The 144,179-nt window shown below is 43.5% G+C and overlaps 2 protein-coding genes and 1 pseudogene across 6 annotated transcripts; 2 read left to right on the top strand and 1 right to left on the bottom strand.

The window, feature by feature from the left end:
* Positions 1 to 5,424: 5,424 nt before the first annotated feature.
* On the top strand, positions 5,425 to 59,067 carry BLOC1S6 (biogenesis of lysosomal organelles complex 1 subunit 6). 5 transcript variants are annotated; one of them, XM_060174593.1, is made up of 6 exons: positions 5,425 to 5,626; positions 11,066 to 11,207; positions 14,713 to 14,800; positions 17,852 to 17,938; positions 18,383 to 18,504; positions 58,933 to 59,067. In XM_060174593.1, exons 1-5 carry the CDS (start codon positions 5,545 to 5,547, stop codon positions 18,500 to 18,502), a joined length of 519 nt encoding a protein of 172 aa, XP_060030576.1. In that variant the 5' UTR covers positions 5,425 to 5,544; the 3' UTR covers positions 18,503 to 18,504; positions 58,933 to 59,067. The 5 variants fall into 5 exon arrangements, with proteins under 5 accessions (XP_060030576.1, XP_060030575.1, XP_060030574.1 ...); XM_060174592.1 differs by lacking the exon at positions 58,933 to 59,067 and adding an exon at positions 28,917 to 29,049; XM_060174591.1 differs by lacking the exon at positions 58,933 to 59,067 and adding an exon at positions 20,382 to 21,407.
* LOC103108409 (V-type proton ATPase subunit G 1-like) lies at positions 8,102 to 9,758 on the bottom strand (annotated as a pseudogene).
* SQOR (sulfide quinone oxidoreductase) lies at positions 58,950 to 99,736 on the top strand. Its single transcript, XM_007517308.3, has 9 exons — positions 58,950 to 59,165; positions 62,248 to 62,418; positions 75,239 to 75,292; positions 79,178 to 79,372; positions 81,368 to 81,577; positions 89,252 to 89,435; positions 97,120 to 97,187; positions 97,468 to 97,646; positions 99,411 to 99,736. Exons 1-9 carry the CDS (start codon positions 58,950 to 58,952, stop codon positions 99,466 to 99,468), a joined length of 1,335 nt encoding a protein of 444 aa, XP_007517370.2. The 3' UTR covers positions 99,469 to 99,736.
* The last annotated feature ends 44,443 nt before the right edge of the window (positions 99,737 to 144,179 follow it).

Consider the following 144,179-nt stretch of genomic DNA (forward strand, 5'->3'; position numbering starts at 1 on the left):
GAGGTGGCTCTGGTTGTATTGATTAGGTTGGGATTGGTAGATGTGGTATCAATTAGTATGAATTGAGAGAAGCATTCTGGAAAGTGAGCCCCACCCTGGAGGTTCCAGGACTGGGAGAAATATGGGTTTTGTAGAGAATGGGGAAGGTTCCTGCTGTCTTAGAATTTAAGAAGGTAATAGATAATTATTGTTATAACTAAATTATTTGGTAATTGGGTTAACTTTGAAAATGCCATTGTTAGAATTTGCTGTATCATATGAGACCTCACTGTAACTTATGTCCTTTAATGCTATTTACATATAGCTGTATCTTATAAAGTGATGTCACCACTTGCTTCTGTCCTCCCTGGTCTAAGCTTATAGGTGATTTAATATTTCAAATAACAAGTAATTATTAGAGATGTATTAACAATTTGAACTCACTGTTAAAATTCAATCTGATTACCAATTTGAAGTCTTAAGTGCTTAGATTGACGGACTATATACTCAGAGTTATGGTCTATGCATCAAAAAGTTTGAGACATTCAATCCATATACCCCCTCTCATATTAATTAAATATGATTTTTGAGACTATAAGTTAATAGGAGTGTATGTTAACACTATTTCCATCACCAAAGGTCTGTGTCCCTTCCCCTTCCCCTGAATGTTGTCTTCCAATACAAGAAAGGATTTTCCTGATGTAATTCAATAAGGACCTTGAGATCAGGGAATATCCTGGGCTATAGAGCTGATTTAAGACTGGCTAAGTGGTTAGTAACAAGAGGAAACTTTGTAGTTGGAAAAAAAATTAACAGTAACTACTGAACAAAAGAGGAGGTAAAATCAGAAATGCGTTTAAAGTAAAGTCTATTATTATTCTTAGAAATGTAAGACACAAATGAGACAAGTAGAGTCAGGTGAGCAGACAAAGTAAGTTTTAATCAGGCAGACTAAGAGGGGCCACTCCTCAGTCTGGAGCAATTGGGGGGTGGGGGTGGCGGTGAGCCATGTGGGGGAAAGAGCTCCAGCAGGGGGAGCTTGAGAGCCCAGCTAAGGTAGGTGGGGGAGCTGGAGGGACCAACCCGGGACAGGCTCCTGGGCCTTATACAGGGTCTTGGTTCGGGGCTATTTTCAGTGGTGTGGGAAAACTGCTGGTCTTTATGATATATCCCAGGATATTTCTGGTTTCCTGGGAAGACAGCCTCAAGGAAGTCTCTCAGATATGTCTGAAACAGGCGGGAGCGAGGTAAGTGTTCCCTGTGAAGGTGGGAGATCTGCTGCACGTCCCCCTCAGTCTGTTTGAGCAAAGTAAGTTCAATCCGTGTGTGTGTGTGTGTGTGTGTGTGTGTGTGTTCAGGCCTCAGCAATGTTTCCTTCAATTATTATTATTACCACCAACGTTATCTCTGGGACAACTCCACTGCTACTGATGATTGTTATTATTTATTTATTTTTTCCCGATACAGAAAGTGGTAGAAAGGAGAAAGAGAAAGAAAGAGAACAAGAGAGAGAGAGAGAACAAGAGAGAGAGAGAGAGAGAGAGATCTGCAGCACTTGCTTCACTGCTTGTGAAGCTTCCCACCTGAGGACCAGGTGCATGAACGCAGTTCCTCACACATAGTAAAGTGTGCACTCTACCAGGTGCACCTCTGCCTAACCCCTAAAGTAAAGTGTTATTTAGGTAGAATCTTGAAGATAATCAGGACGTTGAAAAGATTAAACTATTGCGGCTGAATTAGGAGCAAGAGCATGGCTGATGGGAAAGTGTAGTGTTTTAGAACTATACTCGGGTGGATATATTTTCCTGTTGCTCTGGTAAGAATGGGTGCAGTCATCAACTTAAAGCAATATGAATTTATTATCGTGTAGCTCTGTACGCCAGAAGTCCAACAGAGGTTTCCTTGAACTAAAATTAAGGTGTCAGCAACTTAAGGTGTCCAGACCTGAGAGGTGAATCACTTTACAAAAAATTATTTATTTATTAATAAAAAAGATAGGAGAAGAGAAAGAAAGAACCAGATATCACTCTGGTACATGTGCTACCAGGGATTGAACTCAGGACCTCATTCTTGAGAGTCTAATGCTTAATCCACTGCACCACCTCCTAGACCATGAGGGGTGAATCACTTGATTTTTATTTTCCCTAAATTCTAGAGGTCACCAGAATCCTGGCCAATGGCTTCATTCCTCCATTTCAAAGCCAGTACTGCTGCACCTCTGAAATCAGCCTTCACAGTGAAGTTGAATGTGGCCTTCTTCTCAGTGCCACAGAAACTCCATCACTATCACACCAGTTTCTGAAGGATGAGAAAGGCTCATTTTTGCTGACTGAACACACACTGGAGGCAGAAGCACTTGCTCAAGCCTGCCTCTTCCATTCCTTTGTTTCAGGGAATATTTATACAGGTGGGGGTGGAAAATGAGGAGGTAGATTAAGGGGTATGCAGGATGGACTTTTGGGTCCATCAGGTCTATCTGGTTTCTGGATCATAGGATCTAGATCATGACAGATTTTCCTGTGCATCTCCTCCTAAAACAAAGTTTGTAATTCTTCCCATTATCCTGAAGGATCAAGGCAAGCAGAACAGGATATGAGTCTCCAATTGTTCTCTTATTCTCCAAATTGTTTTTTCTTAAATTAAACAAAAAAATCATAGCCTGGGAAGATAGCATAATGGTTATGCAAAAAGACTTTTAGGGGGCGTCGGGCGGTAGCCACAGCTGGTTAAGCGCACGTGGCATGAAGCACAAGGACCAGAATAAGGATCCCAGTTTGAGGCCCCGGCTCCCCACCTGCAGGGGAGTTGCTTCACAGGTGGTGAAGCAGGTCTGCAGGTGTCTCTATCTTTCTCCCCCCTGTCTTCCCCTCCTCTCTCCATATCTCTCTGTCCTATCTAACAATGATGATATCAATAACAACAATAATAACTACAACACCAATAAAAAACAAGAGCAAAAGGGAATATATATATATATATATATATAAGACTTTCAATCCTGGGGCACAAAAGGCCCCAGGTCAAACACCAGCACCACCATAAGCAATGCTCTGGTAAAATAAAATAAAAATTAATAAATTAAAAAAAATAAAAATATATATTTTTTCCATGAGAAAGTTTTACAAGGTGGGAGTGGGGGTGGGCAGTGGGCGAGTAATGAGAGAATGAAAAGCACCACTCTGGTACATGCAGCTCCTGGATTGAACCAGGAGCCCCAGGCATGCAAATCCAATATTCATTTAACAATTAGATATATTTTCCAGCCTTTCCAAATTCAGTTTTAATTGTTCTTTGCAAAGAAAACAAACAGAAACAATTCCTGTGAGCAGAATATAATGGGTCTAATTTACTTTATTAATTTCAGATCACTTTGTGCCTCTGGATCATGTTAAGTAATCCTGTCCTTTCTTCTTCTTCTTTTTTTTTTTTTTTTTGTCTCCAGGGTTATTGTCGGGGCTCGGTGCCTGTACCACGAATCCACTGCTCCTGGAGACCATTTTTCCCCCTTTTGTTGCCCTTGTTGTTTTATCATTGTTGTGGTTATTATTATTATTGTTATTGTTGCTGTCATTGGATAGGACAGAAAGAAATCAAGAGGAGGGGAAGAGAAAGATAGACACCCGCAGACCTGCTTCACCGCCTGTGAAGTGACTCCCCTGAAGGTGGGAAGCCAGGGGCTCGAACAGGGATCCCTATGCTGATCCTTGTGCTTTGCTACATGTGTGCTTAATATATATATATATATATATATATATATATATATATATATATATATGTTTGTTTTTTTTTTTTAACCAGAGCACTGCTCAGCTCTGGCTTATGGTGGTGCAGGGGATTGAACCTGGGACTTCAGAGACTCAGGAATTAGAGCTTCTTTGCATAACCATTATGCTATCTACTCCCACCCTGAAGTCATTGTTTCAATAGTCATATCTCCCTCTTGTCTCAACTTTTCTGCCTCCCTTCCCTAGCTTTGAAGTTCCTTATGATTATAGTGGCTTGAGAACCTATAATGTCATTTAAGGTCAGGTGACTAGCAACCTTAACTTTAATTACCCTTTGCAGTGAAATGTAAAAAAAAAAATTCACAGACTCTAGGGATTTAGTGTGTGTTTAATTTTTTTTTGGGGGGGTGTTATTAATCTACCTATCACAGGTAGTAAGGAAGGAATATTTAGAGAATAGGAGGCCTAAAGAAGAAAGGGATATGAATACATAGGAGAAATTGGGGAATAGGTGCAAGTTTTCAAGTTTGCAGTTTTTTTGTTTGTTTGTTTTTTACCAGAGCACAGATCAGCTTTGGCTTATGGTGGTGGACTTTGAACTTGGAACTTTGGAGTCTCAGGCAGTAGAGTCTCTGCATAACCATTATGCTATCTACCTCTGGCCTAAGTTTTCAGTCTTGACATATTTATTTATTTATTTAGCCTCGAAGGTTATTGCTGGGGCCACGAATCCACTTCTCCCAGGAGTCATTCCCCCCCATTTTGTTGCCCTTGTTTTTATTGATATTGTTGTTATAGCTGTTGTTGTTGGGTAGGACAGAGAGCAATCAAGAAGAGGAGGGGAAAACAGAGGGGGAGAGAGAGATAAACACCTGCTGACCTGCTTCACTGCCTGTGAAGCGACCGCCCTGCAGGTGAGGAGCTGAGGTTCGACCTGGGATCTTTATGCGGGTCTTTGCGCTTCGCACCATGTACGCTTAACCTGCTGCGCTACCGCCCGGTCACCATATTCTTATTTTTTTTTAAGCCAGCTTGCAACTTACCATCATTTTAACTGATCTGACCCTGTCTCACCACATTTCTCACTGTTCTCTATTGAAATTCACGATATCATCCCTCCCGACCTCAGTAAAGTCCGTTGCCCGTAATTTGTTCAATCTACTATGCAGCTGCCGCCAAACAGGCGTTTAGTCATTCATGTGCAGTCAACCTAGGAGGGGGCCGGCGTGCATAACCTTTATGCTGTCTCCCCAGCCCTCAAATCGTCCAAAAGGCAGGGCAAGCACGCAAGGCAGTTGCTTAAGGTGCTTCCTTAACACCCAGGACACTGCAGAGCTGTGACCTGGGGGCCTCCTTGAGTAAAGCCAGCCAGCTCGCCCACCGTTTACACAAAGCTCATCCTGGCTTCCGGACCGCTGCCTCCCGCCTCCCTCCCTCCAGCTGTCCCCTAGGGTCACCGCCACCTTCTTCACCTCCACCTCTCTTGCCCCTAGGCGGGTATTTGGTCTGCTAGGTCAGCACAGCGTCCATCTACACCGTGTCCACGCCCATCAGCTCCGGGGAGGGCGGGAGGTGGAGCAGAGGCAGCAAGGGGGCGGGGCGGGGCCTGGGGCGGGGCCTGGGGCGGGGCCTGGGGCGGGGCCTGGGGCGGGGCCTGGGGCGGGTCCGGGGCGGGGCTAATCCTAAATCACGCGCTTCAACCTTGGTCGCTTTCCTTGGCGTCACTTCCGGGTGCGACCGTAGCTTCTGTCTTGCCGGTCTGGATGTGTCCGGTATCTTCTTCCAGCTCCTGCCTGACGGTCTACGTTGCGACACCTTCCCTGTTCCCAGCGGGAGGGACATGAGTGTCCCTAGACCGTCGCCCCCTGATGGGGTCTCGGCGGGACCCCCCGAAAGCGTGGGAGCCGGGGAGTTGACGCCGGGTACGTGACCCGAGGGGGTGGGACTTTGGGGCCGCTTCCACCACCCCCGCCCAGATTGACCGAAGGGAAAGCTTTGGGGTGCGTGGGGAGGCGGGTAGTGACAGAGTCTCTTTGTGAATTTCTGTGCCGCCCCCAGCACAGCGAAGGCTGTTCTGTGACCTGTTTTGGTTTGTCAGAGGGACGATCGGTTTGCACTTGAGAGAATCGACGATGACCGATCGCTCCGGAAACGCGCCGCCTGGCTTGTTGATGGCGCTGCACCTGCTCCTCGAACAACCCGAGTTCCCGAGTAAAGCTCGAACTCTCTCTCGTCTTAAAAATAGTTTTCTTTTTTAAAAAATATCTTTATTTATTGCATAGAGACAGCAAGAAATCGAGAGGGAGATAGAGAGGGAGAGAGACCCTCTCTATCTCCGTCTATCTGCGTCCCTGTTTCACCACTCGAAAAGCTTTCACCACTCGAAAAGAAATCGAGAGGGGAGAGGGAGATAGAGAGGGAGAGAGACCCTCTCTATCTCTATCTGCGGCCCTGTTTCACCACTCGAAAAGCTTTCCCCCAGCAGGTGGGGACCAGGGGCTTGAACCTTGGTTCTTGTGAGTTTGCGACATGTGCGCTCAACCAGGTGTACAACCACCAGGCCTCTATATCTACCTACCTACCTGCCTATCTAATCTACCTATCTATCTTTCCCTCTCTGTCCCCACACCCCCTCCCTTTTACTTGGAGATTTAATATTTATTCACAAAATTGTAAGGTAACGGGGGTGTAATTCCACACGATTCCCACCACCAGAGTTCTGTGCCCCTCCATTGGAAACTAGTAGTTCTCCCAAGGCCACTGATAGGAGCAGATCCTATAACTCTCTCCTTCCTTCCTTCCTTCCTTCCTTCCTTCCTTCCTTCCTTCCTTCCTTCCTTCCTTCCTTCCTATATATCTATCTGTCATCTGTCTATCTCTCTCTGTGTGTATATATATTTGTTCTCCATCTTTTTCAGTGCTTCTGCCTTCTTCCTAAGTCACCCCTACAACTATTACTACTTCCAAGTGTCTCTCCCCCCCTTTTCGCTCAGATAAGTGAAACAGTGCCTGGCTTCCTCTGGTGTTTTCCAGATTCACTTCCCTTTCACTGATGGTATAAAAACAGAGATTCCAAGACCAACACTTCGGGTCCTGGTGGAATGGCGGTTCAGAGCCCCTGGGTTCTATCATTTACCCCTCTGGGAGTATTGACCAAAGATCTTTATGGGGTGCAGAAGGTGGAAGGTCTGGCTTCTGTAATTGCTTCTTCGCTGGTTCTGGGCATTGGCAGATGGATCCATACCCCAGGCTTGCTTTCTGTCTTTCTCTTAAAGGTCTCATTGTCTAAGGTCTTCCTTGAATGTAAGGAATTGGCATCCTAGGCGTCCAACACAAAACTGTTGATGTGCCATCTTTGGGAGGACGGAGAAGATCACTAGTCAAAGCTGTTTCTGTGTTCTTTGGTTCAGTTGAGGAAACGTAGATAAGAAGGAATGCAGCGCCTTTCCTTTACCTTCTTCAGAAATACAGGGTTTACCCCTCAGATAGGGCTCTCAGCCCTTTCTTCATCAGGCTTTTGCTTGGCGAGTCCCCTTTCCTCACACCCTCATATATTACTTCTTTTAAAAAAATATTTTATTTATTTATTGAATAGAGACAGAAATAGAGAGGGGGAAGATAGAGAGTGAGACAGAGAGACACCTGCAGCCCTGCTTCACTGCTTGAGAACAACCCCCCACACACACACACACAGGTGGGGACCAGGGGTTTGAACTCCTCCATAAAGTACTTCTGTAGATATGACTTTCCTGCTCCTCTTCTTCTTGCTAGCTCCTTTGACATGGCTGTTTTGTATTAACCTCACGCAGAGGTTGTTGAATTTGAACAAAAGCGGATGTCTGGTCCTGTTAATGGAGCCAGGTCACTCTCACTTAAAAATTTAGAATTACTGTTCCCTCTCTCACCTTCTCCCTCTGTGTAGTCCAAGAGACTCTACTGCTCAACCTGCATTTCCTCTGTCTATAACCTGTTTCATAGCATCTGCTGTAAGGCTAGTTCACCTCCAGCTCTGCACTGTTTCAGCCTAGCCCTCCTCTTGCTGCCATATCACAGACCCAAGACTAAATTTCAGAGACGCTGTTTCCCTTCTTGGAGACAAAGAACCAGACCAACTGATTTGATAAAAGTCCTCCTAGATTTCTCACATGGGCCTTGTAGCTCACTGCTGCATATGTAACATGCTCCAGACACTCCAGATTACCTTTTTTTTTTTTCTTCCATGACAGAGCACCTTTACTTTTAAATGATTATCAATACACCAAGTAATAACATGTAACAAATTCTTGAATTCTATCATCTCATAATTTTGACTAAAAGAAACTAAAAGCAGCCCAAAGAATTATGCTGGTATTCATTATTCTACTCCTTAGCTGAAAAGGATAATTTTAAGGCTGACTGCTATTTAACACAGGCTACAAATAACTGTTTACTACTTTTTTCATAGATAAAGCCCCTGACCTTCAAGAAAGTTTTAGGGAACAATTATTTAATCCCTTTCTTTCTTTAAAAACAATAGATCTTTTTTCTACATCTAAAAAAAAAAAGTCAATATTGATATAGATGCTGCTTGAGCTAAAAGGCATAAGAAAGTAGTATATACCCTTTGAAGTTTCTAAGAAATACAAGATAAAAAGATGAAATCTTTGGATAAATTCTAAGTTTGTACAGGGAAGCTAGATTTGTTATTCAAAAAGTAAAGAGATCTACTAGATAATATACAGAAATAATGTAATGCCTTTTCATAAGACTAAATTCAAGCTTAGCTGAAACTTCTTATTCAACAAAGGCATCTAAAACACCAATCTATGAACAAGTCTTTTTCCTTTATCCATTAATGCGATAGTTTTCATGGATCTCTGGCCGGATGTCACAAACAAAGGCCAAGAGGTCATCCAGCACTTCATCCCTGTTCTGCCGGAAGTAGGTCTGGAGGATGGTCATCTTCTCCTGAGTCTCCTTCTCCACTTCAGTGCTGCAACCGCCATGAGATCCCAGAGCCGCAGCTTCCCTGGCCTTGAGTTCCTTCTCTCTCTGCAGGCGGTACTGTTCAGCTTCATCTTGAGCTTCTTCTTTGGCCTGCTTCAGTCTCCAGTTCTTTAGCTTGCGAGCTTCCGAAACCTTTCAGCGGCCCCCTTCTCGGCCTGCAACAGCTGCTGGATACGCTGTGACTGTCTGCCATGGGGCGGCGACTCCGAGGCTGACACCTGCTGCCTAAAACGGCTGAATCGCTCCCCCTAGATCAGCTGACCTCACTGCCAGGGATCTGCCCAGATTACCTTCTCTTTCCAGAACCATCCCATATTTATTTACACACCTGTCCACATGCTATTTACTTTACCCAAATTATATCCACTCCTGTCTTAGAATTCTTCTCCAATTTGGAGTGGAAGCCCTCACAGATTGCTTCTGAGCAGTGCAAAACAGTGCCTTCTAGTATAAGAAGGCGGTTTACAGTGTCTGTTAAAGATGCATAACCCCTTTGTTCTATCAGTCTGCCTCTAAGAATGTTTGTAAATACATGGGTAAATTAGACTCTTGTAATAAGTAACCAGTACCACAGCTCAGAACTTGAGTGGATAATCATGAGGTTCTTGAGTTCTATACCTAGTATCGCATGTGCCAGAGTGATCCTCTGGTTCTCTCTATATACTAATAAGAGAAATAAATAAATGACTAGTGCACTGGGCTGTTGTTAAAATTTTGGAGGCTCTTGCCGGGCCGGCTAGCTTCACGGTGGTGAACAGAGACGCGGAGACAACGGCTGGGCAGGGCAGCTGTATTTCTTTATTCAGGAACAACGACACTGGGCGGATTGTGGAGGAGTGTCTGTGAGTTGCAAAAATATAGATATATTGTAAAATAGGTTTATTAGTTGCTATTCACTTCCCATCAGAGAAAACATTAGGGGCCATATTCATAATTGCTTCACTTTTCCCAATTTTGTTTCATCTGTGGAGTGCTTCAGTGCAGTCTTACCTTTTTGAGTGTTTCATTGTAAATCTGAGAATCCCAGAGTGTGGTAATGTGTTTCTCAGGATCAAGATAAAAGGGCATGATTTTTATTTTGATCCCAAATGCTTAATAATCTATAAATATTATTCTGGATCTCTAAATGTTCATTTTGAATTTTAAATGTGGTAGCATGCTGTCTTCCTCATCTTGTCAGAATTTAAACTTATTGTAAAAACCATGTAAATGGGCTATAGAACTTGGGAATGGATATAAGCAATGCTTTGAGATAAGCATATTCTAGATAGTTATCTAATATCAGACTATGAAGCAAGACCAGAAATTAAAATGATGCTTTTGAAGTAGTTTTAGTAGTGTGGCCATCTTTTTTTCTCATCCTAAAATTTTATAAATAACTAATCAAGCCCTATTTAAAAACTATTTTGTACTTTTTTTTTTGATAGTAGAGGTGTAGTGATCAGTGGGTATGTATTATAGATACTTCTGAATGCTTGGCACAATGTTTACAGGATTATCCTAAAGAAGTAGAAGTTATAGCTCCTAGTATCACATCCAGATTTAAATAGCACATCATTGCACACTATTTTCTATGGTAAATTAAGTTTTTGAATCTTAGGAAAAATTCTTAGGAAAAAAATCTCTTTAGGTCTCTAACAAATGTCAATCACATAACAAATCTCATTTTTACTTGATGAACAAAATCAGGTAAATATAAATTTATATTAGATAATATGTAAAATCAATTTTGATTCACATTTTTACTTTCATAGTATTAAAAAGTACTATGATATATATATATATATATATATATATATAATTTGTTCATGCTTTTGAAATCAGGATTTCTTGTTTTAGTAATCCACTGGGGAAAAAAAATTAAGTCCTCTGTCCTAAAGAACACTTAAGCATGCAGAATCTAGACTGAGCCTTATACTAGGAACTTAAAACATTTTTTGAGTGCTGTTTTATTTATTTATTTATTCCCTTTTGTTGCCCTTGTTGTTTTATTGTTGTAGTTATTATTGTTATTGATGTCGTTGTTGCTGGATAGGATAAAGAGAAATCGAGAGAGGAGGGTAAGACAGAGAGGCAGAGAGAAAGATTGTGAAATGACTCTTCTGCAGGTGGGGAGCCAGGGGCTTGAACCGGGATCCCGCCCTTAAGCTGGTCCTTTAGCTTTGCACCACGTGTGCTTAACCTGCTGTGCTACCACCGGAATCCCTGAGTGCTGTTTTCTAAGAAGGAGCTCAGAAGGTAAAAGTAAAAAAAGAAAAAAGAAAAGAAAAAAAGAGAAAAAAGATGTCTATGTGTTCTCTGAACCCCACTGCCAGATTCCTGCTTTGTTACCCTGTGCGAATTCAGGAGCGTCTTTCTAAATGTGCTTTTTGCAGGTTCAAGTGACACATCTCCAGATGAAGGGCTGATAGAGGACTTGCCTGTAGAAGACAAAGCTGTGGAACAGCTGGCAGAAGGATTGCTTTCTCACTACCTGCCAGATCTGCAGAGATCAAAACAAGCCCTCCAGGAACTCACGTGAGCTAACATGACCATAAGTGCACTTCTTTCCCCTTGAACACAGTCGTGACTTACTGTAGAATTGTGTACTATGTTTCACCATAACATTTTGTCATATCTGGTCAAACCAACCATTTCTGCATCTGTAGTGATAGCTACTGGGCATGGGAGACGAGTACATGGGAATCTAAATGTCCTGTTTTAGAAAGTTCTTTTATCCTTTAGATTTTCCACATATGTGATCATATCATCTGTGAGCTAAAATAGTCTTGTCTTTCCCAGATGGTGTGCTTTTTATTTTGGTTTTAGTGCATTGGCTAACTTCCACTGTGACTTGGCCAGGAGCCGTGAGAGTGGGTGTCTGTCCTTTCTCCTGACCTGAGGGAGGGGAAGCATCTGGTTTCTCACTGCAAGGGTGATCAGCTAGCTGTAGTTTTTTGGTTTTTTTTTTTCTAGCCTTTCTTTAGCAAGTTAAGGAATCTCTCTTCAGTTTGTTGGATATATATATATATTTATATTTATTTATTCCTTTTTGTTGCCCTTGTTTTTTGTTGTTGTAGTTATCGTTGTTGTTGACCGTCGTTGTTGGATAGGACAGAGAGAAATGGAGAGAGGAGGGGGAGACAGAGAGAGGGAGAGAAAGAGAGACACCTGCAGACCTGCTTCACCGCTTGTGAAGCCACTCCCCTGCAGGTGGGGAGCCCAGGGCTCGAACCGGAATCCTTACGCCAGTCCTTGCACTTTGCACCACGTGCGCTTAACCCGCTGTGCTACTGCCCGACTCCCTGTTGAGCATATTTTAATTATGAATAGGTATTGAACTTTGTAAAATGTAGCATGTATATAGAGTTAAGATTTTTATTAATATTTATTTATTTTGGATAGAGACAAATTGAGAGGGAAGGGAGATATTGAAGGGAGGGAGGGAGGGAGGTAAACACCTGTGGCACTGTTTTACCATGGTGAAACTTCTCCCATGCAGGTGGGGACTGGGGGATTGAACCAGGGTCCTTGCTTATTGTGATGTTTGTGCTCAATCCGGTGCACCACCACCCAGCCCCAAAAGCTTTCATTAGTTGTGTTAGAGAGTTCCATGTGAGAAGAGGGAGAGAGACAAAGCAGAATTCCACTCTAGTATCTAGTGCTAGAGGTCAAACTGGAGCCTCATACAAATCCAGTAGTCTACCAGCTGAGCCATTTCCACAATACTTTATTTTATTTTTCAAAAGCCAGTTGATGTGGTTTACATTGATTTCCAAATACTGTATCAGCTAAACATACTTGGAGTAAGTTTCACTTGAGTATGGCGTGTAATTCCTTTTTCTACATTGTCAGTATTTTATATCTGTGGCCCTATAGTTTCCCTTTCTTGTAAATCCTTAATGATTTTGGTTTTATGACCCCCATAGGTTGTGTCAGAAAATGATTCCTCTGTTTCTGCTTTTTGGAAAAGATGGGGAAGATTGGTAGACTTTCTTCCTAGAATGTTGAATGTTTAACAGTGAAATCATCTAGTCCTGGTACTTTCATTTCATTTCTTTTTCTTTTTTTTTTTTTTTTTTGCCTCCAGGGTTATCACTGGGGCTCGGTGCTAGCTCCTAGAGGCCATTTCTTCCTTTATTTATTTTTTTTTTACTTTTTTTTTTTTAATTGGATAGGGCAGAGAGAAATTGAGAAAGGAGGGGAAGATAGAGAGGGGGAGAGAAAGACAGACACCTGCTTTACTACTTGTGAGGCGATCCCTCTGTAGGTGGGGAGCTGAGGACTTGAACCGGGATCTTTGCACAGGTCCTTGCTCTTCATACTATGTGCGCTTAAGCTGGTGTGCTACTGCCCAGTCCCCAATACTTTGATTTCTTGAGGGCTATTACTTAATGATTCAAATTCAGGCCTACTTAAGTTGTTTCTCTTTGTGTGAGTTTTGGTAGTTTGTGTCTTTCAAGCAGTTAGTTATTATATTAATGCTATATAAGTTGTCAAATTTGTGGTCATAGACTTGCTGAAAGTATTCTTTTATTCTCATTTTATGATGTCTGTGAGATCAGTAGTTATGAACTCCTCTTCCATAACTGATATTAGTTATTTATATTTTCTTTCTTTTTGCTTTATTCGATTGGCTTGCGTTTCATTAATTTTATTGAGATTTTGTTTTTGTAGATTTTCTCTGTTGTAATATCCTGTTTTTGCTGCCCTTCTTCTTTTGGATCCTTGACTTGTGGGTTCTCCCTTTATCCACACACTCCCTCTCTTTTAATATGTATTTTTAAGTTTTTTTAAAAACTATTTATTTATTTATTGGATAGAGACTGACAGAAATTGAGAGGAAAGAGGGAGCGAGACAGAAAGACACCTGCAGCTCTGCGTCACCACTTGTAAAGCTTTTCCCCTGCAGGTGGGGACCGGGGACTTGAACCTGGGTCTTTGCACATTGTAATATAGCACTCAACCAGGTGCTCCACCACCCAGTGTTCCCCCCCCCCCCGTCTCAATTTCTGTGGTTTCTAGTTGGGACTAAAGGGACAAACTTATAACCTGTAGGGTGTGTCACACTCAGTGCTGGATGGTGCAGGTGTTAATACAGACCTTCGGTTTCTTCATAGCCACTTCTTCATTGTTCTTTACTTAGCATAGCTTTAGAAGTAAGTCACATCATTTTTCTTTGCCTGTGCTGTTTGTCAGAATATTCAACTATAGGGATGGAGAGAGTTCACTGGGTAGGGCACCTGCATTGCTGTGAATGTAGCCCTGGCTTGAGCCCTACATCCCTTGGGAGGTGTTGTGGTGCCAGAGGAAGCTTTGGCACTGTGGTGTCTCTACTTCTGTCTGTGAGTGAAACACTGGTTTAGAATTGTGAGATCATACATGTATAAGGCCTGGTAGCATGCACACACAAATTGTATGATCTCACAGTATCACTTGTCCCTATGATCATAGCATTGGCTGATCTGCAGAGAAACTTCACAGAAGTTGGCATTTCTTCTTCAAATAGATTTTGAATTAGACTTTTAATAAGGAACCTTAGAAGCTCTGCTTTCTCACTTTACAAATGAAGAAATTCGGGACTAGGAAAATAAAATTCCAAGATCACACAATTATATTGGCAGGGGAATCTTCGAGTTTTTAAAATCTTGCTTCTTATTTATCCTTGTTGACTTATTATCCATTGGTACTGCTTCTTTTTCAACTGTAATATGAAAAAGGTCACTGCTCTTCAGTTATTTTATGGGAAATTTTATACTAATAATATGTTTTAGTTTTTTTGTACAGAATTTAAATGATTTGCTATTTCAGTAATTAGAATCTGAAATTGAGGCAAGACTAACATAAGATATGAGTTGTCATAGAATGTGACTTTGGAATATTATTTTGAAAAATAATGTGTTAAACCAGATATGTCTTAGAGAGTCAGTATACTTCCAACTCAATATCAAAGTTACAACGTGAACCAGGTTGAGTGTGGTTTATTTTAATGAACTGACACAATATAAGTAAAGTTTAATTTGCTTGTTTGCTTTTGTTTCAGACAGAACCAAGTTGTATTACTAGACACACTGGAACAGGAGATTTCAAAATTTAAAGAATGCCATTCTATGTTGGACATTAATGCTTTGGTAAGTGTGATTTAATTGATGTAGCATAACAATGACTTGCTTTTAGAAATCATAGCTAGGTTTATCTTTCTAGTTGTATACCTTTGTGTATGTCTTGAATCTTCCTTTTAATTGCTGTTTAGAATTTGTCTTTTAACAGAAAACCTTGATTTATTTTACTACTACTACTTTTTTTTTTTTTTGCGGGGGGGACAAATAAGTTTTTATTTTTTACAAATACACCGAAGAATCTTGCAATACTGCCAGCACTGGATGCCATCCTGGGCCATAAGTCTGCACACTCCTTTGCAACTGGTCCTGTGATGGCAGAACCTTTCATTTCCCCTTTATTGTTTACAATGACCCCCACATTGTCTTCAAAATATAGAAATACACCATCTTTTCTCTGGTATAACTTTTGTTGTCGAACTACCATGGCTGGATGTACCTTCTTTCTGAGCTCTGGTTTGCCTTTTTTGACTGTGGCCATCACCATGTCACCCACACCAGCAGCAGGAAGCCTGTTCAATCGTCCCTTGATACCCTTCACGGAGATGATACATAAATTTTTGGCTCCTGTGTTGTCAGCACAGTTGATCACGGCCCCGACCGGAAGCCCCAAGGAGATCCAACATCTTGAATGCCAGAAAGAGATAGAAAAAGTTTTTTTTTTTTTTTTAACTAGAGCACTACTCAGCTCTGGCTTGTGGAGTGGGGATTGAATCTGGGACTTAGGAGCTTTAAGCATGAGAATCTCCATAATAACCATAATGTTATCTATCCCTGCCCTCTTTTACATCTTCCTTGAAAATAGTTAAAATTATTTTGGGTGTATTGCACCAAAGTAAAAGACTTTGGATGGGGGGAGGTTTCAGGTCCTGGAAGACACAGGAGGACCTAGTGGGATTTGAATTGTTATGTGGAAAATTGAGGAATGTTACACATGTACAAACTATTGTATTTTAGTTTACTGTTGAATGTAAACCATTAATTCCTCAATAAAGAAATTTAAAAAAATAAGTAAATAAATAAATTTTTATGGTTTACAGTAAACTGTAAGTACAGTTATTCATACCTGTGTAAAATTTCTCAGTTTTCTGCAAAATCCTCTTAACATCCTTCCCATATCTTCCTCCACCACTTTACTCCAGGACCTGAAGCCTTCTCCCCAGAGTGCTTTATGGTGGTGCAATACACCAAACCCACTCCAAGTTCTGTTCTGTGTTTCCCCTTCTTTCCTTATTTCTCAACTTCTGTCTGTGAGTGAGATCATCCCATTTTCATCCGTCCCTTTCTAGCTTATTAAAAGAGTTCTTATTAGTAGTATTTACTATACTGGAACTCTTATTAAAATCTTGAATTGTGGGAGTCAGGTGATAGTGCAGCGGGTTAAGCACACATGGTGCAAAGCGCAAGGACCGGCGTAAGGATCCCGGTTTGAGCCCCTGGCTCCCCACCTGCAGGGGAGTCGCTTCACAGACGGTGAAGCAGGTCTACAGGTGTCTATCTTTCCCACCTCTGTCTTCCCCTCCTCTCTCCATTTCTCTCTGTCCTATCCAACAACAACAATAATAACTACAACAACAATTAAAAAACAACAAGGGCAACAAAAGGGAAAATAAATAATTAAAAAAATCTTGAATTGTTAATCTTTCAAATACTGAACTCATGATAGAAAACTTGAACTTATTTATAAAAGTTTGGAATAAATCTGTTCACAATTACTTATAGAAGATAACTAAAAATAAGGAACTTCTGGGCTGCTGTTGGGTTGTTGGAAAAATCATGATGCGTTTTTTCTTTTTTGCATAGAAAACTAGAGAAGTTTGTCATGACTTTCCTGACAACCCAGTATTTTTTTCCATTAAGACAAGTGCAACTCTAGTGATCAGTTACGATGTTTTGAAGTTAGCATTTGATTTAATTGCACATCATACTCATGTCATGATAAATTGCTGCTAAAACATATCCTCTACATCTTTCAATATGAGTCACAGTAGTTGAATTTAATCAGAAACTCTGTGACTTTTGGATGAGAGGAATTGATAGTCTATAAGATACTCAGAATTTAAAAAGGAAGAAAAGGAACTTGTGGTACCTTTCTCCTGGACATTATAAAATAACTTGGTTTGCATCCTCAAAAAAAAAAAAAAAAAAAAAGCAGATTAACTTTTCCTTTTGATACCAAGGCTTGCACTCTATTACTAAACCATAACCCCAGTCCCAGTCTCTCTCTTATAGAGACAAAGGGAGTATCTCTCACTTTTCTTAAATTGATAGCCAATGCAAAATGATTTCATGCCCGAAGCACCAGACGTCACTGGATTAATCCCCAGTATCACCAAAGCCACAGTTTTAACAGTGCTCTTGTTTAAAAAGAGAGATAGAGGGCAAGAGATAGAGAGAGAGAGAGAGAGAGAGAGAGAGAGAGAGAGAGGGGAAGCCAGGAAAGGAGGGGTAGAGGGAGATGTAGGAAGGGAGGAAAGAAGGAAAAAAGGAAGGACATAATTAGTAGAATGTTACTGGAGGGCCTGGGCCACGCTGCACCCGGTTGAGTGCACACGTTACCATGTGCAAGGATGTGGGTTTGAGCCCTTTTTCCCATCTGCAAGTGGGACACTTCACAAACAGTGAAGCAGGCCTACAGGTGTCTACCTTTCTCTTTTTCTCTCTATCTCCTACTCCCCGCTCTCAATTTATCTCTATTTTATTAATAAAAGTAATAAAATAAAGAATGTGAGCAGTCTTACTGAGATTTTAGGGTAGTTACTGTATGTTTTTAAAGTAAAATGTTATTTGTGCGTGATATAAAAAGGTCTGCTTTTTGTTTAGTAACTTACTATTCACCTCAACCAAATCAGGTGTTTTCAAAATCCTATATATAGTTTAAATAGAATTTTAATTTTGAAACTAAAATGTAGAGGTAATTAAGGTTACAAAATTGTCTTTTAAATTTTAGTGTAATTTCATTACAATACCAATCTAGGAAGAATGAACAGTGATTTAGGTGTTGGTGGATAGATGTTGCTATTTTGGTTTACTTTAACTTGACTAGTAATTTACTTTTCCAAGTTCACGGAAGCTAAGCACTATCACACCAAGTTGGTGAATATAAGAAAAGAGATGCTGATGCTTCATGAAAAGACATCAAAGTTAAAAGTGAGTTGAAAATTCTTTTCATTCACTCTATGAAAGTATCAGTTTAATTGTCTGTCTTTCTCCAGTACTCACTTTCTGATTTATGTATCGCTATATAAATAACTTACACCTTCATTCAAGGCACATTACTTTCTTTTAAAACATTCTTGAGAGCTGGGCTTTTCTAACAATTGGAGTTCTAGTAGTGGGCTCATAGTCTCAGTGTGACACTGTAGTTCTCACTTAAGAGTTTGGAGAAACAACTTTTTTTTTTTTTAATCACGGAGATGGGTGAATCATTAATTACCCAGAGTGAATTTAAAGCTGAATATCAGTATTAACTGTTTTGGTGTATGCAGATCGAAGCACTGATACTTTTAAATTATACCAGAACCTGTAATTCTTGTTTTCGGATTTTCTTTTCTTTTTTCTTTCTTTCTTTCTTTTTTTTTTTTTTTTACATAGAAACGAGCACTTAAGCTTCAGCAGAAGAGACAAAAAGAAGAGTTGGAAAGGGAACAGCAACGAGAAAAAGAAATTGAAAGAGAAAAGCAGTTAACTGCCAGACCAGCTAAAAGAACTTAAAGGTTCAGTGTGTTTGTGTGTGTTTTCTCTCCCTCTCCCATATTTGGATTTAAGAGGAACTGTGTGTAGACAGAAGTTAAGGTAGTGCCTTATACCACTGTGTTGTTATGATTTTAAAATCCTTTTTTTCAGGGTGCTGGTGTCTTCATATCTTCATTTCAGTCTTTAAAGAATCCTTTACTTTTTTCTTTTCTTTTTCTTTGGTGAGCAGAGGACTTCTCTTTGTCTGTTGGTGGTCCTGGAACCTCTCTCCACAGGCAAGTCTCATGCACTAAGGCAAAGCAGCTTTTTTTCTTAAATAGCAGACACAATGCCACTTGCATATTTACAGACAATTTTTGGAACTTATAAATATTAATTTAAAACTACATTTATTTTTGGCCTTCAATCACTTATAAACTCAAAAAATGGGTCAACTAATAGTATAGATTCAAGTGGTTGGAAATTATTATGAAACTTTGACTTCACAGTAAGTGGCTTTAAAAGTTTCAGTTTTCTGTCATATGAAATGACTTGCTTTTATGACAGTAAATTGCTGAATTTTGCCAATTGCTTTTGGTTACATGTCTAAAAATACCAACTGTTTAATCAAATACACCCCTGGAAAAGGGGTGTTATAAGTCTCTGTGACAAACATGATAGAAAAGTATGTACGCAAATTAGCATCCTAGACGTAGGGTAGATGAGCAAGATGCCAGATAGTTGCCAGTAGTCGTATACTCTGTCTCCTTCCTAGCATGTGGTTTCTGGGCTCAAGGTAGAGGGGCTGGCAGAGCTGTCCCCTAAATATGGTTAAGTATATGCGATAATTACTAACAGACATGATATACTGAGATGCAGTTGTTAAATTGCTAAGACAATGAGTTCAACTTTCCAAATGGAAGATTGTCACTAGTCACCATCTGTCCTCTGACTTACTGTGTGGCCTTATATGTGGTGACTTTTTTTTTTTCTGTGTCTGTAAACAATTCTTGAAGTAGAATTGATAAATACCAAGTACTGATTTTGTAGATTAACAGGAATGGTAGAAAATTAGTAAATAGCTTCTTTATAAAAGAGGCAGCTTAGTACTTTTTGTGTTTTTTTTCTAGATGTTCGCCTTCAATATTGTGCGCAGAAATTTATGTGAGAGAGATAAGAAGTCTTGCTGTTTAAAACCGAGAATATATTATTCATTGTTCTTTTTCTTTCTATTATTTAATACCCATCTGGTCTCCAATCTCTATTGTATGGAGATGGTACAGAACCTATAAAAGTATATGATTAGAATGTGTACCTTTTATAGTTCACGAAACATTTTTGGTAAGTTGGAATCGCTACCTCTGATCACATATCAGGCTCATTAGTGAGCTCTAGGAAGTTACTACATTTGAGTTGAAAATTAAAACTGAACCATCTAAAGGTTTACATAATTTGAAAGTTTCTTTTGCTCTGTTGAATGAGTCATAATTATCAAAAATTGACTAGTAAGAACATAAATATATTTTTTGGGGGGGAGAAATGGCTTAGCAGTCAAACACCTGCTTTGCATGCCTCAGGCACTGCACTGGATCTCCAAGAACCACACAGGACAAGAAAGCCAAAAAAAATTTTAAAAAGTAGTAGACTTCTCTGGAGAGTAAAATCAGTGCTTTGCAGTCTCTCACTTTCTCTGTCTCTCACACTCATGAACTTTTTAAAATTGAAAAAAAAATTCATAAAAAGGATAAATTTTCCCCTCAAATGCTTGCTAAGTTTGTTGGGACAGGAATCACTGTGACTTGCAGGACAGTGTTTCCTAATTTATTGAATGTATTCATTTATACTCTGGCAAAGACAGTGTGTTGTCTCAGATTGGCTTGTTGAGCAGCTGTGGTGATTTTTTTTTTTTTTTTTTTAGAATGCGGATTCACAGACAACACTTGCAATCTATTGGAACAAATTGGTTTGTCTATTCTGCCTTTTAGAAATGCTTTTTAAAGTTCCCAAAAGTGATTCTGTTACCCCTTAAGGGTTGAGAAAACCACTAGCCTATAGGTGGATTAGTGTTTAGGTCAGAGATTTCCACACTAGACTGCCTAACATATCACCTGCAACTTGTATAGGTATATTCTGGAAGACTCTTGCCTGTTAGTTCTAGCTAGAGGCATGCAATCATAAAGAATTTCTTGGATAATGCTGAAGAAAGGAACCACTGCTACACACTGTTGGATGATTTATCTTTGTAAGGAGTGAAGTTGTTTAAAACTATATAGTAACTCTTAGGATGAATTTTCTGAAATTCTGAACTACATTGACTTTTGATACAAAGTCAGATTTATGTCTAGGAGAGCAGATAGGAAATAGATAATAGAATTTTGGTTAATTAATTAAACTTTGATAACCTGTTTAATGAATGGCAAAGCACACATGTACTTTTAGAATTGGATTGCATGTTTTAATCCTATCTATATGTCAAGAATGTATATTAACATCCTCTATTTTAAATCAACTATAAGTCAACTATCTGTACTGTTACCTTAGTAACTAAAAATCTAAAACTAGCTGTATTTTAGTAGCATATAAACAGATCCTGCTGACTAAACTTATGATGAGTCTTACATTTTTATATAAAATAATGACAGTAGGAGGATTCTGCAATTTTTTTTGGTTGATAAAAATTACCGTCTGTTTGAAACTATCACAGTGTAGTGAACTAAAATGATAGGAGTTAGTTTTGTATTTACTCTGCAATAGGTGTCATGTAAATATGCAGACATTGAATGTAAGTAATATGAATTGTATTTGCAGTGAGGTTTTTGTGTGTTTGTATGTGGATACAGTTTGTAAATATGCCGATTGTATACCCTTATACATTTGTTGGATTTTGAGCTTGTAAACTGAGGACTACTTTTTACATATGTAATAAAACAAAGTTTCTGAATTATTTGATGTTACTTGTCAAGCACTTGGTGTATGGAGGTCTGTATAGTCCATTCTTGAGTTCATTATTTAAAAACCCGCTCCTTTGCCTCTGCTATCACCTTCCTCTAAATGTTCCCTGCAGATCACCTCATACAGTGGTTGGTCCATTCAAGCAAGTCCACTCACGCTTTCAGAGTGGCGCTAAGTGTTGTGAAAAGATGCTAGCTGTGAACATACCAGATCACAGAAAAGTAGGTGCCATAGCTTTTGTTTAGATATATGATCTGGTGACTGACTGCTCAGTTCTCTTAAAAACAGCACCAAGGTGTCTCAGAGCAGATGCAAGACTGAAGGGTGTTTGCAAAGGCCAGGCAATGCTGCCATCTTGTGGTGCTTTTTTTTACTCTCCTGGTTGTACAGGATCTATCAATAGTAATGTATTGTCAGCTGGCTTGATATATCTCCATCTCAACATTATCAGCTGTAGTTTTCTTGGTAAGTCAGGAGTTTCTCTATGATTTGAACTTTCATTTAAACAGTGTGATATCTGGCAGTGATCTCCATGAAGCAGTTAGGTTTTCAAGCTGTGTTTTTCTAACTTGCTGAGTTTTCTAAAATGATGATTTTTCACTTACCTTCTCCAGTCACAGTTAATCTATCATAAGCCGTGCTGAGAATAGTTTTCTAAGAAAAAATTTCAGGGGCTGGGCAGTGGCACACCCTGTTAGCCGTGTATATTACCGTGTGCATGGACCCGAGTTCGAGCCTCACCCGCACCTGCGAGGGGCACAATTCACAAGTGGCGAAGGAGATCTGCAGGTATCTATCTTTCTTCATCTCCTCTCAATTTCTCTCTGTCCTAGCCAATAAATTAGAAAGGAAAAATGAGGGAGTCAGGCGGTAGCGCTGCGGGTTAAGTGCACGTGGTGCAAAGTGTAAGGACCAGGATAAGGATCCCGGTTCGAGCCCCCGGCTCCCCACCTACAGGGGATTCCCTTCACAGGCAGTAAAGCAGGTCTGCAGGTGTCTATCTTTCTCTCCTCCTCTCTGTCTTCCCCTCCTCTCTCCATTTCTATCTGACCTATCCAACAACGACAACATCAACAACAACAATAATAATTACAACAATAAAAAACAACAAAGGCAACAAAAGGGAAAATAAATAAATATAAAAAAAAGAAAAGAAAAGAAAAAAGGTCACCAGGAGTAGTAGATTTGTAATGCTGGCTCTGAGCCCTGGTTGGTTTCCCCACTAGGGGAAGATAGAGACAGGCTGGGGCCATTTATTGACCTGTCAACACCCATGTCCAGTGGAGAAGCAATTACAGAAGCCAGAACTCCCACCTTCTGCACCCCATAGAGATCCTTGATTGATACTCCCAGAGGGATAAATAGGGAACTGGGCCAGGTGGTGGTGCACCTGGTTAGGTGCACACATTACAGTGCATAAGGACCCAGGTTCAAGCCCCTGGTCCCCACCAGCAGGGGGAAAGCTTCATGAGTGATGAAGCAGGGCTGCAGGTGTCTTTCTGTCTCCCTCTCTATCTCCCCTTCCCTCTCAATTTCTCTCTTATCACTATTCACTAATAAATAAATAAAATATTTAGAAAAAAAATAGGGAACCTTCCAGTGGAGGGGATGAGATCTGGCACTCTGGTGGAAATGGTATCGAATTGTACTCCTCTTAGCCTACAATCTTGTTAATAATTATTAAATCACTAATAAAAACAAAGTTGAAAAATAATGAAAACACAAAGCAGAACTTGGACTTGGTGGGGGTGTGGGAGAACATTCTAGACCAAAGGCTTGCTTTGGCCACAGATCCTAGGCATTCTGGATTTAAATTCATCCCACCTTCGACAATAAACCTCAGATGACTGGATCTGGGCTGGGCTCAAGGCAGCCCATCCACCCATGGGCTTATCAGTGAAATGTTGGCCTAGTAGAAAAAGCTTTATTTAGTTGAAGACTTTAGAGAATCTCGTTGGCTTAGTCAATCCCTGTCTTGGGTGATGAGAATCTTTTCTCAGAAGCAGCCCTTTAGTAATTGAAGGAGCAGTGAGAAGACTGCAGAGCAGTGAGTGTTAGTAGGAAGGAGTAGGGGTCCAGGCGCTTGTGTTTCTGAAAAGGTCAAGGTTGCCTTGGGTGCTGAGCAATTTTCCTGTACTAGACTCTGTAAGAGAACTGGGTACTGGGCTTTTCTTGAGTTCTGCTGAAATTTTATTACTTAGCTAAGATCCCCGTTTTCCATAAATAATTTATGTTACCTGCCTGTCCCATATATGCGATAACCCTAACAAAACTTTTTTTTTAAATTTCTTTATTGGGGGGTTAATGTTTTACATGCAACAGTAAATACAATAGTTTGTACATGCATAACATTTCTCAGTTTTCCACATAACACTACAACCCCCACTGGGTCTTCTGTCATCCTTTTTGGACCTATACTCTTCCCCCTCCCACCCACTCCAAAGTCTTTTACTTTGCTGCAATACACCAACTTCCATTCAGAATCTATTTGTGTTTTCTCTTCTAACAAAACTTTAATTGCATCTATAATGAGCATCTGATGTTACTGTTTTTAGTTTACTCTAGCATGTTGTCTTTTCAAAATGTTTTGATACGAATTACCTAATTCAGTAACAAGATGCTCCTTAAGAATCTGTATTCCATGCTTACTAGTCCAGAAATTCAAGTACCACCTATCTTCACTGTTTGCTAGGTTTCCCTTTTTTTTTTTTTTTTTTTGGTTTAGTCCATTTTCTTTTCTTTCCTTTTTTTTCCTGAAGTATTTTCATCTCTGGCCAGATTTCTAATTCCAGTTCTACACTGCAGCTCTTTGGAGCATCTATGTGTTCTATTTCAAGTGCCTGACACATTGATCTGTAACAGCAACACTGGGAGCTTTTCACCATGACACCATAGCCTAGTGCAGGTCTAGAGGCCACAGCTGATGGATATGGAGTCTGAGTACCTGCCCATACCACACACCTGGACCAGGGCATTTTCATTACGGTGGCTTCAAGAACTTTCACCACCACCACCATGGGCAACTCTTTGGTGTTGCTTTGCTGCGTCTGCATTTCTGGGTCTTGGCCCACCGGTCTTTGGGGAGGGGAGCAGTGAGCAGTTTGGGTAGACATATAGACAAGAGACTTCCAGACTGAACTTTATGAGATCCTTTAAGTCCTATAACTCCCAAGGAATACTGCCTTAGAGGCTGTTATTCTCTCTTACTGAGAGTATGAAATCCATCTGCTTGGTTTACTGAGAGTATGCTGGTAGGTGCATTCATAGCAGAGGAGATGTTTCTAACATTTAACTACCTCACAGCCTAGGCCTCAGGCAAATTCTGAGACGTGAATTTTACTCTCTCAACGGGGAAGAGAGTTTCTGAGTGAGGTCAGCTGCTCTTTTCCCATCTAGACTGACAGAGGAATGGTGAGGCACACTGAGTTAGTTGCCCTGGCCCTCTGCAGTCTGCCCTGTAGCCCTCTCATTCTGGCTCACACTCTCCTCCCCAAGAGAGGGGTCATCTTGAGTAGGACCTTGTGCCACTTTCCTGTAATTAAAGATGCAGACTGGCATGCAGAGCAGGCTCTGTTTGACCTATAGTAATCTTTGTTCTGGGATTCTACTGTGATTGTGCCAACATGCCTCACACATGTTTAACTACCTGGGGCTTAGCCCCCAGCTTTCCCAGCTGCTGGGCTTAGATCTTCTGGGTTGCTCCGAGGCACACTTCCTACAGGTTGCTCCTGGAGACAGGGCACTGTTGAGGGTTGACTTCGCCTCGGGGGCCCCTCAGTGACTTTGCTGAAACTTTTTCTGGAAACTTAGGATGTTCCCTCCACCCAACCTTCCTTCTTTTCTCTCTGGCAGATAGTGCAGGAAGGAACGAAGGGCCCAGGAGAAGTGGACATTCTCAAAGGGCTATGTCAGCTTAAGGCCCACAGGCTCACTAGAGAGAGGCTGTCTCCTATTGGAGACACACCACACTGTCAGAATGTGGCACCAACATCACTGAGAAGTTCTTCAGGTCAGGGATGGTGCACGAGGGGTGAGTACAAACAGCTTGTTAGCATGAGGAAGGGGCGGCATAGGTGTGACAGAAGGCAGTGGTGGTGTTAAGCTGCCTGAAGCAAAGAGACCTCAGGAAACTCACTCACCAAAAGGCCTGGAAGGAGGGCAATCAGGACATTCTGGAGATGTCTAATGGAGTGTGGCGTTAGTCTTGCATCTAGCAGGCAGGCCGCTGACAGAGGGTGAGGCTTATCAATGTCTTTGGTGGGTCATGAAGCTCTCTGGGTGAAGAGCCAGTGCCCACACGCTCTGCTGTGGCTGCACAGCTAAACTGCCTTATCACAGAAGCAGCCCTGAGAGGTCAGGAAACAAATGAGTAGCTGTACGTCAAGAAAACTTAGTGTATAGACACAGGTGGTTGCTTAGATTTGGCTCATGGGCCACAGTTTGCTTAGTGCTTATCTATTAAAAAAAAAAAAAAGAGGAGTTGAAGGCCGCCACTATAATTGAAAGTCAAGATGCCTTGCTTAATTTTCAGGCTTGAGTCCATTTTTAGATGTCGAACCCACTGACTGACGGGGGTCCAGGGAAGGGGAGGCTATAGCGCCATGCCAGTGCACACCACTGTGGCCCAGTCCCTCTCCCTTTTTTTTTCTGGGAGAGTCACAGGCTGTCCACCTTTGATACAACTTTATTGAAAGAAGTAACCATGGCACAAGGTCCCAAAGGAACAGGCTGGGCGTGATGGACCCAGCTGTTGGAGGGAAGGAAGGTTAAAGCATCTTGAAGGAGTCGACACTGGCAAAGAACCCACGGACAGCACCGAAGGCGTTCTGGGAAGAAGGAGCTCGGGCTTCCTCCATTTTTACTTCAACTCCTGGGACTGTGCCTTCTAGTCTCAGGCTCAGTTTTCTCTTTCATGGGACATTGCACATCACTATATCTGCCTCTAGTCTGTTCCTCCCACCTCCCCATACATCTCCAGTCCTTCTCTTTTTTGAGAAACTATATCTACTAGTCATGCAGGAGGCCCAGTATTCACACTTTTCCATTTGTCTGATGGCAGGGACCTTGAACTAACTTTGCAGTGCCTGGTTTAACACCTGTTGGAACACTGAATAACAATAACCACAGTGATTACCATTTATTATTCACCATTTAGTGAATCCCAGGCCAGGTTTAGAATCATTTGCTTCTTTTGTATGAACATTTAATTTTCATAAGGCTCCCATGAGGTAGATTATACATACACGAACACACACACGACCTCCATTTTACCAATGTGATCAATGGAAGAACATCAGTACCTTGGCTTTGAGAGTGGTAGTGTACGAATACTAATATAGGGTTGGGTGGTGGTCCACCTGGTAGAGTGCACACTGCCATGTGCAAGGACTGGGGTTTAACCCCCAGCTCCCACCTGCAGGGGCAAAGCTTCCTGCACGGTGAAACAGTGCTGCAGGTGTCTCTCTTGCTCTCCCCTTTCCCTCTCCATGCCTGTCTATCAGTAAATTAATTAACAAAAAAACAAAGTTCTTTCAAGAGCCCTGGTGGAACCTCCATGGGTGGTTTTAGTAGAGCTTTCTTGATAGTCTTGATGGGTAGGGAAGGTTTGATCCCGGCTAGAGGTGACCAGGTGCCAGCCTCCCCTTCCTTCCTGAAGAAGGAAACACTTCATTTGTACAGTGGCCCCTCAGCACTCAGCCTGGTCTCTTTTCTTTCCAGCCTGACAAAAAAACCAAATACAAACATAACTTGCTTTTCACAGTCTCATCCATTAAGACATCCATTACCCAGGAGACACTGTTTATTCTTTTAGCATATCTTTAATGTAAGATCACCTTTTTTTTTTAATGCATTTTGGGTATTGAAACCAGGGCCTACCTCTGAGCCACCTCTCTGACCCCAGGGAGATGGACTTTTCCCCCCCCCTTTTTGATTAATAGTAGGTTTTAAGATTGTTAGAATATAGCATATAGTTCCACACCTACCACCAGAGTTCTGTATCTCCACCCTCCTGCTTCAGGGAGGTGGAAATTCAAGTGAAAATACTGCCCCCAACTGAGTTTGGGACAAAATTTCTGAGAAAATTCTGACTCCACGTGATCCACAATTTGTTTTCAAGCTATTTAAAAAAGTCTTTATTTGGGTAGTCGGGTGGTAGCGCAGCAGGTTTAGTGCATGTGGCGCAAAGTACAAGGACCGGCTTAAGGATCCCAGTTTGAGCCCCGGCTCCCCACCTGCAGGGGAGTCACTTTACAAGCGGTGAAGCAGGTCTGCAGGTGTCTATCTTTCTCTCCCCCTCTCTGTCTTCCCCTCCTCTCTCCTATCTAACAACAATGACATCAATAACAATAATAACTACAACAATAATGAAAAACAACAAAGGCAACAAAAGGGAAAATAAATAAATCTTTATTTATTTTAGATAGAGACAGAAGCTTAGAGGGAAGGTGGAGATAGGGAAAGATACCTGCAGTCCTGCTTTACCACTTGTGAAGCTTACCCACTGCAGGTGGGACCAGGGCTTGACCCTGGGTTCTTGCATACTGGAATGTGTACACTCAATCATGTGTGCCACCGTCCAGTCCCAATCCACTATTTTTCCTAAGTCCCACCAGAAGACCTATCCAGATGCAGAGTCTGAGCCTACCAGAGCCACATTCTTGCTCTGCACACATGTACATGAGCTTAGCAGGCCCTTCGTGCTCTAGGAGAGAGGTTTCCACTCTCATACACCACCTTGCTCAGACATGTGGAGGATAAGCTCTCAGATCATGCACTATGAAGCCTATAGTACATACCTTCCTTGATTTTTTTTTTTTTTCTTTTTTGGACTGCCTAGTAGTCAGTCCCTTAAGTTTTTCATCAGAGTGTGATCAGTTAACAGGTGCAGGACTTTCCTGACACAGCAGGCAGGGACCCAGGAATATCCATCAAATAATGACAAAAGCCCATTAAGTGACTGGTTAAGGTCTCAGCCTTCCCCCTGGCCGTCTAATGTTAATTAGAGTCAGTGCTATGCTTCAAAGGAGGAGTCTTGGGTGTGATAGTTAGAATAAGCACCTATGGGAGACCCTGGGGCCTGCTTAGGACATGCTTCTTCACTAATTTCTCCTTCCTCCCCACTTCATCTGCATCCCCCCCCCCCCAGCCCCTGTCCCCACTTCATCTTTTCTCCTTCTTTTTCACTTCCACTCTTCTTCCTTACTGTTCTTCCTTCACAGAGAACAATCAAGAGGGGAGAAGGAGATAGAGAGGGAGAGAAAATGAGAGATACCTGCTGCACTACTTCGTCTCTCATGACAATGTCCCTCCTGCAGGTGGGGACTGAGGTTTCACACCTGGGTCCTTGGGCACAATAGCATATGCACTCAACTGGGCTTGCCACTGCCTCGCTCTCCTTAACTATAATTTTACACCCATTGACTTCAAACTAACCAATCAAGTAGCCCCTCTCCTGTGAGTTTCTGGTTGATAGTCTTTCCTCTCTCCTCTCTCCTCCCAGGGTTGCCGGCCTCCTGGGCAGCGTGCATGGCACCACATAGCTGCCCAGAGTTCTGCTGGCGTCACCCATCCTCTTGTCTCAACAGTCAAGAATGCAAACAAAACAAAACAAAACCAACTAAGACAAATGAACATCCACCACACTCAAAATTCCAGAGTAAGAAGAGATTCTATTTCAGACCATTATAAAGATCACACATTCCACCTAACCCTCAACCCCACAGCTCCAGTATACTGCAATTTCTAGGAATCCATCTTTTGGGCCAACCAAGGCTGCTCTTGTTTTATTGAGAGCTTTTAAACCGGGAGTTGCTCACCAGTTCAGAAACAGGGGCAGATGGAACAAAGTTGTCCCTGAGCCCAGTCTGTATTTGTACCTGCAGTGCTCAGAATGACCAGACCCATGATCAGAGAGAGAAAACATTGATCTAAATAGAATTTTTTTAAAAATTCAATTTGAAGGGAGTCTGGTGGTAGCTCAGTGGGTTAAGCACAAGGACCCCAGCAAAGTGCAAGGACCGGCATAAGGATCCTGTTTCGAGCCCCCAGCTCCCCACCTGTAGGGGAGTCACTTCACAAGCAGTGAAGCAGGTCTGCAGGCGTCTGTATTCTTTCTCCCTCAGTCTTCCCCTCTTCTCTCCATTTCTCTGTCCTAACAACGACGACAACAATAATAACTACAACAACAAAAAACAAGGGCAACAAAAGGGAAAGAAATAAATATAAAAAAATAAAAATCAATTTGAAATGTACAAAACAAAATGTGAAAAATGTAAACAATTCTTTCAAGGGATCTGACTGGAGTGAAAATTTTGATAAACGCGCACATCTGAAGCTATTAAAATCACACACACACACACACACACACACACACACACACACACACACACGCGTGAAACTGACAAACGCGCACATCTGAAGCTATTAACACAGACACCTATTAAAGGCCCATACACTTGCAGTAAGACTTGGGCCTGATCAGAAAAAGGGTCTGCTCGGTCTGGCTCGCCCACACTTCGGACCCACCCAGGCAGTGCAGCCAATGGGAAACGTCCAGTCCCAGCTGGCCGGAGGCCTGTGGAGGCCTCAGCGCTCACCCAGCAGCGGGCCATGGCACTTTGTGGCGTCTGGGAAACGAGCTCGGGGGAAGCTGTCTGTCTGTCTGTCGGGACAGGGAAGCTGGTGAGGAGAAGCACAGAACGCTCTGAAGCACCTGACCCGCAGGCTCTGTGGCCACAGCCCGCCTCCACTTGGTCCCTCCCAGTTATACAACACGGGTTGGCACCAGGCGGGGGTGGACGGGAGGTGACAGGTGGCTTCTGTGCCCGCCGTCTCCCCCCACCCCGGGGTCCCGGGGCCCCTCGGAGCGCGAGTGCACTTGCTGGCGGCGCGGCGCCACCGTCCCCGACCTTCCTGAACCTTTTCGGGGAGCCCGGCTCTCCCCGCCTCCTGCCCCTGGGGGCGGGCGCGGGCGGGGCCCAACCAAGAACTCGGGTCCCCGCGGGGAGCCGCAGCTAGAGAGTATCTGCACCGAATCTGCACCGCGGGAGGCTCGGCTCGCCCCGCCCCGGTAAGAGGCAGGGGGTCGGGGGTTGGGGGTTGGCAGCCTGGGACCCAGACCACCCTTGGGTTGGGTGTGTGTTGGGGTGAGCTGCACGCCCCTCCGAGTCTACACCCCCAGGGACATAGAGTCTGGGGGTGCAGGGGCTGGGCGGGCGCCTGCGGAGGGGCTGTCCCAGAAAGAAGTTTCTTGGTGTGTGGGCATTTCTGGATGTCTCAGTATGGAGGAATTTTGGGCACCTGCCACTCGTTGAATGTGAGTAGCTCGGCTCCGATCCATCAGAAGGTTTATTTATTTTTTTATTTGTGATTTAATAATGTTTAACAAGATTGTAAGATGACTGGGGGTACAATTCCATACAGTTGCCACCAACAGAGTTCTGTGTCCTGTCCCATCCGTTGTAAGCTTCCCTAATCTTTATCCCTCTGGGACCACATCAGAAGGTTTAAGCAGGGTTCCCATTGCTGTGAGGCAGGGTTCTGCCCCTTGTTTGTTCTGTGTACACTTCTGGCAGTTCTGGAAAGACTAAGGGCCCCTTCTCAGAGTGGCCCTCCTTTGGGGCCTGGTGGTGGTACCTCTGGTAAAGTCTATACCTTATAGTGTACAAGGACCCAGGTTCAAGCCCCAGATTTCCACCTGCGGGGAGGAAGCCTCACAAGCAGGGCCACAAGTGTCTCTTCCTTCCTCTGTTTCCCCTTCCACTCTGAATTTCGATCTCTAAGCAAACAAACAAATAATGGTTCTTTAAAGGTATAAGCAGCAGTATTTAAAATTTTTTAAATATTTATTCCTTGTTGTTGCCCTTGTTGTTTTATTGTTGTAGTTATTATTGTTGTTGTTACTGATGTCATCCTTGTTGTATAGGACAGAGAGAAATAGAGAGAGGAGGGGAAGACAGAGAGGGGGAGAGAAAGACACCTGCAGACCTGCTTCACCGCTTGTGAAGCGACTCCCCTACAGGTGGGGAGCCCCAGGGCTCAAACTGGGATCCTTATGCCGGTCCTTGTGCTTGTGCGCCAGCTGTGCTTAATCCACTGCTCTACTGCCCAACTCCCTAAGCAGCAATCTTATAGGAAAAAAACCAACAAAATCTTACAGCATATTTGTCAAAATATGAAAAGATTTTGTGGTGAAATATGTGTGTCTTTAAGATACTGAATTGAATAAGATCCTGTAGTGGATCCAATAACTACCATCTTTCTTCCTCCCTCTTTTTTCTTCTTCCCTCCCTTCTCTATTCCTCCTCTCCCCTGTGCTGCCAGAGGAAGAGAGAGTGAGAGCATGAGAGGGTGAAAGAGAGAATGAAAGAGAACACAACAATGAAATTTTCTTCCATGTAATGGAGGCCAGACTTGAGAATCTGAGTCACACATACACTATCCAAGTGAGTTATTTCACCTGCCCACTGTCATAAGTTTTGAGTTGTAATGAGCATGAACAGTGCTTCAAGATATAGCTAACACCTGCAATACAAGAAAACATAAGACTTCTGTTGGTGACAGAGTAATTGCTAATACCTATCACTGTGACCTAATGCTATGATGCTGAAGTTATATTTGAAGTTACATGTGAAGACTGAGTTACATTTCAGTTAGAGATTAGTGAACATCAAGACACAGAACTTTTTTTTTTCCATCCACAGTCATGGATCTCAGGCTGACATCCCTTGTTAGTGGAAAGGCTATTGCCCAGAGAGTCAGGTAATATGCCTTTTGGACTTGACACTTACACTGTCTAGCAGCATGGACTTGATTTTGATCTTTGCATCTTAGCTTCTTCAGGGCATAATTGAGATAGTTGAGCCTTCCCAGGTATTTAAGGTGCTGCACCGACAAGAGGGAGTAACATCAGTACCACTTAGCAAAATGTGTGCTGGTCTCCCTCCTTGGGATTCAAGCATCTGGTATTGTATTCTTGGTGCACTGAGTATGTGAGAGGTATTGACAGATAGTTTCCTAAGGAGTAAGTGGACTTGAGAGCATGCTTGTAATTCCATATTAAAAAAAAAAAAATCATCAAGGAAAAAGTTGGTGGTTTGAGAAATGACTCTTTAAACTTTTTTTTTTCTTAATTGACTGAACTATTATGTAAATACATCTGGAACTAGTGTGCTTGGGATATCAGCCAGGACCTGTAGGGGTGTGTGTGTGTGTGTGTGTGTGTGTGTGTGTGTGTGTGTGTGTTGGGTACGCTGCTTGAGAAAATGAAAGTCTTGATAGAGATGGAAGATTCCTTTTAAAACAGTTTTTCCTCCAGTTTCCCTGCGTCTAGGCTTGTTAATCCGATATGTTGTAATACAGGAAATGCCATATAAGGAGTGGAGACCATTTGATGGTGAAACATTTCTAGACATAGGTAACTTTTCTCTTTCCTCTTTTTTCCCCCTCCAACTTTCTCTGCCCACCACATAGTTCCTCTGACCTTGACAATTTGATAAATAGTAACAGTGGGGCAAATTAGAGGCTCCTGAGGAGGCCTGAAGCCAAACAGTTGCTTTTTTTAGTTCCTAGCTTAAATATCTGTGTATTTTGTGCGTTGCCATGTGCTCAACCCCAGTCTGAGCCTGGTATTGTTGCACTGAAGGAAGCTTTGGTGCTGTGGTCTCGTTCATTCTCTTTTGCTGCCCCTCTGACTCTATAAGTGGGGTGGGAGTGGGGGTGGGGGAGTGAGCCCTCAGTGGTGAAGCCCTGGAGCTGACCAAACAAGCAAGCAAGCCAACAAACCGCTGTCTAAGGCCTTGGAGGATGCTCCGTGGATAGAGCACATGCCTCCCATGTGTTTGATCCCAGGTACCAAGTGAGAACGCCGTGGACGAAAACAGACAGATTTCATTGTGGAGTGGTGCTTTTGTATCTCTCTCAAAAACATCTCTGCAATTCAATACATATGAATGGCAATAGGAAGAAGACAAGCAAATACAACTAAACAGCCCTGCATGTTCTCTGCAAAGTGCTAATCGGGAGCAGGAAGATGGAGAGAGAACTTTGGAGAACAGGAGATGGAGGACATCCTGTATCCTCTAACTTCGGGAAGGGCAATACTAGTGTTGGAGCCTAAGCTCTGTCCTCTCAGAACTCATGTGATTAAGCACTGGCCTCCAGTGGGTTAGGATACTACTCACTGGAGCTAGAACCTTTCAGAAGCTAGTTAAAGTTCAATGAGATCATCGGGTGGGGCCCTACTCCATTATGACTAGTGTTCTTAGAGAAGCCCCAACCCCACCCCACCTCAGGCCTGAATGGAGGCGGTGGAAGGCCACCTTTGCAGCTAAGAGACTCCTTGGGAGACACCAAGCCTGGCGGCCTTGATTTTGAATTTGAGGTCTCCAGAACTGTGAGCAATATTTTGTGTTTGAGCCACCCAGTCTGGCTGCTCCTTGTAGCAGCCTGAGAAGACTGACTCGGGCTGAGAAATTTTAAATTGAGTGTGAGCCCCCTCCCCCCCCTTCCTCTGCTGCACTGACCTTCAAGGTCACTCACTGTTCCTGACGAGGTTGTTCAAAGATGGGAGGAGGAAGGCCCAATACAGACACATTTTTTTGTGCTCATACTTCTGCTTCAGTTTTGGCTTGAGGGAACGGCTAACATTTATCAGGCCAATGAGTTCAGACTGGGCCCTGTTTTATGAAAACAGAAGCAAAGACTCTTCTGCAGTTCCATGGGATGAATCCTCTGTGAGGCAATGGTGCCGTATGTCTGGATATGAGAATGGGGGCTGGCTCACAGGGTAACTGGGAATGTGGAGGAGAAAGAGTCCATTAATGTGGGAAAACAGTACCCTGCCACTACAGAGGACCCTTAAAAGCTTTGGTCTTCCATCTTCCAGAGTGTGAAAAGATCACTTATTATTCTAAGCACCCTACTCTGTGGTATTTTGATACGGAAGCTATATCAAGTTATGACATCAGGGTATTCTCTATTCTGAGTCACAGAGGCCTCATTCACCTTCACGATTCTGACTGTCAGGAAAAGCAGAACTTGGAGTTGGCTACAACAGACCAGGCTAGCTGTTGTACCTTGTATGTTGTAGGTGAGTGATGGGGTGGTGGTATTGATCCTACTTCACTTCGATAGGTCAACATCTGTTAGTGACATATCAATATTTCCAGGATTTGGCCCTGGTCCAGCCTTCCTTCTGGTATGGCTGGGAAGCAGAAGCTCCAGCCCCATTGTCATTAGAGGAGAGGCAATGCCCTTATCTCCATCCTGGGACCACTCCCTCACTTCTGGAAGGGAGACCTCCATAGTGTGACCACGGTGGTGATTTCACTCTGATTCCTTTTTTTTTTTTTTTTTAAATACAACTTTATTTATTTATTTATTTATTGTCTCCAGGGTTATCACTAGAGCTGAGCTGGGGCTCAGTGTCTGCATTATGAATCCACTGCACCGAGAGGCCATTTTTTTTTTCCCATTTTGTTGCCCATGTTGTTATTGTTGCCATTGCTGTCATTGTCGTGTGGGAGGGGAGACAGAGGGGGAGAGAAAGATGGACACCTGCAGACTTGCTTCACTGCTTGTGAAGGAACGTCCCTGCAGGTGGGTAACCGGGGGCTTGAACCTGGATCCTTGCATCAGTCCTTGTGCTTCTCACCATGTGCGCTAACTGCTGTGCTACCGCCCGGTCCCCAACTCTAATACTTTCTTTCCATTCCCATGTGCTCTGGGCCTAGGATGTCCCCACAGGGGCAATGATATGTTTTGTCAGTCCCCTTGTTTGGATTGTTAAGAGCTCTCCAAGTAAGTGCTAGGTCTCAGCAAAGCAATTCTGTGTTTTTCTGAGCAGGTGAATGTTGTTTAGTATGGGGGGGGAATCACCTATTTTCTGGCCACCTGGGTTTATATGAAAATCACAAGACTTGTAAGGTCTAGGTGACTAAGTCCAACTTTGTTTTGAGTGAGAGAGTCAAAACTCAACTAGACTTAGCCACTTATACTCATGGAAACAGATTCAAAGTGGTTAAGTGACGACTTTGGCTCCACAACCTCTCTGTCCTCATCAAAAGGGATAATAATACTCAGCTCTCAGTGGTGCTAGGTGCATAGAAGGCCTTCCAAAATCTGTGTCTCTGATGATTTTATCATGTGTGGCATAGTGCACCACTCCATAGCATCTGCCCAGCGAGTCACGGTTGATGGTCCAGGTTGAGGACTTAGGGGAAGTTAAAGGGAGGGATATAGTATCTCCTTCTTTGAGGAATTGTAAGACCCTTAGAAGTCCTCTTTGTTGAAGCAGCTCCTAACTCTGACCAGCCTAAAGAGTTAGTGGAACAGCATTCCTGTTTGAGTACCTGTTTTAGAACCTCGACTTCTCATCTTCATTTAGACAATCAGGGCTTAGGGGCCCTTCAAAGTCACCTACATGCACGGCTCAGAATGATTATGAACAAGCCCTGCCTGGCACTACTTGGAAAGTGGACCCTGGTCTCAGGACCTCTGCAGAAAGGGTACCTATGCCATTTAAGACATGCGCTTAGGAACCCTGGCCCATATGCTGCCATGCCAGGCTCTCATCTTGTCCTCACCACTAAAGGACTGCGTCTGACGTCTCTTCAATCATATTCTAACAACAGTTGTATAAGTACAGAGTCCATTCTCACTGTGTCAATAAGACTGCACACACTGGTTTCTAGAGAACAGTGTGGCCATGTAATTGGCCAGTCTCTGTTTATAATGACACTCCACCCTTTGGAGACTTATATGCGAAATGATTTTATTGTTCTTTAACAGCCTCAGCTGAAGCTCTTCTGGATGACTGGGGATGGGTTCACACAAGCAGAGGGAGAGATTGAAGGGGAACCTGCATTATCCTTGCCTGAAGGCCAGCTGTGAGTGATGGGGCCTGTATACTCACACTTGAGTGGTGGACCTCCCACTGGCTTCAGCAAGCCTTAAAAAAAAGGGGCATTTCTGGGAGTCAGGCAGTAGTGCAGCGGGTTAAGCACATGTGGCGCAAAGCGTAAGGACTGGTGTAAGGGTCTCGGTTTGAGCCCCCGGCTCCCCACCTGCAGGGTGGTGACCAGGTAGTGAAGCAGGTCTGCAGGTGTCTGTCTTTCTCTCCCCCTCTCTGTCTTCCACTCCTCTCTCCATTTCTCTCTATCCTATCCAACAACAACATCAATAACAACAGTAACTACAACAATAAAACAACAAAGGCAACAAAAGGGAGTGAATAAATAAATAGAAGAGATCCAAAAAGCCAAGAAATACATGAATAAATGCTCCAAGTCTTTGATTGTCAGAGAAATACAAATAAAGACAACAATGAGATACCACTTCACTCCTGTGAGAAAAGGTAACAGCAACAAATGCTAAAGAGGTTGTGGGGTCAAAGGAACCCTCCACTGCTGGTGGGAATGTCAATTGGTCCAACCTCTGTGGAGAACAGTCTGGAGAACTCTCAGAAGGCTAGAAATGGACCTACCCTATGACCCTGCAGTTCCTCTCCTGGGGATATATCCTAAGGAACCCAACACACCCATCCAAAAAAATCTGTGTACATATATGTTCTTGGTAGCACAATTTGTAATAGCCAAAACCTGGAAGCAACCCAGGTGTCCAACAACAGATGAGTGGCTGAGCAAGTTGTGGTATATATACACAATGGAATACTACTCAGCTGTTAAAAATGATGACCACCATTTTCAGCCCATCTTGGATGGAGTTTGAAGAAATGCTAAGTGAAATAAGTCAGAAAAAGAAGGCTGAATATGGGATGATCTCACTCTCAGGCAGAAGTTGAAAAACAAGACCAGAAGAGAAAACACAAGTAGAACCAGAACTGGAGTTGGCATATTGCAACCAAAGTAAAAGACTGTGGAGTGGGTAGGGGGGAGAATACAGATTCAAAAAGGATGACAGAGGACCTAGTGGGGGTTGTATTGTTATATGGAAAACTGGGAAATGTTATGCATGTACAAACTATTGTATTTACTGTCGAATGTAAAACATTAATTCCCCAATAAAGAAATTTAAAAAAATTAAATACCCAAAAAGGGGCATTTCCTTTCCTTTTTTTTTTATTCACTAAGACAGAAAAATTCAGAGAGGAGAGGGGAGGCAGAGAGGGCGAGAGAAATACAGACAGTTGCAGACCTGCTTCACTGCTTGTGAAGCATCTTTGCTGCAGGTGGGTCTTTGCGCATAGTACTTTGTGCGCTTAACCTGGTGCACCGCTGCCCAACCCCCACCACCAGAACTCAGTTCCCACCACCAGAACTCTGTATCCCATCCCCTCCCTTGAAAGCTTTTCCATTCTTCATCCCTCTAGGAGTATGGACCCAGGATCTTTATGGGGTGCAGAAGGTGGAAGGTTTGGCTTCTGTAATTATTTTTACTTAAAGTGATCTGAATGACTGAGTTGTGCCCCCCCCCCCACCCTGGAGTCAGAATGTAAATATCCTCCTGTAAAGAAATTTTAGTGAACTTAAAGTTCAGTAACAACTGGCATGGTCTGGAGAAATAGCCCTTTCCTGAGCCAAGTCTCCGCAGCACAGGAACTGTGGCTTCCTTGCCATGTCTTCACTGGGAACTCATGATAGAGGCTTCCTACAGTTTCCCCCCTGGAGAATTAGAGAAGGAAAGGACCCTGCGGTGGTTCTCAGCCCTGAATCATCAGGGAGCTGTATATGGTTCTTTCTGTTTCCTGGATAAGTTGCTCTTGGGCCAGCCCCAGAGGATTTGCTTCACAGCTTAATATTTAAACGAATGCCCGACCTTCTAAGTGCTCTGGAGGAAGTACAGTCCTGACATGGTCCTACAGGAGGATTGCTCCACTTGTTGGCAATATATCAACCCAGTTCCTGTAGCAAGCAAGATAAGGCAGGGCTGCCATTAGTCAAGAGGAGGTGGGCCAAGCGGAAGGGCGTGGCCTGTGTAATCCATTTGAAGAACACCACTCCTGGTTTTATTAAAGGAATGGACTCCCTCTCCCTCTCCCTCTCCCTCTCCCTCTCCCTCTCCCTCTCCCTCTCCCTCTCCCTCTCCCTCTCCCTCTCCCTCTCCCTCTCCCTCTCCCTCTCCCTCTCCCTCTCCCTCTCCCCCCTCCCCCTCCCCCTCCCCGTTCCCCTCTCCCCCTCCCCTCTCCCTCCCTCTCTCCCCCTCCCTCCCTCCCCCTCCCCCTCCCCGCTCCCCCCTCCCTCTCTCCCCCCTCCCCGCTCCCCTCTCCCCCTCCCCTCTCCCTCCCTCTCTCCCCCTCCCTCCCTCCCCCTCCCCCTCCCCGCTCCCCCCTCCCTCTCTCCCCCCTCCCCGCTCCCCTCTCCCCCTCCCCTCTCCCTCCCTCTCTCCCCCTCCCTCCCTCCCCCTCCCCCTCCCCGCTCCCCCCTCCCTCTCTCCCCCCTCCCCCCTCCCCCCTCCCCCTCTCCCCCTCTGCCCCTCTCCCTCTCCCCTCTCCCCCCTCCCCGCTCCCCCCTCCCTCTCTCCCCCCTCCCCCCTCCCCCCTCCCCCTCTCCCCCTCTGCCCCTCTCCCTCTCCCCTCTCCCCCCTCCCCCTCTGCCCCTCTCCCTCTCCCCTCTCCCCCCTCCCCCTCTCCCCCTCTCCCCCTCCCCCCTCCCCCTCTCCCCCTCTCCCCCTCTCCCCCTCCCCCCTCCCCCTCCCCTCTCCCCCCTCCCCCTCCCCTCTCCCCCTCCCCCTCCCCCTCTCTCACTTTTCTATTGAATCTTGAGAAACCCAGCACTGTTAGTACCGCTACTCTTTATTGATTTCACATGAACAAGGCTACAGTCTTTTCCCTTTGTTCCCTCTTGATAACTGGCCTCCTGAATCCCCTCCACGTGTGATTTGCATGCACACCTGCACCTCTCATCCTCGCCTGTCGCCTGCCATTCAGCAGAGCTTCCTATTCTTGGTCTTTCCTGTTATAATAGGCAGGCGCTTATTCACCACAGGCTCTGCTGTGCCCAGCACATTGCCTGGCACAGACTAACACCCCAAAACGCTGAAGTCTGAATTGCTGATATATCCTTTCAACTCCCCTCCCACCTCCAGAGGGAGTCTTTTTTTTTTTTTTTTTATCCCCCTCTAGGTCCTCTGACATCATGTTCCAGGACCTGAACACCAACCCCTCTCCCAGAGTCCTTTACCCCTCTCCCAGAGTCCTTACTTTGGTGCAAACCCATTCTAAGTTCTGCTTTTTTACTTTTTTTATTTTTCAACTTTTTTTTAAAATTTACTATTGGTGGTCTAATAATGATCAAGAAGATTGTGGGATAAGAGGGGTACAATTCATACAATTCATACAAGGACTTTCACTGCCATTACTAGAGACCAGTAGTTCAAATGCACAAGGGCTAGCAGGTGACCCAAAAGAGTGACACAGGTCAAATGGTGCTGGGGTGAACTGGAACCTCAGGCAGGGTCTTGATGGGCTATCTGGTGCCGACCAAGTGTGGACATTTGAGACTGAGTGTATTGTTGTTGGAAAGGCCGTGTGTGTGTGTGTGTGTGTGTGTGTGTGTGTGTGTGTGTGTTATCCCAAAATGTTAATGTTGGCACTAATTAAAAATTTAAGGAAACACTTTAGGTCAAACAAAACCAAGCAGGGGGCTGCTTTGTCACTCCTAGAGGGGATTCAGGCCCCAAACTTAAAGTTCAGTAATGTTTGCCAAGCCATCTTCTGTTCCCTCTTCCCAGGGAGCATTTTCTCTGGGCTGCTCTCCTTGTCTGTAGTTCTGCTGTGTTCATTGTAGGGAATTCCTTTTCCCAAACCTTAAACCTTCCATGACAAACTGGCTCAATAGGCTTTTGCCTCAGTTACACTGCCTCTCCATATAATTCCTCTCTCTACAGCTGCCCAGATATTAGCTTTGATACTTAAAGAAAAAAATTTCCATCCCATCCTATCTTATCTGAATCTTTAAAAAAATTTTTAGTCATTGGGGTGTGTGTGTGGGCGGGAGTACAGGTCCAAAAACGATGAATGACAGAGGACCTAGTAGGTGTTGTTATGTGGAAAACTGAAAAATGTTATGCATTTACAAACTGTTAAAACATTAATCCCCCAATAAAGAAATTAAAAACACTTTTTTAGTCATTAATTATTGGATAGAGACAGAGAAATTAAGAGGGGGAGGAGGGAGGAGATAGAGAGGGAGAGAGACAGAGAGACACCTGCAGCCCTACTTCACCATGTGTGTAGCTTTCCCCTGCAGATGGGGACCACAGGCTTGAATCTGGGTCCTTGCGCACTGTAATGTTAGTGATTAAACAGGTGTGCTACCATCTGGCCCCTCTTTAGTTGCATTTGTAATGCCCATTTCTAATCAGGCCCTTCTCTCTCCTTCCGAGCTCCTGCTAATGAAATACCAGGATCTAAAGGGATTTTGCTCAGCCCAAAATGACAGAAAGTGTATGGTTTGGATGGAGGAAGAGGAGGAAGAAATGGAGAATCACCAGCACAAACAGTTCAACAAAATTCTGAATCCCCTCCATTGGAAACTGCAGTAGTTAGCCCAAGGCCGCAGATTTGGGTTGACTATTATTTCTTTTAGAAAATATTTTATTTATTTATTCCCTTTTGTTGCCCTTGTTTTATTGTTGTAGTTATTACTGTTGTCGTTGTTGGATAAGACAGAGAGAAATGGAGAGAGGAGGGGAAGACAGAGAGGGGGAGAGAAAGACAGACACCTGCAGACTTGCTTCACCGCCTGTGAAGCGACTCCCCTGCAGGTGGGGAGCCGGGGGCTCAAACCAGGATCCTTAGGCTGGTCCCTGCACTTTGTGCCACCTGTGCTTAGCCCGCTGTGCTACTGCCCACCTCCCAACTATTATTTCTGTAACTATATTTATGTGTATTTTGGGCTGGGATTTCCGGCCCGCAGCATAGTCTTGGTATGTGAATACATGTGGCAACATGCTTAGAAAGCAGAATTATGACTTTACAGATTCAGGTAATTGTACTTCCAATAGAGATCAGTGGCCACAGATAGCCTAGATTAAGGTGATTTATTTTTTATTATATATTTTTTATTTATTCCCTTTTGTTACCCTTGTTTTATTGTTGTAGTTATTATTGTTGTTGTCATTGATGTCATCGTTGTTGGATAGGACAGAGAGAAATGGAGAGAGGAGGGGAAGACAGAGAGGGGGAGAGAAAGATAGATACCTGCAGACCTGCTTCACCACCTGTGAAGTGACTCCCCTGTAGGTGGGGAGCCGGGGGCTCGAACCGGGATCCTGACGGCTGTCCTTGCACTTTGCGCCACGTGTGCTTAACCCGCTCTGCTATTGCCCAACTTGATAAAGTTGATTTAATGTTCTGTGTGTAGGAAGTAAATCTGTAGTATAAATTCAGTTTAGGTCACGTTTCTTGATGTATTTATTTATTTTTCTGTGCTACAAAATTAACCAGTGTAGGACCGAGACAAGTTTTTTGTAGGTATAAGCTGGAGTGTGCATGTATGTTTATATTCTGTCGATACTTAAAACACCTTTTTCTGAGCACTTTTCTGGTTGATGATGCTTCTTTACCAGGCTTGTTTTTAATTCTTAATATTTATTTATTTTTTGACTGGAAAACCATTTATTTCAGGAGACAGAAAATGAGATGGGTCGGATAGAGAGGCAGAGGGAAGTGAGCCGCATGCCACCTGGCTTTACTGCTTGTGAAGCTTTCTCCTTGCAGGTGGCGACTGGGGGCTTGAACGTGGGTCCTTCTGTACTGTAGTGTGTGGGCTCTACCAGGTGCACCACTGCCCAGCCACTAGATTTATTTTTCATATTTTATGAGAGAGAGAGAGGGAGAGAGAAAAGAGCACAGTTCAGTTCTAATATATACAGCACCTGGATCAGTCCACCGCATCCATGCAAGTCCTGTGCGCTGTTTTTCCTTGCTATGGAAAGTCTCTCAAGTTTCAATATAGCAGGTGATAAGGGATGGCCTGGTGCTCTATTCTTCTGGAGTGATTAATGCATTTAAAAAAAGAAGTTGGGGCTGGGCAGTGGTGCACTCTGTAGAGCATACATGTTATAATGCACAAGGATCCAGGTTCAAGCCTCTGGTTCTCCCCTGTAGGGGAAGCTTCATGAGCAGTGAAGCAGGGGTGTGGTGTCTCTATTTCTCTCTCCCTCTCTATCTCCCCCTTCCCTCTTGATTTCTATCTCTCTCGGATGATGATGATGATGATGATGATAATTGTACCTATAGCTATGTTACTTAGTTGTAACAAAACTGATCCAGTCACTTACATAACTATAACACTGTACAGTAATGTGTAATTATTTTGCCTTTTATTTTTAAAATTTTTTATTCATTTGTTGTATACAGACAGAGAGACTGAGATGGAAGGGGAGAGAGACATCTGCAGCACTGTCTGACCACTCATGAAGCTGCCCCTCTGCAGGTGGGGACCAGGGCCTAGAACCCAGGTCCTTGCATTTCGTAACGTGCGTTTTACCAAGGGCTCCACCACCTGGCCCCCTACTTTGCCTTTTAAATACCACTTCACAGGTCAGTGGACATGCAAGGAGAAGGAACAATTTGTTAAATGTGTAGCATTTTCCATCTGAACAGCCTGCAGATGCATTTTCATGTAGGTGTGTTCACCTGGAGCTGGAGTTTTATCAAGTCCTGTGAGGCCAGCTGGCTGGGAAAGAACTGTCAGGAAGGAAGAGTGATTACTCAGCAGGCCTAGAGCAAGAGGTGTGGCCCCCCATTTAGGTTTGCAGGAAGCCCTGGCCAGCCAGGAAGCAGATAATCCAGGGAGGAAAGGGCAGGGCTTAGGTTGTGGTTATTGTCTGAGGGGAGATACAGACTGATAGGGTTTGGGGGTCAGCTTGGTAGCAGGCCCTCAGATCATCTGCTACTTGGCCCTGGGGTGACTGAGCAGAGGGACATTGCCTTGTTCACTATAAAAACCTGAGGCTGATTTATGTGTCAAAGTAAGCAAGTGCTTACTCTTTTTACGAGCTGGTGCAGAAAGAAGAATGGTGAGGAGTCGGGTGCTAGCGCAGGAGGTTAAGCACATGTGGCACAAAGTGCACGGACCAGCATAAGGATCCTGGCTCGAGCCCCCGGCTCCCCACCTTCAGGGAAGTCGCTTCACAAGTGGTGAAGCAGGTCTGCAGGTGTCTGTCTTTCTCTCCCCCTCTCTGTCTTCCCCTCCTCTCTCCATTTCTCTCTGTCCTATCCAACAATAACGACATCAATAACCACAATCATGTTAAACAACAAGGGCAACAAAAGGGAAAACAAATAAATAAATATTTTAAAAAAAGAAAGAAGAACGCTTATACAAAAACCAAATCAAAACAAACAAACAAAAAAGACCTTTCATTTCTGAGGCCCCAAGGTCCTGGGTTCAGTCCTCAGTACTGCCATAAACCAAGCTGAGCAATGCTCTGATAAACAAGTCAATAAGTTAGTGCTACAAGGGGGCTGTCTCCCTAGATTATAAGACCCCAGAATACCCATCAGAATACAAAAATAAAAGCATAATATGGCAGGGCTCAGAATCTTTCCAGGAAGCTTTCTTTCTTTTTTTTTTTTTTTGTTTAATTTCTTTATTGGGGAATTAATGTTTTACATTCGACAGTAAATACAATAGTTTGTACATGCATAACATTTCCCAGTTTTCCATGTAACACTACAACCCCCACTAGGTCCTCTGCCATCCTTCTTGGGTCTGTATTCTCCCCACCCACCCATCTCAGAGTCTTTTATTTTGGTGTAACACGCCAAATTCCAGTTCAGGTTCTACTTGTGTTTTCTTTTCTGATCTTGTTTTTCAACTTCTGCCTGAGAGTGAAGTCATCCCATATTCATCCTTCTGTTTCTGACTTATTTCACTTAACATGAATTTTTCAAGGTCCATCCAAGATGAGCTGAAAATGGTGAAGTCACCATTTTTTATAGCTCAGTAGTATTCCATATATATACTACAACTTGCTCAGCTACTCATCTGTTGTTGGACACATGGGTTGTTTCCAGGTTTTGGCTATTACAAATTGTGCTGCCAAGAACATATGTGTACACACATCTTTTTGGATGGGTGTGTTGGGTTCCTTAGAATATATCCCCAGGAGAGGAATTCCAGGGTCATAGGGTAGGTCCATTTCTAGCCTTCTGAGAGTTCTCCAGACTGTTCTCCACAGAGGTTGGACCAATTGACTTTCCCACTAACAGTGTAGGAGGGTTCCTTTGACCCCACACCCTCTCCAGCATTTGCTGCTGTTCCTTTTTCTGGTGTATGACATTCTCACAAGAGTGAAATGATATCTCATTGTTGTCTTTATTTGCATTTCTCTGACAATGAGAGACTTGGAGCATTTTTTCATGTGTTTCTCGGCCTTTTGGATCTCTTCAGTGGTGAATATTCTGTCCATGTCCTCCCCCCATTTTTGGATGGGGTTATTTGTTGTCTTGTTGTTGAGTCTGGCAAGCTCTTTATATATGTTGGTTATTAAACTCTTGTCTGATGTATGGCATGTAAAGATTTTCTCCCATTCTGTGAGTGGTCTCTTGGTTTGGGTAGTGGTTTCTTTTGCTGTGAAGAAGCTTTTTAATGTGATGTAGTCCCATAGGTTTATACTTGCCTTAGTCTTCTTTGTAATTGGATTCGTTTCATTGAAGATGTCTTTAAAATTTATGCAGAAAAGAGCTCTGCCAGTATTTTCCTCTAAGTATCTGATAGTTTGTGGCCTAACATCCAAGTCCTTGATCCACTTGGAATTTACTTTTGCATTTGGTGAAATATAGTGGTTCAGTTTCATTCTTCTGCATGTTTCAACCCATTTTTTCCCAACACCATCTGTTGAAGAGACTCTGCTTTCCTTATTGAATAGCCTGGGCCCCTTTGTCAAAGATTAGATGTCCATAGGTGTGGGGGGCTTAATTCTCAATTCTATTCCACCGGTCAGTGTGTCTATTCATGTTCCAGTACCAGGCAGTTTTGATGACAATGGCCCTATAATACAATTTGAGATCTGGGAGTGTTATGCCTCTGGTTCTGTTCTTTCTTCTCATGATTGTTTTGGCAGTTCTAGGTATTTTCTCGTTCCAGATAAACATGTGTAGCATTTGTTCTGTTCTCCCAGGAAGCTTTCATGAGGTGCTAAACTCAGTGTCCTGACTAGGCCCACAGGTTTTACACACAGACACTCAGGCTCATATGAGAGCATAGCAGGGAGCCACAGCATAGACTGGGCCAGGCTTGGACTCTTCTTGGTACTCAAAGTGGTACAAATTTGATGACATGAGCAATGTCCTTCCTGAGATCTTTCCAGATTTGAACCTGCCTTTTACATTGCAAACCAGAGAACACCGTGTCCCCTTGGCAGGGCCATAGGATGTCCAGACATTTGATCTAACCAAGTGGTGGACTTACACAGAAGCAAGTGAAGTTAAGCTCTTGACCATTTTCTTGCATGGAGCCTGTGGGTTCAGGAGGTCCCAGAGGGCTGGTCTGTCTCCCTTGCTCCCAGATTTATTAATATAAGAGTGAGAAGGGGAGTCAGGCAGTAGCACAGCAGGTTAAACACAGGTGGTGCAAAGCACAAGGACCGGTGTAAGGATCCAGGTTCGAGCCCTGGGCTCCCCACCTGCAAGGGAGTCACTTCACAAGCAGTGAAGCAGGTCTGTAGGTGTCTTATCTTTCTCTCCCACTCTGTTTTCCCCTCCTCCATTTCTCTCTGACCTATCCAACAACAGCGACATCAATAACAACAACAGTAACTGCAATAGAACAACAAGGGCAACAAAAGGGAATAAATATTTCAAAAAAATAGAGTGAGAAGAGAGAGAGACATGGAGAGAGAGGGAAAAATAAAACTGGAGTATAAATCTGGCATGTGATGCTGGGGGATTGAACTCAGGACCTCATACTTGTAAGTCTGTTGCTCTCGCTACTGTGAAACCTCCTTAATTTCATGGTAAATTGTCTAAACTAGATTTCAGGGGGACAGTGAGGTAACTCACCTGGGAGTGTGCCTGCGTTGTCATGAGTGAGACCTAGGTTCTAGCCCCTGGCTTACCACACAGGAATACTCAGATACAGAGGGAAACTTCGGTGCTGTGGTACCTTGCCTCACTCCCTCTCTCTCTGTCTGAAGAAAAAAAAGTCAACCCAGTGAAGCTCCTGTAACTATAAAAAAGAAGAAGAAAATACAACAACAGAACTTTGAAGTGTTAGGAAAAGAGAAAGAGAGAGGTTTCAGAGGAGTCTGGAACCACCAAAGATTCATTTCTTGATTTATTTTCTTACTTTAAAAGCAGTACTCACTGTTGTGCCTAATCCTGTATTTGTAATTCTTGGCTTGGAAATGGGCTACAATGCCCATAAAGCCTGCATCTGCTCTGCTGAGAGGTGGGATCACAGGACACATCTGCTCTGCCCAGTCCAGCATATCAAAGAAATCTCCCCAGATGCTGGGCCTGGAGAAGGTCCAGGTGAGGAGCTCCTCCACTCTGAATTGTTTGCTTATGTTAAGATCAGCATCTACTGCCCCAAAGGGTGTCTCAGGAAAAGCTGCTCTTAGGGAAAAGGACTCTTATGTAGTGTGGCTACTCAAGTAGTATTTGTGAGCTCACCTTGTCTCTCTGACTCTGTTCCATTTGTAAATTGGTCTTAGTGTAGGCCCAAGGGTGGGTCCTATGACTTGCAAAGCTATCATAAATAAATTCAGCTGTTTGGCTTGCTTTCAATTATCATAATGGCAAGAACAAAGTCGAGGAGTCAATTTGAACTGAACTCTACTGCTTAAATTAGTGATATTACCTAAGGCCTATACTCTAACCTTACACTTGACCTCATTTTTATCTGTAAAATGGCATTACCAACACCCCATTATGTTATTATAGGGAGTTTCCAAGACTGTGTGAACCAAGTATACCTAGTAAAAATTTTGTGCCAGCTAGCTATTTTGACAGTTTCTTCTGATTTTCCCATATCACATCCTGTCTTCTGGGAGCTTTTTGGTTGAAAGTTATAGAGGGGTAAAATATTCTTTATTTTTATATTTATTTATTTATTTTGCCTTCAGGGTTATTGCTGGGGCTTGGTGCCTGCACCACGAATTCACTGCTCCTGGAGGCTATTTTTTTTCCCTTTTGTTACCCTTGCTGTTTTATCATTATTGTGGTTATTATTATTGTTGTTATTGATGTTGTTGTTGTTGGATAGGACAGAGAGAAATGGAGAGAGGAGAGGAAGACAGAGAGGGGGAGAGAAAGAAAGACACCTGCAGACCTGTTTCACCTCTTGTGAAGTCACCCCCTCTGCAGGTGGGGGAGCTGGGGGCTTAAACTGGGATCCTAACACCTATCCTTGTACTTTGTGCCATGTGCACTTAACCTGCTGTGCTACCACCTGGCCCCCAACTGATGATATTCTTAGGGATCCTTTAATTAAATGGGCCTAGAAAGCCCAGGTGGGAGGAGCTGGTGAAAGAGGGGGGACCTTCCAGGTGCACCACCACTTGGACAGTAGGTTCCAGCACACTTGTGTTATGTGGTAGAGCTTCACTCAGCCCTCAGAGTATGCTTGGCCCAAGGAAGCCTGTGGCTGAGAAGGTGGCAGGGAGGAAATAGGTGGACTCCCTTTGATCAGTATTCTGCCAAATAGTGTGTTAAGAAATTGACCTTGAGGTTATTGAAACCTGAAGCAAAGCAGGCACACTCTGGCCTACACTTGAGCTCAAACAATTGTGAATCAGAGAAAGAAAAAGACTCTTTGTTTCCTCAAAAACAAAAGTAGCTGAAAGCCTGACTACAAGTTTAATACCAATATTGACAACTGCGTCGGTGCTATAGTGGTGAGCATAGCTGCCTTCCAATATTGACAACTTTCTGTTGATTCTGAGAGCTATCAAACTCTTTTTTTAAATTAAAAAAAATTATCTTTATTTATTTATTGGATAGAGACAGGTAGAAATCAAGAGGGAACCGGGTGATAGAGAGGGAGAGAGACAGAGAGACACCTGCAGCCCTGCTTCACTGCTTGTGAAGCTTTCCCACTGCAGGTGGGGACCAGGGGATCGAACCTGTATCCTTGCACATTGTAACATGTGTGCTCAACCAGGTGTGCCACCACCCAGCCCCAGGCTATCAAACTCTTAAGGCCAGACACCACAATGTCTGCTTCAAGATAACATATTTCCTCAGTGGGGCTTCCTGGGTTGAGCTGGTAGTAAGAACTACCAGCTTTATTCAATGCAATCACATCATTTATGTATGCAACTTATTTTTTTACTTTAATTTTTTTATTTTCTTTATTGGAGAATTAACGTTTTACATTCAACAGTAAATACAATAGTTTGTACATGCATAACATTCCCTAGTTTCCCATATAACAATACAACCCCCACTAGGTCCTCTGTCATCCTTCTTGGACCTGTATTCTCCCCACCCATCCACCCCCACCCCAGAGTCTTTTACTTTGGTGCAATAGGCTAATGCCATTTCAGGTTCTACTTGTGTGTGTGTGTGTGGTTTTTTTTTTTTTTTCTGATCTTGTTTTTTAATTTCTGCCTGAGAGTGAGATCATCCCATATTCATCCTTCTGTTTCTGACTTATTTCACTTAACATGAATTTTTCAAGGTCCATCCAAGATCGACTGAAAACGGTGAAGTCAACATTTTTTACAGCTGAGTAGTATTCTCTTGTGTATATATACCACAACGTGCTCAGCCACTCATCTGTTGTTGGACACCTGGGTTGCTTCCAGGTTTTGGCTATTACAGATTGTGCTGCCAAGAACATATGTGTACATAGATCTTTTTGGATGGATGTGTTGGGTTCCTTAACATATCCCCAGGAGAGGAATTCCAGGGTCATAGGGTAGGTCCATTTCTAGCCTTCTGAGAGTTCTCCAGACTGTTCTCCACAGAGGTTGGACCAATTGACATTCCCACTAACAGTGTAGGAGGGTTCCTTTGACCCCACACCCTCTCCAGCATTTGCTACTGTTCCCTTTTCTGGTGTATGACATTCTCACAAGAGTGAAATGCTATCTCGTTGTCTTTATTTGCATTTCTCTAACAATCAGAGACTTGGAGCATTTTTTCATGTGTTTCTCAGCCTTTTGGATCTCTTCAGTGGTGAATATTCTGTCCAAGTCCTCCCCCCATTTTTGGATGGGGTTATTTGTTGTTTTGTTGTTGAGTTTGGCAAGGTCTTTACTCTTGTCTGATGTATGGCATGTAAAGATCTTCTCCCATTCTGTGAGTGGTCTCTTGGTTTGGGTAATGGTTTCTTTTGCTATGAAGAAGCTTTTTTATTTTTTCCTCTTTTTTTTTTTATTGGGTTCTTAATGTTTTACATTCAACAGTAAGTACAATAGTTTGTACATGTATAACATTCCCCAGTTTCCCATATAACAATACAACTCCCACAAGGTTCTCTGAATCCTTCTTGGACCTGTGTTTTCCCTACCCACCCACCTGAAGCTTTTTAATTTGATGTAGTCCCATAGGTTTATACTTGCCTTAGTCTTCTTTGTAATTGTTTTGTTTCATTGAAGATGTCTTTCAAATGTATTCGGAAAAGAGTTCTGCCAATATTTTCCTCTAAGTATCTGATAGTTTGTGATCTAACATCGAAGTCTTGATCCACTTGGAATTTACTTTTGAATTTGGTGAAATACAGTGGTTCAGTTTCATTCTTCTGCATGTTTCAACCCATTGTTTCCGACACCATTTGTTGAAGAGATTCTGCTTTCCCCATTGAATAGTCTGGGCCCCTTTGTCAAAGACTAGATGTCCATAGGTGTGGGGGTGTATGCAACTTTTAATCGGTATTTTCTAAGGGGGGAGTGACCAGAAGCAGTGCCATAATATGGCAGGGCTCAGAATCTTTCCAGGAAGCTTTCTTTCTTTCTTTTTGTTTAATTTCTTTATTAGGGAATTAATGTTTACATTCGACAGTAAAAACAATAGTTTGTACATGCATAACATTTCCCAGTTTTCCATATAACAATACAACCCCCACTAGGTCCTCTGTCATCCTCTTTGGACCTGTATTCTCCCCCCACCCCCACCCCCACCCCACCCCAGAGTCTTTTAACACCAATTCCAGTTCAGGTTCTACTTGTGTTTTCTCTTCTGACCTTGTTTTTCAGCTTCTTCCAGATATGAACTATTAACATAGCACTCAGCACTATTAACATTCTCAGTAGTACTGAAACGGAAGTGGAGTGGATCCTAAGGAAAAGAAGTGCTCTGACTCCTCTTTCACTCCCAGGCACTCCTACAGAACTGTCTCTCTTGCTTTAGCTTTTTCTCTCAGCTTTCTCTAACCCCCTCTGTTAAGCTACCCCCCTCTCCTTCCTCCTTCTCCTCAGTAATGGGGTTGGGGGTGGAGGTGGGTTAGGGTGTGGATCATAAACTTGAATTTCTGTTTCTTAACCTCTGTGAAGACCCACATGTGTTAGTCTCCAGCTAGGCACCTGCATTCTATCAGTAGTAAAATGTTCAAGGAGCATCATTGACTCCAAATAACTGAATTTAATGGTAGGATTGGGGGGGGTCTTTTAATCCTCTCAGAGGAAGATATTTTCATTCTGGACCCTTCAATTTGTGGGATTAGATGGGATCCAAGTTGGGGGAAGCCACGGGCAGGTTCTGAGGAGCCTTCCTTTCCCTGCTGCGGGAGCACCAAATGCCGAAGCAGAAGCTTGTGTCTGGGAGGTAAAGGGTCTCTGAGGAACTACCAGGGAGGTTGTTTATGAATCAGGTGTGATAAAGGGCTCAGCACGGGTACAGATGCTTCCCTGAAAGGTAACTTTATGACAGCAGTCAGGCCTCCTTTTATGGCTTTTGTTTAATCATCTGACTGAAATTGCTCAAGGTGTGCAGGGCCTTTGCTTGTACATCTGTAGACAGTGATTTGATTATATTACATGTTTCTGGGCCTTTGGAGCCAGGAACCATGTGAGTGGAGGCTGTGGCTTTGGCTGTGGCCTGAACTTTTGAGTTGCAGAAGGCAGGAAGGTGTGGGCTTCTTGCTAGGCATTTCCTGCTTCTACAAGGCTTAAGGTACTCCTTTTTTAAACATTTATTTCTTTATTGGGGAATTAATGTTTTACATTCAACAGTAAATACAATAGTTTGTACATGCATATCATTCCCTAGTTTCCCATTTAACAATACAACCCCCACTATGTCATTTATCATCCTTCATGGACCTGTATTCTCCCCAGCCACCCACCCACCCCAGAGTCTTTTACTTTGGTGCAAAACGCCAATTCCATTTCAGGTTCTACTTGTGTTTTCTTTTCTGATCTTGTTTTTCAACTTTGGCCTGAGAGTGAGATCATCCCATATTCATCCTTCTGTTTCTGACTTATTTCACTCAACATAATTTTTTTTCTTTTTTTTTTTAAGTAAGACCTTGATCTTTTTTTTTTTTAATATTTATTCATTTTCCCTTTTGTTTTCCTTGTTGTTTTTTATTGTAGTTATTATTGTTGTTGTTATTGATGTCGATGTTGTTAGATAGGACAGAGAGAAATGGAGAAAGGAGGGGAAGACAGAGAGGGGGAGAGAAAGATAGACACCTGCAGACCTGCTTCACTGCCTGTGAAGCGACTCCCCTGCAGGTGGGGAGCCAGGGGCTTGAACCGGGATCCTTAAGCAGGTCCTTGCGCTTTGCACCACCTGTGCTTAACCCGCTGTGCTACCGCTGGACTCCCTACATGATTTTTTCAAGGTCCATCCAAGATCAGCTGAAAACGGTGAAGTCACCATTTTTTGCGGCTGAGTAGTATTCCATTGTGTATATATACCACAACTTGCTCAGCCACTCATCTGTTGTTGGACACCTGGGTTGCTTCCAGGTTTTGGCTATTACAAATTGTGCTGCCAAGAACATATGTGTACACAGATCTTTTTGGATGGGTGTGTTGGGTTCCCTAGGATATATCCCCAGGAGAGGAATTGCAGGGTCATAGGGTAGGTCCATTTCTAGCCTTCTGAGCGTTCTCCAGACTGTTCTCCACAGAGGTTGAACCAATTGACATTCCCACCAGCAGTGCAGGAGGGTTCCTTTGACCCCACACCCTCTCCAGCATTTGCTGCTGTTACCTTTTCTGATGTATGACATTCTCACAGGAGTGAAGTGATAGTTCATTGTTGTCTTGATTTGCATTTCTCTAACAATCAGAGACTTGGAGCATTTTTTCATGTGTTTCTCGGCCTTTTGGATCTCTTCAGTGGTGAATATTCTGTCCATGTCCTCCCCCCATTTTTGGATGGGGTTATTTGTTGTCTTGTTGTTGAGTCTGGCAAGCTCTTTATATATGTTGGTTATTAAACTCTTATCTGATGTATGGCATGTAAAGATCTTCTCCCATTCTGTGAGGGGTCTCTTGGTTTGGGTAGTGGTTTCTTTTGCTGTGAAGAAGCTTTTTAATGTGATGTAGTCCCATAGGTTTATACTTGCCTTGGTCTTCCTTGTAATTGGATTCGTTTCATTGAAAATGTCTTTAAAATTTATGCAGAAAAGAGTTCTGCCAATATTTTCCTCTAAGTATCTGATAGTTTCTGGTCTAACATCCAAGTCCTTGATTCACTTGGAATTTACTTTTGTATTTGGTGAAATAGAGTGATTCAGTTTCATTCTTCTGCATGTTTCAACCCATTGTTTCCAACACCATTTGTTGAAGAGACTCTGCTTTCCCCATTGAATAGTCTGGGCCCCTTTGTCAAAGATTAGATGTCCAGAGGTGTGGGGCCTCATTTCTGGGCTCTCAATTCTATTCCACTGGTCAGTGTGTCTGTTCATGTTCCAGTACCAAGCAGTTTTGATGACAATGGCCCTATAATACAGTTTGAGATCTGGGAGTGTGATGCCTCCGGTTCTATTCTTTCTTAAGATTGTTTTGGCAATTCTAGGTCTTTTCTGGTTCCATATAAACATTTGTAGCATTTTTTCTATTCTCCTAAAAATTGTGCTTGGGATCTTGATGGGGATAGCATTAAATTTGTAGATGGCTCTGGGTAATATATTCATTTTGATGATGTTAATTCTTCCAACCCATGAACATGGAATATCTTTCCACTTCTTTGTGTCGTTTTCAATTTCTTTGAGTAGTGACTCATAATTTTCAGTATACAAGTCTTTCACTTCTTTGGTTAGCTTTACTCCTAGATATTTTATTGTTTTTGTTGCTATAGAAAAAGGAACTGATTTCTGGATTTCAATTTCTTCTAACTTAGTGTTTGCATAGAGGAATGCCACTGACTTTTGAATGTTAATTTTATAGCCTGACACCTTACTGTATTGCCTGATGATTTCCAAAAGCTTCTTGCTGGATTCCTTAGGATTTTCCATGTATACTATCATGTCATCTACAAATAAGGAGAGTTTGACTTCTTCTCTTCCAGTCTGTATGCCTTTAATTCCTTGCTCCTGCCTGATTGCTATGGCAAGAACTTCCAACACTATGTTGAATAGTAATGGTGATAGTGGGCAGCCCTGTCTAGTACCTGATCTGAGGGATAATGCTTCCAGTTTTTTACCATTGAGTATGATGTTGGCTGTAGGTTTTCTCTATATAGACTCCACTATCTTCAGGAATTTTCCATCTATTCCCATTTTTTGTAGTGTTTTGATCATAAAGTGATGTTGTATTTTGTCAAAGGCTTTCTCTGCGTCTATTGATATGACCATTTGGTTTTTGGTCTTGCTTTTGTTGATGTGGTGGATCACATTGATTGATTTACGTATATTAAACCAACCTTACATGCCTGGGATAAACCCCACTTGGTCATGATGGATAATCTTTTTGATATACTGCTGTATCCGGTTGGCTAGAATTTTGTTCAATATTTTCACATCTATGTTCATCAGAGATATTGGCCTGTAGTTTTCTTTTTTGGTTGTGTCCCTGTTTGCTTTTGGTATCAGGGTGATGTTGGCTTCATAGAAGCTGGAAGGGAGTATTCCAGTGTCTTCAATCTTCTGGAAGACTTTTAAAAGTAGAGATATTATTTCTTCTTTGAAAATTTTGTAGAATTCATTTGTAAAACCATCTGGTCCAGGACTTTTATTTTTGGGGAGATTTTTGATAACTGTTTCAATTTCATTAGCTGTGATGGGCCTGTTCATGTTATCCACTTCCTCTTTACTTAGTTTTGGAAGTTGGTAGGTATCTAGGAAATCGTCCATTTCTTCCAGGTTCTCTAGCTTGGTGGCATATAGTTGTTCATAGAAGCCTCGCATGATATGTTGAATTTCTGTAGTGTCTGTTGTGATATCTCCTCTTTCATTTACTATCTGATTTATTTGGGTCTTCTCCCTTTTTTGTTTTGTGAGTCTGGCTAAAGGCTTGTCGATTTTGTTTACTCTTTCGAAGAACCAACATTTACTTTCATTGATCTTTTGTATGGTTTTCCTATTCCCAATGTTATTTATTTCTGCCCTAACTTTAGTGATTTCTGTCCTTCTGGTTGCTTTAGGATTCCTTTGTTGTTCTTCTTCTAGGTCTTTAAGATGTGCAATCAGGCTGTTTATTTGTGCCTTTTCTTGTTTCCTAATGTGTGCTTGTATAGCTATGAACTTCCCTCTTAGGACTGCTTTAGCTGTGTCCCAAATATTTTGATAGCTTGTGTCTTCATTTTCATTGAAGTCTCGAAACATTTTGATTTCTTCCTTGATTTCCTCTTTGACCCAGAAGTTGTTAAGAAGTGTACTGTTGAGCTTCCACATTTTGGGACTGTTACTAATCTTTTGTTGATTGTTAAGTGTTAGTTTAATTCCACTGTGGTCTGAGAAGATGCTTGGGATGATTTCAGTGCTCTTGAATTGGCTGATGCTGTCTTTGTGGCCTAACATATGGTCTATCCTTGAGAATGATCCATGTGGATTTGAGTAAAATGTGTATTCCAGTTTCTTGGGATGAATGACTCTGAAAATGTCCAATAGTTCTAGTTTATCTATCTCTTCATTTAGCTCCCTTATGTTTTTACTGATTTTCTTCTTGGATGATCTGTGAAGTTGAGAGAGTGGGGTGTTGAAGTCCCCTACTATGATTGTGTTACTGTTAATATATTGCTGTAGCTCTTTCAGTAGAAGTTTGATGTATTTAGATGGCTTCTCATTGGGTGCATAGATATTAATAATTGTTAAGTCCTCTTGATTGACTGATCCTCTGAGCATTAAATAGTGTCCATTCCTATCTTTTTTAATCTTATCTATTTTAAAGTCTATCATGTCAAATATGAGAAGAGCTGTTCCTGCCCTTTTTTCTGGGCCATTGGCTTGTATGATAGTTTTCCATCCTTTCACTTTAAGTCTGTGTTTGTCTTGTTGAGTTAGGTGGGTTTCCTGTAGACAACATATTGTTGGGTTGTGTTTTCTGATCCATCTTCCTACTCTGTGTCTTTTAATAGGTGAATTCAGGCCATTGACATTTATTGATATCAAAGATTGAAGATATTTTAACGCCATTTTTGTAGAGTTTTAGAGTGTTTTGATATATGTCCTATTTGTGGTGGTCTGGTTGTTTATAGGAGACCTTTCAGAACTTCTTTCAGGGCAGGCTTGGTGATGGTTGCTTCCTTCAACTGTTGCTTGTCTGAGAAGTTTTTGATGCTTCCATCTAGTCTGAATGACAGTCTAGCAGGATATAGTATTCTTGGCTGAAAGCCTTTCTCATTGAGCACTCGATAGATATCTTGCCATTCTCTTCTGGCCTGTAGTGTTTGTATGGAGAAGTCTGCTGCTAATCTTATGGGTTTTCCTTTGTAGGTGACTCTGTTTTTCTCTTGCAGCCTTGAGGATCCTTTCTTTATCCTTATTCCTTTCCATTCTAAGTATGACATGTCTTGGTGTCTTTAGGTCTGGGTTAATTCTGTTTGGGACCCTCTGGGCTTCTTGAATCTTTATGTCTTTGGTGTTGTCTAGACTAGAGAAATTTTCAGCTATTATGGCCTGGAGAATGCTTTCTTCCTCTCCTTCTCTTTCTTCCTCTGGTAAGCCAATAATGCGTATATTGTTTCTTTTGAAGTCATCCCATAGGACTTTGTTGTTGTTTTCAGCATCTCTTAATCTCTTTTTGAGATCTCTTACTTCTTTTTTAGTTGTCTCTAATTCATCCCCAATCTTGCTAATTCTGTCTTCAGCCTCATATAGATGCTATTCTCTCTGCCCTCTACTGCTTTCTGGAGTTCATCTATTTTGTTGCCCTGCTCTCATACTGTTTTAGCTTGTTCAGCTATTTGCCTTCTTAGCTCAGCGATTTTAGCTTTCAGCTCTCTAATAATTAGAATTTTCTTCCATATTCTCATTTGTTGTTCCTGCATTTCTGATTACAATTTTTTCAAATTCTTTACTCACTCCTGTTATTATTTCCTTAGCTAATGTTTGGATGTTGAACTCGTTGTTTTGTGCTTCACCCTCTGGAGGACTTTTAGCTGGACTCTTGTCCTGGTTCGAGTCTCCAATATTTTTTCTTGTTGTTTTAACCATTTTATATATTATGTTATGAGTTCCCTTTATCAGTACTTTTCAAATTATTGATCACTATTGCCTGGATTGACTTGTGTCTACGTAATTTAATTAAAGGTTTTACTGTGGTGGAAGTTAACAATTTTTTCAATCCCTGAGTTGGAGCTCAGTGGTGTAAAAGTCTCTTTGTTTTTTTTCCCTGTAGGCTATGGGAGCCTGAGGGCTTTTAAACTATCAATAGGCTTCTTAGCTTAATCACTGACTCCTGACTAAGAGATAAAGCAGGGTGTGGCAGAGATAATCCAGTGGTTATGCAAAGAGACTTTCACAGCCCCTCAGCTATGCCACAGAGGTATAGGTCTTCTCCTTAGTTTCCCAGTTAGATCTCTGTCCCCTGGTGTCCTTCCCTGTTGCTGCTCCAGATTCTGAGGGTAGTAGCAATGGAGACTCAGAGTTGCACTTGGTGAGTCTCTGGGGAGTCCTTTCCTCTCTTCAGCTGTCCCCTTGTTGGTGGAGCAGACTGGAGGTGGTGTTTCCACTGATAAACTGTTGAACTGTTAGCAGTCATTTAATCTCTCCTTAGGCCCCTCTCTCCTCTCTGTCACCAGCCACGCGTGTTTGTACTCACGGGTGATTTACTGTGTTCCTGTGGTCATTCTAGTCCTGTCTTGTTTCGGTCCGGATGGTCTCCTTTTGTTTTCCTAGTTGATCCGGGAGAGGAGAGGAGAGGAGAGGAGAGAAAGCCATCTGCTGCTCATAGCTCCGCGGGTGATTTACTGGGTTCCTGTTGTCATTCTAGTCCTGTCTTGTTTCGGTCCGGGTGGTCTCCTTTGGTATTCCTAGTTGATCCGGGAGAGGAGAGGAGAGGAGAGAAAGCAATTTGCTGCTCGCAGCTCCGCCTCCGGAAGTCCCCTTCTTGTTTCCTAATGTGTGCTTGTATAGCTATGAACTTCCCTCTTAGGACTGCTTTAGCTGTGTCCCAAATATTTTGATAGCTTGTGTCTTCATTTTCATTGAACTCTCGAAACATTTTGATTTCTTCCTTGATTTCCTCTTTGACCCAGAAGTTAAGGTACTCTTTAAGGCAAGGGGTCCTGTAGGCTTTTACCTGGGGGCTCACCCAGCACTGATGGACTGAAAAGCCAGAGTGAAGTACCATGACGTCATTCTGACTTCCCTGGGCAGGTGACCTCAACAGTGTATCCTGGAACCTCACCTCTCCAAAGCCCTACTCCACCAGGGAAATATAAACAGGCTGGCAGTATGGATTGACCTGCCAATATCCACATCCAGCAGAGAAACAATTACAGAAGCCAGAACTCTCACCAACTGAATGTTATAAAGAATTTTGGTCCATACTCCCAGAGGGATAAAGAATAGGGAAGTTTCCACTGGAGGGGCTGGGACATGGAACTCTGGTGGTGAGGACTGTGTGGAGTGGTACCCCTGTTATCTTACAGTTTTCTTGTTAATCATTATTAAATCACTAATATATATATTTTTAATTAAGGAATGTTCTAGAGAGGAGACTGGTGATAGCTGGCTAGAATCATAAGATGGACCAGTAGGTGGAAGAGAAAGGGCAGGGGAGTAAAGATTCTCTGGCTCGATGAAAGTTCTAGAAGCCCTGGAGAAAGGTGGGGGGCAGGGAATAGAAGACATAGCCAATTGTTAGCCACCAGCAGGGCAAGCCCAGGAGACTTGGAGACCCCAGCCAGATGGGAAGGTGACCTTTTTCTTGAGATTTTAAAATTAACTTTATGTACAATTAAGCACAACACTCCTTCTCTTAAGACAGGTGTGTTGACCATTGCAGGAAGCTCACTTAGTCCAACTGAACAGCCCCTAGCCCTTCTACTGGCAAAACTCTGGCGACACACACCAAAGTTCTTTCAAGAGCCCTGGTGGAACGTCCATGAGTGGTTTTAGTAGAGCTTTCTTGATGGTCTTGATGGGTAGGGAAGGTTTGATCCCGGCTAGAGGTGACCAGGTGCCAGCCTCCCCTTCCTCCCTGAAGAAGGAAACGCTCCAGTTCTACAGTGGCCCCTCAGCACTCAGCCTGGTCTCTTTTCTTTCCAGCCTGACCCAGCCTGAAGATGGCTCTGCTGGTGTCTGTGGTGTCTGGTGCCAGCTTCCTCAGGCTGGGTGCCTGGCAGGCTGCATCACTTCAGCTCCACACAGGGGCCAGCCTGGCAGCCAAGAACTACTATGAGGTGCTGGTGCTGGGTGGGGGCACCGGCGGGGTCACCATGGCTGCCCGCATGAAGAGGAAAGTGGGTGCCGACAATGTGGCCATCATTGAACCCAGTGAGGTAAGTCTCTCCAGTTGCACAAATGAATGGTGATTAGGGAGCGCTGGGTCTTCATGTCCTCAGGTTAGTGCTTTCCTTGGACATAGAAAATGAGCTATTTTGGATTGGAGAGAGAGCTCAGTGTGTTCAAGCAAGGGACTTGCTCGCCTAAGGATCCAGGTTCCATCCCTGGCATTACCATATGCCAGAGTTGAGCAGTACTCTGCACTGTTTTCTAAGAAACTAGATTTATACCAATTGGAGGTATATTTTTGGTATGGAAAAGTAAGATGCATCTAACTTATTTGGGAAGAAGGGTAGGGCCAGAGAGGCATTTCATATATATATATATATATATATATTTTTTTTTTTTTCCTTTTTGTTGCTCTTATTTTATCAGTTGTGGTTATTATTATTAATGATGTCATTGTTGTTGGATAGGACAGAGAGAAATGGAGAGAGGAGGGGAAGACAGAGAGGAGGAGAGAAAGACAGACACCTGCAGACCTGTTTCACCACCTGTGAAGTGACTTCCCCGCAGGTGGGGAGCTGGGGGCTCGAACACAGGATTCTTGCACTGGTCCTTGCATGTTGTGCCACCTGCGCTTAACCCACTGCACTACTGCCTGGTCCCCACTTCCTTTTTTTTTTTAATTTAGCAATTTTTAAAAAATATTTTTTTAAAATTTTAAATATTTTTTGAATATTTTATTACAGAATTACATGTCGACAGGGGTTTGAATGCACACCATTCCTACCACCAGAGTTCTGAATCTTCACTCTCCCCACTGCAATCCACTACAGTTCCCCTGAACTTGTAGACATGGGCCAACCATCTTCTCTACAACTGTCTGTCCATATTTATACATAGCTGCCTCTTCTTTTTCTGATTCAATCCTCTCTTCCCCTCTAAGTCACTCATGTCATCATAACTACCTCCATATGTCCCTCTCCTTTTCCTTCTCTCTCTCTGGGTGCTGATGGAGCTGGAGTGCAGAGTCCTCTTATCTTCATCCTATCACTTCTGCCCTGCTGGGGGTATGGATCAAGGCTGTTTATGGGGAGCAGAAGGTAGGAGGTCTGGCTTCTGTAGCTGAGGGCACTTCCTTTTCAGGCTATCTCCCCAGTACTTTAGGAGGCTCACCTGGGCATTGTTGCCAGCTTCAACCCATAGCCTGCTAAGTGAAGTTCTCTGTTGCCCTCCTTTGTTTAGAACTCTTCTATTGTTGTTGTTATTTTCACCAGAGCACTGCTCAGCTCTGACTATTGGTGGTACTGGGGAATCTCAAATGCAAGCCCTGTGCATTACTGTTGTGTTTCCTCTCCTGCCCAGGGGCAACTTTTTCAATGGTAGTGAATTGAGAGTGGTAGCAGCTGATGTGTGGTGTAGTATAACTCCCCCATGGGGCTGCTCTTTTTAATAAGACCTTCTGAGGCACTGGTCACAAACCTGTAGAACAGGGGCTGGGGGGTGGCACAGCCAGTTGAGGGTACACGTTAGTATGTGCAAGGACCCACTTGCAGGGGGCAAGCTTCCTGAGTGGTGAAGCGGTGCTACAGGTCTCTCCCTCTCTTCCACCTTCCCTCTCAATTTCTCTCTGTCTCTAAAAAAAAAAGGCTGCCAGGGGTGGAGAATTCATTGTGCAGGCACCAAGCCCCAGTGATAATCCTGGTGGCATGGCAGAGTCCCCCCCCCAAAAAAAAATCAAACACCAAACAAACATGGAGATTGATCAGGACAAGAGTCTCTTTGGGGAGTTGGGTCTACCTTTGTGGTTGCTGGAGCTGATGCTTGTTAGTCATCTGATTACGATCTGAGCATGTATTCCCATACTTCTTCTGGTTCAAGATTGTAACCAGTGAGCCCCCTCACACTGGAGACCCCTGGCTCTTCCTCTTTGATCTTGCCCCGTTTTGGCTATTAGGAGACTCAGCCATTGCTCACAACCCCTCTGGGTGTGGTGTTGGCAGTTCTGCCCGGCCTGTGTGTGGCACCTTGGTGGTGCTGGGGGCTCTTGGTCCTTCAGTCCAGCCTGTGAGAGAACTGGAGTTCTCAGCAGCCAGTGAACCAGGCTTCCCATTGTCCCTGAGTGTAGAACTTTCACAGCTTACTTAGACTAAGAGGGGACCACATGGAATAGCAACAGCAGGAAGCCCTGGTAGTTAGCCCCTTTGCATTGTGGGGTACAGTCTGGTACCTGTTGGATCTGGATGTAAGACGTCTGAGAAGGGAGAAGGGGGGCCAGTCAGAAGGCAGTGCCTGCAGTCTTCTGCAGCCTTGGGAAGCATAGTTGGGGGCTGTGTAGTTTTGAGGACTCCCAGAAGTGACCATAACCTTACAATTTTATCATGGTTCCCATATAGTCCTCAGGAACCATATTTAGTCTGTTGGACTTAATCCTTGTTAATATTTCTATATATGGAGGAGGGGTGGGTGGTGGTGTGCCTGGTTTAGGTCACACTTTACCATGCAGAAAGACCTGGGTTCAAGCCCCAATTCCCCACCTACAAGGGAGATGCTTCATGAGTGGTGAAGCAGGTCTATAGGTGTCTATCTTTTTCTCTCACTTTCTCTCTCCCCTTATCCTCTCAATCTCTCACTGTCCTATCAAGTAAAATAGAAAGGAAAGGGAAAAAAAAGCCCACCACGAGCAGTGGATTTGTAGTGCCGGCACCGAGCCCCAGCAATAACCCTGGAGGCAAAAAAAAAAATTGTACATATGAGTATATCCATGATGTGTGCATACCTATTCACATGCTATTTTCAGCAATAGTACAATGATCAGTAAAGGCAGTTTATGACTTACTGGGCCACACTGTGGTGACACACATATCCTACCCAGTGAGCTATCAGTCTGGGGTTTTGGGTGGGACTTTGGCAGAATTTTTGTACTAGGTGACTGCTATTCAGATTTCAACATAACAGGAGATATCACTTGGCAGGTGTGTGTGGTGGATGGTGAGGGGGTGGGGGCCAGCTGCCTTCCAGAGGCTTCTCTGTGGGGTGGTGGGGAGGGGAGTATGGAGAGTCTAGCAGCTGTATCTTTAGCTCTGAACCTTTTGAGCAGTCTCCAATGGGATTTCTGGATGCTTTGTTTCCCAGAGACATTTCTACCAGCCTCTTTGGACACTGGTGGGTGCTGGTGCCAAACAGTTATCCGGGTCCTGCTGTCCCACAACAAATGTGATACCGTCTGGTGTCGAATGGATCAAGGCCAAAGTGGTTGAGCTGAACCCAGACAAGAACTGGATCCGCACCGACAATGGCAAGGAGGTAACCACTGGGCTCTCGTGCTGTGTGCTAGTCCCTGGAAGTGTGTTAACATACAGCCATGGTCAAACGCATCAGCTCCTTGCGGTCAGGCCAGCTTGTGTGTGCACCTGTGCGCATGCGTTTAATTGTTGCTCGTTGCACGGGATGGGAAGGGGCTTGGTGAGCAGAGCATGGAAGGACGGAATGATGTGGAGTTAATAAATGAACAGCTAAGGCAAATATTTATTGAATGTTCGATGTTTTCCCTGTTGCTTGGCACAGTGTCTTCACTACTGATTTGTTTTTATTGCTTTGATTGGGCCTGAGACTTTGGAGCCTCAGGTGTGGGTCTTTTCTCATAAGTATTATACTCTTTCTCCCCACCCCTATCTGCCCTATCTCGCAACTGATTTTTTTTTTTTTTTTTTAAAACCAGAGCACAGCTCAGCTCTGGCTTATAGTGGTGCGAGGGACTGAACCTGGGACTTTGGAGATGATTTTTTTAAACTGATTCTGCTAGGCACCACCATCTTTTTCTCCTTTTGAATTGGCTGGGATTCTCCTTTGAATTGACCTCCAAAGGTCGGGATCGTGGAAAATATCCATCTCAGCTCTGCCCAAGCTATGAGGGCATTGTGGGAATGAGGTTTAGGCCAGGCGTAAGGAGAATGAGAGTCTGAGGCTCACATTTGCTCAGCAGTGTTTAGAAGTCTCCTCCCACCCACACCAGTCAAGGACAAAGACTTCTGCGATGCTGCCCCTTGGCTGTACCTGATGGGATGAAAGCAGGTGGGAGGAACAAGAGGACAGACTCGTGTCCTGCTCCCTTATCTGTGGGTCTAATGTGTGTTTGAGCATGGATGGTTGCCCTCCCCACCCCACACCCCGGAAGCTCGTCTATTAGACTCCCCTTGGCATGCCAGCCTTGTGGTCGATCGAGATGTGGCCAGAGTACATGGGGGAATTCCAACCTTCCTATCAGCCTCCCCACATCACCCTCCCCTCCTCCGTCTGGTGGGCTTCGCCTTCCTTATATTTTTATTTCTCCGTTCCTGCGTCACCATCCATATCTTCTCATTGCCATACTCTCTTTTCCCTTACAAGGAGATATTGACCTCATTGGCTAGCTGGCTACTTCCCCTGCACTGCTACCCCTTTATAAACTTGTAACTGCGTCAATAAAATCGTCCCGTTCTCCGCAGGGGTACCCTAAAGAGGTTTGTGTATTGTACACCACCACAGTATGCTGAAAGACCCCATAGTGAGCTCGCCCCTGCCTCTGCTAGCCCATGGTTCCCTGCTCTCCGCCTGTTTCCTGGTGGCCAACAGGCCAGGTGGGGAAGTGGGACCCGGCTGGCTCGTCCCCCCCCCCCCCCCCCCCCCCCCCGCCCCAGGAACCCTGACACTTATCTGCCTCGGACCCCAGAACAGCAGCGTTGCTGTCCCTGCCCAGCCCAGGCTCCTGTGTTTCCTGGGCCCATAGGGAGTCATTGACCTCCGCACCCTTTCAAACCCTCTCCCTCTAGATTGGGCATACATGCATCTTCATAGGATTGTACCCTCTGAGAGTTGGTGAGACTGTATTAGTTATTTAATCTGACCCTTTCCTCTGAACAGTTGCGGGAATTCCCCATGTTTTCCTGGGTCATGGATCTCCCTGAGCAAGTGGTGAAAAGTCCTCCCTAGAAAAATGCATCTACGTACTGTAATTTGCATTTAATTTCAAGGAATTTAGAGATTCCTTGTAGCTTTTCTCCAAATTCTCATCAAAACTGCTCACCTTACAGCAGTCATGGTGATTGCTGTCTGCCTTCTCTCCTTTCTCCTCTTCCTCCTTCTTCCTCCAAGAACATTTTAATGGGGGGATGATGATTTGTGGTATAGTTATTGACACATGGGTACAACATCTCATCTCCCTGTGATGGATATCTGCAAAACACTCTCACCCCAACTTAGGCCCTTTTGCAATCATCATACACTGAAACACCAGCACTGCCAGAGACCAAACCCAGGACCTCATGCTTGAGGGCCTAGTACTCCATCCACGATGCTGCCTCCTGCTCCTTTTTTTCCCCCTTTTATCATTTTATTTTGGACTTAGTTGTTTACAGTACTATAGTTTATACATGGATACAGTTTCTTATCTCTCCATGATAGACGTCTTCAAAACACTCTCAAACCCAACTTAAGTCCTTTTTCCACCATCATGTACCAGAAGCCCTAAACCCTTCCCCCATTCCAGCCTCCTCTCTGCCCACCTCTCCCAGAATCCCTGTCTTGGTGCAACACACCAAACCCAGTCCAAGTTTTACTTGGTGTTTTCCTTTTCTGTCCTCGTTTCTTAAGTTCTACCTATGAGTGAGATCATTGAGTAATCATCTTTCTTTCTTTCTCTTTTCTTTTTTTAAAGAGAACTAGGTTATATGGAAATACTGGCTTTTCTGAGTCCGAATCTGTTTCTTGTACCTTCTTTCTTGAGACTTCAATGTTACCACCCTTTGTTACACTACAGAAGAAATCCTGACCCTTTTTGTGCTGTTACGTGGCAGGGAACACCTTCTCTCTTGGTTTGTGCAGATGTCTTCCAACTCTTTGAAGAGATCTCTCAGCATCTGTGTAAATCTTCTCTTCAGGTAGATTCCCCTCAACTCTATCCTGTCTCATGGTCTCCAGTCCTGTCGCTACCCTCTTCATCCTGCTGTGGACGCCTCTTCCCTTGTGATACTCCCATGAAAGAGGTGCCTGGAAGAGTAGGCAGCTGCCCAGAACAGCCCAGAACAGAGCAACCTATTCTCTCCCACAATTGGATGTTGCCTGTCAGTGTTTTCAGAACAGCAGTTACCACAGTGCTGACTCATGCTGGGCTTGGGGCCTGTTCAAAATTTTGGGTCTCATCATTATTATTATTATTTTCTTCACATGCTCTCCCCCAGATTCACGGCAGTCTTCCCCCACCCTCACCTATACACCCATGTCATAAGTATGTATACACATTTAGTTATATTAGCAAGTGTTTTAAGATGTATAGGTATAATATGTATATAGATTCCTGTCCCCTTTTTAATTAACTTCTTTATTTTCCCTCCCCTCTCCAGCAGAGTAGACATAATTAAGCCCAAGATTGTGGAGAGATGCATCTCCTGTAGGGTGTCTGCATTGCCATGTGCACGTGCTAGGTTCCAGTCCTGGCTTCACACGGCAGGTGCCATGGTGATGAGGAAACTCCAGCACTGTGGTCTCTCTCCCTTTCTCTGCCTCTCTGTCTGAACAGGGGAAAGTGACCTGGAGCCGTGGCATTTTGAGGTTTGAGACAACTGCTTTACAAAACAAAACACTCCACCCACCCCTATCCTCTGCCCCCCAGCATGACTTTTCTTAGTTCACAAGATTTGGTGTTGGGACTCCTGGCCCTTGCCTAATCCAGGGCCTAGGACATCTGTGACGAACAACACACACCTCCTCTTTAACTCAGCCATTCCTGCCTCCTTGATGAGCCCTTTGTGGCTGGGTATGTGCTCAGCATTAAGGCTCCTGAAGTTGGCTCCTCTTTTGAAAGACGGGCTCTGGCAAGCATTTTGTTTGGCTTTGTTTTGCTTTTGTTTTCTTCTTTTTTTATATTTTTAAATTACAGAATTACATGTTGAAAGGGGTTTGAATCCACACCATTCCCACCACCAGAGTTCTGAATCTTCACTCTTCCTACTGGAATCCACCACAGTTCCCCTGAAGTTGTAGACATGTTCCAACCATCTTCTCTACAACTATCTGTCCACATTTATATGTTGGTGACACATTGGTGAGATCATCTGCCCAGAGAAGTTGGGGTGGAGTCATGGTAGCATCTGCAGCCTGGTATCTGGAAGGTGGCATGACCTGAGGTTGGATGAGAATGTTGTCTGAGAGAATGGTGTCAGAGTGGAGCACCAGATTTGAAGAGTTGTGAGGTTGACTTCTCAGGCTGGTATCTCAGGTTACAGTCCGCAGTAGGATTTCAATAGCAGTGTAATGCGGGGTGGCAGCACCAATAATGATTTGGTTAAAGTTGACAGGGTTGGTATGGCAGTAAGGAGTCATAAAAAAGGAATTTCAAGAAGCATGGGCATATCCTAGAGGGACCAGGACTAGGAGAAATGCAGGTCTTAAAGAGGATGCAAGGGGTTTCTTATAGTCTTAGAGAAAGTAATAATATCAATAATTAATTATTGTAACCAGGTTAGTCAGGGGGCTAAGTATCTGTGTTATTATACTTGACTTCACTATAATTTGAATGCTTCTAGTGGTATCCGAATCTCCTTGTATTTTAAATACTTACAAGGTCGGGAGTCAGGTGGTAGCAAGTCAGGTTAAGCACAGGTGGTGCAAAGCGCAAGGACCGGCATAAGGATCCTGATTCCCCACCTGTTAGGGGAGTCACTTCACAAGTGGTGAAGCAGGTCTGCAGGTGTCTATCTTTCTCTCTCCCCTCTCTGTCTTCCCCATCTCTCTCCATTTCTCTCTGTCCTATCCAACAACAACATCAATAACAACAGCAATAGTAACTACAGCAATAAAACAACAAGGGCAACAAAAGGGAATAAATAAATAAAATTTAAAAAAAGAAGAAGAAAATTAAATACTTATAAGGTCAAAAGGTCTTGCCCTCTCTGGCCTAAAGCTATAATTGATTTAGATGTTTTCAGAGCTTTATTTTCTGATACATTTTTAGAGATCCATAAACAATCCCCTTATCAGAGTATGATCATTTTGCAAATCTAAGATAAATATTAGCAAGAACTAGTATTTGTGCTTAGGGCTACAGTCTAGGCAGTTGGGGAACTTGAGATATTAAATCTATCCACCCCTCCCACATGTCGTATTGCTATTGATGACTAAATAGTGATAGGACTAGAGTTTCACATCTTTCCTGCCACCGAAAGTCTGTGCCCTCCCCCCGGCCCCCTAGGTAACCACAGTAGTTTTCCCACTTTAAATATGGGTTGTGTTGTGTCTGGTTGTTTATGTATGTGTGTTCAGTTCTCTAAATTCCACATATGAGTGAGACCATCCTATAGTTTTCCTTTACCTCCTTGCTTATTTCACTAAGCATAATGTTCTCAAGTTTCATCCATTTTATCCCAAAGGATGTAAAAATCACTTTTTTATTGCTCAGTAATATTCCATTGAGTATATATCCCATAACTTTTTTAACCAATCATCTCTGGAGGGACATTTTGATTGCTTCCAAACTTTTGCTATTGTAGATAATGTGGCTATGAACATGGGGGTGCATATATCCCTTTGAATTAGTGGGATTATCTCTTTGGATAAATGCCTAGGAGTGGGATTGCTGGGTCGTGAGGTATTTCCATCTGTATTTGCTTAAGGATTCTCCATATTGTTCTCCATAATGGCTGTACCATTTTGCATTCCCACCAGCAGTATATTAGAGTTGCTTTCTCTCCACATCCTTTCCAACGTTTATCTTCTCCTGTTTTGTTGATGAAGGCCATTCTTACAGGTGTGAGGTGGTATCTCTGTGGTTTTAATTTGTATTTCTCTGGTGATGAGTGAATTAGAGCACTTCTGCATATGTCTGTGGGCTATGTGTATCTCTTCTTTGGAGAACTGTCTATGCATGTCCTCTGCCCACTTTTTTATTGGGTTGCTCTTTTTCTTTTCATTGAGCCGAATGAGTTCTATATAGATGTTGATATCAAGTGTCTGTCTGAAGTATGATGTGTGAATATGTTCTCCCATTTGTTGGGTTTCCTGTTTATCTTTATGGAGTTTTCTTTTGATATATGGAAGCTTTTTAATTTGATAAGAGTCCCACTTGTTCAATCTTGCTTTTGTTTCCTTTGCCCATGGGGTGAAGTCTCCAAATATGTCTTTAGTGTTAATGTCATGAAATGTTTCACCGATATATTCTTCTGTGTATTTTATACTTTCAGGTCTAATATACAGATCTTTGATCCATTTTGAGTTAATTTTGGTATTAATTGGTGGTCTAGTTTCACTTTTCTACATGTGGTTGTCCAATTCTGCCAACAACATTTGTTAAAGAGACTTTCTTTTCTGCAATGGGCAGATTTGGCCCCTTTGGTCATATATAAGGTATCTGTATGGATTGAGTTCTGAGCTCTCTATCCTATTCCATTGGTCTCTATCCTATTCCATTGGCCCATATGACCATTTTGTTCCAGTACCACACTATTTTGATTACTACTGCTTTGTAGTATATCCTAAAGTTGGGTATTGTGATGCCGCCATTTTTCTTCTTTTTCCTTAGGAGTGTTTTTGCTATTCATGGTTTTTTTTAGAGTTCCACACAAATTTTGGAATAATCTGTTCAATTTCCTTGAAATATATCATTGGGATTTTAATAGAGGTTGCATTAAATCTATAGTTTGCTTTTGGCAAAATTGCCATTTTAATGATATTTATTCTCCCAATCCATGAACAGGGGATGTTCTTCCATTTCTTTGTGTCATCCTCTATTTCTTTGAACAGTGTCTTATAGTTTTCCTTAAAAAGATCCTTTACATCCTTTGTTAGATTTATTCCTAGATATTTGATCTTCTTGGGTTCAATTGTGAATGGTTTTGCTTCCTTCAGTTTTATTTCTTTTGATTATCTTTTGCATAAAGAAATGCCACAGATTGGATTTATGGGTATTTATTTTGTAGCCTGCTACTTTACTGAATTTATTGATGATTTCCAGTAGTTTCTTGACAGTTTCTGGGGTCTTCTAGGTATATCAACATGTCATCTGTGAATAATGAGAGTTTAACTTCATCCTTTCCAATTTGTATTCCTTTGATATCTCTTTCTTGTCTGATTGGTATGGCAAAGATTTCTAGGACTATGTACAATAAAAATGGTGAGAGTGGGCAACCTTGTCTAGTTCCTGATTTTAGGGGAAAAGCTTTCAGTTTTTCTCCATTGACTATGACATTATCTATGGGTTTATCATATATAGCCTTTATTAAGTTAAGGAATTTTCCTTCCACTCCCAGTTTCTCGAGGATCTTTATCTTAAATGGGTATTGTACCTTGTCAAATGCTTTTTCTGCATCAATTGATAGAATCATGTGATTTTTATCTTTCCTTTTGTTGATATAGTGGATTACGTTTATTGACTTATGGATATTAAACCATCCCTGATTCCCAGGGATGAATCCCACTTGAACTTGGTGGATTATTCTGTTTTTTTAAAAAAATATTTTGTGTTGTGTGTGTGTATATATATTTATTTATTATCCCCTTTTGTTGCCCTTGTTGTTTTTTTTATTGTTGTTGTAGTTATTGTTGTTGTTGTTGATGTCATCGTCCTTAGATAGGACAGAGAGAATTGGAGAGAGGAGGGGAAGATAGAGGGGGAGAGAAAGACACCTGAAGACCTGCTTCACTGCTTGTGAAGCAACTCCCCTGCAGATGGGGAGCTGGGGGCTCGAACCGAGATCCTTAACACGGGTCCTTGTGCTTCATGCCACGTGCGCTTTACCCACTGCACTACCGCCCAACCCCCAGATTATACTCTTAATATATTGTTGTATTCGATTAGCCAAGATTTTGTTGAGGATCTTTGCATTGATATTCATCAAGGATAGAGGTCTATAGTTTTGTTTTTTGGTGGGATCCTTTCCTGCTTTGGGGATCAGGGTGATGTTAGCCTCATAGAATGTATTTGGGAGTGTTCCCCCTTCTTCTATTTTCTGGAAGAATTTGAGGAGGATGGGTATTAGTTCTTCTTTGAATGTTTTGTAAAATTCATTAGTATAGCCATCAAGACCTGTGCTTTTGTTCTTGGGTAGGCTTTTGATTACTGTTTCAATTTCTTTACTAGTGATTGGCCTGTTAAGTTTATCTACTTCCTCTTGTGTCAAGGTTTGTAGTGGGTAGGACTCTAGGATGTGTCCATTTCTTCTAAGTTGTCAAATTTGGTTCTATACAGGTGTCCATAATATTCTTGCATAATCTTTTGAATCTCTACCTCATCTGTTGTAATATCTCCTCTTTCATTTTTGAGTGATTTTACCATAGCAGTCTCTCTTTTTCTCTTGGTGGCTTATCTATTTTATTTATCCTTTCAAAGAACCAACTCTTGGTTTCATTAATCTTCCTAATGGTCTTCTTGTTTTCTATTTCATTGATTTCTGCTCTGATTTTGACTATTTCCTGTCTCTTGCTGACTGTTGGTTGTTAGATAGTTTACTAGTGATTTCTCCCGTGTATTAATGTGGGCCTGTATTGCTATGAACTTCCCTCTCAGCACTGCTTTTGCTGCATCCCCTAGGGTCTTTACATTGGTATCAAGATAAGTCTTAATTTCTTTTTTGATCTCTTCAGTGACCCATTTATTGTTCAGCAACATATTGTTTAGTCTCCAGGCTTTGGGAAATTTATTTTCCTTTTTTGGTTGACTTCTAGTTTCAGGCCTTCATGGTCTGAGAGGATGCATTTTAAAATTTTAATATTTACATATCTGTTTAGACTGTCTTTGTGGTCCAGCATATGATCAATCCTTGTAAATGTTCCATGTGTACTTGAGAAGAATGTGTGTTCATTACTTTTGGGATGGAAAGTTCTGTATATATCTATTAGGTCCATTTCATTTATGGTTTCATTTCAGTTCACTATTTCTCTATTGATTTTTTGTCCAGATGTTCTGTTTCTTACTGTGAGTGGTATATTGAAATCCCCTACTATTGTTGTGTTGCTATCAATGTCTCCCTTGAATTCAGTAAGTGTTTGTTTTATATATTTGGGTGCTCCTAAGTTGGGAGCATATATATTAATATTGGTTATATCTTCTTGTTGGATTGAACCTTTAACCATTATGTAATGTCCTTCTCAATCTTTGATTACTTTCTTTGCCTGGAAGTCTATTTTATCAGAGAATAGGGTAGCTGTCCCTGCCCTTTTTTGTGAGTTATTAGCTTGGAACTTCTTGCTCCAACCTCTTATATTCAGTTTCATTTGTCTTTTCTTTGGATGTGTGTTTCCTGAAGACATATAATGGATGGACCCTGTTCTTTAATCATTTAGCTGCTCTGAGTCTTTTGACAGGTGAATTTAGGCCATTCATATTTAAGATGATTATTGATATATGTGGTTTACTTATGTCCATTCTCATTTTTGTTTTAAGTTTATTTTAAATTGTTAAGTCTTTGCCCATTTGTTTCTATCTAACCTATTGTATGGATAAATTTCTGTAGTGAATTCCTCACTAATTTTTCTTCTGTTCTCTGCAAATCCCTGTTCCCTGTTTTGTTTTGTGGTTACCCTGTGTGTAATAACTAGCACTGTGTATCTAGAAAAGTCTTTTTTAAGTTGATCTTGATTAACAAACATTTGATGTCTTCTTTGTCTTTTAATTCCCTCTCCTATTTGCTTGTTCTTTCCTATTTTTTTTGTGTGTTTTTGTTTCTAATCTACTGCTGTTCACCTCACTGAGAAAGTGTGCTCCTTTGTTTCCTCCTCTCCTGTAAGACTCCATTCCGTATTTCTTGTAAGGTGGGGCTGATTGTGGCAAATTCTTTTAGTTTTTGAAAATTTGGGAATACCTTTATTTCTCCCTAATAATACTTGAAGGGTAATTTTGCAGGATACAAAATTTGTGGCTGAAATTCCCTTTCCTTTAGTGCCTTGAATATGTCATTCCACTCTCTCCTTGCCTCTAGGGTTTGTAAAGAAAAGTCTGATGAAAGTATGATATTTCTCCCTTTATATGTAACTTCTTTCCTTTCCCTAGCAGCCTGCAAAAATTTCTCCTTGTCATTGAGTTTTAATAATTTTACAATAATGTTTCTTGGTGTTGGCCATTTTGAATTTGTGAACCCGGGTGATCGATCTGCCTCCAAAATAGGGATATTCTGAGAATTACCTAGGTGAGGGAAATTTTCATCTAAAATTTCTCTGGAAATTACCTCTGGACCTTTGACCTGGTCTACTTCCTTAGGTATTTCTATAACTTGTATATTCGACCTTTTTATGGAGTCTGCAGCTTGACAGAGAGTAGCTTCATTCTTTCTAAACCTTCCTCTCCCTCATCTTTGAATTGAGAGAGTGGGCTAATTGTGTCTTCTAGATTGGAAACTCTTCCTTCTCATGTGTGAGTCTATTACCTAAGCTTTCTGCCTGAGATTGAACTGCACTAAACATGTCTTCCAGTCCTTGCAGTTCTGTTTGAAATTTTCCTCCATGCAGTTTAACTGCTTAGTGAACTCTGCTTTCAGTTCTTCTTTCACACTTTGTAGCTTATCAAATTCCAAAGAAAAATACTCTTTCAACTCTTGCTTATATTCTTGTAAAGTTCTCATAAGATTTCTGTAGTCTGTCTCTGATAGACTCTCTGTATTTGGAATTTCTTGGATTTCGTCTGATCCTTTTTTCTCTGATATGACATGCTATTTAACTTTCTGCCTCTGCTCTCGCATGTATGGTATTGGCGATGTTGGCCAGCAGGTGGTAGTGTTGTGGTCTTTGCTTTCCACTTATTTGAATCTGCTGTGGTGGGTGGTGGGAGGGTTGTTTTGGGCTACTTTGTGGGATGAGTTTTGTCGTTGTCTTAAACTCAGACTGAGAAAAAAACAAAAGCGAACAGAACCCCGAGTCAAAGATTGAGAGGTTTTAAGCTCCAATTTCTTTTCTTCAGGGGAGTCTGCTAACTGCGTTACTGTCCAAGATGGCACGGGTCAACTCACCATTAGCCCAGAGCTCTCCTTTCAACCCACCATGTCTTCCAGCCCACTCCCGTTTCCCCAACCGTGTACGCACCAGCACCCACCTGAGGCTGTGGATTTTTTTCAGCTGTAGATTCTGTGTCCAGTTCGCTCTCTTGTGTTTAGTAGTTATATCGGGGAGAGCGAATGTCTGATTGTAGCTACTCCATAAACCACACCTCCCAGAAATGCTTTTGTTTTTTCTTTTCCTCTTATTTTTAAATATATATATAGTTTTTTTTTGCCTCCAGAGTTATTGCTGGGGCTCGGTGCCTGCACCATGAATCTACTGCTCCTGGAGGCCATTTTTCCCCTTTAATGTTGCCCTTGCTGTTTTATCGTTGTTGTGGTTATTATTATTGTTGTGTTGGATAAGATAGAGAGAAATGAAGAGAGGAGGGGAAGAGAGAGAGAGTGGGAGAGAAAGACAGATAGCTGCAGATCAGCTTCACTGCTCATGAAGCGATTCCCCTGCAGGTGGGGAGCCGGGGGCTCAAAACCGGAATCCTGCTGCCAATCCGTGCGCTTTCCGCCATGTGCGCTTAACCTGCTGCACTACCACCCGACCCCCTTGTTTTTTTCTTTTTTAAAATTTAATTTATTTATTAAATAAAAAATAGAAAATATCAACAAAACTATAGGATAAGAGGTGTGAAATTCCACACAGTTCCCACCATCAGAGTTCCATATCTCAGCCCCTCCACTGGAAGCTTTCCTATTCTTTATCCCTCTGGGAGTATGGACCCAGGATCATTATGAGGTACAGAATGTGTGAGTTCTGGCATCTATAATTGCTTCCCTGCTGAACATAGGTGTTGGCAGGTCGATCCATACTCCAAACCTGTTTCTATCTTTTCCTAATGGGGCAGGACTCCCCAGAGATGGGGTTTCAGGGTACATTGCTGAGGTTGTCTGCCAGCGGAAGTCACGTTGGCATCATGGTAGCATCTGCAACTTGGTGTTTTAAAAAGCATTAAGATACAAAGAAGGGGAGTCGGGTGGTAGCACAGTGGGTTAAGTGCGCGTGGCATGAAGGTAAGGTTCCTGGTTGGAGCCTCCGGCTCCCCACCTGCAGAAGAGTTGCTTCACAGGTGGTGAAGCAGGTCTGCAGGTGTCTATCTTTCTCTCCCCCTCTCTGTCTTCCCCTCCTCTCTCTATTTCTCTCTGTCCTATCCAACAACAATGACATCAATGACAACAATAATAACTACAACAACAATAACAAAAACAAGGGCAACAAAAGGGAAAATAAATAAATATAAAAAAGATATAAAGAAGAACAAATTGTTTAATAATCTGGAACCTAAAGGCAAGACTGTAACAGTTGAGATTTGGGGTCTCCATTTTGGAAAATTTAGTAGGTCTATTTTAGGTATATTCCAAGGGGTCTATGACTTTACTAATTTTTGCTTAAGCCTGATAGCTAGCATGCAGGTGGGCCAAAGGTATTATCTGGGGAGATGGTGTCAGGATTGGAAATAGGACTAGAAAGCTGGATCTGGCAAATGTTTTTTTTTATTTTTATTTATTTATTTATTTATTTATTTATTTATTTTTACCACTGAGCTCTGCTTTAGGAAAGCAGTAGACTTCTGTCTCAGGACTGGGAGAAAAAGTTGGTGCCATCTGGTAGGTCTCTTCAGGTTTTAAGGAGAAACATTCCATAACCAGATATCAGAAATTCACATATTACCTCTCATGGGAAATATCTTTTTGGGTTTTAGTCCATCCTCCCAATTTGCTTGGGTCTTTTTGATTGATGATTTTGTCATCTGATTAGCATTTCTTCCTAGTTGTTACTGATGATAGCTTTATTTATGTTCAAGGGGAGGGTTTTTTTTCTAGCTTGCAGAGATGAGTCAATTCTTTAGGTGATATTTTATGTTAGCAGAGTTGGAACGTTGAGTGTATATGATGTCACTCCTGATTTGATCCCTATGCCCATGTGCTCTGGCATCTCTCCCTCTCTGTTTTGCAGGTGAAACACTTTCTCATATAAAACAAGTAAGATAAATCCCCCAAAACAATGGAAAGACGAGGCTGGCCACACACGTGTGTGAATGTGTGTGGGGGGGCTAGTCAGCTCTTGGCTGCCACTTTTGGGATCCTGGCTTTAACAACCTTATTTTATGTTGCAGATCTCCTACAAGTATCTCATTATTGCACTTGGAATCCAGCTGGACTATGAGAAGGTACTGTTTTATTTTATTATTTCTTTTCTTTTAAAAATTATTATCTTTATTTATTTATTGGATAGAGAGAATCAGAAATTGAGGGGGAAGGAGGAAATAGAGAGGGAGAGAGACAGAGAGACACCTAAAGTGTTGCTTCACCACTAGCCAAGCTTTCTCCCTGCAGGTGGGGACCAGGGGCTTGAATCTGGGTCCTTGTGCACTGTAATATGTGTGCTCAACCAGGTGTGCCAGCACCCAGCCCCGGTACTGTTTTTTTTAAATTATTTTATTTAGAGGACTACCAAAGGAGACCACCTGGGACTGCAACAAGACAGGACTAGAATGACTTCAGGAACCCACTAAATCACCGGTGAGTGAAAACACATGTGGCTCGTGGACAGAAGACTAGGGAGAGATTAAGTGGCTGGTAAAAGTCTGGCAGTTTACCAGTTGAGACACTACCTCCAGTCTGCTTCAACAACAAAAAGACGGCTGAAGGGAGGAGAGGATTCCCCTGAGACTCTACCAAATGCAACTGGGAGTCTCCATTGCTACTGCCCTCAGAATCTGGAGCAGTGGCAGTGAGGCCCTGTGCTGACACCAGGGGACAGAGAACTAATGAGGAAACTCAGGAGATCTGTACCTCAGTGGCCTAGCAGTGGGGCTGTGAGAGTCTCTTTGCATAACCACTGGATTATCTCTGCCACACCCTGCTTTATCTCTCAGTCAGGAGTCAGTGATTAGGCTAAGAAGTTTGGATGCCCTCAGGCTCCCATATCCTACAGGGAAGAAAAAGAACAAAAGAGGCTTTTAAGCCACTGAGCTCCAACTCAGGTATTAAAATACTATTGAAACAACTGTCAATTTCCACAACTATGAACTCTTTAATTATCTTACTTAGACACAAGTCAATCCAGGCAGGAGTGATCAGTACTTTGATCAGGGACCTCATAACATACTCTATAAAATGGTTAAACCAACAAGAAGAAATATTGGAGAAATGAACTAGGAAAAGAGTCTAGCTTAAAGCCTCCTAAAGATTAAAGCACAAAATAATGAGGTCAACATCCAAACACTAGTTAAGGAAATAATCACAGGAGTGAGTAAAGAGTTTGAAAGAATTGTCATCAGAAATTCAGAAACTACAAATGAGACCCTGGAAAAAAACACTAATTATCTCAAGGTTATTAGAGAGCTAAAAGCTGATATAGCTGAGCTAAGAACACAACTAGCTGAACAAGCTAAAACAATATCAGAACAGGGAAACAAAATAGATGAACTCCAGAAAACAGTAGAGGGAAGAGAGAATAGAATAAATGAGTCTGAAGACAGAATTAGCAAGATCGAGAATGAATTAGAGACAACTAAAAAAGAAGTAAGAGATCTCAAAAAGAGATTAAGAGATACTGTAAACAACAACAGAGACCTATGGGATGACTTCAAAAGATAATATATGCATCATTGGCATACCAGAGGAAGAAAGAGAAGGGGGGGGAAGAAAGCATTCTCCAGGACATAATAACTGAGAACTTCTCTAGTCTAGACAACATCAAAGACATAAAGGTTCAAGAAGCCCAGAGGGTCCCAAACAGAATTAACCCAGACTTATAGACACCAAAACACATCATATTTAGAATGGAAAGGGATAAGGATAAAGAAAGGATCCTGAAGGCTGCAAGAGAAAAACAAAGAGTCACCTACAGAGGAAAACCCACAAGATTAGTAGCAGACTTCTCCACACAAACACTACAGGCCTGAAGAGAATGACAAGATATCTATCGAGTGCTCAATGAGAAAGGTTTTCAACCAAGATTCTGGTATCCTGCTAGACTGTCATTCAGACTAGATGGAGGCATCAAAACCTTCTCAGACAAGCAACAGTTGAAAGAATCAAGTATCACCAAGCCTGCCCTGAAAGAAATTCTGAAAGGTCTCCTATAAACAGTGAGACCATCATAAATAGGACATATATCAGAACACTCTAAAACTCTACAAGAATGGCATTAAAATATCTTCAATCTTTGATATCAATAAATGTCAGTGGCCTGAATTCACCCATTAAAAGGCACAGAGTAGGAAGATGGATCAAAAAACACAACCCAACAATATGCTCTCTACAAGAAACCCACCAAGACAAGACAAACACAGACTCAAAGTGAAAGGATGAAAAACTACGTTAGCTTGGATGTCAACTTCAGGCCATTAAAACACAAGGAGATTTTATAATAACTATACTGTTGAAAATGCTAGTATGACAACCGCCTAAACAAGAGATGTGATCCCAGGATTAGTTGCTCTGAACACTGAGCACTAGGGAAGTATCACAGGGCTTTGAGAAGACCTAGGGCAGAGTGTTAGTGACTCTCCCTGAGACTTGACAAGTGGGAGAAGAGCTGGGGAGGTTCCTCACGAGCAACCCATGTGAAGAATACTTGTGATGGTTTCCTTCTCTTGCTGGAAGAACCTGGTCTCTTAGTCTAATCTGAAGCATGTTTATTGTACTCTGGGAACCTTCTAATGTTTAAGATACATAACTGGTGAGTCATTCTTTCTGCATTCCTCACTACTGGTTGAAGGACATTTAAAGAGCCCTCCTCATTTTCATGTCATTTTTCTACACACTTCACACACAGACTCTCATCCACTCCTGCCAATAACCCTAAAAAGAAAGGCTTTATTCCCATTTTATAGGTGATGAACAGAAGCATCTCAATTCTCAGAGTGTGTCAGATTCACCGGGAGGACCTGTCAGATACTCACTGCTGGGCTTGCCCCAGGATCTCTGACTCAGGTCAGGGGTTGGGCCTGTGTGTGTTTGTACTGTGTTCCCAGGTGGTGTTGCTGGTTGGCGGATCACTCTGAGAACCTCTGGCTTAGAGATGTCAGGGATTTTATCCAATGCTACAGAGCATGTAAAGGGGGAAACTGGGACTCAAGCCAGGCATGCCGATTCCTAAGACCCAATTTTTTTATCTTTAAAAATACTTATTTTGAGGGGCTAGGTGGTGGCACACCCAGTTGAGTTCATGCATTATCACACACAAGGACCTGGGTTCAAATCCCTGTTCCCTACCTGCTGGGGAGGGGGAGTTTCATGAATGGTGAAGCAGATCTGCAGCTGTCTTTTTTTATTTATCCTCCCTCTTCTCAATTTCTCTGTCCTATCTAATAATAGTAATAAAAAAAAGGAAGAATGGATGACAGTAGGTACTGAGTCCCAGCGATAACTGGGGCTGGTAACTGATAAGGTGTTTATCTTATAAATAAGATAAAAATACTTTTTTTTTAAAGAGAGAATTAGAAAAGAGGGGGAGGGGGAACAGAATGAGAGACACACCAGAGCACTTCTCAGTTCTGGCATACAGTGGTGCCAGGGCTTAAACCTGGGATCTCTAGAGCCTCAGGCATGCAAGCCCAGTGTGTTTTCACTGTACTATCTCCTCAGCCCCCTCTGAGTTTATGTTTTCAGTTCCTTTACTTCCTCGTGCAACAGTCTTGATCTGGCACAACTGGGTGTTTCCAAGTCTGCTGTTACTGATAGCCTGGCTCTTTGCCCTCCATGTAGTTCTTCTCTGTAAGGCAAATCATTCCCCAACAAGGAAACGGATTGGTTTCTCCCTCACTCTGGTGGCAGGAAGCAATATGTTTAAACTGTGATGGTCACAAGGTCAGGAGGTAGAGGGGTTCCTCTGGGTGGAGCCCATCCTGCAAGGTGACAGGTAACTCCAGGTGTGTCACATTGCTGGACTCAGCAGACCCCCCCCCCCCCATAGCTCCACTGTGTGTGTGTGGTTGAGAACTGTACTGAAATACTTGAGAGGCTGTAGAAATGGCAAAGAACCAGGACTCTAAAGTGATCTGTGTTTCTGTTGAAGCATTACTTCCTTGTGTGCTTGGTTGCAGATAAAAGGCCTACCTGAAGGTTTTGACCACCCAAAAATCGGGTCCAATTATTCTGTTAGGACGGTGGAGAAGACATGGAAAGCTCTGCAGGACTTCAAGGAGGGCAATGCCATCTTCACCTTCCCAAACACCCCAATAAAGTGTGCAGGAGCTCCTCAGAAGATCATGTATCTGTCAGAAGCCTATTTCAGGAAGGTACATATACTTCCTTCCCAGGGACAAAGTGGGCAGAAGGGACTAACTGGGTGAGTGCTGGAATTCTTCTTTACGTGACAAGTAATATCAATTATTTTTTGTCTTAAGTTTTTACTAACTGCTCACAAAAGTGTGTGTGTGTGTGTGAAGTTATAACACATATAAGAAGGAAGTTGTTCATAATGAAGTTGCTTTGCTGGAGTTGCTATTATTAGTTGGAATGGCATATGTAATTTATTTATGAGCGAGATGGAAGGAGGAGAAGAGAGAGAGAACCAGAGCATCACTCTGGCATAGCCTGTGCTATGATCAAATGCAGGGCTCCATGCTTGAGAGCCCAGCACTTTGTCCATGGTGCCACCTTCTGGGTTTCTATATATAATGCTTGATACGTGTTGTGAATACAAGTTCAGATGTATTGTGTGGTATTAAATAGTTTTTGAAACATACTTTTAAAACTCTATAAAAGCATCTTGAGGAGATGTATTAGAGACTGTTTAAAATATTTCCACAAGGACAATTAATTGCACATTGTTATTTTATTTTATTTAAGAAAGGATTAATTAACAAAACCATAGGGTAGGAGGGGTACAATTCCACACAATTCCCACAACCCAATCTCCATATCCCACCCCCTCCCCCGATAGCTTTCCCATTCTCTATCCCTCTGGGAGCATGGACCCAGGGTCATTGTGGGTTGCAGAAGGTAGAAGGTCTGGCTTCTGTAATTGCTTCCCCGCTGAACATGGACGTTGACTGGTCGGTCCATACTCCCAGTCTGCCTCTCTCTTTCCCTAGTGGCGTGCGTCTCTGGGGAAGCGGAGCTCCAGGACACATTGGTGGGATCTTCAGTCTAGGGAAGCCTGGCCGGCATCCTGATGGCATCTGGAACCTGGTGACTGAAAAGAGAGTTAACATACGAAGCCAAACAAATTGTTGAGCACATTGTTATTTTTATACACAATAAAACCCTCAACTGCTCCCACCCAAATTCAAGGTTATGATTACATTCTGGATGCGATATACACTTCAGAGAAATACAGAGGGCCAAATGCCAGTTCTAAAGGCAAAACAATGTTCACGGGGAATTTCAAACCCTTGGAAGGTCCTGGGGAACAGGCCCTAGGTGATGGCCAGGGCCCATCAGTATCTGGTTCTTTAAGATTCCCTAAGTAGCAAGAGTTGTTCAGGATGGGGCAACTTTCTCAACATTCCTCAGGCACCTTCTGGGTAAGAGCAGACACGTATGGGTCAAGTCCATCTGCTAGGAAGTTATGGAGAAGCTACTCTTGCCCTCCAAAGAGAGAGTCAGAGAGAAATTGAGAGGGAATGGGGAGGGGAGGGGAGGGGAGGGGGGAGAAAGAAGGAGGAGGAGGAGAAGAGGAAGAGAAAGAAGAAGGAGGAGGAGGAGAAGGAGAAGGAGGAGGGAGACCAGCAGCCCTGTTTCACCACTCAAGAAGCTTCCCCTCTGCAGGGATGGACCAGGCACTTGAACCAGAATCCTTAAACACTGTAACATGTGCATTCAACTGGCTGTGTCCTTATCTGGCCTGCCCCTTTGCCCTCTGGTTCTTGATGGGGTTGTGACATTTGGTTTACCATGGCTTGATTTAAGATGATGATAGGACTTAAAGCAGCCCGTCAGTCTGTTCTATAAAGGGACTGGAGGAAGGGACTGAAGAAGTGTGGAGTGTGTGCTTGGAACCTGGGCCTGGGAAGGCCTCTACCTGAGTTATGTAGGATGAGGAATTAAGGAACAGGCTTACAGGCTTAGTCCTAATTTCTAAGAAAGGTTATTCATGAGAATCCAGGTTGGTACAGCTTCCTAAATATATAAGGGGGAGAGAGAGAGAGAGAGAAGAGATAGAAAGGGAGAAACAGAGAGAGAGGAGGGAAACCTGCACCACCACTTCATGGCTTGCTAAGCTTCTCCCTCCAGGTCCAGGAGTAATAATACTTGGGTTTTACTTGTTTTTCTTCTTTCTTTCTTCTCAGACTGGGAAGCGGTCCAAGGCCAATATCATTTTCAACACTTCTCTGGGAACCATTTTTGCTGTGAAGAAGTATGCAGCAGCCTTGCAGGAGATCATCCAGGAGAGGGACCTCACTGTTAACTACAAGCAGAACCTCATTGAAGTCCGCGCAGATAGGCAAGAGGCTGTCTTTGAGAACCTGGACAAACCAGGAGAGACCCAAGTGATTTCTGTGAGTGGGGCCTGAGCTGTCTGCTGCAATCTCCTACATGCAGGCAACTCCAGGGCTCCTACCTCCCTGTCTGCATCCTGTGGTGGCGGTGGGGGTAGGGATGGGACAAGTTAAAACCAGCCTTTTAACTGGGAAGATGGGCAGTAAGAAAGAGCTGAGAGGCTGTGCCCATGGGTGGTAAGGAGGGTTTGTCTTAGAGGCCAGGCGGTGGTGCACATAATACTAAGCACAAGGACCCACAAGGATTTGGGTTCCAGCCTGCAGCTCCCCACCTGCAGGGAGTAAGCTTCACAAGTAATGAAGCAGGTCTGCAGGTATCTGCCTTTCTCTCTTCCTCTCTACCTCCCTCTCCCCTCTCAATTTCTCTCTGTCCTATCCCATAAAATGGAAAAAATGCCCCCAGGAGCAGTGGATTTGTAGTGATGTTACTGAACCCTGGTGATAACCGTAGAGGAAAGAGAGAGAGAGATGGTGAGAGAGAGAGATGGAGAGAGATGGAGAGAGAGATGAAGAGAGAGAGATGAAGAGAGAGAGAGAGAGGAGGGCTTGACTTGTAGTAGCGAGTGAATTTTCATCCCACCTTGTGTGCCTACTTTTTTTGTACCTTCAAATAGCTCCCAGCTGCGGTTACTGCCTAGAGCAGGAGAAAGCAATTCCTAAGGGCAGCATCTGGTGCTGTGCTCAATTAATGATGTTTGAGAAACAGGCTCCTCCAGTTGTAGTGCAAGAATGACAGCTCACCTCTTAAAACATTTATTTATTTTGCCTACTCACCCTCCCTCCCTTGACAGCTTACCTTTTTAGGCTCTCTTTAAACATCTTCCACCTGTGCATACAAAAGAGGCCCTTAAACATCCTTGAAATCCTGACCTGGAGAGCTCTAGCTTTGGCTTATGGATTTCTGTGTTTCTTCTGCACAGTGGGACTAATCCTTTTTTGGAGGAGTGTTGGGCTGAGTTAAGATGGAAAGGCATGCAAGGAAGAATCACTTGTTCATGTCATTCAGGAGCAAGATGGCAGCGCGAAAATGTCCTGTGTGGTCCCCTTACAGTCATCCAGTCACATTTTACTCATTCAGCCTTCATGGAAGGGTGAAGGGTTCCATACAGAGGAATCTGGAAATGAGCCAGGGCTTGGCTTTCTAAACATGAAGACATCACATGAGAAATTTATCAGCTCAAGGCTTTGTTTTTAGAATGTATTGAATACATCTTTCCCATCTTCAGTTGAATATTTATTGGAGATCAATGAAGATGTTACGAGTGCCTCAAAGTCATGATATAAGAAAGCTTTTATTTGGAAATAATCTCAAACATAGAGAAGTTGCAAAAATAAAAACAGCACAAAGAGATCTGAGTATTAGCTTTGCCTGGATTCACTTATGTAGAATTTTACCCCATTTGCCACCTATACATATACATATGAGATATATAATTATAACATATAATCTTATATAATAATATTTTTTATAATTATAATGCAATCTCCTGTGCAGTTGCATATGATAGTATTTCAGGCATTATTATATATGTATATATTCAAAATCCCTAAAGCATGTAAATTACATGTATTGTTCCCCTTTAAGGATATCACTATAATTTTCCCAAGATACTGAGATACTCTCTTATATAACCACTGTACAATTATAAAGTTAGTAGGACATGCCTGTAAATAATATTCATTCGTGTTCATGAGAGAGAAGAAAGACAACAGTGAACATCTTAGCTCTGGCATATGTGAAGCTGGGGTAACAGATGCTTCCCCAGCTGATTTCAGGAACTATAACCAGCCTGCCTGGCATAGCGGTGGGGTGGGGTGAAGGCCAGGAATGTGAATGATGGTGTGAGAAGTAACAGAGTGTCAGAGAAAGAACTCCCCTGCTTGCCCCCCCCCCCATCCTCTCCCTGAGAGCTGCTGCCTGTGACCTAGAAAAGACGCTGGTACAAAGCACTCAATACTTATCCTTACATATAAAAGGGTTTGTTGAGAACTCGCTCTGCGTCGGCAATGCTGAGGCCATGTTTAGGTCACCAGGTCTTATTGCTATACTAGCTGCAAAATGATGGCTTGCCCATCCAGCCTTCCCTCCATATTTACCAGCAGGCTCTTGACAGTTTGTCAGCAAAAGTCCAACCTTGTTGCTTAATAAAACAATTATTGGTATGAGTTAATTCATTCCTCAGTGGTCGATAAGACATCACTGTAATTATTTGGCTGTCAGAAAAATCATGATGCATTGTTGCCTAGAGAAAACATAGACTCTGACTTTTCTACAGGAGTCGGGCGGTAGTGCAACGAGTTAAGTGCACATGGTGCAAAGCGCAAGGACAGGATTAAAGATCCTGGTTTGAGCCCCCGGCTCCCCACCTGGAGGGGAGTCACTTCACAGGTGGTGAAGCAGGTCTGCAGGTATCTGTTTTTCCCCCTCTCTGTCTTCCCCTCCTCTCTCCATTTCTCTCTGTCCTATCTAACAATGACAATATCAATAACAACAATAATAATAACTACAACAACAACAATAAAAAACTAGGGCAACAAAAGAAGGGGGAAAAAAAGAAAAAGACACTGACTTTTCTGACAGTCCAATATTTTAGTGTTGAGATTGTCCTGAATCTGGTCAGTTGGGAACCCTTTCAGGATGACTGTATGACTGTCCTATGTCCCCATCACATTTTTGTGCACTTCCTGACTTTCTAGGGTCAAGGATGCCCCTGGCTATTGTCTTGTCTCAGCTAAGGATCACGGTTTTGAATGATTAAAAAAAAAATCATATAACTCTTAAGGCCTCCAGAGACTTTCAGGGATAGTTATTACCTTACAAAATGCTCTCCAATCACTCTTTGATTGACTGATTGATTGATTGATTGATTGTGTGTGTATATCTTTTTGTAGCTTTTCAGTTCTCTTCTCTCCTGATTGCCAGGCTGTTGAAAGTGATTTTTGGAAAGCCCTTACAACTTCAGTTCTTTTGAATTGCTACCCCTAATTTATTATTGGCTGGGAAATGAGATAGCCAAACTTGTTAAATTTTATGTAAAGTAAAAAGCACATGGTTGATGAATAAGGACCCCAAGCATATTTTTATGATCAAAGTGTATGAATTAGAGTGTGTGAGCTGAACCAAGTTTTGCCATTTGGTCTTTTTTTACTTTAATTTTTAGCTGTGTTCTGGTAAGTTGCGGTTGCAGGTAAAAGAAGCTATTTATTTCACTTTTGAATTCTAGGATCTCAGGTGAGATTTTCTCTCTGGATCCAGCTCCACTCTGAAAATTTGAATTTCAAACTGTTAATCTACCAAAAGGCTTTTTAGCCCTGTGGCTTTCATCCCTGGCTGTGCACTGGATCAATAATCATCACAGCTGGAGGTGTGGATTGAGGATTGAGAGTTTCAAAAGTGCTCCTAATGATTCTAACATAAAACCAGGAGTGAGAATCTCCATTGTGAAGAATTTAATGTTTTCAAAAGCCCATTATTTCTGACCTTAATAGAGAGTTTGTGATCTGGTCTAAGTTTCTGAAGATTAGGAAAACTAAAAGTCACTGAATTCTAGCATGAGAAGTGATTTTGCAGGCTGTCTAGTCAAATGCATTTCTTTTAAAATGTTTATTTATTCAATAGAACAGAGAGAAATTGAGAGGGATAGGGAGATAGGTAGAGAGAGAAAGAGAGGTACCTGCAGCCCTGCTTCACTGCTCGTGAGGTTTCCCTTCCCCCCTACTGGGAATGGGCTGCTGTGGGCTTGAACCTGGGTCCTTGTGCTTGGTAATATGTGCATTCAACTGGTGTATCACTACCTGGCTGTCCCAAATGCATTTCCTTTTCTTTTATATCCTTCCTTCCTTCCTCTCTTTCTTTTTGGTATTTTGATTATTTTATTTTAATTAGAGAGATACAGAGAGAAAGACACAAAGAAAAAGATGAGAGCACTGCTCAGCTTTGGTTTATTGTGGTGCTGGGGATGGAACAGGGGAGCTTGGAGCCTCAGGAATGAGTCTTTTGCATAACCATTATGCTATCTCCACAGCACTGCATTTCTTTGTAGTATGCAAATGGGACGTGAAGTGACATGCTCAAATAAGTAGCGTTCTTAATTTTTTTTTTTTTTTTTTTTTTTTTTTTTTTAGTAAGGAACTTGTTCCTTCATACTAGAGTCTGTAGGACTGTCATTCACTGGTTGCCTGTACTGCAATCACTTGGAGATGTTGTCAAAGTGTAGATTCCTGTACCCCACCCAGACCTACAGGATTGGGATTCCGGGGCAGTAGGACCTAGGAACCTGCATTTCCCACAAGCTTCCTAAGTTCTGTCCATAACCACTGAAGTCTGAAAATACTTTTGAATAGATTCTTCTGTTATTAAAAAAGAGCCATGTTCATTGTCACAGATAGTTTATGAAGGCACCAAATAAAGAATAAGCTATAGATAAGTGTCAGAGCTATTTATTTATTTATTTACCAGAGCTCTGCTCAACTCTGGCTTATGGTGGTGCAGGGGATTGAACCTGGGACTTTGGAGCCTCAGGCATGAGAATCTCTTTGCATAACCATTATGCTATCTCCCCCACCGCCAGTGCTAATTTTTAATAAACCTATAATGCAGATCCTGGTATTCCCTTAGTGCAGGATATGAGCTCAAGTAAATGTGAATACCATTCACTTTCCTCCCAGAAAATATTAATGAAATTCATACGTATTTGTGAAATTCAATCTTAACTCTGGCAGAAATAGATGATGCTATAAGATTTAAAATTCAGAGCTAAGAAGTGTTTATTATATTTTTTTGTTAAGCACAGGAAATGTAAGACAGCATCTTAATAACTTGGTGGGTGATGGCTCTGACTGTTCCATCCACTATTCATTATCCTGTCAATCATGGTTTAGTCTCTGTGTTCATGAACAGTTCCTGCTTCAGAGACCTGTGCCCTAGCAGGCTTCCCCAGATTGTTTTGTAGGGGAAGACTGGCTACTTACAGCCCTGCTTTTTCCTCGAGGTTAATGAAGCTTGGGTTTGTCTGGGGACAGGAATAAACACAAGCCACCCCCTAGTTCCCACTGCCATCAGTGACTGCTAAACCCCAAGAGGACACAGAGCTTGTTATGGAAACCAAAGACTATGTCCAGAAGCTAAAGTTATCAACTTAATAAGAATGCCTGGTGAACATTTGAGAGCTTGTTTGGAGGTTCTAGCAGGGGAGCGCAGCTACTCGTATACCCTCGACCAAAGACTGGTCAGTCTCTATTCAGGGAAGGCTGTCCTCTTCTACTGAGCACACAGCTTCGGGAGGGACACACATGGAGCTGTGAGGGAGGAAGGGGACACCTGCCTAGCCAGCCAGATCAGCCGAATCAACCCTGGCGATCAATGGGGTGACAGATGTTGCAGCCAGATCGCCCTCACATCCAGTGAACATTTGAAAAAGTTTGTGAAAACCAAAAAGAAAGAATAAATTATAAAAACATCACATAAAAGCCTAGGAGATACTTCAGTGGCAGAACATAGGACTTGTGTTATAAGATCCCGGCTTCAATCGCCAGAGTTGTATTTGCCTGAGCTGAGCACTGTGCTGGTGTCTCTCCCTGTGTCTCTCCCTCTCCCTCTCCCTCTCCCTCTCCCTCTCCCTCTCCCTCTCCCTCTCCCTCTCCCTCTCCCTCTCCCTCTCCCTCTCCCTCTCCCTCTCCCTCTCCCTCTCCCTCTCCCTTCCCCTCTTCCTCTCTTATGGGCCAACAATCAAATACTGAAAGTTAAAGGGACATTAAAAGTAGTCAGAATGGGACCCCTGTAGGTAAGTTAGGAGTAGAGTATATGTCTTGTGTGTGAAACCCCATTCTGTATCTCATAAAAAATAAAAACCAGGGGGTTGGGCAGTAGTGCAACAGGTTAAGCGCACATGGCTCAAAGCGCAAGGACCGGTGGCATAAGGATCCTGGTTTGAGCCGCTGGCTCCAAACCTGCAGGGGAGTTGCTTCACAGGTTTTGAAGTAGGTCTGCAGGTGTGTCTATCTTTCTCTCCCCCCTCTGTCTTCCCCTCCTCTCTCCATTTTTCTCTGTCCTATCTAACAACAATGACATTAACAATAACAATAATAATAACTACAACAATAAAAAAACAAGGGCAACAAAAGAGAAAATAAATAATAAAAAAAATAAAATGCAAACCAGCCAGGATGGGTCAGAGTGCTCACAGAGCAACTTTAGTGTAAGTTGAGGAAAAAAATCTGTCCCATCTTGTGCAGTAAGCTTGATGCTGAATCAGACCTTCTCCTCTTCTCCAAAGCACTAGCCAGTATTTTGCCACCCTTTATTTCATCTTAAATTGGTATTTTGACCAATTTGTTGTGAGCTCATGCATATTCAGAAATAGTGCTCACACACCATTTCTTCGGGGCATAAAACTGAAGTTCCAGACTACATAAATCAACAGTGAAGGGTTGGGGAGCGAGCACCTGAAATACACCCCACCCTTGGGGGCTGGGCAGTGGCATACCTGGTTAGGTGCACATAGTACTAAGCTCAAGGATGTGCTCAAGTATCCTGGTTCGAACCCTCACTCCCCACCTGTAGAAGGGAAGCTTCACAAGCAGTGAAGTAGGTCTGAAGGTATCTATCTTTCTCCCTCTCTATCTCCCCCCTCCTTTTTCAATTTCTCTGTGTCCTATTCAATAAAATAGAAAAATGGCCACCAGGAGCAGTGGATTCATTGTGCTACCACTGAGCTCCTGCGATAACCCTGGAGGCAAAACAAACAACACATTCCACCCTACCTTAATTTTTTTTTTTCCCTCCAGGGTTATCACTGGGGCTCAGTGCCTGCACCATGAATCCACTGCTCCTGCAGACCATTTCTTTTCCTTTCATTTGCCCTTGCTGTTGTAGTCTTGTTGTGGTTATTGTTGTTGGATAGGGCAGAGAGAAATGGAGAGAGGAGGGGAAGACAGGGGGAGAGAAAGATAGACACCCGCAGACCTGCTTCACTGCCTCTGAAGCGACTCCCCTGCAGGTGGGGAGCTGAGGGCTCAAATCAGGATCCTTACGTTGGTCCTTGCACTTTGCACCACATGTGCTTAACCCCCTGCACTACTGCCCGACCCCCCTACCTTAATTTTTTTTAAGAAATATTTTTTCATTTATTGGATAGAGACAGAGAAAATTGAGAAGGAAGGTGGAAATAAGGAGACAGAAAGACACCTGCAGCACTGCTTCACTGCTCATGAAGCTTCCCCCTGCAGGTTGGGGCTGGGGGTTTCAATTTGGATGCCTACACGTGGTCACATGTGCGCTCAACCTAGTGTACCGACAGTAGCTCCCTGTCCCCCGTCCCCCGTCCCCTATCCCTCCCCTCCCACTTAATTTTAATAGCCAGGGAATATTGATGGGTTGTTTGGGGATACTAGTGAGGTCACAGTGGTAGCTCAGATTCCTCCATGCCTGTTGCCAAGGGGGGTCACATGGCCTCTGAATGAGGAGGCCATGTCAGCCAAGAAAATAGGTTGTGATTTGATCACCAGACTCCACAGGCACATAGAGACTAGGGAGCGGGTGTGTCCGTATGAACCAGTGTTTGGTGCAGCCACTGTACAGCATACAGTGAGGCCGACCGGGAGAGCTGGAGACTGTTGTAGAAACAGCAGGGTGGGGGAGAAGCACAGATACGGATGCTCTCTCCTTTTTCATAGTATGAAATGCTTCATGTCACACCACCGATGAGCCCACCGGACGTCCTCAAGACCAGCCCCGTGGTCGATGCTGGCGGCTGGGTGGACTTGGATAAAGAAACCCTCCAGCACAAGCAGTACCCCAACGTGTTTGGGATTGGGGACTGCACCAACCTTCCTACGTCAAAGACCGCGGCTGCAGTAGGTAAGATGACCGGGATGCCATCCTGGGCCATCATCACAACAAAGCCACGGCTGGCTCACTAATAAGGATGCAGCAGTGGTGGCCTGGTGAGGGACCTTGTGCAAACAACAAGGAGCCTGAGTGCTTGGCACACAGCGTCCCATGGTCTCATCTGCTGCTTCTGGGTCAGAGGGCTTGCTTTCAGGGGAGGACATTGTGGGGGACTTATTCTCCCTCCATCCCTCCCTCCCTCCCTCACTCACTCATTCCCCCTCTCTCTCCCTCTCTGGAATTCTGTTAATTCTTATCCCATGTTCTCTCACCCCTGGCCTTCCTCATGCCCCATGCCAGGCAGGGTGGTTGTAGTTCCTCTGCCTGAAATACTAGTAAACTAGGGAAGCATCTGTTTGTCTAGAAAACACATGAGAGTCAGCTAAAGCTCCCAGACCAGAAAGTTGTTCTGTAAAGACAGGCACAGTGGGGCATACTTGAATATATGTTCTTTTCTATGCCCCTCAACTGTGTGAAAATCTATTTACCCTTCTCTGTCACTTTCCTCAAATGGCCTCCACTTCTCCCAGGGTTTTCCTCCCCATACCTGTCTAGCTGCCAAGCAAGCCAGAGGAGCAATGGATTTTGTTCTGGAATGAGGGGATGTGCTGTTGTGGTTATTGGCACACCAAACCTGGCTTTCCTGTGCCCAGACTTCTTCCTCTGCTTCTCTCTGCTCTAGGATCCTCTCTTAATTGTTCACAACACAATCAGGACAAGAGGTGGCACTCAGCATCAGTTAATTGAGGATGTGGACAGAACAGAAGGGGATTGTATTACAGGGAAAGCCCCCAAAGCTCATGCACACTTGTGTACACACACACACACACACACACACACACACACACACACACACACACACACACCTGAGCCCTGGACAGTGGCTGAGCTTGATTTCTGAGCCCTGAGTCTGAACACTCACAGTGCACCAACTGGTGTCTTCTTTCCTCCTCTGGGGAAGTAGAACTTTTTAAAAGAGCAGGAGCTCTGGATACATTGCTCTGTTGACAGTGAATATAGTCAGAGCTGTTTACACCTTGTCTTTTCAGTCTCCTCATTCCAGAATGAAATTCACTGCTTCTTCGATTTGGCCATCAGCAGACCACCTTTGGCTGCCCGTTTTTGTGTTGCTGGCTAAGATGGGTTTCTAGAGATAAACACTGAAATTGGTTCAATGTCAGGAAAACTCACTCTTTTCTTTATCTAAGAATTCCAGGGTTTGGTAGGTGACTCAGCCTATGAAATGAACACCTTGCCCTGAACAAGGCCCTGGGGTTGACTGGAGGCGCCACCTGGGAGCACCATGGACAGTACAAGCAGGGAGCTTCTCTGATGGGGGAGGGGTACTTTAGTGCCCACTCCCTTTTTCTCAAAGTTTCCCTAAAACTATAGAAAAAAAAGTAGGCTAGGCAGACTACTCAGTGGTATTGTGTGTGTGTGTAAAGCTCTGTGGTAATTCCTCAGCACTATACTAAAGAGAGAGAGATATAAATTTTATGATTTCATTTTTCTTACTAGCATGTCAGTATTACAAAAATATATTTTGAATTCTGTATAAATTTTTTGGGTAAAAATTTGTTTTGTTCTTGTTCCAACCACTTTGATGTGCATTTAGTTATTTTCATTTTTTATTTATTTTATTTATTTATTTATTTATTTAAATAAGGAAACATTAACAAAACCGTAGGATAAGAGGGGTACAAATCCACACAATTCCCACCACCAGATCCCCGTATCCCATCCCCTCCCCTGATAACTTTCCTATTCTTTATCCCTCTGGGAGTGTGGACCCAAGGTCATTGTGGGGTGCAGAAGGTGGAAGGTCTGGCTTCTGTAATTGCTTCCCCGCTGAACATGGGCATTGATTGACTGGTCGGTCCATACTCCCAGCCTGCCTCTCTCTTTCCCTAGTAGGGTGGGACTTTGGGGAAGCAGAGCTCCAGGACTCATTGGTGGGGTCGTCTGTCCAGGGAAGCCTGGCCGGCATCCTGATGGCATCTGGAACCTGGTGACTGAAAAGGGAGTTAACATACAAAGCCAAACAAATTGCTGAACAATTATGGACCTAAAGGCTTGGAATAGTGCAGATGAAGTGTTGGGGGGGTACTCACTGCAGACTATTGTGTACTTTTGCTTTCAGGAATATATTTTGCCCTAATTTATGGATATGTGTGAACATATGCTCTATCTCAGGGTACCTGGTCTATATCTAGGTTTTGTTAGGAAGTGAACCACCTGGAATGGAATTAGAGAATACTATGAAAGGAAAGTCTCACCTGAGTAATGAAGCTGAAGGGTTGTCATTCCACACTTGAAGTCTCTGAACACCATCTGAAGTGGAGCATGTTGAGGTGGCACTCATTGCATTGATTAGGTTGGGATCGGTGGATGCAATATTATTTGGTGTGAATTGAGAGAAGCATGCAGGAAAGTGCGCCCCACCCTAAGGTTCCAGGACTGGGGGAAATATAGGCTCTATAGTGGAAATGTGAGGTTCCTGCTGTCTTAGGGTTCAAGAAGACAATGGATAGTTATTGTTATCGTCACATTATTTGGTAATTGGGTTAACTTTGAAAAGTCCCTTGGTTAGGATTTGCTGTATAATACCCAGCATCTTGTATATAGCGGTGCCACCTGTTGCTTCTGTTCTCCCTGGTCTAGGCTTTTGAGAGAGTCAACATATAAAAGACTCAGCCTATGTATTAAAAATATTCAGTCTGTGCTTTAAAAATTTTGAGACGTACAATCAATATTTCCCCTGTCATATTAATTACATATTGACTTATATGACTACAAATTAATAGGAGTGTACATAAACACCATTCCCACCACCAAAAGACTGTGTCCCATCCCACCCTGCCACCCCGGGAAGCCGAATGTCCACCCTTACCCTCACCCCAGGGTTTTTACTTTGGTGCCCTACTGCAGATTTAGTCAAATCCTGCTTTTAGTTTCCCTTTCTGTTCTTTATCAACTTCTGCTGATGAGTGGGATCATCCCATACTCATCTTTATCTTTCTGACTCAGTTCACTTAACATAATTCCTTCTAGCTCCATCAAAGATGGGTCAGAGAAGGTTCTTAATAACTGCATAGTATTCCATTGTGTATATACCACAGTTTTCTCAGCCACTCATCTGCTGTTGGGCATCTGAGTTGCTTCCAGGTTTTAGCTATTATGAATTGTGCTGCTATGAACATAGGTATACAAATATCTTTTTGGTTGTAATTATGGAATCCTTGGGGTATATCCCCAGGAGAGGAATTACTGGGTCATATGGAAGGTCCATGTCTAGCCTTGTGAGAGTTATCCACAGAGGCCGGACCAGTTTACATTCCCACCAGCAGTGCAAAAGGGTTCCTCTGTCCCCACAGCCTCTCCAGCATTTGCTGCTGCTGTCCTTTTTGATGTATGCCATTCTCACAGGAGTGAGGTGGTATCTCAATGTTGTCTTTATTTGCATTTCTCTGACAATTAGTGACCTGGAGCAGTTTTTTATATGTTTGTTAGCCTTTTGGATCTCCTCTGAAGTGAATGTTTTATTCATATCCTCTGCCCATTTTTGGATGGGGTCATTTGCTTTTTTGGTGCTGAGTTTGCTGAGCTCTTTGTATATTTTGGTTATTAGTCTCTTTTTTTTTAAATTTAAAAAAGGATAAATTAACAAAACCATAGGGTAGGAGGGGTACAACTCCACACAATTCCCACTACCCAATCTCCATATCCCACCCCCTCCCCTGATAGCTTTCCCATTCTCTATCCCTCTGGGAGCATGGACCCAGGGTCGTTGTGGGTTGCAGAAGGTGGAAGGTCTGGCTTCTGTAATTGCTTCCCCGCTGAACATGGGTGTTGACTGATCGGTCCATACTCCCAGCCTGCCTCTCTCTTTCCCAAGTAGGGTGGGTCTCTGGGGAAGCTGAGCTCCAGGACACATTGGTGGGGTCTTCAGTCCAGGGAAGCCTGGCCGGCATCCTGATGGCATCTGGAACCTGGAGACTGAAAAGAGAGTTAACATCCAAAGCCAAATAAATTGCTGAGCAATCATGGACCCAAAGCTTGGAATAGTGGAGAGGAAGTGTTAGGGGGATACTCACTGCAAACTCTAGTGTACTTCTGCTTTCAGGTATATATTTTGCACTAGTTTATGGATACGTGTGAACATATGCTCTCTCTCACTGAAACTGATGTATATCTAGGTTTTGGGACTTTGTTAGAAAGTGAACCACCTGGGATGGAATTAGAGCATACTATGAAAGGAAAGGTCTCACCCGAGTAATGAAGCTGAAGGGTTGTCATTCCATATGTGAAGTCTCTGGACACAGTCTGAGCTGAAGCATGTTGAGGTGGCAATCGTGTTGATTATGTTGTGATCGGCAGATGCAATATTATTTGATATGGATTGGGAGAGGCATACGGGAAAGTGGGCCCTATGCAAAGATTCTAGGACTGGGGGGAGTAGAGGCTCTATAGTGGAGATGTGAGGTTCCTGCTGTCTTAGGGTTCAAAAAGACAATTGATAGTTAATGTTATCATCACATTATTTGGTAATTGGGTTAACTTTGAAAAGTCTTTTTGTTAGGGTTTGCTGTACAGTACCCAGTATCTTGTATATAGCTGTGCTATTGGTTGCTTCTGATCTACTTGGTCTAGGCTTTTGAGAGAGTCCGCATATCAAATACACAGCCTATATATTAAAAAGACTCAGTCATTGTTTTAAAAACTTCGAGACATACAATTAATTTTTCCCCTCTCGTATTAATTAACTAGTGATTTATATGACTACACTTTACTAGGAGTGTACATAAACACCATTGCCACCACCGAAAGACTGTGACCCATCCCTTCCACCCACTCCCACCCCTCACTGTCCCAGGAAGCTGCATGTCTACCCCTCACCACAGGGTTTTTACTTTGGTGCCCTACTTACAATTTAGTCAGGTCCTGCTTTTAGTTTCCCTTTCAGATCTTCTTACTCAACTTCTGTTGAGTGGGATCATCCCATACTCATCTTTATCTTTCTGACTTAGCTCACTTAACATAATTCCTTCTAGCTCTGTCCAAGATGGGTCAGAGAAGGTGGGTTCATTGTTCTTGATAGCTGCATAGTATTCCATTGTGTATATATACCACAGCTTTCTCAGCCACTCATCTGTTGTTGGGCACCTGGGTTTCTTCCAGGTTTTAGCTATTATGAATTGTGCTGCTATGAACATAGGAGTACACACCTCTTTTTGGTTGGGTGTTATGGAGTCCTTGGGGTATAACCCCAGGAGAGGAAATACTGGATCATATGGAAGGTCCATGTCTAGCCTTCTGAGAGTTTTCCAGACTGCTCTCCACAGAGGCTGTACCAATTTACATTCACACCAGCAATGCAAAAGGGTTCCTTTGTCCCCACAGCCTCTCCAGCATTTGTTGCTGCTGTGGTTATTAGTCTTTTATCTGATGTATGACATGTGAAGATCTTCTCCCATTCTGTGATCAGCATTTTACAATAGAAGGGTTCACTATCTTTCCTCAAGAGTAAATTCAAGTCTCTACCTCTAGAGACACAAACTGCTTGGACCTATAATAGGGCAGTCCCAATTAATTCAGTGTGAATTGAATACAGACTGAAATTAGATGGCAGTAAGGATCTATTACTATCTTTTTTTTTTTTTTTGTATAAAATGCTCTTGCCTTGAAAACTTTGTCTTTGGTGTGGTCTGGGAGGTGGCACAGTGGATAGGACATTGGACTCTCAAACATAAGGTCCTGAGTTCAATCCCCAGCAGCACATGTACCAGAGTGATGTCTGGTTCTTTCTCTCTCCTATCATTTCTCATGAATGAATACATAAAATCTTTAAAAAATTGTCTTGGGCACCAGAGAGATAGTTTAGGATTAGAATGCAGAACTTCCACATCTGAGATTCCTGACACTTAAGGTTCAGTCCCAAGGGGTGCTTTGGTTCTCTCCCTTTCTCATAGAAAGGAAGAAATACCTCCCCCCGATACTCCCCATCCCCATTGGAGACACATACAGAAATATTTATGGTGAATTGTTATGATGTTTGTTTTTAAAATACTTCAGGAAAAGCAGTGGCATGTGTGACAGCATAGAGCAGAGGTAGGGGACTTCTGACAGTGCCTGGCAACTGCAGGCAGGATGTGGAACTCAATCCAGCTGGGAGCTTTTTATGTAGCAGAAATTTTTTTAAGTTGATGATTTTGTATGGCCTGAGAATGGTTTTTATAAATATCCACATGGTCCTTGGCAGAAAAAAGTTTCCCCATCCCTGATGTAAATGAGACAGAAATTGAAAATTTTCACAATGAAAAAGACTTCCACTCTTTTTAGAAAAAATTTCTTTATTGGAGGATTAATTTATTGGAGGTTTACAGTCGACAGTTAAATACAATAGTTTGTACACGCATAACATTCCCCAGTTTTCCCATATAACAATACAACCCCCATTCGGTCTTCCTCTGCCATAATGTTCTAGGACCTACACAACACCCCACCCCAGAGTTTTTTACTTTGGTGCAATACTTCAGCTCCAGTCCAAGTTCTGCTTAGTGTTTTCCCTTCTGAGCTTGCTTTTCAACTTCTGCCTATGAGTGAGATCATCCCATATTCATCTTTCCATTTTTGACTTATTTCACTTAACATGATTCCTTCAAGTTCCATGCAAGATGAATCTCCCTCTCTTGTCATAATGCAGGTTCGAGCCCTGTCCCCATCACACTGAAGGAAGCATTGGTGCTGTGGTCTCTTTCACTTTCTCTCTGTGCCTCTCTGTCTCTATCTAAATAATAACAACAACAACAATAATACCCCTTTAACTCCCTCTGTCTATCTGATCCAGCCTTACCAGGCAGGTGGAATGCCCAAGTGAAGGTCTTCTGAGCTATGGGCTGGGGGAGATAGCATAATGGTTTTGCAAAAAACTTTCAAACCTGAGTCTGCAAAGGTTCTAGGTTCATTCACTAGTACCGCCATAAGCCAGAGCTGAGTAGTGCTTTGATAAACAAACAAACAAACAACAAACTTAGTTCTCAGGGCTAACAGTCTAGACTGTCTGAACAGGTCATCCCAGATATACAAGGTCATTGGTCCAAAGACCAAGTTGATACCTATTGACCATAGAAAGCAGATGAGTGAGGTTGAGACAAAACCATCCTTCAAATCTTCCATTTAAAATTGCCAGTCTTCCTACTGGAGAGACCTCCTACATGAGTTTTAAACTTAAGGTGACATCTGTGTGGGTCATTGATGAAGAACTTCTTGGTAATTAAATCATTGATCTTGGCAAGATGAGAAATTGTACCCATGTGCCAACAACTGTACTGTAAACCATTAACCTCCCAATAAAAAATAAAGGAAGAGGGTGGTGGTAGATAGCATAATGGTTATGCAAACAGACTCTCATGCCTGAGCCTCCAAAGTCCCAGGTTCAATCCCATGTACCACCATAAGCCAGAGCTGAGCAGTGCTCTGGTAATAAACAAACAACAATGTAGAGTAGTCAAAAGTGTTTTCTACTTATGATCTTAGAGGGCTGGAGGGAACCTTCCTAATATGTTCACATTAATGTTACTTGCAAATTAGTTTTCATAGAAAACCTAGATGCTTAAGTATTATTTTTTTTCTAACTTTCCCATTTCTCTTATAGCCGCTCAATCAGGAATACTTGACAGAACAATTTCTCTGATTATGAAGAACCAGACACCAACAAAAAAGGTTTGTATCTCTTGCAAGAATCACCGTCTCAATTATCATCTTCTCTTCCACAATTTTGCCACTTTCTTAACGAGCTTTTCTCTAGCTGGGGTCCTTCAGTGTTTGCCTTGGTTATATACTTTTTTATTGTTGTTTCACCATTTCCATGCTCACTGTACAAAACTTAAAACACAGAAAAGGGAAAACTGCAACTATCCAGGGTCAATAATACATTGGGGAGTGTGTCTTGGGACACCATGAAACAGGCCACTTTCCAACTCCCTGTCCTGTACAATTTCAGTATGATGGCTACACATCATGCCCACTGGTGACCAGCTACAACCGTGTGATTCTTGCGGAGTTTGACTACAATGCCCAGCCACTGGAGACCTTTCCCTTTGATCAGAGCAAAGAGCGACTGTCTATGTACTTCATGAAGGCCGACCTGATGCCTTTCCTCTACTGGAATATGATGCTAAGGTCAGTGCATTGTTGGGGCAGGTGGGGCTTTTAGCAGAGAGTTGGCCCCAGCGGGTGGTTTCAAGGCCTTCTGATTACAGGAGAAATAGGGACCCAAAGTAAGACTGGTATATGGGATTTAACTTGCTGGGCCATGTCTTGTTGGGCATTACGCCAGATCCCCCCTACTCCATTGCTTAACACTGTGGTCTATTTACATAATCATTGTTTTGCCTGAGACCCGCTCTGCCTGCAGGGTATTGGTTTAATCCCCACTGGTTAGATGCTACCTTTGTGCTCCTTTATTCCGCTCCGCCCCCTATCCTACCCACTTCCTTTTCCAGCCTGGCACTTCCACTCCGGAAGGTATAAAGGCAGATCAATAAAGGCATTCCCTTTGCGTTCCCGCTCAGCCACGAGAGTTCCTGGTTCCTCTCCCACGTCGCTGAGTAAGCAGCAGCCTAGGTTGGCTCCGGCAGAGTTCTCTCCAACCCAGAGAGCACGTACCCGGGAAGAAACACCCTCAGGCTAGCCCAGCAATGTCCCTTGGATTATTGATGGCAACTTGCTTGGGATTCTGAAGCCATAGCCAGGCTTTGTGGGAACAAGGCTGCCCTGTGTGGGGTCAGGGCCTTAGCATACCCACGACCTCAGGGATGCCACATCTTCCTTCCTTACTGCCAGCTACCAGCTCTTCTGTCTTCCCTGCTCTAGCTCTCTGCTGCTGCTAGAGGAAAACAAACAAACAAACAAAATAATAGTCATCATGGTCACAGTAAATCACTTTCACACATCGAGTACTTTTCCATCAGCTACCTTTTGCTTTATCAATGTGATAAGGTTAACAAAACATAGCAGTGTAGAGCTTTGCCTTTGGAGTCAGACCTTGTCTGAATCATGCTGCTTCCGTTTGTGAGCTGTGTGTCTGGTGGCAAGTTGCTTAAGTTCTCATTGCTCACACGTCTTATCTGCCAAGTGATAGTAACACACACACACACACACACACACACACAAGCACTGCTCAGTGTTGGCATATCTACATATGTCAGGGATTGAACTTGGGACTTTCAGACCCTAGGCATGCAAGTCTGGTGTGCTTCTTCTGTGCAGACTTCTCTGGTCTGACTAATAAAAATTAAAACTTTTCTTCTTCCCTAAATGATAATCCTATTAGCTGTTTCTAACCCCCCCTGTGGGAAAGGTAAGTCAGGATGTTTCTACAGGCGGTTTTCAGGGACCAGGCAGTGGTACACTTGGTAGAACAGATGCTGGCGGTTTTCAGCCAGGAATGATTTTGCCTTCACAGGGGGACATTTGGCAGTAAAGGGTCATCACAAATGGAGGGGAAGCTACAGACATCCTCTGGAGGAGATGAGGGCTATTGCTCAACAGCCTACAGTCCCCGCAATGGGGACACAGTGGGTCTTATCTATTACTAGGACTGAGGTTGAGTTTCCCTGACCTATACTTCACAGACAAGCAAACAAATGTGTAGAGGGTACAGTCTGCATGAGTAGAGGCCCTGGGCAGACTTGCTGAATTGAGTCAGCAAGGCTTTTATAATAAATTTATCATAAGAATGCAGGCTCTTATAATAAATCAATATCTAGGGTTCAAAGCCAGTTGCCCCTCCTAATTGTGGGACCTCTCTACCTCATAGACAAATGGTACTTTATGGCATGATAAGTCTGTTGTGTGAGAACCCTGGCTTCCTTTTCAATACCCTACTGGCTGAAGTTGTCTCCCTTCTCTAATGCAGCATCTCTTCCATGTCTTTTCTTGCAGGGGCTACTGGGGAGGGCCAGCCTTTCTGCGGAAGCTGCTTCATCTGGGGATGAATTAAAGGTGTCCTAACGCTGGCTCTCCTTGGATGATTTCTGGACCCAAATCACAGTCACTGATTGACCAAGAGCAGCATGAAGAATTCTCAAACCCCAGCCCCTTGTAAAGAGCACCCTGCCAAATGATGGCGACCCAACGCCTCCCTACTCAGTGTGTCTGGCACCACTGTGTGGACCTGCCCCCAGGAGGAGCTTGATTCTGTGGCAATCAATACCTACACAAAAGAATAGATGTTTATTTTTCAAATAAAATCGTGGCATTGATTGAGATCCTATGACAGAATTGCATCTTGACAAGCAGAAATCAATGGTGGTGGCAGTGGTGGGTGACTTACCTGTAAACTATTCCGAGTCTGAACTCACAGAAACAAGACCCATTCTCTGGAAAATGATTGGGTTGTCTGGAAAGTCATGACACATTTTTTAATTATCATTTATATTTATTTTTTCCCTTTTGTTGCCCTTGTTGTTTTATTGCTGTAGTCATTGTTGTTGTTATTGACGTCGTCATCGACAGAGAGAAATGGAGAAAAGAGGGGAAGACAAGGGGAGAGAAAGATAGACACCTGCAGACCTGCTTCACTGCCTGTGAAGGGACTCCCCTGCAGGTGGGGAGTCGGGGGCTCAAACTGGGATCCTCACGCCAGTCCTTGCACTTTGCGCCATGTGTGCTTAACCCGCTGCACTACCGCCTCACTCCCATGACACAATTTTTTCATAGAAACAACACATAGGAAAATATGTCATGACTTCTCCATCAATCCAGTATTATTTCAAATAGTGTGAGTTGAGACCTTAACATGCCCAGCTTTGAACTCCTGCTCCACCACCATGTTTGTGCTCAGTGACCAACATGGCAGGTGCTGCTGCTGGTTCATGCTTCTGGCAGGTGAGGCTGCTCTTCTGGGTAATATTGACTCTAGAATTCCCCAGCAGCCTGGCTGAGGCTTCAGAGAACTGTGCCAAGTTCGTTTGTTCCTTCCTTCGTTCCTTCCTTCCTTCGTTCCTTCCTTCCTTCCTTCCCTTCTTTCTTTCCCAGGACCCTACTCTGAAAGCCCTGTCTTTTTATTCTTGTACCTTCTCCCTCAGACTTCACAGACATATTCTCTGAGGAACCTCTTGTAAATCATAGTTTCTTATGGCACCTGCTTCTCAGAGATATTCCCCCACTATGAGAACAAGGCCAGAGAAATTCTGCTGTATGTGCTGTGAACCCAATTTTGGTTGATAAAACTTTGAAAGAGTTCACACTGGGCATTTTTTTTTTTTTCAGAAAAAAAATTTCTTTTTTGTTTGAAGTTTAGCAATGACTTCAAAAATCAACAGTTCCAAGTCAGTCTATTTGAAGAAGCTTACAGTGAGTGTCAGCTCAGTCGGGAATTTTCAAGCTGTGTACACTTCCTACAGAAAAATTCTACTGAAGGCAAAATGGTTGAGCAGCCTAGGCGATGCCTTTGGTTTTTATGTGACAGTTTTAAAACATAAACTATTACCTGGCTTAGGATTACCAGCTCTGTTTCCTGGGGTTCACCCTAATACTTTATAAACTCTACTCAGTCAAGAGGCAGTCATTCAGGAATCCAAGCATCACGCTGGCTGGGAGATACAGAAGTGGGCTAGACACATAGGGTCTTCACCCACTTTTGTTGCTTCCATTCTAGTTCAATCCTTTTCTGTTCCTGGGATGCCAGGGACTTTTCTGGATGGAGCTCTGGTTTAAACTGGAAATTACACTTTCTTCAGGGGCACCACCAAGGAACTCACTGTCTCCATCTCAATTCTCTAATCCCCTTCCCCCCATTCCCCAAATCATTCTTCTGTGGCAGACAGTTTTTCTCACTGTGACCAGGAAAGTGGAAGGCTACCTGCAGGTCCTCCCATCTTGGCCTCCCCAAGGACAAAGGGAACTATGCTTTCCAAATGCCCAGTTCTGGGGAAGGGTTATAATTTCCTCCCGGTAGACAGTTATAACTGAGTTTCCCTTATCTGAATGAACCCAGGGATTTGTCTTCTTTTGTTTGGTGTTTAGGAACTCCATGTTCTAGAATAGCACAAAGGCTCTATCTAGCACAGCATGTGGGACATTCTCAATAACTACTTGTTGACCAAATGAACTAACTTGCTTAATTTTGACCAGGTGCCTGTGTCACCTCTAGGAGTGTGAAGGTTGATAGATAGGAAAGTGTTCTGAGAACTTCCAAACCGTTATTTACCTCTGTGTGCTTAAACAGAAGCAAGACAGCCAGGAGCAGAAGAATGGAAGCTTCTCGGGCATGGGTGACAGTATGTGTACAGGGATGGAGGTGGGTGGGAACTATGGGTATGGCTGGAATATTGGTCCCTGGGAAGACAGGGTGAGAAATGGGCTTCTAGAGGAACTTGTGGCTGTCTAGTTTCTGGTTGTACTTGGTGGTGGTGGGGGAAGCTGCTGGCAGAAGAAGCTTGTGCGTGTGTGGTGGGGGAGGGGATAAAGTTGGTCCGACAAAGAGGTAAGAGGTAAGACATTGGATGGGGGGCCAGGCGGTAGCACAGTGGGTTGAGTGCAATGGTATGAAGTGCAAGGACTGGCACAAGGATCCCAGTTTGAGCCCCCAGCTCCCCATCTGTGGGGGGGAGGGTCACTTCACAAGTGGTGAAGCAGGTCTGCAGGTGTCTGTCTTTCTTTCCCCCTCTCTGTCTTCCCTTCCTCTCTCGATTTCTCTCTGACCTGTCCAACAATGACAATAGCAATAACAACAAAGGCAACACAATGGAAAAAATAACCTCCAGGAGCAGTGGATTCCTGGTACAGGTACTGAGTCCCAGAGATAACCCTGGAGGCAAAAAAAAAAAAAAAAGACATTGGATGAAGATGATGACAGGGAGGAGGGAGGGGAAATTTGATACTTAGGATACTTAGGATCAAGTCAGACAAACAGGAACCACTATGTAAATAGTTAAAATAGGAATAAAACGCTGCTGAGGTCAGCAAACTGTGATCCATGAGCCCACCAGTCCCTTGCTGGTCATTATACATAAACTATGAACTGGAGCACAGCCATGCACTCACGTTGCTGTGTGGCCTGCTATGTTTGCACTGCAGTGGTGGGGCGGAGCTGCTGTGACAGGTACTGCACAGGTACCTTCAAAGCCATGGAGATGAAGACATCTGGCTTTCCAGAGGAAAAGTTGACCGAGTCCTGGAATATTGGGAAGTAGGCCTTTAACCAAGTCCTGGGATGGTTGGGGAAGCGCTATTGTGGAAAACTGCTGCTGGTTCTCAGGGGGTTAGGATGCTGCTGAACAGTGACTACTCCTGTGACCCCCAGGACCCCCGGTGCCTGCCAGACCACTGCAGACACACCAGTGCTGCACACAGACCGTGGCCAGAGCCCTTTCTTCTGTCTTCCAGTCTAGTGTCAGCCCTCCCAATCCTTGAAGGACTTTAATTCAAACTGAATTTTCCATGAAAACTCTAAAGAGTCATATACACCCCTGTGTTCATAGCTGCTACATCCACAATTACCAAGGAGTGGATGCAACCTAGATGTCCATCGACAGAGAACTGGATGAAGAGATCATGCTGCATATATTTGACGGAATACTACTCTGCAATAAAAATGGTGTTATGTTCTTTGGGACAAAATAGATGGAACTGGAGGTGATTATGTTTAGTGAGGTAAATAAGTGGACAAAGGATAACTACTGGATGGTCTCACTCATATGAATATAGGGAATGCACTCAACCAGATATGCCACCACCTGGCGCCAGTGGAATTGAAATACTTAATATAGCAAAAGCCAAAGAAACAACAGTGACCAAACTCGAAGATTTTGTGAGAATGGTTGTGGTTATCACAGAGGTGGGAGTAGAAAGGAGATTGGTACACAAGTCTAAGGTTTTGGGGTATGTAGTAAGTGATTTGGGGGCTGGGTGGTGGCACACCTGGCTGAGCGCACATGTTACAATGCACAAGGACCCTGGTTCAAGCCCCAGGTCCCCACCTGCAGGGGGAAAGCTTTGCAGGTGGTGAAGCAGGGCTGCAGGTGTCTCTCTGTCTCTCTCCCTCTCTATCATCCCCTTCCTCTAGATTTCTGGCTGTCTCTATCCAATAAATAAATAAGGCTAGTAAGTGATTTGGAGGCTGGGATGTCCTTCTCTCCCCACCCCCAGGTATGGGTGACTGTGATAGAGGACAGTGGCATTCACAGAGAAGGAGAGGGCAGAAGAGAAGATACTGGGGAGGGAGAGTGGCCCTACCAGGTCAGAGTCCCAGCTACCTGCCAGCTGTGGGGTTGTGCCACCTGCCCTGATAAGGTTTAACTTAGCTTTCTTCACACAGTCATGTTTGTGGAGTAAGTCCACAAGGCTTTTTTTTTTTTTTTCTACGTTAAAAATACATTGCTACTCTAGGCCTGGGATAAGCAGATCTTTCCATGGATGCCGGGTGTCTAGTTTGTGGGCCAAAATAGATCTTCATTTAGGTAGGTCCTAAGGAGTCTTCCCAGTCCTTCCTAGACTGGGAAACTGGCACTCTCTTTGATGGCAGGATCCTGTTAGTACATGGATTCCTGTGAGTGATAGAGACAGCCCTTCTTCTTCTAGCATTTGCCCTTCTTCCGTAGCCAGTCAACAGTGTCAGGTTGAGCCTGATGTAAAGTTTCGAGACCTCCTTTGAATATGGAGAGGTGGCAGTCGTTGACTATGTGGGTCATAGTCTGTCTGTAGCCGCAGGGGCAGTTCGGGTCGTCTCTGGCTCCCCAGCGATGGAACATCGCAGCGCACCGGCCATGGCCTGTTCAATAGTGATTGAGGAGGGCCCAATCATAACGTGCTAGGTCAAAGCCGGGTTGACGCTTGCAGGGGTCTGTGATGAGGTGTTTGTTCTTGACCTCAGCTGACTGCCAACTCTGTTTCCAAGAGTCTGGAACAGAGAAGTTCAGTGTAGGCGTAGGGGACCAGATTGGATGACGAGACGTCAAGCATTGGACAGGGTGGGCGAAGATATCCGCGTATATTGGCAGGTCCGATCGAGCGTAGATGTGGGAAATGAACTTAGATGATGCCGCGTCCCGACGAATATCTGGTGGGGCGATGTTGCTAAGAACTGGCAGCCATGGAACCGGGGTGGAACGGATGGTTCCAGAAATTATCCTCATGGAGGAATATAATTTGGAATCGACCAAGTGGACAAGGGGGCTACGGAACCATACTGGGGCACAGTATTCTGCAGTGGAATAGCATAATGCCAGAGATGATGATCGTAGTGTGGAAGCGCTCGCGCCCCATGAGGAGCTGGCCAGTCTTGCAATGATGTTATTCCTCGAGCCCACCTTTGCTGCAGTTTTTATGAGATGTTCGTGGAGTGACAGAGTGAGATCGAGAGTAACGCCAAGATAGACTGGCTGGGCTTCATGCCAGATTCTCGTATCGTCAAGCTGCACATTAAGCTCACGTGAGGCCGAGGCATGGTGTAGATGGAAAACAGATGATACCGTTTTTGCAGTGCTAGGGATTAGTCGCCATTTTTTACAGTAATCAGATATCAGAGACATGTCTTTCGTGAGTGTTTCCTCGAGGATGTCGAACTTGGATGTCTGAGTTGCACAGCAGATGTCATCGGCGTAGATGAACTTCCTTGAAGAAGTTTCTGGGAGACAGTCCTGAAGCAAAAGAAATCAATGGAGGAAGAGGGGGTGTTTGGTAGAAGACAGGGGGGGGGGAAGGGGTGCCCCTGGGTTGGCCCTTATTAGAAAGGAGAGAGGAGACGTTAGAGGGAGAATGTGGGGAAGGGGCTCTGGGACAGCTGCTGGCCAGCTCTGGGCTTCTGTTTCAGTGATCAGCCAGGGCACTTTGTGCCAGGGCAGATGCCCTTCTGTTGACTGGGACCCAAGGCCTGCGATTTCAACTGGAGTAGGGCAGAAAACTCTCCCATCCTACTGCTTCTTCATCTGAATAACTGGAGGCAAATTGATACCGGGCCTCCACTGTGTGCACTTTTACTCCAGCAAGACTGACTTCATTAGCTTCCTTCCTCCCTGTTGGTTCTAGTCCACTTTGTAAACCCATCCTCCATGTCTTACTAATCCACCTTTTATCTGGCTAATTAGTGGTTGTCTTCTAAATGCAGTATGCTCCCTAATGGTTTTCACATGCAAATACTGTAGGTAGCTTAAACATTAATGAGTGTAGACGCACCATTGTAAATTGAGTGGCTGTGGTTAAGATAAACCTTATCTAGAATCTAATTTAGGAATCTAGGAAGAAGAGCTGTCTATCCCTAGTGATTAGGAACTATGTGCTCACTGTCAAGAGGCCTAAAGGATCTTCCTTCCTTCCTTCCTTCCTTCCTTCCTTCCTTCCTTCCTTCCTTTCATTCTTTCTTTCTTTCTTGGACAGAGAAAAATCGAGAGGCGAGGGGAAGACAGAGAGGGGGAGAGAAAGACACCTGCAGACCTGCTTCATCGCCTGTGAAGCAATGCCCTTACAAGTGGGGAGCCGGGGACTTGAACCAGATCCTTAATGCCGGTCCTTGCGCTTTGGCTATGTGCACTTAACCCACAGCACTACCACCCACCCCAACCCCCCTTTTTTTGAGACGATACAGTTAAACCAGAAGCAAAGCTGGAATTTGAACCTTGGTCTATTCTTTTTTTTTTTTTTTAGTATTTATTTATTCATTTTCCCTTTGTTTTTGCCCTTGTTGTTTTATTATTGTAGTTATTATTGTTGTTGTCTTCATTGTTGGATAGGACAGAGAGAAATGGAGAGAGGAGGGGGAGATAGAGAGGGGGAGAGAAAGATAGACACCTGCAAACCTGCTTCACCGCTTGTGAAGCGACTCCCCTGCAGATGGGGAGCCGGGGGCTTGAACCGGGATCCTCTCGCCGGTCCTTGTGCTTTGTGCCACCTGCACTTAACCGCTACGCTACCGCCCGACTCCCACCTTGGTCTATTCTTACAGTGTCTTGGAATAACTGTCGATATCAGAGTTAATTTGAAAGCATTTTTTCTCTCTCTCTCTCTCTTTTTTTTTTTTGCCACCAAGGTTATCGCTGGGGCTCGGTGCCTACAGCACGAATCCACTGCTCCTGGAGGCTATTCATTCCCATTTTGTTGCCCTTGTTGTCGTTATTGTTATTGTTGTCACTGATATTGTTGGATAGGACAGAGAAAAATCCGAGAGAGGAGGGGAGATAGAGAGGGGGAGAGAAAGATTGACACCTGCAGACATGCTTCACCGTTTGTGAAGTGACCCTCCTTGCAGGTGGGGAGCTGGAGCTCAAACTGGGGTCCTTAGGCCATCCTTGCACTTTGCACTATGTGCGCTTAGCCTGCTGCGCTACTGCCTGGCCCCGAAAGCATTCTCTCTATTCAGCACTGCTGTATTTTTGCTCAGGAGTAAAAGAAAAAGGGGGACTGTATTAACCTAAATTCATTTTTCAAGACCCTAATCTATTGACATATATGCCTGGGAAGGAGATGAGGCGTGGCTGTACCCAGAAGCTCACCCTCTTCTTCACTAGCATTCTCTCTCTTTGTGTAGGTTTCCTCTCAGGTGCCCTACTTAACCTGTCAACAAAGTGCCCTCGGTCTTTTTTTTTTTTTTTTCTATTCCATTTTAATTTTTTTTATTTAGTGATTTACAGAATTATAATTTAACAGGGGTATAATTCCACACCTTTCCCGCCACCAGAGTTCGGAGTCCCTATTCCCTCCATTGGAAACTGCAGCAGTTCCCCCAGGGTCACAGATATGGGCTGACTATTGATTACTTCTGTATCTATCTACATTTTATATGTTGCCCCATTTTCCTATGGCCCTGCCTTCTCCCCCTCTCTAAGTGACATCTACTACTCCCCCCTCCTTTTTTTCTTCCCCCCCCTTCTCTTAGTCTTGCTGGAACTAGGGTCCAGAGCCCTCTGGTCATCTTCCCCTAGCATTTCTCCCCCCCCCCTCCGTTGGAGTATAGATCAAAATTCTTTTTTTCTTTTCTTTCTTTTATTTTCTGTTTTTTACTAGTGATTTACAAAATTACAAGATAACAGGTAAAACTTTGTACCATTCCCACCACCAGAGTTCTGAATCCCCAGTCCCTCCACTGTAAGCTACAGTAGTTCTCCAAAGGTTTCAGATACAGGGTAAGTGTTTTTACAACTCTCTGCCTATATCCATTTTTCACTGTTTTTTCTTTAGTGGGGGGGATTAATAGTTTACAGTCAACAGTAAAATGAAATACTTTGTACATGTGTAACATTTCTCAGTTTTCCACATAACAATTCAACCCCCTCTAGGTCCTCTGCCATCATGTTCCAGGACCAACCCCCCCCCCCCAATCTTTACTTTGGTGCAGTATTTGTATTTTTTTTCTCTCTCTCTCTTTTAAGTGGACCAAAATTCTTTATGGGGTGCAGAAGGTGGAAGGTCTGGTTTCTGTAATTGTTGATATGCTGTATTTTTTTTCTATTTCTTTTTTCTTAATTTTTTAATTTTAATTTTTTAATTTATTGGGGAATTAATGTTTTACATTCGACAGTAAATACAATAGTTTGTACATGCATAACATTTCCCAGTTTTCCATATAACACAACCCCTACTAGGTTTTTTTTTTCTATTTCTTTATGAGTATAGGAATTTATTAATACATTTTCTCATCAGCTTATTTGTTTTAAAACTTGCTTTCTACAAGTGAGCCAGAGAGAGGCAGAAGAGCACTTTTCTGCTCTGGCATATGTTAGTGCTAGGGGACTGAATCTGGGTCCCCAGGCCATCTCCCTGGCCCTACTTAAAATTCTTTTTGGAGTAGGCTAAGTTATTTTATTAGAGAAAGACAGGATGAAAAAAAAAAGCATTCACGGAGCCTGGTGGTGGAACACCTGGTTAAGTGCACATGTTACAACTTGCAAAGTCCAAGTCCCCTGTCTCCACCTGCAGGGGGAAAGCTTCACTAGTGGTGAGGCAGTGCTACAGGTGTCTCTCTCTCTCTCTCTCTCTCTCAATCTCTCTTTCTCTCTCTCCCTCTCTATCTCCCCTTTCCCTCTCAATTTCTGGCTGTCTCTATTCAATAAATAAAGATAATAAAGATGATAAAAATAAAAAAATGAAAGATACACTAAAAAGAAAAAGAATTTATGTTTTAAAAAAGGCATTCAGAGTTGATATGGGGAGGGGGGTTCTGGCCAAAGGTGGGAGCTGTTTGAAGAAGCAGGGGTCCTGCTGCACCCACCAGCCTGTCCTCTGACTGGCTGGCAGCCTCACCCCTCCCTTTCCAAGCCTGGGCCTCACAAACGGGAGCTTCCCCTCCACGCCTGCAGGTGGCGGCCTCCGAAGGGCCAGCACTTCACCCCTCAGTGGCCCTGGGGGCTGTGCGCTCTTGAGACCCTGCCTGCCTGGAGCTGGATGGCATCTTCTGGGTTGTCCTCCAGCGGGGATGCATCCCCAGGCCTGGTTCCTGGCTGGGGTGGAGCTTCGAAGGACCAACTCAGAGCTGCAGGTGGGTGGCAGCTGTAAGGTGACTGTCGCTGCGGGGCAGTGAAGGTGGAAGGAGAAGAGGGAGCAGCGAAGACCACGGCCCCCCGGCCGCCTCGGTGCCACTCGTGGCGGGTGCTCTGATAATTAGAATGGCAGACATCCGGGAAGATGGCTGGTGCCATCGTTTGTTTCTTTAAAAAAGTCCCCCCCCCCCTTATTTTTTAAATTTTCTAGGACAGAGAGAAAATGTTTAGATACCTGCAGCACTGCTTCACTACGTGTGAAACTACCCCCTCCACCGGTGGGGACCTGGGGGGCTTGAACCCGGGTCCTTGCACACTGTAATGTGTGCAGTCAACTGGATGCACCACCACCCCGGTCCTAAAGATTTTTAATGGAAGAATTAGAGCGAGAGACAGACTGCTCAGCTCTGGCTTCTGGCGGTGCCGGAATTGAACCCGAGGCCTCTGGACCTCAGGCATGAAAGTCTGCTGTGCTACGCTGCACTATCACCCTGGCCTGTGACCTGCAACTCATCGTGTGGCCTCTGTGTGAGCCACCAGGGCCATGATGAGATTTTTTCAGCCAGTTGATGCAAATGCGAGAAGGTGGACTCGCCCTTCGTGCTCAGTAATTAGCGCTCATCTCCTGGCTCATTCGGCTCAGCTGAGTGGGGTGGGCGCCCACCTGGGAGGTGCAGAAGGTGGCGGTGCACAGGGAGGAAGCTTGCAACGTCCCCTGCCGACTAGGTGGAGGAACTGCAGCTCCTTCAAGAAGCCTGCGGACCTCAGCCATCCCGCCAGCACCTGTCCGCCCCGAGGACTCACCCCTGCAGTGGGCAGACCCACTTGTTCTGTGACCCAGCGCTGGTGCTGGGTTCGAGCTTGGGTTCTGCGCGCCCCTGCTGGGGGGAGGCTTGGAGATTCGTCTCCTGCGGGAATCCTGGACTTCTCATTGTAGGGGCTCAGTGCCTGCACTCTGAATCCACTGCTCCTATGGCCATCCCTTCTCCTAATTTTTTTTTTTGGACAGAACAGAGAGAAGTTGAGAGAGGAGGGGGATATAGAGAGGGAGAGAGACAGAGAGACACCTGCAGACCTGCTTCACTGCTTGTGAAGCGACCCCCTGCAGTGGGGGAACCGGGATCCTCGTGCTTTGTACTATGTGCTCTTAACCCAGTGCGCCACCGCCCGACCCCACCCCCATTGTTGTTCTTATTATTTAGCAAATTCTATTTATTTATTTAGCAAATATTTATTTATTATATATTATATTATTTATTTATTTATCAAATATTATTATTTAGCTCAGCTCTGGTTATTGGGGGCTGGGGACTGAATCTGGAGTCTCTTGCATGCAAGCCCTATGTGATACTGCTGTGTATCTCTCTTGACACTAAAAGCAATTTTTTTTTTTTTTTTTTTGGTCACCAGTTATCGCTGGGACGCAATATTTGCACAAACTGTGCCTGAGGATGCTCGAACTAGTGGCGACTGTGCACATTTGCCACCTACACCCCATCCAGTGGCCGCCTGGTAAAGGAGCCCCCAGCTGACTCCCTACAAGGGTGGCCCCGCGGTCCCTCTCCTTCTGGCTCCTGCAGAGGTGAGTTTGCTCTGCTCCTGTCACCGCAACCACAAAGTCGCGTTTATTGTTGCAGTTCTGAGTACCTCGAGAAAGACAGCGGGCTAGACGCTCTGCATCCAAGGTCCTTCTTAATCTTCACAATAGGTTGCCCAGTGGGAGGTCATTTTACCTTACTGAATCGTCCAGGCTTGCAAAGTTAATTTGTTAAGTTTACAAGCGTAGGAAGCGACAAGGTCGGGCCAGAGCCACAAGAGGGCGCGCCTCCTTTTTCTTTAACATTCAATGGGAGAAATTCACATTGTATTTTGACAAATGTAAAAACCTGTCTGTTTGTCTGTCTCTCTCTATATATAATGCATGCATGTATGTATGTTTTAATGCATGTGTAGATGAACATATGGGTACATTTATTTATGTATCGGTCTGTTTATCTGTTTATGTGGACAGCATTGGAAATGTGGGTTGGCTGTAGGATGAACTCATTTCTGGAACTGGAAATTATGCTACATCTGGTGTGACAGCAGGCAGAGTTTTTGAATTGAGGAGTCTTGTTCAGTCTGGGATGTTGGTCATCACTACCATATGGGGGACAGTGTAAAGCTACCAGAGGGCTTTTGGGAGCTTTTGGCCTGCCACTAACTGGTGTGTGTGTGTGTGTGTGTGTGTGTGTGTGTGTGTGTGTGTAAACACACTTGTTCCCCTTCAAAGAGCTTCCCCTCAGGTTAGTCCTGGGTTCTCCCTGGCCCTGATAATCCTTAGGATTAAGGTCTGCAGTTACTTTTCCTTTCCGGAAATAATCTAAAGCTATCCTTTCTCTTTCTCCATTTCCCTCTCCTAGTTTCTTCTTGCTTCCAAATTTTGGTTTGACTGAGAGTTGTGTGTGTGTTTAAATTCTGTTTAAGAGGTCAGTTCTGATTTTACCTACGCTAGCTTCTAATTATCAATTGGTATAAACTGATATTATTATTATTATTTAGCAGAGCACTGGTCAGCTCTGTTTATTGGGGTGCTGGGGACTGAACCTGGAGTCTTTTGCATGCAAGTCCTATGTGATACTTCTGTGCATCTCTCTGACACTAAAAGTGCTTTTTTTTGGTCACCAGAGTTATCTTTGGACCCAGTGCCTGCGCAATGACTCAACTGTTCCTGGTGGCCATCCCTCCTCCCCTGCCCCTTTCTTTGATACAATTTGAAATAGATAGATACATAGATAGATAGATAAGATAGTTCCACTACTCATGAAGCTTCCCCTCTGCAGGTGGGGACTGGGGACTTGAACCTGGGTCCTTGAGTATGGTAATATGTCTGCTTTCTCCAGTATGTAACCACCTGTCCCTAGTGATAATTTCATAACATTCACAAGGGCAGTTTGTGCCTGTTGATTCTCTCTGCCATATTTCTGGAGGGCAAAGGCCCTGTCTACTTTATGCATTAAAGCCTTATGATGAGCATAAATCAGATTCTGATGCTGATTACTTGCATCTTTGTGGTTCCCAAAGTTGGTGACACAAATAAACCACAACTACCACTACCACCAATAATAACAACAACAACAAAAACTTCTTTGGGGATTCTGTCTACGTGACTTTGAAGTCCGGTAGTCTGTGTTCAAGTGGTCCCCCTTCCCTTGGCATCTTCCTCTGTTGCCACCTCCAGCTCGTATCACGGCTTCCTGGGGATTAGGTGAGGGCATTCTCTGTGGCACTGGGGGAGAGAGCAGGAATTAGGTCTGTGGGACCTTAGGTGGACTGCGGTGAGGGAAGTCCTCCCAGTGTGCGGGTCTTTTAGTTAGTCCTCTCTTGTTTGGAGAGGGGAGTGGCCTGAGGTATGTGGGAAACAGCCTTAAACAAGGACTGAGACACCGAGAGTCATGAGCAAGGCAAGAGTTTTACTTATTTTCTATAAGGGTGCAGGGGTGTAACCCAGCAAGCACGCCAAGGGCAATCTTAAGGGTTTTTTTTTGCCTCCAGGGTTATCACTGGGGCTTGGTGCTGGTGCCTGCACTATGAATCCACTATGAATCCAGTGGCTCCTGGAGTTCATTTCCCCCTCCATTTTGTTGCCCTTGTTGTTACCCTTGTTGTTGTTATTATTATTGTTGTCATTGCTGTTGTTTTTGGATAGTGCAGAGAGAAATTTAGAAAGGAAGAGAGACAGAGAGGGAGAGAGAAAGACAGACACCTGCAGACCTGCTTTACTGCCTGTGAAATGACCCCCCATTGCAGGTGGGGAGCCAGGGGCTTGAGCTGGGATTCTTATGCTATTCCTTGTGTTTCGCTCCATGTGCGCTTAACAACCACTGCGCTACCGCTGGACTCCTAACGGCTTTTTATACATTACTAGGAGATAGCAGCAACCTGTCCTTTTCCCATCTGGCAAGTGGGAATCGGCTCCCAGTCTAACCATATTTGGGAAAGGGGAGAGCAGCGGATGTATGGGAAGTGAGAAGGGGGCTGGGTGGTCTGAGCTAACTTTGAAGAAAAACAGGGCATGGTTGTAGTCACATAGACACGCGAGAGTCAGGGGTCTGCAATCAGACGGGATCGATAAACATCTACAAGCAGATGGGCTGAATAAACAGCAAAGGGCTACAATCAAATGGGCTGTTTCTCAGGCAGTTCCCACGAGTTCTTGAGCAGTGGGGAATATTTTGCTTGGAGACAGGGAGGAGCAGGAGTGGAAGATTCAAGTCCAGGAGAGAGGGAAAGGGGAGATAGAGAGAGAGAGAGAGAGAGAGAGCCACTTGCAGCATTTCTTCACAACTCATGCTGCTCTTCCCCTGCAGGGGGGGAGCTAAGGCTTGGACGTGGGTCCTTGTGCATAGTGATAGTGATATCTGTGCTCCGTGAGTACTTCACTGCCCAGCCCAAGGCATAACTCATTTTTGACACATTATAAGTTCAAGACGCACAATGTGTTGCTTTGCTACACTTCTATATTGTAATAGAACCACCACTGTAGCACCAGCTAACATCTGAAGCGTGCCACCTAGTTGCAAATTCTTTTTATTTTTGTGGTAAGAACATTTAAGCTGCATTCCCTCAGCAGCTATTTTAAAGCAGGTAGCACAATAAAGTGAACTATCTCGTCTAGCTGTGCATCAGATTTCCAGAACCTACAAATCTCAGAACTGCAGGGACTTTGTACCCTTTCACTAACATCCCCCGCCCCCTTCTGGAAGGATTCCAGGATTCCCTTCTGGAATCCAACATTCTAGTCTCCAGTTTTTGTGGACTTTTTTGTTTGTTTTTGTTCCACACATACATGACATCACACAGTATTTGACTTCGCTTTCTTCTTTCTTTCTTTTATTTAAAAAAAATTCTTCTTAGATTAGGGACTCAAACCTGAGAAGTTTTAACATGTACTTTTTATTATTATTATCTGATCTTGATTTGTTTATTGGATAGAGACATCCAGAAACTGAAATGAAGGAGATGATTATAAGAAAAAGAGAGACAGAGAGACACCTGCAGCCCTGCTTCACCACCTGCAAAGCTTTACCCCTGCAGGTCGGGGCTGGGGGCTCGAACCCAGGTCATTGCTCGTTGTAACATGTGCGCTTAACCAGGTCAACCACTACCTGGCCCCTTGACTTGGTTTTCTTGATTCCTCTGTTATTAGAAACATTCTTTGATCTCATTTAAGGAATTCAAGACTGTGAGCAAGTTTGGTGTGCAGAAGGGCCCAGAAGGTTAGTGAGGGTGCAGTAAACCAGAGAATCAGGGAGCTAGGAGGGAGAGTCAGAGTCTGTGGTCAGGGTCAGTCTGGACCAGCTCTGTGAGTGCACAATCACACCATTTCTCCTTGGGTCATGGGAGGTGCCCCTGGCCCCAGAGAACATTAGGCTGTTTGTGTGTGTGTGTGTGTGTGTGTGTGTGTGTGTGCGCTTGCTTGCAAATGATGAGTCCACTCTTGCCTCTCTGCTGGAAAAGGCAAGCCTTCATTTTAATTATTATTTATTTGGTCCTCCTCAGAGGTCTCTGATCTGCCATTTCTTCAAAATAATAACTGTAATAATAATATGAAAAAAAGCAACAATAATGAGAATTGCTTGTCTCACTGGGGTACTGAGAGGATAAAATGAGATAATGAGCTGAAAAGTGATTTTTCAATCCAGAAAGAGCCATTGTTAGATGGTTGCATGGCTAAATGCCAGCCACTGTCCTGGATAAAGCTTCCCTTCTTTTAAAAAATATTTATTTATTTATTTATTTCCTTTTGTTGCCCTTGTTGTTTTTTATTGTTGTAGTTATTATTGTTGTTATTGATGTCGTCGTCGTTGTTGGAAAGGACAAAGAGAAATGGAGAGAGGAGGGGAAGACAGAGGGGGAGAGAAAGATAGACACCTGCAGACCTGCTTCACCACTTGTGAAGCGACTCTCTTGCAGGTGGGGAGCCGGGGGCTCAAACTGGGATCGGGATCCTCACACGGATCCTTGCGCTTTGTGCCACATGCGCTTAACCTGCTGTGCTACCGCCGACTCCCCCTTCTTTTTCTTCTTTTGTATTTATAAGATTCAAACTAGTAATTTTTATTCCATTGTTGAAGGCTTTCCCCTCTAACTCTAAGTATTCTGCACAGGGTTCCTCCTCACTCTGATATTTTAATATTTTAATTAGGAAAATGGAAAGACATACACCAGAGATGCACATGGGCCATTTGGGGAAAGATAGATGACCCCATGTGGAAGATAGAGACATGCAGCCCTGCTTTACCACCAGTGAAGCTTCCCTCCTGAAGGTGGGGACCAGGGGCTTGATTCTGGGTCCTTGCATAGGATAATGTGTGAGCTCAACCAGGTGTGCCACCACCTGCCTCCTTCTCCTTACTGGTTTCCACACTAGCTACAGTTGGTGCATTCTTACTGTTATAAGAGTTGAGGAAAAAAAAAAAAAAGAAAGTTTCACTATGTCACGATTCAGTGTTTTTAATCTTAAGGAAGAAAGTAAATATACTCCTTGTCAAATTTTTCTATTTTTTTTTAAATTTATTTTTATTTTTTATTTATTTATTCCCTTTTGTTGCCCTTGTTGTTTTATTGTTGTAGTTATTATTGATGTCGTTGTTGTTGGATAGGACAGAGAGAAATGGAGATAGGAGGGGAAGACAGAGAGGGGGAGAGAAAGACAGACACCTGCAGACCTGCTTCACCGCCTGTGAAGGGACCTGCCTGCAGGTGGGGAGCCGGGGCTCGAACCGGGATCCTGACGCCGGTCCTTGAGCTCAGCGCCACCTGCGCTTAACCCGCTGCGCTACAGCCCGACTCCCAAATTTTTCTATTTTTATTTTATTATTATTATTATTTTTGGATAAGAGAGAGAAATCAAGAGGAGGGAGGGGAAGACAGAGAGACATCTGCAGATGTGCTTCACTGCCAGTGAAGCGACGCCCCCTGCAGGTGGGGAGCTGGGAGCTCGAACCGGGATCCTTGTGCTGGTCCTTGCGCTTCACGCCATGTGCATTTAACCCGCTGCACTACTGCCCAACTCCCAAACTTTTCTATTTTTAATCCCTAAGCAGTATCTGCCAAGTTTGAAGTCTAGCTCAGATACTTTATAGCCTGTAATAGAAGCCAGAGAAGTGTTTCCCCTGATGTTTCTGCTCAGCTCTGGTTTATGGGGTGGTGGGGCTTGAACCTGGGTCCTCAGAGACTTAGACATGAAAGCCCGGTGAATAAGCCTCCTGTGCTGTTTTCTCCAGCCCTTCCAGTGCTGCTTTCCGACTGCTGGTATGAATTGCGCCAGCAGTGCTGTAGGTGGCGCTGTGTACCCAAGGTAGGCTGGCCAGCTTGTCTCTCAAGATTTCCTTTTCTAAAAGGGATGGCATCTGGCATCTTTTTAGTTAAACTTCATCTATCTGCACAGCTTCTGTGGAGCAAGTCTGAGAAACAGATTAGCTGATTTCTGACCCTAAACGGAAGGTTAGCCGTTCTGTGCTCAGAAGTAGCATTCACCGAATGAAGGAAGGTTGGATCCTGTCCCGGGCTGGGCTTTGGAATTATGCCCAGAGGCTGTGAAAATGACCCCAGAGGTGTTTCTTCCCAGCCTTTGCCTGCGTGGTCTTTTCTGGGGTTTGTACTTGGAAGCAGAGACTATAGTGCAGTCAGTCTTAAATGTGTGTGTGTGTGTGTGTGTGTGTGTGTGTGTGTGTGTGTGCGTGCGCGTGCGCGCTCATGTGTGTGTGTGCATGTGTATGTTGATTTCCTTTTGGGCAGTGGGCTTCATCGTCCTCTAGCTGATGCACCTCAATTTCTAAACCCAGTGATGTCCTTGGGGCCTGTTTAACTGAGACCTTTCTTGCTCCTACCCCATTGCAGAGTCTTTGTAGTTCTCTTTTTGTTGGGGATCATTCAGGAGAGACTTGAGTCCTAACAGCAGGGTGTTGAGTGCCTCATTTGTCAGTGGGGCTGCAGGATCTCAAATGCCTACATTAAACCTGGAGCTTGCAGCTTCCACAAAAAGAATCTTGAGTCGTAGTTTTACAGAATTTAAACATGTGGAAGTGAGAAAACTGAAAAGCACCCCCAGCCCCCAGAACTGTGTGCTAGATGGGCTTCTGAGTTTCTTGCCCTTTGAATTCAGTGAACACATCCACTACAGACTTGCCTAGCTTCACCGTCTCATAGATTTCCTTCCGCTGATAGGAACGAAGTGACACTTCCCATCCCATTTCCATAATGAAGTTATTAATGTGGAATTTGATTATTTTGATTTTTGCTTGCTTATTATTTTCAGATGACTCTCTCTCTCTCTCTCTCTCTCTCTCGCTCTCTCTCTCTCCTTTCTGCCTGTAACCAGTAGATGGCTCTGTGGTCTCCCTAGATCTGACACACATCAGTGTGGTGCCCTTTATCTGAAGACAATGACTCACTTTGGTCCTGGCTGGTGGGAAATTCTTGCTCTTATTCAGCCCCACAAGTGAGGTCTTCCTGGCCTCACCTCTTCCTCTTCTGTACCCCCGTGAGTCTCTCCCCTCTGGCCCTGGGTCTGAGAACCCGTGTGCGTGTGAGTGTGTGCGTGCGTGTGTGTATGTGTGTGTGTGTGTATGTGTGTGTGTGTGTGTGTGTGTGTGTGTGTGTGTGTGTGCGTGCGCGCGCACACACACATGGAGGTGGGGGTTGTCTCAGATGACGGAGCTGTCAGATAGTAACTAGGCATATGAGTGGTGGCTGGCCAGTGAGCAGTGTGTGGGCTACTGTGGTTCATAGTGTCTCTCCAGGTGCTAAGAGGGCATGAGGCCCAGCTTGGTTCCTGAGCTCTGGGCTACCAAGGCCTCCTTTGTCAACAGAGCACAGCTCCCCACTGTCTCCCGGCACTGGGGGTTGCTGCTTGGATGCAGGCAGAGAGAGGGGCTCATCCCTGGACTTTGCTCGAGAGTCGGCCCACATGGACCCTCCAGATATGGGCCCAGTCTGTCCTCCTCACTTCCCTGTAAACATGCTTTACGGGTGGGGAAAGCTGTGCTGAATTATACATTAAAAAAAAATTTTTTTTAATCCGTTGGAGATAGCGAGGGGGGTGTGGGTGGTGGTATACCTGGTTAAGCACAGATAGTACTAAGCACAAGTACCCGTGCAAGGATCTGGGGGTTGGGGGACACTTTGCAAGCAGTGAAGCAGGTCTGCAGGTGTCTGTCTTTCTCTGTCCCTCTCTACCTCTCCTTCCTCTCTCAATTTCTCTCTGTCCTATCCAGTAAATGAAAAAAAAAAAAAAAAGGCCTGCAGGAGCAGTAGACTCGTAATGCCAGCTCCCAAACCCAGCAATAACCCTGGAGGAAAAAAAAAAAGAAAAGAAAAGAAAAAAAGGATAGAGTGAAAGAGAAAGAGCATTCCACTGCTGCACGGCTAACTTATACATTTTCTAGATGATGTTGTCTTACCTTTGAGTGTTGGGGCGCTGCTAGTGTCCACCCATGTCTGGTTCCTGTCCTTTTGGGGCAACTTTTTTAATGTTTTTTTTTTTTTAACATTTCTTTATTAGGGGATTAATGGTTTGCAGTCGACAATGAAATACAATAGTTTGTATTTCATGCATAATATTTCCATATAACAATATAACTCCTACCCACTAGGTCCTCCTCTGCCATCGTGTTCGAGAATGTGAATATCCCCCAACCCCTGGGTCTTTTCCTCTGGTGCAATACACTAATTCCAGTCCAAGTTCTGCTTAGTGTTTCCCCCCCTTTTTTTTTTAAATCAATTTCTGCCTATGAGTGAGATCATCCCATATTTATCTTTTTGTTTCTGACATGATTCCTTCAAGATCCATCCAAGATGGAGTAAAGTCACCATTTTTAATAGCTGAGTAGTATTCCTTTGTGTATATAGACCACAACTTACTACTCAGCCATTCATCTGTTGTTGGACACTTAGGTTGCTTCCTGGTATTGGCTATTATAAATTGTGCTGCTATGAACATAGGTGTACACAGATCTTTTTGGATGGATGTGTTGGGTTCCTTAGGATCTATCCCCAGGAGAGGAATTGCAGGGTCATAGGATAGGACCACTTCTAGCCTTCTGAGAGTTCTCCATACTGCTCTCTACAGGGGTTGGACCAATTGACATTCCCCCCAGCAGTGCAGAAGGGTTCCTTTGTCTCTGGGGTACCTTTTGAGGATGAAGATTTCTATCTTCTCTTTTAGTTAGCTGAGACCTTGTGGCTTATTATGGTTAATAAAATGTGAATGACATTGGCACTTATTGATTCCAGGCAGTTATGGGATGCTTTATACACCCTTCTGAGTTCATATGTTGAAATCTTGAGCAAACACTCCCCTCCCCCAGTATGACTAGATTTGGAGAGATACCTTTGAAAGAGACCATTAGAGGAGGTCAGAGTGTGGGGCCCTCACCCATCATGACTGGCATGTAATAAGAAGAGGAAGAGACATCAGAATGGCCATCCACTGAGTAAAGACCATGTGGAAGGTCATCACCTGTAGCCAAGGGGAGAAGGCAAATCTGCCCAAACTTTGATTTTGAACTTGTGGTCTCTAGAACTGTGAGCAGTGCTTCCTGTGGTTTGAGCCCCCAAGTCTATGGTACTCATTGTGGTAGGCTGACCAGACAGATAGAGGATGAATAGTTTTTAGTGGACTGTGAGCTCTGCCTTCTCTCTCTTTCTCTCTCTGCTGCACTGACCTTCAAGGCTACTGTTTCCAGTGAGGTTGCTCAGAGATGGAGGAGGGAGGCTCAACTCTAGCAGGTTTCTTGTGTCAAACCGCTAATATTTCTGGTTCCAGTTTGGCTGTAGGATAGGCTGACATTCATTAGGAAGATTTACTTGACCTGAGAATAAAGGCACCTTGGGATGCGTGTTGTCTGGATGTGGGAGTGAGGCTGTCTCACAGGAAACTGGGAAGTGGAGGTGATGATATGGGTTAATGTAGCAATGTCGTCTACTGCTGCACTCAGGCAGAACTCCAGGGGCCTAGGTGAGTTTCTCTTAGGATACAAGGTATATTCTACTAACTAGAGATCTGACAGGATGTTTGAGGTGGGTGTCAAAGGCAAGGTTTTTTACCTTTAATCAGAGCAACTCTACTGTTACCTGTTTGGGTTTCTGTGTAGAATTTAATATAACTGAAGAGTCCTGGTGCTAAAGAAATACAAAAAAATGTAATAAATAAAACTATAGACTGTTCTCCAGTCAAAGAAGTACAGATGTAATAAAGTCCCTGGAGGTATAATCCAGAGTTTAAAGTCATTTAATGACTCTAACATCATTAAAACTTTGAGGTCACTTTTTATTCTGCCAGACATCAGGGTCTTATACCTTAACCCAGATTAGTTTCTTGATCCTTAATGTAAATTGAAAAACAAAACAAAACTTTAACTTATGGAAATTGATTCATACAAAATACAGGGTTTACCTATTATGACTTTTCATATATTATTTTGTTTTAAAAAATATTTGTTCATGGCATGGAGTAATGTAGCAGTGATGCTAAAATTATAGCCTGAAATAGCATTCATGTGTTTACATGTCTGCTGTACCCAGAGTAGACATTGCTAGTTGATCACCGAACTCATTCCTGCAGAGCCCAGATAAAGCCCCGAGTTCTTCTCAATTAATGCTCTATGAAGCCCCTTCTAACTAATTCGTGTTAACTCTTGAAACAGTATCTGTCTCTCTTTTTAAATAATCTTTTTAAATAATCAGCAGTAATTAGGGTTCATTTAGTTTTTGATTCCTGCATTTTAGAGCTGCAGTAAAGTTGGGAACTAAAAGATTAGTGTTTCTGGAAGCCCATAATGGCCATGCTAACCATATTTTTCTGATTTAAATTAAAAATGCATGCCACATAAAGTTCCTAGTGAGGATTTGCAGTGAAATGCATTAGCCAGGATCCTAGTTGGCAACAGTTGGCATGACTGAAGAGATGCAGCCATAGAGTTTACTGAAGGTGCTGTTGGCAGAGGGAGGGCAGGGATAAAGAGGTGAAGCATCCATATACTAGCAAGAAAAACCATTCTCACTCCTGGGCCCAAATGGGCAACTAGAACGGATATTGTTACAGACCCCAGGTAAAACTAGAGACCTCGAAAAAAACATCTCCTGTCCCCCCTGCCCAGTGTCTGCTGCCTTTGGGGCTCCTTGTCCCCTTTTTCACCACATAATTTCAACTTCCAGAGCCTTGACAAATGTCTTGGGACCCTCAAAGTATGCTGGTCTCAGGGAAGCAGCACTTTAATTAATCAGTTAATTAATCAATCAATTAATATTTACTACCAGGGTTATTACTGGGGCTTGGTTCCTGCAAGTGAATCCACTGCCCCGTGGGCATTTTTTCCTTTTTTTTTCTTTTCTTTTATTTGATAAGACAGAGAGAAATTGAGAGAGGAGGGCACAATAGAGAAGGAGAAAGGAAGAGAGACACCTGCAATACTTACTTCATTGTTTATGAAACTTCTCCCTTGCAGGTAGGGAGTAGGGATTTGAACCTGAGTTTTTCCTCAGGGTACCAAGTACATTCTACTGGTATCCCATCTCCCAGCCCCTATTTTAATTTTTTTTTAAATTTAATATTTATTTGTTTACTCCCTTTTGTCACCCTTGTTGTTTTATTGTAGTTATTATTGTTGTTATTGATGTCATCATTGCTGGATAGGATAGAGAGAAATGGAGAGAGGAGGGGAAGGCAGAGAGGGGGAGAGAAAGATAGACACCTGCAGACCTGCTTCACTGGCTGTCTTTTAAATTGCTTCAAAATTAACTGAGAGTTGGGACTGCCCCAAATCCAAAAATAAATATTTGAGGGATAACATGATAGATGTCAATATGCAAAGCTCTTTAGTGAACCTATTGTATTCACCACCCTACCCCAACCATCTGGAGAAACTGACCTTGAAGTTTCCTTGAAACAGTTGGGGGATGAGTGAGGGAGAGGGCCAGGGGGCTAGGGGCAGAATCAGCAAGAATAACTTCACAGAGAAGCTTTCTAATCTCTGTGGGTTTTTTCTTTCACTGTTAATTATAATGGTGACTTAAAACCCAATCATAAAACAAATGAAAATGTAGGAGAAGAAAGATGGAAGAGAAAACTTAAGTAAAATAATAAAGTCAGGGTAGAGATGCTAAGAGAACATTAAAATGAAAACACTGAATCTTAGTAAGAGAAAGTTCGAAGGCAAAGAGGAGAATAAATGTAATAAGAGAATAAAGCCCAATATAGAGACTTAGAATAAACCTCAAAGATAAATTAAGTAAGGTTTAAGATAGAGGAGATAGAAGAATAAAATGGAGATGGAAAGCAAGATGAGTGAAATGATACAACTAAAATCTGAAGTTAAAATTAGCAAGATATGAATAAAATAAAAAATTCAGATTACAAAAGTAATGACAAGATGATAATGTGTAAGATGAATGATACAGTAATAAAAATCAACAAGGTATAAGGTTAAACACATCAACGTGAAAGAGATAAAAGATTAAGAGGATAACAGACTCAAACTTGTGGAAAAACACTGAAAACATAAAAGTAGATGGGTTTGAAGCTTAAGTACAAGATTAAGGAATTAAGAATGTCCTTTTGAGTGCTAATACTTTAACAAAGAAGATTAAGAGAAAAATATTTTAGGAAGAAAATAAAAGAAGCTTAAGCTGAGGGGGAGAGAATAAAATAAAGTAGGAGTAAAAGACAGGAAAATTTAAATCAGTACAAATCAAGACAACAAAACCTTCAACAATAATGAGAGAGAGAGAGAGAGAGAGAGAGAGAGAGAGAGAGGGAGAAAACTAACATGTTATGGAGAAAACCCAGACTATTTCCTCTGGTACATAAACACTCAGCAACCTCTATTACTAATTCCCAGGCTAGAGCTGGGTCCCACCACTGAGAACTCCCTGTTGTAGTAGCAGGGCCATCGATGGTAAGATAGAAAGGCAGGGCTGGGAAGGAGATGCCCTTTGCTTTCTGCCTGGGAGGTTGCACTCAATGCCTTTTTTAAAATTTATTTATTTATTTATTTATTTATTTAAGAAAGGATTAATTAACAAAACCATAGGGTAGGAGGGGTACAACTCCACACAATTCCCACCACCCAATCTCCATATCCCACCCCCTCCCCAGTAGCTTTCCCATTCTCTATCCCTCTGGGAGCATGGACCCAGGGTCATTGTGGGTTGCAGAAGGTAGAAGGTCTGGCTTCTGTAATTGCTTCCCCGCTGAACATGGGCGTTGACTGGTCGGTCCATACTCCCAGTCTGCCTCTCTCTTTCCCTAGTAGGGTGGGTCTCTGGGGAATCGGAGCTCCAGGACACATTGGTGGGGTCTTCAGTCCAGGGAAGCCTGGCTAGCATCCTGATGGCATCTGGAACCTGGTGACTGAAAAGAGAGTTAACATACGAAGCCAAATAAATTGTTGAGCAATCATGGACCCAAAGCTTGGAATAGTGGAGAGGAAGTGTTGGGGGGTACTCACTGCAAACTCTACACTCAATGCCTTTAACACTTTCTTTTGCACTAATGGTATGACAGTTGCTTTGTAACTCAGTCAGCTGGGACAGTGATCAGTCTGAATGGTGCAAACATCTTAGACACAAACTACTCATAGAAATAATTCTGCAGATGATGGGATAGATCCGGGTTCGAGTCCCCGGCTCCCCACCTGCAGGGGGGTTGCTTCACAAGAGGTGAAGCAGGTCTGCAGGTATCTATCTTTCTTTCCCCCTCTCTGTCTTTCTCTCCTCTCTCTATTTCTGTCTACCCTATCCAACAATGACAGCAGCAGCAACAACAATAATAACAGCAACAAATACAACAACAACAATGGAAGAAAAATGGCCACCAGGAGCAGTGGCTTCATAGTGTAGGCACTGAACCCTAGCGATAACCCTGGAGGCAAAAAATAAAATAAAATAGAACATCTGGAACCTCACATCACAACCCACAAAATTTGAGGATCCGGTGCACACAAATGGGTGTGTGGAAGTGGCCGGGGAGAGCATCATGGGGCAGAGGCAATTGGGGGAAATCAGATGGAGCCATTTTGAAGCATGGACCCCGAGTGGTAGGTAGCAGAGCAGGGACATCCAAGACTGTGGAATAGGGTGACCAGAGGCCAGAGTACAGTTTGAAAAGGGTGGCATAACTGGGCCCTGAGCCATGGACAACAGCATCCACACCACCTGTTCAAATCTTCTGGTTTGGGAGCTGGAGCCATATTGAAACACCCACCACCCACCGCTGGTGCCACATCAGCACATATAAACAACACAATCACAGAGATGGACAGCAGAAACCACACCCAACTGAAGCATAGGGAAACAAAAGGTTCAACATCGCAAGGCTTTGGGAGATATGTCTGAGTTTGAATTCAGAAAGCTAATTATGAAGGTAATTCAAAACTAACGATAACATACAAATGCAAATCAAGGAGTCCAGAGATCTCTTCACCAAAGAAGAAATTACCATTACTCATTACTCTTGCAGTAAAAGTTGAGATCTTCCGAGAGTGAAACAACTGTACAAAGGATAAGTAAACCAAAAATGACTGGGTACAGCGCTGAGATGGAGAAGAGAGCTTCAGCTCGGAATGTCACCCAAGTTGGGTTGGGGCCCTGGTGTGGTTGGAAAACATGACTTGCTTAGACCTTGCTTAGTGACATCATGATTCCGCACTGATTCTCTTACAAGATGTACATGAGATGGGGTGGGGGCACATCAGGGATGCGAACAGGCAGTCAAGAAATAAAGAGCAGCCTGATCGTGGAGTATTAGTAAAAGCAGAGTTAAGTGGTTGAATTTAGGGGCTGGTTGAGTTGAAACTGGGACAGCATAAGGGGAAAGGGCAGGCTCATGGAGACGGGACCACGCTGAAGAGAGAGAGACTTTCTGAGCAGCAGCATTGACTCTGACAGTTGCTCTGCTGCTGGGGTGTTTAAAGACTAGAGGTAACAATCATGCCTCTGGGAAAAATGGGCTAGATAGCTGGAAAGAGGGCTACAAAGACCCCGAGGAATAAGAGAGTTCTGGATGTCAGTATTCAGTGGTGGTGGCAAGGGGAGAACGTGGAATAGTTGATTCAACCAGATATGAGTGGGGGTGGGGGTAGGTAGCATAGCAGTTATGCAAAGAGGTTCTCTCTGAGGCTCCAGAGTGGCAGGTTCAGTTCCTGGCATCACAATAAACTAGAGATGAGCAGTGTTCTGGTAAAACAAACAAAATGACAACAAGATGTGAGTCAACTTGTGACATATAGAGGGAACATGTGGATGGACTAAATAAAATAAAAAGAAGATGGGATTGTGTTATTTGGAACAACATGGGTGGAATTGGAAGTGATTCTGCCAAACTAAGTAAGTGAAAGGGGTCAAGGACAATTGCCAGATGGTTTTGCCTGTGTATGGAATTTAGATAACTAAACTGAATGAACTTGCAAAAAGGTGATTACAGAAACATCTCTTGGACTTTGTGAGAATTGTTGGGGGTGGGGGACAGGGTCCCAAACTGGTGGAGAGTGTGGTGACTTAGACTTACCATGTATGGGTATGGAATTATACTCCTGAAATCTTATCATTTTGTAAAACTCTACTGAATTCCTGATGAAAAAAGGGAAAAAAAAAAACAAACAAATGAGGACAACAAGGCAAGTTATTGTAAAGAATGAAGGTGACATTTAGCAGTCAACTTAATGTAATTTATTCCAACTATATATACTGATTTTCAGACTTACATAATGTTTCCATCCAATGATATTTCAAAAAAAAGTATCAGGAGAAAGGATATGGGTGGAGGTGGTGCAGTGGTCCACAGGAGGAGGAATATAGGAATTCTTTCTTCTGGGTTCTTGCATTAGAATGAGCAAGAAAATGCTTGCTGACTGAGGAGTTGAGGTGGAGGAGGACGGAGGGGCTCAGCACCTCTGTTCTGAGGTGAGCACTTTGAACAAGAAGACCTGATTCCGTGTGTGTGTGTGTGTGTGTGTGTGTGTGTGTGTGTGTGTGTGTACAGTTACCTGGATGGTGCTGAGGGTCTGGGAAAGAAAGATGGTTTATGTTTATGGATCACAGGTGCACATAGCCCTGGTAGTAATGAGGAGGAAGAGAGATAGAATGATGAGAGTGAAGAATATTGAGAGTAACTTGTTTATTTGCCATCAAATGAATTAGTGTCATTTACCTTACTCTAGGATATGAAGAATTCCTCATATACTGGTAATATGAGAATATGAGGGCTGGACTTTATTGCTATTTATTTTCTTATGGGAAGCTGCACCACCTTCCCATTATAGGAGAAGTAGGAAGGTGAGCCATTTAATATCCATCCCCAAGTTTTGATGGATCCGTTCTATAGCTGTAGATGAACAGTGAAATTTTAGGACTTAAGTGTAATTAAGGGTAAGGGAGATAGTATAATGGTTATGCAAAATACTTTCACAATGGGGACAGGATGGTAGCTCACCAGGTAAAGGTTAAGCACATGGACTCTCACAAGGATCCCAGTTCAAGCCCTTGGCTCGCCACCTGTGGGAGTGGGGGTGTGGGTGTGGGTGGAGAGGGACGTTTCACAATCAGTGAAGCAGGTCTGCAGATGTCTGTCTTTCTTTACTCCTCTCTATTTTCCACTCCCCTCTCCATTTCTCTCTGTCCTATCCAATAAAATTTAAAAAATGGCCACCAGGAGCAAGATTTGTAGTGTTAGCACTGAATCCCAGTGATAACTCTAGAGGCAAAACAAACAAACAAACAAACAAACAAGTGGAAAAAAAAACCCCACCATATCACACTTGAGGCTCTGAAGTCACAGGTTCAATCCCTTGCACTGCTATAAGCAGTGCTCTGGTTAAAAAAAAAAGTCATTGAATGGGACAAAGTGATCACCTCTGAGAAGTAGAGCAGTGATACAAGGGTCTCCTTTTCCTACCTCTCTCTCTCTCTTTGTCTCACACACACTCTATAAAAGTGGTTACCAGGAGGGGTGGAGTTGTGTAGGCACTGAGTTCCAGTGATAACTGAGGTGAGGAAAACAAACAAACAAAAAAAGAGTAATTGGGAGGGTCCTGGTTTGATACTCAGAGCACCAAAGGGGTGATTACAGGTAGTTGGATTGTTTCTACTGGTATTAAATTTCCCTTAAACTCCTGGCATCTTAGACAACAGATAGAGATACTCCTGTGTGCTTGTTTTTTTTTTTTTTTTTTCTGCAGCAATAGCTGCTGGCAACTCTTCTGTAGGTAATTACAACACAAATTCTCTCACATCTGTTTAGTGGATGGCCTATCAGTGCTGCTTAACCATGATGATTTGTTTCCGGTTGGACGTGTTAAATTGTCAGCCATAAAACATTTTATGTGTGAGACTGCTGGGAATGATGAGATGGCAAGAGCTTTTGCAAAGCCTCCCCTCCACAGGACCATTTCAGTGTATCACCCAGCGTCTGCTTTTGTAAGGGAGAGAGAATCTGGACCCTTAATTTGAATACTAACTAAATGGCTTAAAGATGTCCCAGTAAATGCTTTGATCCTGGCCCCAACAGAAAAAAGCCTTTGGCTAATAGTGCTGGACACAGAGTTAGTTCTCAACAAATATTAGCTAGCTATTGTCGTTCCGGCCACACTGGTTCCAAGAGCCATTGAAAACGGTGCCAGGCACTGTTATCAGCACATTCCACACACTGACTATCAAAAGCTTAAACATAGAGGTACATTCCCGAGGTATTGCACCCAAAGATTAAAAGCTGAGGCTGGAGCAGTAGCTTGGAGGGTAGAGCACTGGATTTGCATGCTTGAGGCTCCCAACTCAGTCCTTGTTTTCAGTGTGTACCAGAGTAGGGCTCAGGCTTCTTTCTTTCCTTTTCCTCTCATGCATATGTGACACACTATCATCTATGAAATAAACAAAGCAACTCCTTAAAACGATTCAAAGAGGCTGCTCCAGTTTGGTGGGAACTGGCCTGAAACCCATTAACCAGAAATAAACATAACTCCCTGCCCTCCTTGTTGCCTCGGTCTCATTAGTTTTTCTTTTATTTTCTTTTCTTTATATTCATTAATAATGGAGATGGAGAGAATGCTCTATATCCACATTTGGAATGGTGTTGTTTCTAACCAGCATGTTGTTTCTAACCAGCATTTTATACCAGTGAGCCTCACCTGCCTTCTGCTCCCCAAAGGTCCTACAAGGCATGGGATGACTTAGTGCTTCAGTTTCATTATAAGCACAATCAATCAATCAATATATATATATAATATATATATAATATATTTATCTTATAATTATATATGTAATTTATTTATTCCCTTTTGTTGCTCTTGTTGTGTTATTGTTGTAGTTATTGATGTTGTTGGTGGATAGGACAGAAAGAAATGGAAAGAGGTGGGGAAGACAGAGGGGGAGAGAAAAAAAGATACCTGCAGACCTGCTTCACCGCCTGGGAAGCTGTTGGTCATCATTTCTCCTTTGGCTAATTCTGCTTCTAAAGACCCCTTCTGTTTCTATCCGTGTTGGTCATCACGTCAGGTTCCCTTGCATTGCTTGATGCTGTGATCTATTTACATAATCACAGTCTTGCCTGAGACCCGGCCTGCCTGCAGGGTATTGGTTTAATCCCCCCTGGTTAGATGGAAGCTTTCTATGTTCTGTTCGCACTCTTTTTTTTTTTTTTGCTCTGCCCCCTCTCCTAGTCATTTCCTTTCTCCTTGCCACTTCCGGTGAAGAGATACATAAAAGGCCATGTATCCGATCAATAAACGAGGGCATTGTGTTTCCGCTCAGCCATGAGTTCTTGGTCATCTCTCTCCTGCCCACGAAACTAGCCCAGCAGGAAGCAAGTCCCCTGCAGGTGGGGAGCTGGGGGCTTGAACTGGGATCCTTACGCCAATCTCTGTGCTTTACACCACCTGCGCTTAACCTGCTGCACTACCCCCCGACTCCCAGCATAATTAATATTTTATCCCTGTTCAATTAAAAAGGAATTTTGGCTACTATGGGAGTTTAAATGCCCTGACAAATGTGTCCAGCATACCAGCGTCCCAGGGCTCCCTGGGGTATGTAAAATTAGGCAAATACAACACCCATGTCCCGTGGATAAACAATTACAGGAGCCAGATCTTCTATCTTCTGATTCCCATAAAGGATTTTGGCCCATACTCCCCGAGGGATAAAGAATAAAAAAGCTTCTAATGGAATGGATAGGACATGGAACTCCGGTGGTGGGAATTGTATGGAATTGTACCCCTCTTATCCTACAGTCTTGTTGATCATTATTAAATCGCTAATAAAAAATTAGACAAATGACTTCTTTTGACATTGGGCTCCAGACGAAGGGGTTGTGACCATTCTTGGAATGGAACTGGACTGGTGGGGGAGCTTTGAGGTAGTTGGAGATGTGTCTTTCAATGTGTCAAAGATCAGACAAGAGTTCCTGTTGAAGGCCGCACTCGAACTCAGTTCTCTTGTATGATCTTTAAAGGGTCTTTTCCTCCACGTAGTCGGTTTTAGTCTTTTTAAAATTTTTTTTATTTTGCCACTGCTCAGCTCTGGTGCAGGGAGTTGAACCTGGGACCTTGGAGCCTCAAGTATTAGAGTCTCTTTTTTTTTTTTTTTTTATTGCTGGGGTTTGGTGCCTGCACTATGAATCCACTGCTCCTGTGACCATTTTTTTGATTTTTTTTTTTGTGAATAGGACAGAGAGAAATTGAGAGGGGAGGGAAAAATAAAGAGGGAGAGAGAAAGACAGACACCTGCAGGCTTCTGCAGGTGGGGAGTGGGGTCTCTAATTGGGATTCTTATGTGGGTCCTTAAGCTTTGTACTGTGTGTGCTTAACCTGGTGCACCACTGCCTGCCTCCCTTAGAGTCTCTTTGCATAGCAATTATGCTCTCTACCCCTCCCCTCCCACTGTGAGTTTTATCCTCTAGGGATGCTACTTGGTCTACATTAAAATAAAAGGGTTGTTAGTTTCTGGTGTGTGTGTCTGCTCACCACAAACACTTGTGTGCTTCTCTGTAGTAACATTCTATCAAGAGGATGGAGTGTTAGCAGGGAACATTACGAAGTGGAATCAGCCCCGCAAAAGGAAAAAACCAACTTTCTCTGGAATTGATCACACTGGTGGATTAGTGGCCCTCACCCAAGACTGATGGGAGCGACTCTTCATGGAGTGAGAGCAGAAGGGGGTCAGTCACCCTGATCTGACCCGGATGTTTCTGTTGTATCAAGTCCAGTTACACTGGGGCAGGCAACTTCAATATTGGCTCCCAGTGAGCACCAACTCCTGGCATTCAAGTCCTTGTGTTAACCCCTTCCCACTTAGAGTGAGCTAAACTTCATGGCTTGCTTCTAGCAGAATAAAACAAGGGCATAGCAAGGGCATATTTTCTCCTCCTCCTCCTCGTCCTCCTTCTTCTTCTAAAGATTTTGTTTATTTATGGGAAAGATAGGAGGAGAGAGAAAGAACCAGACATCATAGTCGTGTAGTAGTGGCCAAGTGGTTCAGGTGATGGTCTAGAACCAGACATCACTTTGGCACATGTGCTGCCGGGGATTGAACTCGGGGACTTTGTGTTTGAGAGTCTAAAGTCCTATCACTGTGCCACCCCCCTGGACCACAGCATATTTGCTTCTAACCAACATAATAAGGCAAGAAACTGTTCTCAGAATGCTGCGCTGTGGATGCCCTGTGGAGAGGCCCATGTAGCATGAACCTGAGAGACACCTTCAGGCAGTATCAGTGAGGAGCTGTGGCCAGCTGCAATCCAACCACCCTCAAGGAGCTGAGACCTGCCAACACTCATGTGAGTGAGCCTGATCGTGGTCCTTCTCAGGTTGATCCTAGGTACCTAGGAGGGACCTTGAGTCAGGGGACACAGCTAAACTGCTCAAGGTGTCCTAATACACCGCAGTTTGAGGTGATGAATGTGAACTTTTTGAGTTGCTAACTACTGGGGTAATTTGTTACACAGTGATAGAACAATGGATGTGGACACACCTGTACTGAAGAGTCGTTTCTGGAAGGCCAGAGTGACATGGGATTTCCATCTCATCTCTCCATGGTGTTAATGTATTTTGAATGCTGAGCCCAGTTGTAAGACTATTTTTTCCAGAGGTGTGAATTAATCTTTGGACAGCTTTACTGTTTTATATTTAGTCCCATGAGATTCTGATAGTCAAACAGCCTTCACAGCATCAGCCATGGCCTTGTGTTGCTTGTGCTCTGAGGTGATAAAATGTTTATAGATAAGCAGCTCAAGCACATCAAGAATAACAATGTTTTATTATAGCTTCTTCTCATGTTAACAGGTAACATTCACTCTCAAGTCTAACTTGCATATTTTACGACTCATCGTTGAGACGTGGAGCCTGTAGCCCTTCCATCTGAGTCCTCATGAATTTCTACCTGGCATCGGGCATTTAGTGGACCATCCTGTTTTTGTTCTTTTTTTTTTTTTTCTTCCCTTTATTGGGGGGGGGGGTTTAATGGTTTACAGTCGACAGTAAAATGCAGTAGTTGGTACACGTGTGATATTTCTCAGTTTTCCACGTAACACTCTACCCCCCCCCCCCACCACCACCTGGGTCCTTCTCTGCCATCATGTTCCAGGATCTGAACACTCCCCCTCCCCTCAAGACTCCTTTACTTTGGTACAATACAACAAGCCACCCTGTTTGTTTTTCCTTTTATTTTTTTAAAATTTTTTTCTAATATTTATTTATTCCCTTTTGTTGCCCTAGTTTTTTGTTTTTGTTGTTGTTGTTGTCGTCATTGTTGGATAGGACAGAGAGAAATAGAGAGAGGAAGGGAAGACAGTGAGCGGGAGAGAAAGACAGACACCTGCAGACCTGCTTCACCGCCTGTGAAGCGACTCCCCTGCAGGTGGGGAGCCGGGGGCTTGAACCGGGATCCTTATGCCGGTCCTTGAGCTTTGCACCATCTGTTCTTAACCCGCTGTGCTACTGCCTAACTCTCCACCCTGTTTCTTAAAGTCTATTCATTTGGTCATTCAGAAGCAATGCTCCCAATTGTCTTGCCCACTTAGGCATGTGAAATGCGAGTTTAGTCAGGGACAGAGATTTTCAGCCTTGCTGGCCAACATTATCTACAACAATGCCATATCCAGGGGTTGCTCCTGGTGTTCGTTCTAATGAAATCTATAAACTGCAACCAGAGCCAGTTCACAGCATGAAAGAGTTGGGAATTACAAAAGAGATGTCAAAATAATTTTGTCTTTGAGTCTCCCTGCTAAGTAAACACCAGCCATCATAGGAAGGGGTGGTAGAAATAGCCTACAAACCAACAGCAAAGACCAGAGTGTTACATGACTCTAAGTTCAGAGTTTGGTATTATCACTTACCAACTGTGTCCTGGGAATACTACTTACTCCCCTTCTTCTTCTAGCGTTTGCCCTTCTTCCGTACCCAGTCAACAGCGTCAGGTTGCTGCTTGTTGCTGGCTTTGAAAGTGACTGGGATCCATGTCGATTCAGTCGGCTAGGAAGGATTGTCAGTTTCCCCAATGAATGGGTACTCACGGGATGCACCACGGGAAGGTCAATCCAATGCATCCCAACTTACTCCCCTGAGCCTCTGTTTCATTATCTATGGCAATGGGGACAATAGTGCTTAATTTATAAAATCACCATGGTTTGTTTAATAAGGTAAAACATATTGGCCCAATCCCTGTGGAGAGCAGTCTGGAGAACTCTCAGAAGGCTAGAAGTGGACATACCCTATGACCTTGCAATTCCTCTCCTGGGGATATATCCTAAGGAACCCAACACACCCATGCAAAAAGATTTGTGTATGCCTATGTTCATAGCAGCACAATTTGTAATAGCCAAAACCTGGAAGCAACCCAGGTGTCCAACAACAGATGAGTGGCTGAGTAAGCCGTGGTACATATATACAATGGAATACTACTCAGGTATTAAAAATAGTGAACTCACCTTCTTTACTCCATCTTGCATGGAGCTTGAAGGAATCATGTTAAGTGAGATAAGTCAGAAACAGAAGGATGAATATGGGATGATCTCACTCACAGGCAGAAGTTGATAAACAGAAGGGAAAACACTAAGCAGAACTTCGACTGGAGTTGGTGTATTGCATCAAAGTGAAAGACTCCTGGGTGGGTGGGTGGGTGGGTGGGGAGTTCATGTCCTGGAATAGGATGGCAGAAGAGGACCTAGTGGGGGTTGTATTGTTATGTGGAAGATGGGAATGTTATGTATGAACAAACTATTGTATTTTACTGTCCACTGTAAACCATTAATCCCCTAATAAAGAAATTAAAAAAATAAGATAAAACACATGTGAAAATCTCTGGGTGGAGCATGAGGGTAGATGTTCAGCTTCACTGGGGGAAGGGGGAGGAGGGACACAGAGCTTTGGTGGTGGGAATGGGGTTTTATTTTTTTTGCCTCCAGGGTTATTGCTGAGGCTTGGTGCTGGCACTATGAATCCACTGCTCCTGGAGGCTATTTTTTCCCCTTTTGTTGCCCTTGTTTTTTTTTTATCGTTGTTGTGGTTATTAGTATTATTGTTGTTATTGATATCATTGTTGTTGGATAGGACAGAGAGAAATGGAGAGAAGAGGGGAAGACAGAGGGGGAGAGAAAGATAGACACCTGCAGACCTGCTTCACCACTTGTGAAGCGACCCCCCTGCAGGTGGGGAGCCGGGGGCTAGAACCAGGATCCTTACATCAGTCCTTGTGCTTTGTGCCATGTGCGCTTAACCTGCTGCGCTACTGCCTGACCCCAGGAATGGTGTGAATATACACTCCTATTAACTTTAAAAAAAATAAAGAAAAAAACACATGTAATGCCATATCTGTATGTTTGCATCTAACATGAATAAGTTTATATTGCCTATTGAGATGCTGGAGCACAACCCAGGTGTAAGCTGAAAGTGACTTCCTGCACTAAGAGGGCAAGGAGACACCAAAGGAAGAGACAGATTGCTTCACATTGGTATGGGACAGTTTCAGTAATCAAGGGCACTTTATTTTGAGCAGTATCAAGACAAGGAGTTTGCCACCCCTCCCCCATGCCTCCATATATATATATATATATATATATATATATATATATATATATATACACACACACACACATGTATATATATAATTTTTTTTTGAGAGAGTGAGAACTAGAGAGGGAGAGGAGAAAGACACCTGCAGACCTGCTTTACCGCTCATGAAGCATTCCCCCTGCAGGTGGGAAGTGTCTTCAAGTCTTTTTGTTTTTCTTTTTTACTTTATAAAATGAAAATATTGACAAGACCATAAGATAAGAGGTGTACAATTGCACATAGTTCCTACCACCAGAACTCTGTATCCAGTCGCCTCCCTTGAAAGCTTTCCTATTCTTTATCCCTCTGGGAGTATGGATCCAGGGTCACTATGGGGTGCAGAAGGTTGAAGGTCTGGCTTCTGTAATTGCTTCCCTGCTGAACATGGGCACTGACAAGTTCCATACTCCCATCCTGTCTCTTGCTTTCCCTAGTGGAGCAGGGGTCTGGGGAGCTGGGGCTCCAGGACATATTGGTGGGGTCATCTGCCCAGGGAAGTCAGGTTGGCCTCATGGTAGCATCTGGAACTTGGTGGCTGAAAAAGAGTTAAGATAGAAAGCAGAACAAATGGTTTAAATAAGCAGGAATGTAAAGGCAAGAATATTGTAGATGAGATTTGGGGGTCTCCATTTTGGAAAAAGCTCATAGGCTATTATAGGTATATTCCAAGGGATCCATAACTTCACTAGTTTTTGCTTGAGCCTGACAGCTAACATGTAGGTGAAACTCAAAGTTTCTCTGGGGAGATGGTGTCATAATTGAAAAAGGACTAGAAATCTGGATCAAGGAAGAGAGTAGCTTCCAAATATGGGAAAAATATATAAGTATTGTTAACTGTAAACCCCATCGATTTGATCTGGGGCTGATATTTGTCTTAGGAGCCTGTGTAACCTCTGCATCCCTGTCGGTCTGAGCTCTTATTCTGTGGTCATGGCTAGGAACATTCCAGGCTGCACTAATTTCAGAACCCACCTTCCTCAAGTGGTGGAGTATGTTGCCCAACCTTCAGAGAATGGGGCAGTCTCTACTATTGTTTATCCACCTTGAAGGCAAGGTCCTATAGGGGTCCACAAAGGGGTTATGTTGTTCCTGATGGCCTCCAAATTTTAAACATTTATATAGAGACTTCAGCTGGGTTTAATCATGTGTCCAGTCAAGATGGTCTTAGGATGATTTAAAATTTTTAATTTTTTATTAGTGACTTAATAATGATTAACAAGATTGTAAGATAACTGGGGTACAATTCCACAGTGCCTACCACCAGAGTTCTGGGCCCATCCAGTCCCACTCTGATGGTGGGAAAGGTATAGCATTATACCCCTGTTGTATTACAATTTTGTAAATCGATATTAATAATAATAAAAGTGCTACATCAGTAATACTTTAAGACAAAGACTGAAAAAGAAAATATTGCCTTAGCACGCTTATAAAGAAATGGGGAAAGAGCTGGGCGTTGACACACCTGGTTAAGTGCACACATTACAGTGCGGAAGGACTCAGGTTCAAGCCCCCGGTTTCCCACCTGCAGGGGGAAAGCTCTAGGAGTGGTGAAGCAGGGCTGCAGGTGTCTCTCTGTCTCTCTTCCTCTCACCCTTCCCCTCTCCTCTTGATTTCTCTCTGTCTCTACCCAAAACATGCATATATACATACATAAAATATTTTTAAAAAGAAAGTAATGGAGAAGCACTAGCTCAAAGACAAAGTTTCAGGAAGTCATTCCTCCTCTAGTAAAATTTAATTGTATTCTCTTCCTATATGTTTGTAATAGATATTTTTGTACACATCTTCAATGTGTGCATTTTCCTTTATGTAAATGCATAATCTAAAACTAAGCATCAAAGACTTCATTTAATAAGTGAAACTTAAAATTTCTAACTATAGGTGAGTTACATAGTTAAAAAGAAAAAGCTAAGTGGTTGTCAGGGGTTGGGGGTGGGGTGGGGTGGGATGAGTAATCAGAGAACAGATTTTTAGAGCAGTGAAACTATTTTATATGGTATTACCATGTCTGGGTGTGTGTCACTATATATTTGCATTATCTAAATATTTTTTTATATACTTACTTATTTTCCCTTTTGTTGCCCTTGCTGTTTTTTATTGTTGTTATAGTTGTTGTTGTTATTGATGTTGTCATTGTTGGATAGGACAGAGAAATGGAGAGAAGAGGGGAAGACAGAGAGGGCGAGAGAAAGATAAACATCTGTAGACCCACTTCACCGCCTTTGAAGTGACTCCCCTGCAAGTGGGGACCAGGGGCTCAAACTGGGATTCTTATGCTGGTCCTTGAGCTTTGCACCACATGTGCTTAACCTGCTGTGCTACCGCCCAACTCCCCTACCTAAAACTTTTTTATATTTACTTATTTATTTATTTGCTTCCAGGGTTATTGCTGGAGCTTGGTGCCTGTACTGTGAATCCACTGATCCTGGAGGCCATTTCCCCCATTTTTGTTGCCCTCTCTCTTTTTTTTAATTGATGTTATTGCTGCTGTTGTTGTTGGATAAGGCAGAGAGAAATAGAGGAGGGGAAGACAGAGAGGGGTAGAGAAAGATAGACACCTGCTGACCTGCTTCACCCTGAAAATGGGGAGCCAGGGACTCAAACTGGGATCCTTACGCCAGTCCTTGCACTTCACACCATGTATGCTTAACCCACTGCGCTACTGCCCAGCCCCCTATTTATTTATTTTGGATAGAGACAGAAATTGAGAGGGGTAGTGAATATTAAGAAGCATATTAAGAAGCTCTGCTTCAGCACTCGTGAAGCTTCCCCCTGCAGGTGGGGACCAGGGGCTTGAACCCAGGTCCTTGCACACTGTAACAGGTGTGCTCAACCAGGTGCACCACCACCCAGCCCCCATTTGCACAGCCTATAGACTAACACCAAATACTGACTCCTAGTGTAAACAATGGACTTTGAGTGATGGTGATCCACCAGTGTGCCAACTGGTGGGGAAGGTACATTGTTGAGGAGGTTACAAAGGTACAGGGTGGAGAGTTTATGGGAACTTTTCTACCTTTACTGAGAACCTAAAACTGTCTTGAGAAATAAAGCCTACTTAAAAAGAAAACGAGTGGACCCTGATAAAGTGTTTTTATTTTCCCCAGTGACCACAATTAATTATCTTAATTTGTCCCACCTATTACTTAATGAAGATGAATATACTTCAGTTTTATTAAGTTCAGTAATTATTTCTAAAGAAAGGAGACAGATGGAAAGGTAAAGGGAATAGATGAAGGTGAAGAGACATTATAGAAACAGCTATTTAGTGGGTGCTTATGTGTATGCATTAGGAAAAAGGTGTAGCAAGGAAAACAAATTCCCTTTTGTGGTGTGTTTTGACAACAAAGTGTTTGCATCTTCTTGTAGTTAAATGTGGCACTAGCGAATGAACTCAGAGCCTCATACATGTGTCACTGCTGAACAGCCTCCTGGGACCATTATTCCTCCTTCATTTTTTATTTAGAAAGAGGAAGGGACAGGAGAGAGCAAGAGAGACAGAGAGAGGTGAGATACCTTAGCACTGCCACATCATCTCTGAAGCGTCCTTGGTGCTGTTCATAGTTTTCCCAAGTGCTGTGAGGACTCAAATCCAGGGCCCTGAAATGGTAAGATGCTCACTGTATGTGAGTTAGTTAGCTCTTAGTTCCTCTTTCTTCCTTTTAAAAAAAAAAATTTTATTGAGGGGGTTAATGATTCCTTTTGCTGCGCAGAAGCTTTTTAAAAATTTATATTATATATTTTTATTTATACTATTATATTTTATTTATAATGGAAATATTGACAAGACCATAGGATAAGAGAGGCATGACTCCACATAGTTCCCACCATCAGAACTCCTTATGCCAGTCCCTCCCCTGATAGCTTTCCTATTCTTTATTCCTCTGGGAGTATGGACCCAGGGTCATTATGGGATGCAGAAGGTGGAAGGTCCGGCTTCTGTAATTGCTTCTCTACTGAACACGGGCATTGATGGGTCAACCCATACTCCCAGCCTGTCTCTCTTTTTTCCCTAGTGGGGTAGGGATCTGGGGAGGTGGGGCTCCAGGACACTTTGGTGGGGTCATTTGACCAGCAAAGTTAGGTTGGCATCATGGTAGCATCTGGAACCTGGTGGCTGAAAAAGAGTTCAGATATAAAGCAGAACAAATTGTTGACTAATCATGAACCTATAGCCAAGAATATTGTAGATGAAGATTTGGAATCTCCATTTTGGAAAAAGCTCATAGGTCTATTTTAGGTATATTCCAAGGGGCCTATACTAGTATATTCAAAAAACCCTACTAGTTTTTGCCCGAGCTTGACATCTAACATGCAGGTGACCTAAGTTATTGTCTGGGGAGATAATGTCATACTTGGAGTGCAGGAGCTTTTAATTTGATGTATTCCTGTGTGTGTGTACTTTTTCAAAAGATTTATTTTTCTGATAGAGATGAGAGAAATTGAGAAAGGAGAGAGGGAGAGAGAGAGAGAGAGAGAGAGAACTGTAGCACTTCTTTACCACTTTTGAAGCTTCCCACTCTGCAGGTGGGGAACAGGGGCTTGAACCCAGGTCCTTGTGCATGGTAACACATACACTCTACTGAGTATACCACTGTCTGTCCCCAGACCAGGATTTTCATTTATTTATTTATTTATTTATTTATTTATTTATTTATTAAAAAAAAGAGACATTAACAAAACCGTAGGATAGGAGGGGTACAAATCCACACAATTCCCACCACCAGATCTCCGTATCCCATCCCCTCCTGATAGCTTTCCCATTCTCCATCCCTCTGAGAGTATGGACCCAAGGTCATATGGACCCAAGATGCAGAAGGTGGAAGATCTGGCTTCTGTAATTGCTTCCCCGCTGAACATGGGCGTTGACTGGTCGATCCATACTCCCGGCCTGTCTCTCTCTTTCCCTAGTAGGGTGGGGGCTCTGGGGAAGCGGAGCTCCAGGACATATTGGTGGGGTCGTCTGTCCAGGGAAGTCTGGTCAGCATCCTGCTGGCATCTGGAACCTGGTGGCTGAAAAGAGAGTTAACATCCAAAGCCAAACAAATTGTTGAACAATTATGGACCTAAAGGCTGGACATAGTGCAGATGAAATGTTGGGGGGTGGGTACTCACTGCAGACTTGCGTACTTTTGCTTTCAGGTATATATTTTGCCCTAGTTTATGGATACGTGTGAACATATGCTCTATCTCAGGGGACCTGGTCTATATCTAGGTTTTGGGACTTTGTTAGGAAGTGAACCACCTGGAATGGAATTAGAGAATACTATGAAAGGAAAGGTCTCACCTGAGTAATGAAGCTGAAGGGTTGTCATTCCACACGTGAAGTCTCTGGACACCGTCTGAAGTGAAGCATGCTGAGGTGGTACTTGTTGTGTTGATTAGGTTGAGATCAGTGGATACAATATTATTTGGTATGAATTGAGAGAAGCATGCAGGAAAGTGCGCCCAACCCTAAGGTTCCAGGACTGAGGGAAATATAGGCTATGTAGTGGAAATGTGAGGTTCCTGCTGTCTTAGGGTTCAAGAAGACAATATATAGTTATTGTTATATCACATTATTTGGTAGTTAGGTTAACTTTGAAAAGTCCCTTTGTTAGGATTTGCTGTACAATACCCAACATCTTGTATATAACTGTGCCACCGGTTGCTTCTGTTCTCCCTCAGACCAGGATTTTTTAAATTAAAGAACCGAACTGAGCAGTTCACCCACTTTAGAGATCATAAATCTGATAGATTCATCTCTTTATGAATTAAGAGAGGGGTGTGTTTTAAAATTACAATAGGAATAATTAAATGTACTCCTGATCAATTTGGATTTGTCTCTTGATAACACATTCATTTATTGATGTCTTTGCCACAGTAGAGAAGTCTGTAGAGAAAGAGCAGAGTACACCAGCCAGGTGTCTTTGTGACACTAAACAGGTGGTTTGTGCCAACGCGCTTCCTGCCGGCCTTACCTGTCTTACTCTGCTCTGGCTTCTGTAAAGAAGCGTCATCAACTGGGTGACCTATTAACCAATGGCAGAAATTGATTTCTCACTGTTCTAGAGGCTGCGGAAGTCCGAGATCAATGTGCAGGCAGATTTGGAGCCTGGTGAGGACCACATTCTTGGTCCGATGACTGCCTTTCCCCTATAACCTCATGTAGGAAGGAGGTAGGAGAACTATCTAGAATCTTAGATTGACAGAGTCTGTGGCTTAGTCACCTCAGAAATGTCTTGCATCCGAAGGCAGTCAGAGTGGGCAGTATTTATCAACATAGAAATTGGTGTGTCTTGGGCACAAACATTCATTATCTTGTGCCACCCAATGCTTCCCATTGTTTGCCCTGATTATTTTGGGGACTGATAAGTGTGATAAAGTGCTAGAAATTCATAACTAGGTTAAAGTAAAGAGAGCGAACTCAGACCCTTGTGCATATCTATTACTATTTAACAGTATATATATATATATGTTTAATATATATATATTTAGAGAGACATAGAGCAGAGCGAAGAGACAGAGAGAAAGGAGAGACACCACAGTACTACTCCATCATCCCTTGAGCTCCTTGTAGCACTTTCTAGGGTGTTGGTATGTGGTACTGGGGGTGAAATATAGGGTCACACACATGCGAAGGTATACATCCTACTGGGTGAGTGAATCGTCTGATCTAGCAAAATGTATTTTGCTAATTTTTATGGGCTAAGTATTTATTTATTTATTATTATTTAATTTTATTAGTGATTTAATATTGACGTACAAAGTTTTGAGATACAGGGTATAATTTCACACCAATTTTACCACCGGAGTTCAGTGTCCCAATCCCTCCACTGGAAACTGCAGTAGTTCTCCCAAGGTCACTGATATGGGTTGAATATTATTTATTTTCTTTTTTTGCCTCAAGGGTTATTACTGGGGCTCAGTGTCTGCACTATGAATCCATTGCTCCTGGAGGCCATGTTTTCCCATTTTGTTACCCTTGTTGTTATCGTTATTATTACCATTGATGTTGTTGTTGGATAGGACCTGCTTCACCGCTTGTGAAGTGACCCCCCTGCAGATGGGGACCGGGGGCTCAAACCGGGATCCTTATGCTGGTCCTTACACTTCGTGCCATGTGCGCTTAACCTGCTGCACTACCACCCGACCCCCAAATATTATTTCTATAACTATCTATATTTATACATATTTGCCCATTTGTTTCCCTATGGTCCTGCCTTCTCTTCCTTTCTAAGTAATACCTGTTACTACTTCCTAATGTACTTCCTTTTTTTCTCTTTTCTCTCTGGGTCTTGATAGAACTGGTTATCTTCCCCTAACATTTCTCCCCTGCTAGGAGTATGGACCAGAACTCTTATTGGGTGCAGAAGGTGGGAGTTCTGGCTTCTGTTATTACTTCTCTATTGGACCTGGACATTGGCAGTTTAGTCCATATTCTCAGCCTATTTCTATCTTACCCTAGTGGGATAGGGCTCTGGAGAGGTGAGACTTTGTGACGCCTTGGTGAGGTCATCTGCCCAGGGAAGTCAGGATGGAGTCATAGTAACATGCAACTTAGTAGTTTCTTTTGTGTAGTTAGTTGAGTCGATAGAGTGATTGCAGGATGTGAGGTGGGGGTTAGGGGAAGAGGGCATCTTGGCCTAAGTAAGAAATATTTGATAGGAACATTTATGATGCCTTCTTGAAACCATTCTACTTGCTTGCCAAGCTTACTAGGTCTAAGTCTCATCACAGTGTACTATTAAGCACTTTTACTTTCAGTTATATAGTTGCATATTTTGCATTGATGATACAGTTGAATCTAAGCCAATAAGATAATTTGTTTCACACAGAAAGAAAGTGCAGTACACACCAGGTTCCAGATACTATCATGATGCCAACCTGACTTCACTAGGCAGATGACCCCACCATTGTGTCCTGGAATCCCACCTCCCAAGACCCCTACTCCACTAGGAGACAGAGAGATTGGCTGGGAGTATGGGTCAATCTGTCAGTGCCCATGTTCAGCAGGGAAGCAATTACAGAAGCCGGACCTTCCACCTTCTGCATCCCCATAATGACTGGGTCCATACTCCCAGAGGGATAAAGAATGGGAAAGCTATCAAGGGGGAAGGGAGGATTGGATACAGAATTCTGGTGGTGGGAAATGTGTGGAGTCGTGCCCCTCTTAGCCTATGGTCTTGTCAATATTTTCATTTTATAAATACAAATTAAGAAAAAAAAAGAAAGAAAGTGCAATACAATCATATAAACAACTCACCCAGCAACACTGCAGAGCTGGAGCCAGGCTGTTTTTTCCCACTCGCTACATTGTCTTCCTTCCTAACTCTGCTCCTTAGGCTGCATCAACTCATCATACTCTTACTGGATCTCTGCTCTGGCCATCCTGGAGTCCTTTGAAGAAGGTGTAAAATCATACAAGTGTTGGACTTTACCTCAGCTAGAAGTCAGGATGGGAATCCAGTGTCAGTTTCTATTGTCGTCTCCTCAGGGACTGTGGGGATGACTCAGCAGTAGTGTCTGCTTTGCAAGCATTGGTTGCTGGGTTCCATCCCTTGCACCACACAAAGTTACAGACTAAACAAGTGCAACTCTATGGATGGTGGAGCCATGCTGTGCACACTCTATAGCATGGCACAAAAATCTCCTGACCAGGAGGCCAGGCGGTAGTGCAGTGGGTTAAGCGCACATGGCGCTAAGCGCAAGGACCAGCATAAGGATCCTGGTTTGAGCTCCCAGCTCCTCACCTGCAGGGGGGGTCTCTATAGAGGTGGTGAAACAGGTCTGCAGGTGTCTATCTCTTCCCCTCCCTGTCTTCCCCTCCTCTTTCCATTTCTCTCTGTCTTATCCAACAACAATGACAATAACAATAATAAAAACAATGATAAACAACAAGGGCAACAAAAATAGCCTCCAGGAACAGCAGTGGATTTGTAGTGCTGGTACTGAGTGCCAGTGATAGCCTTGGAGGCAAAAAAAAAAAAAAAATCTCCTGACCAGTTTATGACAGAGATGGAGACTCTGGTGAGCTGTTGGGAATGTTCAGATTTTGGTTTTACCATAATCAACCATATGCCATTTGAGGGGACTCTGAAATTACTTTCACTGGGCAGAACACCCATCTCTACCATTGGCAGCTGTAACTAGCACTAGCCCCCCCCCCCCCCCCCCCGCTTCCACTCCCATCATCTGCAGATTTCACAGTGTATTAAAGGGTCAGGTCAAGTGACAGATCCCTGGTGACTGGAAGCTCATGAGAAGATTTGAACCAATAAGGGTAGCCAAGGACTGGTCCCTTTGTTTGAGAAGAGGATCTAGAGAGAAGACAGGTCTTAAGGAGGCAGGGGTGGGCAGGGTGGAAGGTAACAGTGTGAAGTGGGTGAACAGAGGTGGGGAGGTGGTGTGGGTTTGGCTGTTGGGCATCAGGTACCCAAGGATTAGGATGTGGTGGCCAACATTGTGCCACACCAGAATCAGTCATGGAGGACTCAAGGTCAGTCAGAACTGGAGTTCAAGGTCAGAGCTGGACCCCAACACTTGGCTGGAGGAGTCATAGAACTGGGGTTCTAGAAGGAAGGTGCAAATATTGAGGTGTCCGGACAGCCCTCTTCCAACCTGCTACTCTCATTATCTTTTTTGCATGCTCCCAGCCTTAATGGGCTTTTTTTTTTGGGGGGGGGGGTTGTGCAAAAAGAAAATGCTAGGCCCCTTCTTCCAAAGTAGGAAAAAGTGGTCTCACAAGCATTCAAATAGAATCCTTTCTTTCTTCTCACATGGTCTCTTGCAGCTTGTCATGGCTATTTTTATTTGCTATTTATTATCTTTCCAAGAAAAGACAAATTGAAATTTGAGGCTATTAGCATGAATTTTACTTTCATATTGTGCAGGACCAGTTTTAGATGCAGCTATAAGAGCATTCAATTCTTATGCAGAGTCACTGAAGTTACAGCTTGGATTTCATGTCAAACACATGCATATGTATTTTGTTCTGACCAGCACAATGGAAGCACTACATCAAATGAATTCAGCTGTTTTTCTTTCATTTCTTGCTATGTACACGCTCTACCAACACCTTTGCCTAGTTAATGAGGAGGAGTGAGATGAAAGGAAGAGAACTGTGGGCTGCCCTGTCTTTTCCTTTTCTCTAACACTATCATCTTCTATGGAAGTAGTTGGAG

Source organism: Erinaceus europaeus, chromosome 16 (assembly GCF_950295315.1).
Source record: "Erinaceus europaeus chromosome 16, mEriEur2.1, whole genome shotgun sequence".
NCBI lineage: Eukaryota > Metazoa > Chordata > Mammalia > Eulipotyphla > Erinaceidae > Erinaceus > Erinaceus europaeus.

What these genes read in the sequence shown, in the direction of transcription:
- BLOC1S6 (XM_060174593.1), top strand. Translation starts at nt 5,545, where the DNA reads ATGAGTGTCCCTAGACCGTCGCCCCCTGATGGGGTCTCGGCGGGACCC. An exon ending in AGCCGGGGAGTTGACGCCGG is followed by an intron (nt 5,627 to 11,065) that starts GTACGTGACCCG and finishes TGCTTTTTGCAG; the next exon opens with GTTCAAGTGACACATCTCCA. An exon ending in TGTTGGACATTAATGCTTTG is followed by an intron (nt 14,801 to 17,851) that starts GTAAGTGTGATT and finishes TACTTTTCCAAG; the next exon opens with TTCACGGAAGCTAAGCACTA.
- SQOR (XM_007517308.3), top strand. Translation starts at nt 58,950, where the DNA reads ATGGCTCTGCTGGTGTCTGTGGTGTCTGGTGCCAGCTTCCTCAGGCTG. An exon ending in TCCAGCTGGACTATGAGAAG is followed by an intron (nt 75,293 to 79,177) that starts GTACTGTTTTAT and finishes GCTTGGTTGCAG; the next exon opens with ATAAAAGGCCTACCTGAAGG. An exon ending in GAGAGACCCAAGTGATTTCT is followed by an intron (nt 81,578 to 89,251) that starts GTGAGTGGGGCC and finishes CCTTTTTCATAG; the next exon opens with TATGAAATGCTTCATGTCAC.